Below are 114653 nucleotides of genomic sequence, written 5' to 3' on the forward strand. Positions count from 1 at the left end.
GGTGGATATAACACAGGATTAGCAGATCATTTGAAACTGATAGATGGAGCGGTTCCAGTGCTTAAACATGTCGGATATGAATTGCACGTGGTAAGTCAAACTAAGTCACATGTCTGCGTTTTGTTGCCAATCGGCATGAACGTGCACAATGCAAACAACACTAAGTAAATGCGGTGAGGTATTGTGTGCTCGTAGAGTAATTCCATAGTGCCTGTCTCTAGCAGCTCGTCTTTTTCCAGCTCGTATAGCTGAATCTCTGTTTTATAAATTTGATCTAAGAAAATACTCTTCGAAAATACAGCACTTGCAATACTACTATATAGGTACTTAAGATTAATATGAGATTTGCAGAAACTGCCTGTGTTATCACATCTTTAATAACGGCATGCTTTAGGAAAATTCTGAACTACCCTCTAGTGGACCAAACGGGAACTACCCCACATTTTGACCAGCGTGCAGTGATTGTCTCATCACTAATAAATGTAGAAAGCAAATGCCAATTTTAAGAGCCACAAAATGCGATATGATATGTGCTTCTTTCTCGAGATAAGGTTGACTGTTTCTGTCAAAAGTTCAAAAGCTATCCTGTTCAAAGGTCCCGATTTCCTGGTGTACAATGAATTCAACTGAAGCGAAGATGCATTATGATGCATGTGGTCATGTAAAAAGTGGACATACGAAATACGCCATAATAATACGAAAATAAGGCCATGACAATGACAAAATTCGTATTTAGAAGACATCCAAACCCTTCTCTCCACTTAAAAAGCCCTGCTTTAATTTTGTCATCTCTTTGGATCCATTTTACTTAACTTTTTTATTTCTCTTTTTTTTATTTTATTACTATTATAAATGATAAACAAGACATAATACATGATATAATCATACAAAGGGAAAAAAAAAGAGAAAAGATTCAAATTACACCAAAAACATAAAATCAAAAAATCAAAGCCAGAAATAACGCCTAATAACAAAAAGGATCCACTTTACTTTTCATTTAATCATTAGGCAGATGTTGACACTGTAATGCTGCTTACAATTATGAAATATTTCATTTATTGTGTTGTTTTTATACTGCATTTTTGTATCTATTTTAAGCGTTTTGATTAACTTTTTAAATAATATGTCAATTCTGGTCATTAGTATGGCTTTCATGCACACTTCAAAACTAAGACAGATGCAGTGTGTCTAGGGTACAACAGCTGCAGGACAATTCCTCCTTGGCAACATCCATCATATTATTATCTGACATTTTTTAAGCCATCAGCAGCATACTGAATTTGTTTGGTAAGACTTCCTTCTATAACTTGAAAATAGTAGTTTAAAAATAGCAGACATCAAAGATTTACAGCTATGTGGCCAGTTTATATTTGTTTACAGTCTTCACATGCCTTATATGTTTTTGTTGTAACGGATTAAAAGAACACAAATCTTAATATTGCAAGGGATGCGAAGAACACAACGTGTCTTAATTTTAAGACATCATACAAAAGCCTGTGGTAACAAAAGATCACTCTGTTCTTTGTAATGAACATTTATTCTCCCTGTTTAAAATTCCTCACAGTTTTATTCATGTGGTAGCTTGTGGGTTAACTGCTGATTTGGGCTCTTTAATAAACAGTTGGGGGCACTTGTTTTTTTAGATATAATAAATGAGAACTAAATAAAGCAATGGAATCGTCACACTGGAGGCAAACGTAGAAAGGGTACTTTGGTCCAAAGAAACATACAAAGAGAATTTGAGAAACAATAACCAATATGGACTCAAAATATTCCAAGATGGATATAATTCAACTATTATATTTATACAGAGATTGTAGCTTCCCACTTATATTTTGGCTTGCGTAACTGTCTTTTAAGACAGAAATGTCACGATGGCCAAAAACAGGAGAAGAGTCTTATGTAGGCTAATAAGATATTTCTCTCCCACCTCAATGAAGTGTATAAATTCAGCCATGACAGTATTTATTTCTGTACATAATGCAATGGAAATGGAAGTGCATAGGTTCCCAGTTGTCTATACTGAAATAACATTATATGCTTAAAAATCAGCCTCCCAGGTAACAATGGAAATTATGCAAACAAAGCAAAAGGTTCTATAACCTGACACTCATAGCTGATGTTGTTTACCATTTATGTTTGTTCATGGGATTTTGTTTTCAGGTTCAAAATAGCCCTTTATTTAAAATACTCTAATATGCATTTGAGAGTCAATTTTAGAAAAAAACAAAAAGGAAAAACTTACTTGAACTTATAAAAGTTCATTTATGCCTTCATTCTAATTCACTGAATTCTTCATGTTTACAATATAACGTGTTTGGAAAAAATATTTTGCCTTACCTTAAAGGGACAGTTCACCCAAAAATAAAAATTCTGTCATCATTTACCCACTCTCAAGTTGTTCCAAAACTTCTATACATTTCTTTGTTCTGATGAACACTGAAAAATTTATTTGGAAGAATGTTTGTAACCAAACAGTTTTGGCCATTGACTCCCATGGTAGAATAAAATACAATGGTAGTCAAAAGTGCCCCAGAACTGTTTGCTCTCCTAGATTGTTCAAAATATCTTCTTTTGTGTTCAACAAAGAAGTGTAAACAGATTAGGACCAACTTGCAGGCGAGTAAAGGAAAAAAGAATTTAAATTTTTTGGGTGAACTGTTTGTCAGGATCGGTGAGGGAACAATGACAGATGACCCAGGTGCAGACAGCGGCGTCGTGTTTAACACAAGACTTTTAATAAAAATACAAAACCCACGAGAGGGTAACACATCAAAACAGGGGAATATAAAAAGATAAGACTAAAGTTGACATATGACTTAAACTACGAATAACTAGACTAGACTTGACTTGACTTGACTTGACTTGACTTGACTTGACTTGACTTGACTTGACTTGACTTGACTTGACAAAGGCACAGGAACTCACCACACAAATCACAATGAACCAGCACAGGACAGAAAACACAGGGGCATTATAAAGGGATCAAATCAAGAGGGGAACAGGTGCAGGGCATGAAATCATTAAAAAGCAATAATGAGGAAACGAGGGGGCAGGCACAAAGACGAGACTGGAGAGTATGGAAGGACATAAGTGCCAAATGGCCTCTCTCCACACAAAACACGAGGCTCTGTCATGATCCTGCCACTAGATCATGAGCAACATGACATGATTGAACAGAATCATGACACTGTTCCTTTAATCTTTGCTGAAGTTTGGGTGAAGTGCAAAGCTGACAGTGAAATGCATATGAACTGTTATTGTCTCATCAAAATGTTGGACCTTTAAAGATAAAATGACCGAGAACAAGAACACAGCAGCCCTTGATGATTTGATCATTTACTCTTCCTCTCATTCTGACAACCGCTGATGTGAGCAAAGGGATATTCTATGCTTCTCATATCTAGAGCTTTTATTTAAGTCACTGATCTCATTTTGTGGGACTGAGCATAAGGTCCACCATCAGGGACCCTCGCAGTGATACGTGAGATGGAATACAACAACGCGAATAAACCAGAGACGCCTCATGAATATTTATAATGATCTTTACCCGCTCAATTAACTTACAGGTTTAAATGCCATGGAAACATTTTGAATCTCTAGCTGCGTGCATTGGCTTGATAAGAGACGAGTCGCAAAATTTCATTTCGGTTTATGCCCTTTTATTGCTTGTATTATCGCAGATTTGATTAGAGCGGTGAAATTGTTGGGGAATATGTTGTGGATTTGTTCACGTATTAGACTGGGTATAAATAATGTTGCGTGGGGCAGGAGACATGTTTGCCTAGAGTAGATCAAGGGATAAAATCGGTTCCTTTAGTTCAGTTGGACTTGGTAAAACTTGCAGGTTCAAATCTCAGAGAACACACATAGCCTACATGTACTGAAAAATGAATGAAAGGGTCCTTCAATTGCATAAGTGTAAAATCCGAAATTAACTTAGAAAATATGTGTAGACGTGTGTGTGTTCAGACACCAGACCAAGTGACCCTGATTTTTGTCATACGATTGTCTGCTGAGTAGTCCTGGTAAGTCGATCTATGGACAAATCTTCACTCAATGTATAAAACATTCATAAAGCAGTATCTTGAGGCCTGCATGGCTCTCAAATCATATAGGGATACAGACTTTTTGAAATGATGGACATATCGAGCAACAGTCGGCTATTTAGGTTAAATAACTATTATTCCTATTGACTCTGGCCTGAATCCAGCTGAGCGGCCATAAATTTATGCGAGCAGAAATGAAATGAATACTTGTTCAGTGTGTAGATAGCAACATCAAAGTGTGCTTATCTAACATTAGCTTAACCAAAGAACAAAAAAATCATTATTGCTTGCGAGACAACATCATTTTTCACACTGATCATTAATAATGCAAACAAAAGATTTCTGCAGAATCTAATTTAGCCCGCCCTGTATCTTCCATTCATTCTGTCTCCGGCACTCAGGTGTAGTAAATGAGCAGAAAGATCTATATTCCTTCTAATGGCTTTAATCCAGAAATACTTCACCGCTTTCAGTAGTAATTCTATTTGGTCAAGTGTTCTTGGCATCGTGTTAAGTGCATGTTTCTGATTTTAAGGTGCAGAAAAGAAAAACGAAGCATCAAAATGAGATAAAGGGCTTTTAAAGCATATGAAATGATATAGTGAAATGACTGAAAACTTGAGCATGCTTAATGAGAAAAAAAATCATTAAAAAGTTTGCTACAGCCAAGTTAGACAGTGGTAAAACCAACATAAAATGAATCAGTAAAGGCTCACCTGAAAGATTAACAGAAACACTTGCACATAGGCTTTGTACAAGCAACATACATAAACATGATAAATACATCATGCAAAGAAATATGAAGCAAAGATCTGTCATCATAAGTATTTGACAGCTAGTGTGATTTTTTCATAAGATTCATTTGTTGCTGTTGGGTAGACGAAGGTCAAGGCATGTTCAGTATGACACCCTGTGGTCACTGTGCTTTAGTGCACCTTATATTCTCAAAACTATTATTCATGACCAAGGGAGCCCATTAAAGTGATAGTTCACTGAAAAATGAAAATTGTGTAAACATTTTCTCCTCTTGTGATGTCAAACCCTTATGACTCTCTTTTTTTCTGCAGAACACAAAAGAAGATATTTTGAACTGGGCTTTCCTGTAGCTCAGTGGTAAGAGCAATGTGTTAACAACGCAAGGTTGTGGGTTTGATCCCAGGGGATTGCAAATACCTATGTTAAATGTATAGGATAAAGCAATGTAAGTCGCTTTGGATAAAAGCGTCTGCCAAATGCCTAAATGTAAATGTAAAGAAAGTTGGTAACAAAACAGTTGCAGGACCCATTCTCTTCCATTGTACGGTTACAAAACCAATGCAAGTGAATGGGGTCCAAATATCTTCTTTTGTGTTCTGCAAAAGAAAACGTTTTGAACAGGTTTGAAATGATAAAGTAGATGAAATGAAATAAGTAAATGGGTTATTCTCGGGTGAACTATAACTTTATATAAACCACTATAACTTCTGTTTGTTTTTATGAATTTGGGTTTGACTACATTCTCAATTATAAACCACAAACTTTCTTTTTTTTACGTTTTTAACATGTTAATTTAACGTTCTGTAATATTACTAGAACACTGATTTCAAGAAGGTAAGAGTACAAACAGACCCTCCAGGAAACGTATGAGTTTGTTTTAGTATTTTTTACACAGATGCCTCCAGACTAAATCTATAATAGAAAACCTGCATGAACTATTTTGTTGTTGCCTGTGGTTTGTATACACTTCATTTCAAATAGGAAAGGACGTGAAAAACAACCAAAACAAAGAGTGTGATGCTCATATATTATTTATTCCTTTTAAATATTTTCCTCATATAATATACATTTCTATCTTAAATAATACAAATGCGCTGTGCTAGATCTATCATTTCAAAGAATGCCCAGTACTTCCATGCTGCACTGAAATATATATATATATATATTCGTATAGACACGCTCGCCCACATACACACAAACAGCCGCACATCAAAGGAGCAAAGAACTTCATGGTCAGTTTTGTATACAGAGGAATGAACTTAATCCTCTCCCCCTTTTGGTGCATGTTGACAAATTTCATTTCCAGAACGTTCTGCTAGAGAAGCATACATTTCCAAAATACTTAATTTCACACAAACAGCAACCAGAATCTACTCGACCGCACTGTTAACCAAAGCGAAAGAAAAAGAGCTCTGCTTTAAATGATCCGCGAAACCGTTATGGCATTACCGCGTCTAAACTGGCATATCTGACATTAGCAGACAACATTTTTACAGTGGTTACTGAGAAAACAGAAGAAATATCAGGAAGATACTGTGACAAGATTCTTTCAATTTCTGTTTCTGTATGTTGTTGGGCATGATAAAGCACGGGGAATTTAACTATTGAAAACATATCTTAGCTTCAGTACAATGATAACATCTGTTTTGATTAACATCTATTATTTTAAAAGGAATGGATTCTAGGTTACATCGACAAGACACATTTTAACATAAAAAGTTTGTTAACCTACAACAATCGTTCTTTATACTATATATATATATATATATATATATAAAATAAAAGAACAGGTCTCCCCATCCATAAAAGGTTATCCTTATTGGAGACCCTGTAAATACATAATCATAATCACCTCAAACCTAATGAATCTTTCTGTCTTTTGCGAAGATGTTTATAATGTTTGAAACAAACTGTAACAGCCCAAAGAGGCATGAAGGTCAGCATAGTGTGATCAGACAATCTTATCGATGCTTCTTAGCACAGATAACAATGTGGTGCAAAACAAGGAGGCCTAAAATGTAAAGAAGCTTGATTTAAAAAAACTTCTGACACCAGGATGTCTTCACATAGCAGACTGTTAACTATTAAAGGCACGAACAGACCATACAAAACAGCTTTTCGTTTATCAATTAGCGATCTTGTAACAAAACCATCATGTAGGGCGAGAAGAAAAGGGCTCACGTTGAAAGCAGGCCTGTGCGCATGAGATAAAATTTGTCCGTTCACATTCGTAACCGACATCTACCGAACACCTCCTGCGCCAAGATTAGAGTTCTCTCCTTTCTCTTTGTACACATACAACAAATACACAGTATTTTCCTGCATTGGAGATCAGTAGCAGGTGACATTTGAAACACAGTCAAACTGCTGACTTTGTAAATGATAGTTAGTGCAAATTAATGGAGAAGCTAAGGTGGAGGCCCAGGATGTTAAGGAGCGGCGTGATAACCTTTGGTTTGCTGGGAAGGCAGAAGGGGATCGGGCGAGGGGAAACTCTAAGGCAAGTCATGAGGGAAACAAGAGGACGGCCTGTTACACAAACCTATTCATTTGTCAATTAACAGAGCGATAAGCTAACCACATACATTTGGTAGCCAAATGCATTGTGGGATACTTGGTCCACCACAATAAATCCTCCACACCCTTTTATGGCAGTTTCATGAATGATTGGCCTATATATTGAAGGAAGAAAAACTTGTGACGCCTCCTAAAAGTAGGAACTTGTGTTCAATTTATCTAAAAATAAATATTTTCAACTTTAATTGTACAAATTATGTTAAGTAAGGGTGCATTTACTACCAAAGAGAGAACATTTAAGCTCTATTCCATTATTTAAGGTAATTGTTAATGTACCTGCACTATTTTTTTGTTGTTTTTTTACACGTATACAGCAAATATAAAAGATAACTGGAAAAATAAATACTCAAACTCATGGAGTGAAAAATCACATTTTGGCGTACCTTTGAACTCAAGGTCGTTGTGCTCAGAATGCCATTTTATGAAGTCACAAGGGAAAACGCATATAAACTCGCAGCTTTTACAAGAGTTCTACACAGAAAGCATTTATCCTAAAGGGAAAATGTAAAACTACAACCCGGTTCCCTGCGGCATCCAGTTGATAGGGCTTTGATTGTGTCATGACGTTTTGGGTTCTGTTTTTCAGTGTATGGCTCCGTCGATTAGACGCTCTGGCCCCCCGCCCGTCACACCTACTGCAGGTTTTTCAGTAGGCGGCCATAGCGAAAGTCGTAAACATGGCGGCAGACAAACACAAGTTCGGGGTCTACATCGCTGGGCACGCAACGATGAGCTGGAATTTTGTAGTTAGAGGGAGGGACCAAAGGGCTACGTCTAGGATATCCCTCCTCACGACACTTCACCAAGGCACAAAATCTGAAATGTTAAAGATCAGCAAATGTATAAAACTATGTCATATGCTATATTAAACAGGAGATGATATATTTGACACATGCTTAGAAATAATATATTTAAAACCAGAACTTACCTACAGTACTGTGCTAATGTTAATACATAGCACTTATCCTCGATACACGCCACGCTGTTTTCGTCCTGATGCCGAGAGGCGAAAATCTCATTCTGAAAAATTCACATTGAATTAATATTCCATGCATGGAAATCCATGCACCATATGTAAGCAATAAAAATTGCATCGAACAAATACAATCTTCATCTAATGCATAATGAAACAGAAATGGAAGTTGGAACATGTTAACATGTTAAAAATTGAATTTTAATGTTCCCTTGGGAATACAAATCAATAATACAAACACTGGTGGCAATATACAGCCATGGAAATAATTCTGAGACCATTTCAAAGACCATTTTCAGGTTTTCTTAATTTACTAGAAAAGTAAAAAATGGGTTTTGTTTCATTCTGTGAAGAACTAACAATATTTCTCCTTAATGTAAAAAATATATTGTTTCTATTTGCATTTATTTGCAGAGAATGAAAACTGGAGAAACAGGTCAAAATAGCAGAAAATATTAGATGTTTTTTATCAGAACTCAAATACTACAAAGAAAATGTCTTGGGTTACTTGGCTGTAACCCTGTTCCCTTAAAAAGCTGAAATGAGATGCTGTGTTTCAAAATGCTATGGGAACATTCTTTGTTCGACCAGTTGTGAAGCATGTGTGCCAAACACACCACAAATTGGCTTAAATAACCTCGGTGGGTGATGTAATTAATAACACACACCTGAGGTCTATAAATGTGCGTGAAACTGACATATTCTCAGGTTCAAACTTTGTCTGAAAGGATGTCTGAGCATGCCCACAGTGCCGCATTGGGGCGCAGCACGTTCCCGCTTTTTAAGGGTACAGGGTTACAGCCAAGTAACCCGAGACGTTCCTCATCAAAAGCTAGTCTACATGATGTGTTTCAAAATGTTATGGGAATGAGAATACCAACGCTACCGCACTGGAAGTGTCTGGACCCTCCAAGGTTGTGTAGTCTGTGTGCACAGACACTGAAGAGGCCTCAGACCGGACTCTAGGACGTTGACTCAAGGACACGTGAGCCCAGAGTAGCGTGAAAGTCTAGGTTCCCATTCTGTCGGTCTCTCGACGTTGTGTCGAGAACGACAGATGGGGTTCGCCCTTGAGAACCAATCAACTCTGACTACTATAGAAAAGGCCAATGAAATTTGGCGAATGCAATTTGCATGCCGGGCTCCGCCCCCGGAAATCCGGTATAAAAGGAGGCCGGCGTGCAGCATTCACTTACCTTTTGTTCTTCAGAGCCATCGCTCATGAGTACAACTCAGGATTCAATCCTCTACAACTACACGCTGGTGCTACGACGTGTTACAGCGGATCGTCCCTTCCTGCAGCGACCTTCCCCTGGGCGTCTCGGCGGTTCCGCAGGGGTTAGAGATTTTTTCTAAAAGTCCTTTTCAGGACTGACTGAGCATTCTCCAGCGCGGCATGTCCCGCTGTTCTCTTGGGTGCGGCACCCTCATCGAGGAGGGGGATGGACACGATCGCTGCATTAGGTGTCTGGGCGTCCAGCACACTGAAGCAGCGTTCGTTGACACATCTGCCTGCACTGCGGGCAGATTGTCATTCAGAAGTTGCGGTCACGGGTGGCTGTCTTCCTTTGGGGAACCAGCCACCATTTCGTCTGCTACCCGGGCTGTGACATGTGTGGCTACGGCCCCGATGACCACCCACGTTAGCAGCGTTAGTGATATGGGGAACTCTGCGAACGTAAACCCGCCAGCCAAGTGCTCACGGGCCGATCGCACCCCGATTCGCTCTTCTGAACGTTCCCCAACCGGCGGTGGCATACCGTCCGGATCCTCACGCACACACTCGGAAACGATGTGTGACGTAGATGAGATGTCGCTCGCAGCATCGGAGGGAGACTGGCATCCGACTCTGCCGAATCCAAACTCCACCCCCAGCGGTCGAGTTCAGGAGGAAGCAGAAGTGATGTCATCCGTGCTAACCCGGGGATACGTGGTTCCCGAGGTCGGTGCGCGGTGCAAACCGCGCCCACCCCGGGTGCCTTGTTTTTCCCGGAGGTGCATGAGGAGCTGTGTAAAACTTGGAACGCTCCACTCACGGACCGTTCCAGTGAAACCAGCTCTGGCTCCCTTACTTCCCTCGATGGTGAGGCAGCCAAGGACTGCGTCGAGATCCCCCGGGTGGAACGTCCGCCCGCGGTGCACCTGTGCCGCGGACGGCTACCGCCTGGGGGGGGATCGACCACTCCTACCGTCCAAAGCACGTAAGACTTCGGCATCACTGGTGTCGAAAGCTTGCGATGTTGCGGGCCAGGCTGCCTCCTCTCTCTATGCCTTGGCCATCCTGCAGGTCCGCCAGGCCAGGGCGTTGAGAGGGCTCCACGAGGGTAAGGCCGACCCGGGTATAATGCAGGATCTCCGTGCCACCGCTGACAGCGCTCTACGGGCGACTAAGGCAGCGGCACGGGCCCTGGGTCGGACGATGTCCACGGTAGTGGTCCAGGAGAGACACCCCCGGCTATACCTTGTGCAGAAGAGTGACAGCAAGGAAGTCCGCTTTCTTGATGCACTCATCTCGCAGGGTGGGTTGTTGGTAACACCGTCGAGGACTGCGCTCAGCAGTTTTTTGACGGCGAAGCAGACAGTGGCAATTAACCACATTTTTTTCACGCCGCGACTCGGCCGCCTACAGGCCTCCGAGATCTCACGTGACGTCTGCTTCCCTGCAACCCAGGACCCTTTCGACATCGGCTCCGGTTCCTGTGCCCCCACAGGCGGCACCCCGGAAGCAGAGGTCGAGGGGGAAACCTCCACCCCGTCAGCAACCTCCTCGCGAGAAGGGACACTGACGGGAAGACCCCAGGGAGAACAACATCGGGCCCGAACCTTCACAGCAACGGCTTTGATCGGTCGGTACGGGACGACTCCTGCCTCGTCACCAAAGCCGGGCCCTTGTTAGGGCTTGGCGCCCACTTACTCACTGAGTTTTCTGTTCTCCCCGGGTTTACTTGCAGCCGATCGCACACTCCACTGGACTGTGCTCGGCGAACCGAACTCACACCCTGGCGAGGCGTGAGGTCGTACACATACGACAGCCGTCACCACTCTCAAACCGACAGTGCGTGCCGTTGTCCCGCCAGGCAGGTAAGTAGGCGGAGCAAACCTTCCCTCCGGGGACTCCCCACGACATGGTTAGCTCCGCCAGCCGACGAACCACCCCCCGTGGGAATGATGAAGCAGACCGTCCCCTTGGTCACCCTGTCACAGTCCCTGGGAGCTCGAGAGCTGCCCACACTGTCTCGCTGGCTAATGAGGGCGGTCCGTCTTGGTTACTCGATCCAGTTCGCCAGAGACTCACCCATGTTTCGGGGCATCATCTCTCCCTCTGTCAGAGGCAGGGACGCATCCGTACTTCGGGTAGAGGTCACCACCCTTCTGGCAAAACAGGCATCGAGTTCGTCCCTCAAAACCAAGATGTTCAGTGGGTCACCACCCGCACTTCATTGTTCCCAAGAAAGACGGCGGGTTGCCCCCAAAGGCTGCGTACCCTGAACAGAGCACCTTCACAAGCTGCCATTCAGGGTGCTCACACAGAGGCGCGTCCTGACATCTATGAGGTGTCGGGATTGGTTCGTGGCAATCGACTTGAAGGACGCTTACTTTCATGTCTCGATCCTCCTCGACACCGGCCGTTCCCACGGTTCGCGTGCGAGAGGCGGGCATATCAGTACAGAGTCCTCCCTTTCGGTCTGTCCCTGACCGCCCTTTCTCCCTGAGAGGAGGAAGGCGAGCGGGTACTAAACTATCTCAGCGACTGGCCTATCTTGGCACACTCGCGAGATCTGTTATGAACACAAAGGGACCTGGTGCTCCGGCACCTAGGTCGATTGGGACTCCAGGTCAACCAAGAGAGGGGCAAGCTCTCCCCAGTGCAGAGCATCCTCTTTCTCGGTATGGAACTCAACTCTGTCACCATGTCGGCACACCTGTCCGCAGTTGTGCCCAACCAGTGTTGAACTGTCTGAAATGAACATTTTAGGCAGACAGCGGTCCCCCTGAAACAATTCAGAGGCTCCTGGGACACATGGCGTCCTCGCGGGTTAATACCCCTCGAGTTGATGCACATGACACCGCTCCAACACTGGTTTCAGAGTCGAGTTCCGAGGAGAGCGTGGCACACCGGCAGCAGGCGCATGGTGATGCCGCCCTGCTGCCGACGCACCATAACCCCTAGTCTTTATGACTTTTTCGACGGACTCAGGTCCCTCTGAGCAGGTTATGAGGCAGGTCGTGGTGACGACTGAAGTCTCCCTGCAGGGGTGCGGTGTAGTGTGCAACGGGCACGCAGGTGGGGTGTTGGACGAACACCCGCCTGCGCTGGCATATCAATTGCCAAGAGTTGTGGGCTATGCTACTTGCACTGAGCAGGCTACGGCCTCTCGTGCGAGACATGCACGTGCTGTTCCGAGGACAGCACTATAGCTGTAGCGAATACAGATCGTCAGGGTGGCGTTCGCACACAGCAGCTAAACACAACTTGCTCGACGCCTCCTCCGGTGGAGTCAACAGGTGACTCGTTCCCTGCAGGCCACACACCCCGGGCAAACTGAACTAGACAGCCGACGTGCTTTCTCGCCAGTTTATGCCTCGTGGATAGTGGCGACTCCACCCCCGTGCAGTCCAGCTCATTTGGAGGCTGTTCGGGTAGGCCCAGGTAAAACCTGTTCACCTGCCGTAACACCACCATTTGCCCGCTTGATAGTCCCTGCCCTCGGCACGGATATCCTTGCGCACAGCTGGCCGCGGGATGGGCGGAAGCACACCTTCCCCCCCCCAGGAGCCTTCTTGTACAGACTCTGTGCAAGGTCAGGGAGCAGGAGCACCAAGTGTTATTGGTTACACCACACCGGTCTAACCGCACTTGGCCTCAGAGCCGATGCTCTGGACAGCGACTCCCCCTGAACCATTCCCCTGACAGAGGACCTGCTCTCTCAGGGGAAGGACACGTTCTGGCATCCCAGATCAGACCTCTGGAACACCCATGTCTGGTCTCTAGACGGGACGAGAAGATCCTAAGATGGCTACTCCCCCTATACGGCTGAGACCATCACCCAGGCTAGGGCCCCATCTACTAGGCGGTTACACGCCTCTAGACGGTGCCTCTTCTCGTCCTGGTGTCTTTCTCAACGAGAAAGACCCACTGAGGTGCTTGATCAGGATTGTGTTCCCCTTCTCACGAGACTGGAGACTAACATCTCCCTTCCACACTGAAAGTGTATGTAGACGCTATTGCCACTCATCACGACTCAGTTGGTGGAAAGTTTCTAGGGCAACACGACCTGGTCACCAGGTTCCTAAGCAGCGAGAGGGCGGAATCCGCCTCATCTCCGCTCCATACCCTCTTGGGACCCTAAGTGGTCCTGGGGAGCCTCAGGGCCCCCCAAAGAGCCCCTCGGAGGTTCCGATCTTCCTCATAGAGTAAGACGGCCCTCCTGACGGCGCTCACTTCCTTCAAGAGGGTAGGGGACCACCGAGCATCCTCCGTGTCCCTGGATTGCCTTAAACTCGGCCCTGGAAACTCTCACGTTATCTTGAGACCCAGGCCCGGATGCGTGCCCAAGAAGTTCCCACTACTCCCTCCGGGGCCAAGTGGTGAACTTGCAGGCGCTCCCCATAGGGGAGGAAGACCCAACCCGACTAGTGTTGTGTCCAGTACGTACTGGACCGCACGCAGAGCTCTGAAGCTCTGACCAGCTCCGTGTCTGTTGGAGGACAGCAGAAGGGGAAGGCTGTCTCCAAACAGAGGCTGGCGCACTGGGTCGTGGATGCCGTTACGACGGCATTCCGATCTCAGAATCTCCCATGCCCATTGGCAGTGAGGGCTCACTCCACACGGAGTTTAGCCACCTCCTGGACACTGGTAGAAGCGCCTCTCTAGCAGACATCTGTAGAGCTGCGGGTTGGGCTATGCCCAAACACCTTCGCAAGGGTTAACAACCTTCGCGTAAACCCGGTGTCAGCCCACGTCCTGCGTGGCGACATGTAGGACTGGCATCCGGGGGGGCGTATGCCTGCGAAAGCACCTTTCCACCCTCTAACAGGTTGGGTCAGTGTGCTATTTACCTTTTCTTCTTACCCGAACACATCGCTAAGAAACTGGTAGCTCACCAGCCTCCCTTCTTACCCAGACACTGGTTAAGAATAGGCATTCCATCCATCACCAAACAAGCACCCCCTGGGGGCTGGCTGGGCAGAGCAGCCTTCCCCCTTAGGCCGGGATACCATGTGAGCTATCACAGATAGCTCTAACCGGACCTAGTGCTACCGGACGTCTGTAACACCCCCTCCGTGGGCTGTTCCGTCTGATGTATCCTCATGAGAATGGTTCCCACTCCTGGTAACCCATGAGCTTCCCCAGGTGGGCTCTATCCCCCCGGTTAACTACTCAGTCCGCACGTTCCATGCGTTCTCCTCCAAGGACGAGACCATACCTATATCCACCATATTCCTCCCCACGGGTAGGAGGTGGCCTCTGTAGCGCTTCCCTGATTAAGAGTCGCGCTTACCCGGTGTAAACTGATCTGGACGGCCTCTCGCCTATAGAGAGCTAAGGCCCCGTCCGTGAAAGTTACCGGTCAGGGCTGTACCCATCTTTCTCCAAGAAAGCTCTGGAACCCCCCGACCACCACACTGGAAGGTTACAGTCTCACGAAAGCTTCGAGATGACACGCCCAGGCTTGTTACCGTCGCTTCGCTAGAGATTGTGACGCGATACAGCGTTGTGGCGTTTTCCATAGGCAACCCCATCTGTCGTTCTCGACACAACGTCGAGAGACCGACAGAAAGGGAACGTCTTGGTTACGTATGTAACCTCAGTTCCCTGATGGAGGGAACGAGACGTTGTGTCCCTTATGCCACGAACACGTATCGTATTCTGCTGCAGTTTGAGAGGTCTCAGGCTCTTCAGAACAAAGGTAAGTGAATGCTGCACGCCGGCCTCCTTTTATACCGGATTTCCGGGGGCGGAGCCCGGCATGCAAATTGCATTCGCCAAATTTCATTGGCCTTTTCTATAGTAGTCAGAGTTGATTGGTTCTCAAGGGCGAACCCCATCTGTCGTTCTCGACACAACGTCTCGTTCCCTCCATCAGGGAACTGAGGTTACATACGTAACCAAGACGTTATAGAATTTGACAAATGTGTGCAGAGAGGACCAGCCCGCCGCATCAAAAACTTGCTGCAAGGGGGCACACCTTAGTGATGCCATAGATAGAGGATGCAACCCCTCTGGTTGAATGGGCCCTAACTCCTAGAGGCGAAGCTTGACCACACGATTCGTTGGCCAGGGCAATAGCATCCCTCATTAAATGTGAAATAGTTTTTTTCTAGTGGCAGCCACCCCCTGGGATGCATGGTGAATAATGAAACTTTAGGAAGATAATTAGGGTGAGGATGCAAAATGGCTTTGACCAGCCCAGAGGCAAATTACAAGTAGGATGGCGAGACTGACATGGCTCTTCAGAGAAGTAATAGCCATTATAAAAAACATCTTTAGGGTCACAAACCTGACGGGTACAGACTCCATTGGTTCAAATGGGGTGCCAACCATACCCTCGAGCACTATAGCCAAGTCCCATGAATGGTCTGTCTGTATAGTGGGGGGTCTCAACCGCTTAGCTCCACGAATGAAGCGGGCAACTGACGGGTGTCTCCCCACAGAAACACCATCAATCAGAGCATGGCAAGCTGAAATTTCGGCCACATAAACTCTGAGAGTACCAGGACATGTCCCTGTGGACAGTTTTCCTTGCAGAAATTCCAGCACTGGAACAATCTGGCAGTTAACTGGGTCTGCATGGTGTGTCATACACCACCTTTCGGAAACATGCCATCTGAGGGTGTAACCTTTCCTAGCACATAAAATGGGCTCTACTACATTGGCTGAAAGCCCAGCATCTCTTCGTCGCTCCTCTTCAGGGGCCATTCGTTGAGGTTCCAGAGCTCGTGACGGGGATTAAATACTGTCCCCTGTGCCTGAGACAAAAGATCTCTCCTGACTAGAATCGCCCAAGGCGAGCCATCGAGGAGGGATACTAGGTGTGAGAACAAACAGGGAGCTATTTATAAGAGGCGAGACCCCTGTTGACAGACCTCTTCAGGACTCCCGGGACCAGCGGGATTGGAGGAAATGCATAAAGTGGCAGTCTGGGCCACGTATGGGCCATCGCCTCTAGACCCAGGGGAGCTGGAGGAGTCTGAGAGAAGTAGAGGGGACTTCTTCTGTGAAGCAAAGAAGTCCACCTCTGCTTCACAAAATCTTTCCCAGATTTGATTGACTTCTTCGGGGCAGAGTTTCCATTCCCCATTTGTCACAGCTTGTCTGTACAGCAAGTCTGCTCCCACATTCATATGCCGCGGAATGTAGTTCACTCTGAGGGACAGGAACTTGCCCTCTACCCAAAGCAGAACCTGCTGGACCAGTTTGTTCTGGCGGCGCGACCACAGTCCGCCCTGGTGATTTATGTAAGAGATTACCACCGTGTTGTCTTCCCGCACTAGGATATGGTAACCACTCAACTGCTGGAGGAAGAATTTCAGGGCTGAAATACAGCCATCATTTCGAGGCAATTGATGTGCCATTCGAGAAGATTACCTCTCAAGATCCCTTGGGCTGGACGGCCATCTAGAATCTCTTGGGCTGGACGACCACAACCCGTGAGGGAAGCTTCTGTCGTTCTGTCGGATCTTGCGACGACAACACGTGAGTCAGCCCAGAAACCAAGGTCTGATCCACATAGAAAGGGAATCTGAGATACGATCTTCTTGACTGTCAACATTTTGAACTTGTATGTTTTCAGGTAGCGGTTCAATCCACGAAGATCTCAAATCGGATGCAACCCCTTATCTTTTTTGGGAACCAGAAAATACAGACAGTAATAGCCTGCCTCTCTGTCTGACAGGGGAACACGCTCCATGGCCCCTTTGTCCAGCAGAGCTTGTAGTTCCTGTGTCAACAAATGCGCTTGTTCCGGTTTCATAGAAGTGGAGACCACGCCGTTGAAACGCGGAGGGCGATATGCAAACTGAATCCTGTAGCCTGTGCCACCAGTCCTTACTACCCAATGGGAGATATTTGGCAGTAGTCTCCATGCTGCCAATTTCTCTGAAAGGGGTATTAATTTTGACACTCAGTCTTGTCGGGGGGGCGTTAGATGTCTGGCATCCTGAATCGTGGCAGGAGATAAACAGACACGTAACAATTTGTTGGGGACTGTTGGACACTGAAACACCATTGGGGGTGCAAAAACGGGCCAGAACAGGTCTGGGTGGGGCCAGGACGTGATTGGGTGGCGGGCAATCTCGATGGCTGGCTACAGAGGGAAAGAAACCTCACTACCGCCGTCTACTTGGTGGCACAGAGGGATACATCTGTAGCCCGGCGAAGTTCTGAGATCGCCTCTTCGTTAATAGACCCACCTGTGCTCAGGTCTTTGAGCAGGTCACCCTGATACGCTTGCACGAGCGCCATAGTGTGCAGAGCAGCAGCAGCCTGACCCGCTGCCTGGAAAGCCTTCCCCACCAATGAAGATACAAGGCTCACAGGCTTCTTCGGGGATGATGATGTCCCAGGGGAGACATTCCCTGCCAACGTCTCCTCCACGTGGGGCATCATCAGGGATGGGCAGTATTTCAAATACATGTATTTAAAATACGTATTTGAAATACAAAATAGTATTTTGTATTTTAAAGCCTTTGGAAAAATCTAATGTAATTTGTATTTAAATACATTTAAGATGAGTATTTTTGTATTTTCAAAATACTCAAAATACTTTGAGCCAGTCAACCTTTTTATTAGGGGGTTTTCGTGCATCAACCAACATAATTCAGGCCAGACACGCCCTTCCCCCAGCAATCATGCACGTGAGCTTCAGCTGTAGATACAACCCAGCATTGGATCTGCGACTTTTCTAGAATAATGTGAGGATTTCATGGTCAATTTTATTTGTGTTTAAAATATTAACGTTACTGCGTGTTAGGTATGGGTGATGTCATGACAACATCAACATGTCGTAGATTCGTAGCGATTATATAAATTGATTTAACTTTTTTTAAATAGTTTATAGAGCTATTGGGGTAAGTAAATATTTATGTTTACCTTTTAGTGGGCAGGAATAATTGGAACATGAGAGTGGAAAAAGAAACAAGTGTGAATGAATAATTGTGATTTGTTATTAAAAGGAAAGGAAATTCTAATTCTCACTTTTTGTGCACTCCGAGACGGAGAGTCACGTGTGACGCGGTAAGCGTTGGAATAAGCGCACAGTTGCCGCTTTGTCTTGTAGTTTTCTGCAGTTGAAGCCTTGTTTATACTTTACAATTCACATAAATACTCCGCGAAACTGTTTACTGCGCGCACTCCTCATTAAACCGACGAGGCTTTTATGCTTGACGTCCTCTCCGTTGTATAAATCTGTGAAACGACGGGCAGCGACTCTGATAAATTCTTCTCCAAATCATCAAAAAGGAGCGATGAGAGAAAGTCATTTGTTTGCCGAATAATTTGTGAAACACTCCTCTCGTGATTAATGGATTTCTTCACATATAAATTGATTAGATTTTGGGTCATTTTTAGGTCATTATGTGAAAAAGGTTTTGAGTACACTTCTTAAACCCTCAGTAAAACCCAGTTAACTTCAAATTGTGACATTATAACAAAACATATCAATATATGATAACATTAAACACTAAATTGAAAAATACTGTCTTATACATTTTTAAATGCATTATTTTCTTTTAATTAACGATTGTATTAAACAAAATAATCTCCATCAGTTTAGTGTATTGATTGTGTGCATCTGTGATGACACTGATGAATGATACACAACACAAAATCTTTATCTTTCAGTAGAAAAAAAACAACTTTGGGCGAATAATGCCAAATTCTAATTTTATTTATTTTTTATTTTAGACAAAATTTCTATTTTTGTTACTGAGTTCGAAGTTATGATGATGATAAAACATAATAAAATAAAAACATTTATAAAGTGTCTTTTTTTGTAGATGCGTATTTCCTACCGGGCAGGGGAAGGGAAGCTGTAAATAAAATGAAAACGAAAGTTTCTTAGCAGTTAAACACATCATGCTTTTGGCATTTAGAATAGGCCCAGAAAGATTTCAGCCTAATAGGGGTACCTGCACTGAATCACCAATTTCACATGTATTTTGAGTATTTTCAAAATACAAAATACTGTATTTGTATTTAAATACATTTTTCCACACAGTATTTTGTATTTGTATTTAAATACACTTTTCCACTCAGTATTTTGTATTTGTATTTTAAATACATTTACATGTATTTATGCCCATCCCTGGGCATCATCATATATCCCTGTGTCCCCCATTCAAGTGCCGGGGCACGCTTCAGAGGCGGTGGTAGGACCTTGCGATGCGGCGAGCACGTGAGAGAGGTTGAACCCGTCTCACAAGGAGCGACACACCTCGTCTCTGTCTCCACCATAAGTAGTTGTAAATATATATATATTTTTAGAGCTTAATCTAAAGACAACTAGTCTTAGAGAAGACTTCTTCCCACAACAGATAAGTACACACACACACAAAGTGGTCCTTGAAGACAAAAGAACCTGAGTATATGTCTGTTTCGCACATAATTATAGACCTCAGGTGTGTGTAAATAATTTTGTCACCCACCAAGGTAATTTAAGCCAATTTTTTAAGTGTTTAGCACAACCGGTCGAACAAAGACACGCAGCATCGAGAGTAGGTTTTGATAGTTCATATTTACTTTTAAGCAATACAACAGTGATATTTCTGCTTTTATTTAGGAAAAGTTCAAATTTTTTTGTAATCTTGATTTTTATCACAGTTTTTATGTGTCTTGTCATAGCGTCAGTCTTTCACATTGCTGTTGGATGACTTTATGTCACTCCGGAGGTTTGGTTTTGTTGAAATTCAAAAGACAGTGGACTGGAATGGCCACAATACATCTTGAAATGCTGATTAAATGAAAATTTAGAATGGTCTCTCCGCAGCTGTATATATGATGGTGGATTTCATAACATGTTTGAGATTGTTGTGAGTCATTTGTTTGTGCAGCGGCCTTGTTTCTGAGCTTTACTGAACACAGGAAACTTCTGCCTACAGTACTTCCTCCAGAAACTCATAATCAAAGGAAGTCAAATGTTGACATTGCTATTCCCTGCAGGACCATGCAGTTCCATGGACAATTTGCAGACTCACCTCACAGTGCATGCTGGGATTGCGACCCCCCTGAGTGTGTTCTGGACGGTAGTACCAAAACAAGCTCATCATCAGCTCCCCTAAAAATGTATTTACATGGAAAATAGGTTTGTGGTTAGCAGTCACTAGAAGCAATTAATGTGGAAGAAGCGCTACGTGTCATCTGGCAATCGATGCTCCATCGACATTAATGTCTCTTCAATATTAAGAACTGTGACTCCACTTAAAATGATTGCTGTTGTGTTCATTATGCCATTTCATTCGTATTGCAGTGTTGCGGAAAACTAGATTTTAGAATGGGATTACCTGACTCAGGGTCATCCCAGAAGGCAGAGACTTTAGCCACATAAGGTAACGACTTCTTCCTGGGACCTGAGCGCAGCATCACTGTATCTCTGACCCTGATCACCTCCCCATCTCTCTGAACTCCTTCGTAGCACCTACGCAAGGATGTTGATTCTTCACCCTTTAACACAATTAAAAATAAAAGAGAATGGAAAACAATGAACTTCAACAGCCCATGTAACTCTAGCCATTGAAAAAATTAAGAGAGTACTCTAAAAGTGTATGTATATACAGTAGTAGCTGTGTATAGAATAACATTTTTGCATTTCATTTGATCTCATTAAAGGAGCAATTCACAAAAAAAATTGCCCCCATTCACTTTCCATGGTCATTTTTATTCCTACTATGGAAAGTCAATGGCGGCAAATTTTTAAGTGAAAACTCCTTTAAAGCTGTAATCCGTGACTTTTGCGTCTTTCACCCTCTCTATATTAAACATCTTTTGTTGGTTACTTGTTGAGTTTTGGCACTTCACAGAAGCATCTGGGTTGCCAGATCTGCAAGATAAAATAAGCCCAATGGCCATTCAAAACTACTTGGAGGAAATGCAGACTTGGCAACGGTCTGGCAGTTGGCACCAAACAGCCACTGTTTGCACAGTACGTTTAGACAGTAATACAGTTTTTTATTTAACAGAATGACTTGTTTAAGTTTAGTATTTGACAAAGGAAAGACTGTTTAAATACCTTAATCATTACTCTAAAGACTTAAAAATTACCCATGTAGGAGTTCAGCCAACTCTCTAGATCTTCTGCTGATTCTTGAAGTGCATGCAAACTCAATCTTGTTTAATTTAGTTCAGGAAAATACTAATGACAGTACTTAAACACAAATGGATCGCGGCATTCCCCTGTAACGCAAAAGGTTTACCCCCTGGGTGTATGAAAGACACTCTTCTTTTGGAAGAATGTTTGAGGCAAAACAGTTCTTGGTCACCATTGACTCCCATAGTAGAAAAAATGACAATGGCGGTCAAAAATGCATCAGAACTGTTCGCTTTCCTACATTTTTCAAAATATCTTCTTTTGTGTTCAGCAGAACAAATACATTTATAAAGCAATTTTTCCTACTATGCTAGTCAATATTGGCAAAGAATTTTCAATATTGGGGAACTGTTCCTTTAAGAAACTTCAAATACAGCAAGAATAGCTGTTCTGTATTGATACATCCCAGGACAGAAAGAACTTGAGTACGTACCACGATGAATACATCCTTCTCTGTTGCCACACCAACTGGCAGCCAGCCGTTTGTTGCCCGGCGACGGTTGATCTTAGACTGCTTGGCAGCTGTGCTGCCATGGACTGTTCCCAGCTGGCCGTCCTTAATGTGGGGGCAAACAGCAGACTCCCGCACCCCAGACCGTGAGCCGCTGGGTGGTTTGGCCCTCTGAGGGCACTCGCGACCAACTCTAATCTGCACCTGTGGCCGACCGGGATCAGGAAGAGGTGTCTGCAGGTGGGGTACTGGCGGGGTGGGAGGAGGCACATTAGAGATGGGGCAGATGGAAAGAGGCAGGGTGGGAGGGATGCTGATAGATGAGCTGTGGTCATCGAGTGGGTAAGAGTAGTCTTCTGCAGGGGGTGAAGGGAGGAAAAATAATTGGTTTTTAAATGGCTAAGGTCTTAACATGTATTTATAACCATAAACAAACATGCAATGCACCATATTGCATTCAACACAACACTGCAGGCTAATGGAGAGATGTGCCAGATGCTGTGGTCAGACACAGAGCTAAGTGCATGTACAACAATTATATTCAGCCTTTAGGGTATTACATTTTAGGATGGAAATTACAAATCAATTTAGAAAGAAACTTTATTGTTAACATGTATCCAAAATTTGCTATATCACACAAAGACAGAAACATTCAATTGTGGCGATCATTTTCGAAATTTTAAGGAAGATGAGCCAATCTCAGGAAACCTCCTGTCAATTGTGGTTCCTATAGTGATGTGGAAACAGAGGGAGTTAGGAAAATATGAGGTGAATAGTGTGTTTATGTGATGCATTGCATTATTCTGTTAACTTGTTTTGGATGAGAGTCAGGGTTAAACATCCAAAATGTGTAACTAGTCGAGGCAAAAGTGGAGTGACAAATTAAAGTGTATCAATATGACAGCTGTCAAATTCAAAAGAAATACAATAGCTTTGGAATGATTCAGAAATTGACTTTGAAAACGAAGAACTTTCTTTTTATTACAAACATTGTGATTCAAGAACAGACATATAACTATTCGTCAACCTCTTGCTGCAAAGGTCTCCAAAGACTGCATCAAATATTTAATACAGACTGTTTTTGAATGAACTAAAAATCCCAGATAAAGACTAGTGAATAGTTACATTTTCAGTCATTTAGAGATCAGAGGTCAAAAAAGCACAAGATCACAGGTCAGTGAATGATGGCACTTACTGACTCATTTGACCAATTCATGTTATTTCATTTACTAATGTCCTTGTAATTACCGTGTTATCTCCCACTTTTCTGTGATAATTTAGTAAGGGAGGAAAAATGATTAGACAAATTGTCTTTAACAGCATAAGGCTCTTGTGCTACTCCTATCAAAGCTATCAACACATCCATCCGTGCACACATTTTGTGACAATCCAATGCAACAATTTTACAACGTGGTTACAGTGTATGAAATCGTACAATCTCAATTGTACATTTTAGTACGATGTGCTTTTGCGCCACTGATGTGGGTTTTGGCTTTAGTCTTGCATTTTCTTAATAATTGTTTGTTTATGTAAGATTCCAATTGCATGAGTTGACATGAAATTACCCCCTAGTGAAATAGTCATGTTAACCAATCTTGACGTGAGGATTTTACAAACTAGCAGTGAGTACATTTACATGCACCTAGATAATACAACTATAATAAGATTTTGGCAATATTGTGATTATCCCTGATCTCATGTAAATGCAATACTTCGGTCTAAATGATGCATACATGTTTAGTGGAGAGTTTTTTTTTGCCACTGTCACCAATGGCTTAATTTACTGGGAGACTGATGATATTACTTCTTTGGGTTTGTGTTCCATAAACATAAACATTATGCATTAAACTTGCCCATTTAACTTTAACATATAATGTATGTCTATTTGCATGTTATGGTTTTATTTCAAATTGTTATGGCATATTGTAATTTAAAGTCTCCAGTACTGATAATATTTAAAATAATATACTTTGGAAATTCACAGAGTTTTTTTGTGGAGATAAGCGGGCACTTATTCCATGCAGCCTCATAAGCATTACACCGAGCATGGCAAAAATGGAGAGCAGAGGGCTGGCGCGAAGCATGCCGGAAAAAAGTGTGACGCTTCCGAGTACATTTAGTAGAAAAACGAGTACATTTAAATGCTCGCAAGCGGTGATCTCTGCAAAAATATCACTTGCAAAGTAATATTTTTGATCGCAAATGCGACCATTTTAGTGACAGTCTGGTGCCCAGTAACTGTTTCGAAGGCATTTTCATTATGTTTCTTTATTCAACATGGCACTAAATAACTTTGAAGTATGTCCATAGAAAGGTTTCGCATTGAAATATTTTAAAGCAGTGGCCAAGAACACGTCAACAATATCTGAGTTTATGTTTTTTGCGGTTCAAATAATATAAATTTCATTAAAATGGAAGAGGTTTGCTCAATGCTCACGTTACGTCATGTAACTCTGATTATTGTGAATAATCACATTATTGGTGCACATGTAAATACATCAATTTTACACTTTTAGAAATGGGCTTTTTCATTTCAACAGTCATGATATCTATGTCAGAAACATGTAAGCGGTAATCCTCATTGACTAGCGTCCTCTCACACTGATATCAGCACATCACTCAGGACTATACAGCATGTGAATTTGACATAACTGTTTAATATTCAAAAGCCAAGCTGATAAGGTTTATAACGTGTCCCCGTCACTTTTCAAACCCTTCCTACATTCCTGCTCAATTTGAACACCAATTGCGAGCAAATCAAAAAGCCCTTAGACAAAGAGCACACAATAACACAAGTTTAAGCTGTCATCGCATTCTGTCAACTCAAATAAAGAAAAACAATATTTAAGATTACCCTGTTCACAGTTCTCAGCCTCTCTGGCGAGTAGGGTAAGCATTTGAGAAAACTGCAGTCATTGTAGATTCACTCATGCGTGTTGTGTTATTGCAGAAAGAGCTCGTCTTAATCAATTTTTATTCCCCTTATTCTCATTTAGTCACTGTTTAATACATAGTGGATAATGTTTGTGATAATATACAGCTCTTTTCAACAGATGCCTTACAGATCCCAGCATTATGCAATTTTCACTGCTAATGTAATACCAAAGCAAATGCAGCAGCCTTAAGGTAATACTGAAATGCCTACACCTTGTTTGTCTTGTCACGATAAAGTAATGCCCTACCTACCAAAAGCTCACAGAATGTCAGATTACCATCTGATTAACTGGAATTACGGTGAGTAAAACAATTACAGTGCGTAACGCAGCCATACGGTCAAAAACCAACAAGGGAGCATGTCTGCAGAGCTTTTCGCCTGTGCCGAGGTTCACAGGCGGCTGCGAAACCACAGCTGCCACCTCACAATGAACAGACAGTTCAAGTCCCCTGCCAATGAAAATAACCAGCACCCTCCCCACCTGTGACAATTACTCACATTTAAACCAGTGGTGAACAGACTGCGGGGAACATGTAGCCGTGTCTGGGGTAGAGAATTTCGGTAGGTTTCTCTCACATTCAAACCGTTGACACAAACACAAAGCGTGTTTTCACATCTCGTCATGTCACACTGAACTTGTTGTGTAAAACACTATTAGATAAGTCGCATTGGAGGCTGTATAAGTTAAATTACATAGACTGGTCATGTCTGAAGATACCAACATTGACGTGGATTGATGGATGTGGAATTCATTCATTTCAGAAATAAATTTAGATGCAGATATATGCTATGCACAAGAAAAACTCTCAAATCTGTGAGGAGAGTGAAGAAACACGTGCCGGTTTTCTTGATTTGTGGATATCTTCAGTAGCAATTTTTCTTGATTTTCATATTGATATCATTAAAGATATCATATTGACATTTACGCATTTGGCAGAAACGTTTATCCAAAGCAACTTAGAGTGCACTTATGTATATTTATCAGTATTTCCTCTACAGTGTTTGAATTGTGTCAACGCTCTTGGGGGGGTCCCCTAACCAACCAAAAAATCAACTGCCAGGAGAAGCATCAATAGTTTTGATCACAGTTTTGACCATATTTCACGCATAAATGTCTCTAAAATGTAGATAATTAATTAAAAGATGAGGTAAAGATTGAGAGATATATTTCTTTCTTTTTTTGCAGTGACTTTGCTATCTATCTTGCTGTTTGCTTATTTCTTTTGCATTGTGCATTTTTTATTCCATTCCATTCCATTTTCTACCGCTTATCTGAACTACCTCGGGTCACGGGGAGCCTGCGCCTTTCTCAGGAGTCATCGGGCATCAAGGCAGGATACACCCTGGATGGAGTGCCAACCCGTCGCAGGGCACACACACTCACTCATTCACTCACGCACTCACACTCTACGGACAATTTTTCCAGAGATGCCAATCAACATACCATGCATGTCTTTGGACCAGGGGAGGAAACCGGAGTACCCGGAGGATATGCCCAAGGCACGGGGAGAACATGCAAACTCCACACACACACAAGTCGGAAGCGGGAATCGAACCCCCAACCCTGGAGGTATGAGGCGAACGTGCTAACCACTAAGCCACCATGCTTTCTTGCTGAGATTTCACTTTTTGTACAATCTCTTTAACTCATTGATATCAATAAGAAAAATGTATGATGACTTTTTTTCTTACTATTTGAGATTTTCCTTTCCTTTTATTTTATTTTATTTTCATTTTTATTTATTTATTTTCTTGTCCTTTGTTTTTTATATTATTGTAATGCAGTCCTGTTACATTTGGAATATTAATAAAAAAATTCCTTAGACCGATCAACTGATCATGTTGATCAATTCTATGAAAATAATGTACAGTATATATATAAGAACCAATGCAGAATAAGAAAAACTAATGTCATTCCTTTGGGCGAAAGCAGTAGGGTTGCGTTCTTGTCAGAGTGGGAGCTCATGTTTGCGGAAGGGAGCGCAATATAACCTCTTGGGAATGCAAAAGTTTTCTGAAGGAAAGAAAAATATTGAAACACACTGTTCTTGGGAAAAGCATGTAAAATATTTTCGCTCCCTTTCCTACTTTTTCCAACACGTGTATGTCTCTTTAGTTGCTTCTTTTAGTCTCGCGATTAATCGCGATTAATCATTTTTAGAATAAAATTTGTGTTTACGTAATATATGTCTGTGTACTGTATAAATAATTTAGCATTCATAAAATGTTTATTCATTTTTATATTTTTATTACATTTATATTATCTGTATGTCGTGTACACCTGTATGTCCTGGTTTTTCCTCCACATTGCTGCATCATTTTAGAGTTAAAAAGTAAGTACATGTCTGTAACAAATAAACATGCTGAAGTGTTTTACGCTTTACTAATGCACAGTACATGGATATAAGGATTTTCAGATGTTTTTGTGTGGAGGAGCATCATCTAAAAAATACTTTTTGTGTGGACGAAGAATGTTTTTAAACATTTTTTTTTTAAATCATCCGGTGTGGACGTAGTGTGGACGTAGTCTCAAATTAAAAACTGGCACAGCCTAGCCCATCTCAACCCATGCTTCAAACACAATAACAAGAAACAAAAATCAAAGTTAAAAAGCAAGTAATCTTTTTTCCAATTCAACCGTTCAAACTCCTTGCAAAGTTATTTTCATGGCAGCCTGACAACGTGAAAAAAACTTTCATTTAATTTTTCTTCCTACCTGTTTCCATTTTGTGCATGCAGCCCGAGCATCCTGCATTGTACGAGCAGGCTCTGTTAGCGATGGGTTGTGTGGGTCTGTAAGCGTAGCCGCTGAGCCGGCAGCGTTCTCCATAGCAGGTCCCCACAGAATTACAATATGCCGGATGAGGGATCCCTGTAGGATGGGACACTGAAGAGGGAATCAGTTTGGGTCTCTGGACCCCACTAGGGCACATTGTCAGTGCGGTCACAGAAGAGGGTGCGTGGGTTCCCGGATTGGAACTAACAGGAAGCGTCGGAGTCCCGTGATGAGCGATGTGGACATAGTAGCCAGGGTAACAGGGATAAGGATGGGCACCAATGGGCATTCCTGGATGTGTGAGGGTATGAGGAGCAGGAAGAAATCCCTTTAGAGAATGTTCGTCTGTTTCTGGGTAGGTTTTCTGACCAAGGAACAGGGCTAGTCTGTGGCAGTACTCGACTGATCTCTCCTGGGTACAGCAGTAATATGGTTTTACTTCAGTCTCTGTTTTTTCTTCCTTCACAGGCTTCAGGGGGTATCCGAGCATGGATCTGCACTGATATCCGGGGCTAATGAATCCATGGCTTCCTGTTTTCCCCTCCCAGTGGAGGGCTTGCTTCTCACAAAGGCTGCAGCACTGGTGCGATACTTTCAGCTTGGACTGACAGGGCAAATTGTGCTGCTGTTTACGTGACTTAGCCTGAAGTTGTTTTCCTCTGACTCCTCCGCTGCTCGGTTTGTTGTCTGTTTTACCTCTGCGTTTTACTCCCGCTGACAAGCTGGTCAGCTTTAGCAAGGCTGCCGCGTTTAAACCCGCAAGCCGTTTTGGAGTGGGAGCATTGAGAGTTTGCAAATCCATACCCTCAGTCTTCGCTTTTTTCTTTGGGTTTCTACACGGGACTGATTCTCCAGCGTTCGAGCGCTTTAGGTTGCCTTGCCGTTTTCTAGTAGAATCATTAACTTTCAGTTTATATTTAGTGTGAGAGCCGTCACCTTTTGTCTGTTGTTTCTTCTTTGAAGGTTTTGATGTCTGTTTGGGGTCTTCTCTGTCCAACAGCAGACTGTTAACAGCTTCTGCATTCAGAGAGGCAAGTCGCCTCTGGCGAGGTTCTGGGATAAATTCTGTGTATAAGGCAAATTTATCTGGTTTCACTTTGCTTTTTGGTTCAGGTGCTGACCGGCAAGATTTACAGGCTTTTTTGCGACACTTGCAGATTTTTGCCTTTCCTTGCATTTCCTTCGCCTGCTTTCCTTCAGTCTTACGCAGAGCCTTCATGCTGTTCTTACAAGTGTCACTTTCGTCCAAACGTCTTAGTACGACACAACAGTTAAGCGTGCTTACTTCACCCAATCCATGTCTTCCTCTGAGGGGGTACAGCTTACGGTCTCTCTCTGTGTTCTTCCCTTTTATCTCCTTACCTTTTCCTCTTTTGGAAGGGCATGTTTTGGCCTTCTTTTGCATTGGGCGCTCTGGCCAAGTTGTGTCCATAGTTTCAGCATGTGTCTGACAGCTCACCTGGTCCACAGATTCACTCTTATATCCACAGTTCCTCTGTCGCGCATGGGTCAACACACTGTGCCATGCAAAACCTATAGAGCAAATATAAAACATGTTCAATTTCCACAGAAGCTGTAACCATAACCATAAAATACATAGTGTGTACAGGAACTATTATGACTTCCATAGCCTTTGCAAATTCATATTAATGTGTCTGGCTATGTGAAATAATATTGAGTAATTGGCACAAATGTGGCCCTCTCTTTACGTCTCTAATTTGGTTGCTGGACTGGTAACATTTTAAAGCATTTTAATTGGGTAGGGAATAAAGCAGTTACTAAACGGCGAAGATGAAATAAACATTTACATATTTAATGAGCATCTGTTGTCTTGGCCTTTTGCAACAAAAATCTTTCGACCTGAATAAACAAACTGCATATATCACTTAAAGGAAAGGTTCATCTCAAAATATAAATTGTGTTATTTTTTATTCAACATAAATCGCTCCAGGCGTCTTCGGAAGACAAATAAAGATATTTTAGGTGACATCCGAAAGATTTCAAGGCCTCCACAGACATCATGGTTATAGTTGTTGTCAAGGTCCAGAAAAGTCATCGTTATATTGGTCCATCTGCTCATAGTGAAAAATATTCAATTTATAATAGGCTCAATTAATTTTTTTTGAAGCGACGAGAATACTTAATGTGCGAAAAAAAAAGAACTAACGACTTTAATCGATATATTCTCCTATGTATTGTCAGTCTATGGTGCACTTTCACAAGAGCACTTTGACGCATGCGCATTCGGTAGGGGAAGACGTCGGCATTCTGACTGACAATACGGAAGCACAACTGTTTGTTTACAAGCAGGAGCTCACTGCCTCTGATCTTCGCAAAATGTCTGACGATTTCGATAATAAGTAAGACTTGCACTTTTTTGTGTGAACGCGCACCAAAGACTGACAAGACAGAGGAGAATATATCGACTCTGGTCGTTTTTTGGGTTTGTTTTTTGCACATACAAAGTATTGTTGTCGCTTAAAAAAATTAAATTGATCCACTTTGAGCGGACCATGATGTCTATGATGAGGCCTGGAAATCTCTCGGATGTCACCTAAAATATCTTTATTTGTGTTCCAAAGATGGCAGGAGGTCTTAAAACATATGTACGTCATGTGGGTGAGTAAAAAATAACACAAATTTGATTTTGAGATTAACTTTTCCTTTAAGGAGTCGCTTTTAATATTTTATCTTAACCGGCTAAAACACTTTAGATTTCGACTTGTTCTTCTCACTCATCTTTAATAAACAAATATCCACTACAACTTGGAAGACATTTCAATTAAATAATTCCTTTAGCACATATATACATAAGAAGCGCAAAATGGGATTATGTTTTCTTTACAAGATCTTGTACACTACCATAGTTGTGTCTATAATTCAAATGTATGAGGATGCAATGGCTCATACATAATTATAAACAGAGAAAAAAGTATAATAATATTACATTGTGTATTAACTATCAAAGTGTCTTGTGAGTCAAACATGTTTCCTGTTTACAATGACGTCCCACATTATTTTAGAGGAAGTAACAATGGTTCTTTATTACTTCTATTTGCTTGTTGCGTGTTTTTTAATCGTCGGGAGGTTGGTAGGTTTAGGGTAAGAGATGGGTTAAGTGCTCTAAAATATATATTATTTTAAATAAAAGTACAAATAATACCTATATATAAAATCTTTTCATAGTGCATATAACTGAATTTGTCATATTTTGCCTAAAAGAGGCAAAGTGTGACACTGATATGCATTTTCGAGTGGACCAGCGTATTACATGCTTTGGGGTGACACTGGGTTGCAACAGTGTCTTACATGGTTGTGCTCCGAATAAAAAAATATTTGTTTCATGCAATTTTTCTGCCATAAGGACACTTCTAAATTGAAAAAAGTATGTTTGCACTCAAGTGTGTGTCTGTCATGCTCCGACATCAGTCCGATGAGACAATGATCACAAAAGAAATCTCCTCAAGATAAGAAATCTTTCAGATGACATTTTGAATCACATTCAACCACACTTTCAACACAAGTCCAACATTTGCCCTGAACCTATTGATTAAACAGAGGGCAGGTCAGCAGACACATCTCTGTATGAAACTTAACTCTCACTGCTTTGACCTATCGACTTGTTTTAGAGATGCTATTTTTAACCATGATTTTCATTTTATGTTTTGTATCATTATTACTATCACATTGTTCGTCCATATTACTCAGATCTTAGAAAAAATCTGAATAAATGGCCATGCTAGAAATGTGTGAATAGATTCATTTATTCATGGGCTCAGTTATTAAGTTTGACAGCTGCTGTATTTGAAACTCCATCTGTCAAATAAAAGAGGTCATCATCACCATCCGTCAAACTCAGAGGCAGAGCTCTCCTTTACATCCAACTGAGCGAGTTCAGCACCCTTGAAAGAAAGAGTTTTTGCCAGACTCCTAAAACTAAATTTTATAATATGGACACAGAGAAGCATTTTAAATGACAGCTGTAGCATTCTCTCATTCCTCTAACTATCCTCTTTAGCTGTCCCACTGCTCCTTACCATTTAAAATAATTCAGCCACGTCAGATGAAGAGAGCGATCTATTCTGCGGCTAAACTAGCCACTAAAGGTTTTTTTTATATATTCTGCATTGACTGACCCACATTGAAATGTAAAATAACCAAACAACAACGTTTACAGAAGCTCAACATTCAAACACAATGTCATGATTCAACTTTACTCTTTTCTTTTTGCTTGAAAGGTCAATATCGTCTGTTTTAGTTTCTAAGCAAAACAGTTACTACAACTTAAACCTGACGTGTATTTATAAATGAGAAACTTTTTAAATCGCCTAACCTTTGAAAGCCCCACCACAACACTAAATCAACTGCGTAATTATGTTTACATCACGAATGACTTGATCTGGAGGCACGTGGGTCTAATAAAATAATATACAAACTGCTGTACATCCAATTGAGTGACACAACCCAAACTCCCCAGTGTGATGTGGCCGGTGCATGAATAGTTGGCATCGGGTTCAAGACTTTGTGGAAAACTAAAGGTTTCCTTTCTAGTTTAGGGAGAAAGCATATGACTGCTGCCTATGAATTAACACCAAGTCGTTTTTTTGAGGTGAGGTATCAGCCCATGACTTTCTGGCGACTAACCGGTTTGCCATCTGGCGTTTCGAGCGTAAAATGAAAACGTTGTAGAGAAATTGACGTTTCAGCGTTTCCGTCTGCGCTTTAACACGTTACCTGGCACAAGATGAGAAGAAAGAAGTTTCTCGGATCTCCGTGTACATCTAAATTCACCCCCAACTCACTCACTGTAAAGAAGAAATACATGTTGTTCTCCACTGCAGATATGGGAAACGGGGTGTGTGGATTCAACAGACTTGAAAGAAAGAAACACGACTAAAAAAATGTACAGCGCAGTCTTTTCCAGCGCGATTAAAGTCATCCTGGATAAAGGCGACAAGCGCGTGCTGGAGGTGTATGATGATGAGGAGCTCGCGCAGCTCATAGGGCGTATCACACGCTAAAAATCCACCTCAAAGCAGCGCTCTTTGCCTCACATCCTACGATAAATGCCACCGCATACCTCGACCCAGCTGTGTAACTAAACCAGCACGGTCAACTCGAACACGACTCATTAACGTCAGTGCTGAAAATGACACTAAATGACCGACCGTGACAATCAATAGCGAAGCGGAGCTCGCTCGGTCGGTCCCTACCGAACTGCCAAATTTCCCAGCCTCGCGATTGTGTCATGAGCACGACGAAAGAACCGTCTAACTAGAAGTCTAACTAAAAAAGCGATTCCCGAACCGAATTAATAAAGCAACGCTTGCGGTTCATGCAATGTTTTGGGCTATTTCCCCGCCGGAGAGAGAGGGAGACGGAAAGAGAGCGCGAGAGAAGCGCATAACCAAGATAAAACAGATTAGTAATCCTTCATTTACCTCGTCATCCACTCACTCCGCTGTATTCCAATAATCGCATACCGCGAGCGACGAGATTCCTGTTGTTGGGCTGTTACAATAATATCGATGTTCAACAGTGAAACGAAACGAGGGGAGAACACACAGCTGACAAGACACGTTTAATCGGTGACCTACTTCCGAAGTAGCGTGCTGCTCGAGATAATATTCATGCGCTGCATTCGTGAAAGCCGCTGTTGCGCTGGGACGAGGTCTCGTTGGCATCGCTCGTGTAGTTGGGTGATGATAAACGTATACACGACATACAGTGAATAAGTTGCGGATTAAGGTACAGCTCGTTTACACTCACTGCTGGTCAGGGTTTTATTCAAGCCATGAGTAAGTGGCTTGAATCAACAGCTATTACATAATTGACAGGCTTGGACTATCTAATCATCATCGTAGAAGCTGAAAAATAAAATAAATGACTGTTGGAAAAGTTTGCATGAGGTTAACCGATACTATGTTTTACTTGTTATTATGTTCAAGAACTAGAATTGCATTTATTCATTTAGTAGATTATCCAAAGTGACTTACAAATGAGGGTAAATTAAACATTTAGCCCTAAGAGTCAACAACAAGAACAGCGAATTATACCATATATGTAAAATAATATAATAGTTTATTTTTGACCTCACACTAAAGGATGCTTGTCAGTTCAAAAGACCGATGGGTGATGACTATAACAGTTAAGGTTGAAAAAACAGATACGGCAGCGGTTAAAAATCATCAAAACAAACAGCAAAATGTCTGCAGTTATATTCTTACACTCACCATTGTCTGTTAAAAACATACCAAAATATGTTCCATATTGCATCCTAGTTATATTAAGGTAAAGTAAAACGGATGGAAGTATTTGAGATGTATACAATTATGTTTAACTACTGTGTTATATTTTCCAGATTTGTTTCTTTGAAGTTTTATAATTTAATGTAATGTAAGGCTACATTAACTTTGCTGTGTGAAACAGCTTTCGAACATGGAGTAAATACAAGAAACATAGATGAATAAAATAAAAATAGATGGGAATTTAGAGAGAATAATATCATGTTTTACATCAAGCCTGATTTTCTCCTCAAACTAAATGTTTGTCATAATTAAAAATGAGGGTTGACGCATTCATGCTTAAAAACGCAACATGTGACCTGTGAAGAGATGAGAGATATCTCAAAAATAGGGTGTGAGGAGATCAAACGTCCAGACAATACACCCAAGATTTGAACCGGATATACTGTATACGGAAAAAAGTTTTGGGTCAACCCCCAGTAGTAAACAATTTTTTATCAATTCCAGAAATTCTAATCAAAACAAATATTAATGGTATACCACACGATTCCATATCAAAGAACAACTTTACAAGGGCCTTTTTTGGAAGGTACTTAAGAAATGACTGTACCTCTGTGTAAAAGCCATGGATCGGTATGGGTGATGAGTGTTTGGCTCAAAGGGGTTCAGCTGGGTTTCTGGTCAGGGCTTTATTCAGACCAGTCAAGTTCTGCCACACTAGATTAAATCAATAATTTCTCTTTGAACCTTACTTTGTACACAGCGACATTGTCATCTTGGAATAGAAAAGGGCCCTGCCCAAACATTTGCTATAAAATTAGAAGCACACAAATGTTTAGAATAGCCATTATATGCTGTAGCACTAAAACTTAAGCACAAGGAAAAGACTAAGGTGAAACCTGTTCATTAGAAAATATAAAAAACGTCCTTTTACACATTAATTGGCTTTCAAAATATAACACATTCAATTTCATAAAAAAATCAACAAACACAACAATAAATGCTCAATGGATCAAATTTATAAGCTCTTACAAATGATCACAAAACTTTTTTTAACCCCAAATCATACACAAAAGGATTTTAAAGAGGAACATACTCAAACATTCTTGCAATGAATCAAATACTGTAAAGGAAGTATTAAATAGTTGTTTGGAAGTATTAAATAGTGATTTTGTTTAATTTAAATGAACAGTGCATGACTGCACACCCTATGCAGTCAGTCTTACGAAATAACGAGGGAGCCTTTAAAACATGTTTCTGACAGGAAGGCAAACAGTCCGAGATACAGCATCAACAGAGCAACAAAGTGGGCGGAAATGTAAGGCCCTTATACGAGAGTCCATTAGTGTCCTGAGGGGGAAAAAGCTTTCGAAATTGAAACAGTGATTTTCTCCTTTATGAATGAATCATGTAAAATGCAAGGCAAATGAATGTGTACCCAGTCAGCTCAAATATCCATCTTACTTCTGAAAAAGTGGAAAACACTATAACAACTTAAAAACAAATGAACTAGAATTAGCATTTGAAAACACCTCTTTTTACACTTGTTTAAAGCTTAGAATAAAACCTCTTCTTATTCTGGTTTAAGAATAATTTCATTAACGTATTTCAGTCTAATTTCACATAGTCTCATGGCTTTTAATAAATCAGACCAACGGGATATACTATTTTGTTGTAGTGAGTATACTCAGATTTTTCCCTCCCAGCCTACTCACCCGTCCCAGATCAACAACCCATGAGCACCATCACACACAAGAACGCATAGTGTATGCCTTACTATGTAATAAAGTAAATTGACATTTCAATAGCCAATGTCAGCTAGTGGGACTTGCTGGTTTTGTTAATCACTGTCTAACTCAGTCAGTTAAGAGTTACATTTATCCTTAAATGGCATCTTGTATATATATATATATCTTTAAAGCACAGGTTTTATTCAGCTGGCAGTTTTCAATGCACATTTGGGATCTATGTGAAACCCCCGCTATAAAGTCCTATATTTGTGATTTACAATTTCTAGATAAACCCACCCAGCTAAAAAAATAGAAACCATTACATACATTCTAGTGGTTTCCATTGAAATACCATTAAGGACCACATATTTTTATTTTACAAAATGTAAAAAAATGTCTTGGGCATTAATGATTTTGACCAGGCCATGTCAAATCAAATCATATTGAAATAAATGGTTAAAATCTGATGCTCGTCTCTAATAGCTAGATTTTTAGTTTTAACACACTGGGTCACACTTATGAGTGCAAGTTGGGTCTATTATTGACATTGATAGTTAACTATGACATTAACAATGAACATTTGTGCAGTTTTATCAAGCACCCGATGCACTAATTATAGATTGCTGGCAGTGTTTCGAGCCTCACTTTCACATGGCTGGACAGGAGTTCTTATCTCTTATAAAAATAATTATGAACATTGTAGTACAAGTTGTCTCTCACTTTCTCCCTCATTTATTGATATACCACACAAACTAACCTTTGTAAAGTTGGCTAGGTAGATACAATTTAATATGCCAAGAATCCCCTACAGTTATGTTAATGATAACAATATGCTAATTTTTTTAAAGAATACGTGAGTTATCATAAGAAAGTATAATACACCATTGAACAGAGAAACGCGATTGCGACCCCGGGACACTATCGCGACGGAGGGGGACCTGGCGTACAGCTTAGCATGATCCTCGTAGGCTAATTTTCTTCAACACCTGCTGCAGTGTCACCCGAAGCGGCAGTAGATTCAGGGTCAGGCTTAAAAAAACACTGAAATAGTGTTGTTAAAATGCTTGATGATCTCCTTTTATTTCATATCTCCCAGTTGCACCAATGGACCAAAAGTCAGTGCGTCACACTTTTCTGACAAAAAAATGTGCTTTTTTAAGTGGTTATTCTGAAATCCTTCATCTTTTCTAGTGGGTATACGGTCGTATCACGTAGACTACACTACTGGATATACTGTATATACAGCTAGAGTTTGGCAGTCTTTATGCTGATGGATGAGCAATGCTCATCATTTATTCAACATTTTCAATCTTCTAAGATGTCATTACCATGGTTTTTCAACTCTAGATGATATTGCACAATACCTCACAGCATATAAGACATTATGAGAAAATAAATTCTCCTGTATTGAAGAATAAGGTGGTAATGATCATTCTGGTTGAACCATTCTATTCATTTGCAGGCTAAAAAAGCACTAATGTGAACCAACTGAGTCATCGCACCAAGAGTGCAGCAGAACGGTCTGATACTGACACTAACACATTGGCCATGAGTTCACTGTGCAACCTTCTGTCAGTTTAGCCACTCACAATAATCACTTTAGTGAACTAAAGTGAAGCTTTCTGACGTTCGCTGAAAGTGTCCTGGCTACTCTTCTCTAACATTTTCCCATCACTGAGGATTTGTGGTGAGTATATAATGACTATATATAGTTTGTAGTGTCACCCACAGTACAAATTTGACTGTCATGGACTTCAGCATGAGGACACAAATGTTTTTATTTTGTATTTTACAAAGATAGTGACTTTGTTAAAGTCTGCATGAAATAAGAAATTATACGTCCAATTGTTTAACACAATGTTGGAGTATTTTAGTATTGTTGCATTATTTATAAAAAATGTATCTGTGCTGTTTTTCTGTTGATAATTTGCACTTGTAATCTTTAATCAAAAATGTTAACCTCCTCCCCCCTCGAAACAACCTTTCTTCACTTCTGGTCACCAGGAATGGCGCAAGGGTGGGTTTTTATGACTGACTGATTGCGAACTGGCTTGCAAATCTGACTCCATTTTGTAAGCATTCCAATCAGTACTAGACGAACGACATCAAGTCCCGCCCTACATTTTTTCTCATTTCAAAACCTAGTTCACTTGGATTTATGTACGATAAAAAAGAGAATTGCTACTTCCATTTCATGCCGACTTTAAATATCTATATTTTGGTTTCATGCTGGCGTTCTACAAAAGAAAATCTTTGAAGAGCAGACAAAATGTATGAATTGAAATGGTTGTATATCAAAATTCAAGTGAAGCACTGGTAGTAATATATTTAATCAAGATTGTATCAACTGGAGAATGAGCAATCATCATTTTGCTGATAACAATAATTAGGGCCAGTAAAAGTCAATTGCAGCTTAATACATTAATCCACTGAGTAAAGCAAACTGAACATTGTTCACTATTAAGACACTTTCGATCTTTATTACCAGTGGTCGGTAAATAGACCACCAACTGAATAATTACCATCTGATAACTCAATAATCATGATTCACTTCAGCACATTTCCTTAGAATAAAAAATAATAATACATTCAACCAAGCCACTACCAAGCACACTGGTCGCATTATCAAAAAATGATGAGTCTTTCCTTTTATAAGTTAGAGACGGAGGTACCAATTAAGCAGTCCAGGGTGCAGTCAGAAATCTCTAAAATTGTTATTGTAAGTGTATTGTAACTAATGTAGTAAGGCTGAAAAAGACTGAAAACAGATTTTCCTCTAGACAATTCTGAGCAAAAACTCATTAAATAGATGTTCACATATGGTGCGTAAAGCTATTAAACCTCGCTGTATAAAGAAGGGTTGTGATAAAGCTATGGGATATTGTCCGACTTCCCTCCCTGTTATTAATGTAATAAGCTAGTTTTAAAATATGTTTGAATACTATGTCCTGTATACCTTTGCTGAGATTCTACACTCCTAAAAAATAAAGGTTCCAAAAAGGTTCTTGTTGAGGTATATGGTTAAAGGGATACTCCACCCAAAAATTGTTCCAAACCTGTCTAAATTTCTTTGTTCTGTTGAACACAAAACAAAAAAGATTATTGGGAAAATTAGCAAAAGACAATTCTGGGACATCATTGACATTCCAAAGTAGGATCAGAATAGAACAAAAAAATTAGTGGTGGGCATAGATTAATTTTTTTAATCTAGATTAATCTAGATTAATTCCAAGATTAATCTAGATTAATCTAGATTAAAATGGCTCATTTGAATTCTGCCGAAGGCATTCAGAATATGTTTACATGTTGTGTTCAATAAAAACATGAAAACGTATAATGTTTTTGCGGCATTAGTTTAAGCAGACTGTGTTTCTCTATTGTTGTGACTTAGATGAAGATCAGAACACATTTTATGATCAATTTATGAAGAAATCCAAGTAAGCCCAAAGGGTTCACATACTTTTTCTTTCAACTGTATCTTTCATTACAATATGTTGAACATGGCCATTTGTTGCTGGAATGGAAAACGTGCAGTTTTTGTGTGTGTCTCTTTAAATGCAAATGAGCTTCTACTCCCCACCCCGTATGCAAAATATGATGTAGAGTGCTTACACATGTGCTTTGGATGACAACAGAAAAAGATTACGTCTGTAATGCCCCATCATACCAAAACCATACACTAACTGCAATAAAAATCACCTTAATACCTTAGAGACAAAAACATAGAACAACGTATGCTGTATGAAATGTTGGCTATTGATGATTAATCATGTGCATGCATATTACTTACAGACATAAACAGGCAGAAGCAAAAACATGCATTCTGTGTATGTACTTGTATATGTCAGACAGGTATGTAAAGATCAGCAACCAGGTTGTCTTACAAATGCACATTCTATCTGCTATAAGTATTGTTGCACTTAGGACATACGAGAAAACACTGAACTCACCGAGAAAGACACTGCTATAACTTTCTTTCGTTGTAATGAATACGTTTTAAAGAAATGATGTCGGTCACAAGTCTTCTGAACAGATGGGCGCGATGCGTTTTACCACTAACGTTACGACATAACACCTGTCTTTGGACCAATGTAAAGTCTTAGGTTTAGCCGCAAACATGTAAACATCAGCTGCTAACGTGCTAAACTGATTATGTAAGAAAGGCAATTTAAGATAGATGTGTAAAACTTATTGCGGAGATGAAGCTTGATTGCGAACAACTTGTAATGATCCACTCTTCAGAATCTTTTTTTTTTGCCGAAACCCATAATATACTGACAGACCACCAGGTCCAGGAGCTTAGATTTTTTAACCTTTCCGAATACTGGGAGCTCTAGCTCCCGATCTAGGGGTCGCATCGACACACGGTCAGCGTCGTTCGAATGCCTTGTCGGAGACATTTCCAACGAGTCCTGGCTCTTTCTTCTAAGTGTTTCCCGACCAGAAATATGGACCGGTGAATGTTGGTTTGTTGATCTGTAAAAAGTAAATTCTTCCCGAACACTAAGTCATCATCGTCCCGCCTGGGACGATCGTTATAACTCCAGCCCGCGAGGTCGCAGGTTGACGAACCCGGGATCGTCGGAAAGTTTTCCTCCACGCCTACTTTTATTTCCATTTTATATCAAACAACAGCACACATTTGTTGTTTCTTAGACATTTTTGTCGCTGGCTAGTGGCTACATCTGAAAATGGCTGATAGTGTGTCTCTGGCCGAATGCGGGCCTAAGAGCTCATAAGGCAGAGTTTGTGTGTGGTCATTGGCAGGCGTAAATCAATGTGACATCAGATTGTTAGGGGATTACTGTTTTGTGTAACTGTTGTAGTTAAAAGGAGATTACAAAAAGAAGAATAAATGGATTTATATTACTACAGGGTGTTTCTGAACACAGCCTGGCGACTCAATTTCTGGTAGATAAACATTTAAAAGTGAATTTTCTGAGATTGCGGCCCTTTAACTAAAATGTTGTTTGGCGGAACCAAACTTTTTTTCCTTTCTGGCAACGCTGCGAAGGACCCTTTATACCACCTTTATTTTTAAGAGTGTATCCTACTGCTATTAAGATCTCAAATCTGTGAGAACACTACATAGCCAAAACTACGCACATAATGTCTATGTAAAATGAAATGTTTAAGGAACTAAGGTGGTGCGATCAGCTGAGCGTTCCATCCAAACTGAGCTTCCTGACCTGCACACCATCTACACTAGACGGTGCTTGACCAAGTCCAGGACGATAGTGGAACACCTCAACCATCCTAACAATGGCCTGTTCTCTCTGTTGCGGTTACGAAAGTGTTGCAGCTCCTTGAAGGCAAATACATAGAGAATGAGGAGGAGCTTCTTCCCTCATGCTATCCGGGTCCTTAACCAGAACTCACACTACACACTGCATTCTTTAGAAATGTTGGCCCATATTGATAGGATAGCATCTTGCAGTTGATGGAGATTTGTGGGATGCACGAAGCTCCCGTTCCACCACATCCCAAAGATGCTCTAATGGGTTGAGATCTGGTGACTGTGGGGGCCATTTTAGTACAATGAACTCATTGTCATGTTCAAGAAACCAATTTGAAATGATTCGAGCTTTGTGACATGGTGCATTATCCTGCTGGGAGTAGCCATCAGAGGATGGGTACATGGTGGCCATAAAGGGATGGACATGGTCAGAAACAATGCTCAGGTAGGCCGTGGCATTTAAACAATGCCCAATTGGCACTAAGGGGCCTAAAGTGTGCCGAGAAAACACCCCCCACACCATTACACCACCACTATAATTGCATTAATGAGAAATTGAACAGGTGTTCCTAATAATCCTTTAGGTGAGTGTATATACATATATTGCACAGCACCTACATTTTACATGGACACTTCCCCAATACTATTTATATTTATATATTGTTTAAAAGCATTTCACTGCATGTCGTACTATGTATGGTTTGTATGTGAAGAATAAACTTTGAACTTGAACAATTAAACAATCCTTATGCAGCTCTTTACGTTTCAAAACAAAGAAGAACCGGAACAGCCTGCTTTTGCAAACTGGAAAATTGAAAACAATCTAATCTCTCGGATATTGGTTTTTGTCTTCCATTGTAAAATAATGTAGGATTAAAACAACATCAGGACGAGTAAAACATTTTAATGTAAGAATAGTATATATATATAAAGTAGAAGAATATTGACTAATTTTGGATGTACAAAACGTGTACATTTTTGTGGTGTCCTTAGTTCAGACTCTCAAATGACAGTTTGCTGCCAATGAACTGACAGAGCACAGGAAGTCGAACTCTTGTTAGTTGTTGAAGAGCGTTTCTTCAAAGGCATGAAAGATGCAGGGCAACATGCCCAGGAAATGGTGAGGGACGTCTTCTCTCCGAGTACATTTTTATGACCAATCATGTTAAGATTACAGTGAAGGAATCAACTCCTTTAGATTCTGTCAGCATTTGGAGAGAAAAGGCAACAATGGACTGACTGGATTTCCAGCTGTGCGACCAGCACAAACAACAGAGACTATATGTTCTGTTTTAGCACACCGTGTGTCGCCATCTGTGATTGCAGAGACCATGTGCTCCCCGAGTTTCAGACATCTCTCAATCACTTAAAAGATTTTCATGTGGCTTGCGAACGGGCTTAACTGTCTTTTTTGTGCAAACATTTGAGCAGCACTAATAGACTGGAGAGCTTCAACCTCTTCAGTGACCGCAGCTGTGAGGCAGAAAACAGCTGAAACTAGTTTTGGTGGCCACTTTTACCCCCCATTCTGTCTACGAACATACTAGTAAATTTCACAGCTGCGGCTCTGGCGCTGGACCAGGTCGTTTCTGATGTGTTTAAGATTGTCCACATGAAACAACTCTTCCTCTTTCAACATATGTGAGAGTTTGAAATCTCAGGGAAACGAGTCCCAGAGGTATACGGTGAACACGGCGAAGTGTCTTCATTCAAATAAAAAAGGTTATCAAAGTAGTTTTGATGTAGGCTGTAGATTTCTTGACTTTGGGAATGAACTGAAGGGACATGAGTAATTTCATACAACCATTGAGAGTCTGTATCTCAAATAACCAGAATATAATTGAAAATAATTATCTGAATAAAAATAACACATTTAGTTGTTTCATTTAGTGTCAAACAGTGAGCTTTTGGGTCGATACATTATTTTTTTTGAAGATTATAGAAAACATTATTCAGTACTGCCATCACTGGAAAACAGTGATTAGTCATCAGCGATTAGTCAGCTGGCATTTGATATTCACATTTTGGTACACATAATAATTCAAAGAAACATGGATCAGGAGAAAGACAACAGGATAAATGATGAGCAAGAAGAACTGGTTTAGTTTATCTGGTCAGATTACTCATAACTGTCGGCAAAATAATATTTTTGAATTTGGGTTGTATGAAGATTTATCGCATAGTAACAGAAAAAAAACATGTGAATCATTTGTGAGACAATTATGCATCTACCAGTCTCAGAGATAATCAATAATCTGCGATTGTTAACACAAGGTGTAAAAGACACGTTGTCACAAAGCTGTATTTAAATGCTCTTCCTTCTTCAAATTGTGTAAAGGCTGGAATACACTACAAGACTTTTAAAATCAGAATAGATTTTTTTTTAATTGGACATCACACACTTTCAGACTTTTTGAAAGTTTGCTGAGAAAAACAGGGCATCACACACCACGCGATAAAATCTGCAGACTAGCACAGACTGTCTGCAACAAATCCAGACTGAGCAAAATCTGAGCAAAAGTCTTGTAGTGTATTCCAGCATTAAGTGAGTTTTACCCATGCAGTGTAATATATTTAAATTTGTTCTGGCAGCAAAATCAGTGTATTAAATCAATAGTGGTTATCATTTTATATCTTGTTTGCACCAGCGGCAGTGTCAATGGTCTTATAGATGGGAATGCATAAAGGGATGCATTCACACTTGTAATGTGTAACAATAAAATCATTACAACTTGCCTTTACAAATGTAATCCTCCATAACAAATTTTCAGATTTGGTGTGAAATGGAGAAGGGGCGGTTGTGTTTTACTCTCCATGTTGTACAAATTCGGTAAAAGTGGTTCTAGTCCATTAATCTGAAAGTCAATTTTCTGTACTGACACTGCCGTCTGTAATTGGATATCGCAGATGATCATGCTCTGCGATCCTAATCATGCACACATGTTTGATGGATTTCTCTCTCCCAGAAGGTGATAATTCATGTTAAACACAAGTTGCTTCAGTGAGAGATTGATCTGTGCTAAGCACATTTGACAATGAAAGTGGGCAGAACGTAATAGGAAATTATTTCTGAATCCGCAAACTCAACTGATGTTTCTTTTGACAAATTAAAGCTTTAAACATTTTCGCGTTTCATTTTAATGTGAACATTTAAAGACGACTTAAAATTGTTTTGTACAACTTTCCATAAAAACATCAAACGGGCAATACAGTCCACTACCCTGCTCTTTATGAAGGCATTTTTTAATCTCTTTAACTAAGAAAAAGTCTTGTACAGACTAGAATACTCTCAAATTCAATTGTAGTTAAACTGCACTTATTGAAATGCTATTTACGGCCCAAAATCACTGCCTACATGCCAATCCCAAGAGGCTAATATTTGGGGACCAATATATACTGTATAAATATATATATATATATATATATATATATATATGTATGAAAGGCTCTGAAACCGAAACAGAGAATAAAACCCATCTCTAATCTTCTTTACTCATACATTCTTTTCATTTCCCTCTGGCTTCCACTTCAGGCTTTCCATCTATGTAATACCGTAATTACTGTCGCTTTATATTCAGCAGACCTGCGTGTTATTTTTATCCTTTCTTGATAGTAGCATTTAGACGGTAGGTTATATTTTACTTAGACGGTTTGATCAAAACATTTCTCCTTTTATCCAATGTTGAGGATAGTAACTATTTTGATGAACATGACATGTTTGAATTGTATTATTTTGTACAGATCAAGATTTCCTAAGAACCAGGCTTTTCAGTTAAATGAAACCAATGAAATGCTTGATGTTTAATATTACGATTTAATATCTTTCAAATGGCAACCTACCTAACAGCCTACCTTAGGTCATTTAGAAATGATGATTTTAATTGGTAACCATAAAATGGATCATCTAACGTGATAACAGTGTGTGGGTTCTAAGCAAGCAAGCAAGCAATTAACTAACCAATACAAAACTGAAAATGATCTACTAAAACAAATAAAAAATATGATGAACAAAAAATCTTATCGAGTATTAATGCAAATTGATATTGTACTACACTTTTAAATGTGGATTTGCAACTGGGTGCCAATGTAAGATAAAGAAATTACCCATTCACTCAATAGCTGGTTTTTATGGTATTACACATTCATAATTATTTTATTACTTAAAGACAGACCTTGGATGATATTTAAGAATAGATTAAAGAACAGATGCAGAATAGAAGAATCAAAGTTGGACAAATATTACATTATATCTTATTGAAACTTCACCTGCCATCAATCAATCCCTTGACTCTTGTAAATACTCGAATAGTCTTATCACATAAGATGAACTTCGTAAACAAGACAGTTTCACGCTGATGTTCTAGTGTTTTCGCCAGAGAACAACCAGTGCCTGTGTAAAAGACTGCAACCCGTGATATCGTTACTAACAAACAAAAGATCAAACACAAACACCGAACTACACTAAAGGCGACGCGACTACACAACGCACCAATTATAACGAGCGCGTGCTTTCACGTTAACTTAGTTGTTTATAATGAGCGCATTCTTTCGTCGCGTCGAGATTTGGTGTAGAGATGAATCTACAAACCCCGTCATTGTGATTTTTGAAACGAACGAAAACGCGCACAGTTATGTACTACATTTACAATCAAGGTTTCGCAGTTGCCCTTTAAATTAATTAGCATTAATGCAATGGAGACAAAACGTAACTCAATATCGGAGAACACCACTATAAAAGTATCCATCTAAAAACTTTACGTATAGAAAATCCCACACCAGACGAACATAGTGTTTTACCTTATTATGCGTGCCGTGGGTTTAAAACACAGACTTCTTCGTTACACACTGTTTTGGTCCCGTCCGCCGTCTACTGTCATCCTGAGGAGCACACCTGGAATACAGCACACACATACAAACTGACAAACACTTTTGCCTTGGAGTTTATGTAACGCCACCATCCGCTTTCTATGGCTGTGACTCAAACCGCTGTCAGCTGTCTACCTAGATGGCATTTTTGAGCAGCTGTTGTCAGCTGGGGTGATCTAGAACGAACGATTGATTTCCAGAATTGCTGTTCGTAATTGTACACGGCAAACGCGCCCGGAACTCGGACGAGGAACGCGACATCGCTGGCCGAAATGCTGGCTAGTTAGGCGGCTCGCAAGGTTTTGTGACACAACCCGTGTGTTGACGTATCACACGATTGGATATCATGGAGTTTCTTAAAGGGCTACGGGCACATTTGAAACAAAAACCATTACTGTTTTATGTGATGTTAATCGATGTGTGTTTAACGAAGCTCATTATAAAAGCAAGCGATTTATACATTTTATTATACAAGTGTGTACACACCAATCCCAGATATAATACACAGGTTAAAATAGACTACCTTGGATTAAAAAGATGTTTAATAGAGAAGTATATTTTGTTAATCTATATGAGCTATGTTGTATCAGCTTATGACCTTTTAAGTGACCACTTATGGATACAATTTTGTGAGCTATTTATTTGTAAAGCATGCACATTCTTGCACACCTTCGTTCAAATGTCAGCGTTTAAATGAGAAAAGCTTTAATACATGAAATAAATACATTCACCAATTTTGTACTCATTTTATTTTGACAGATGTATTTTTGCATGTAGTATGCACTTCTATGTATTTTAAAGCTTATATCAGCGTAGTACTCCTATTAAAACCACATTACTGTACTGATCTTACTGTAAAAAAACCATGAAATACATACATTGCCACTTTTGCCAGATATTTATAGACTTATGACTGAGGTAGGTGCTAGCGTGTAGCCAATAAGAAAAGGCCTCTTGTTTTATGATGTAGAAAGGCATGACATTGGAAGAAGAAGAAAAAGGAACAGAGCTGTGTGTCTACAACAGGGAACAAGGAAAAGTGAGATGGATGATAGATGGAAATATATAATGAATGAATAACGGAAGAACATGCTGGAGAGAAATAGATGACGATATCATGCAGCTGGAACCAACATCTGTTCATATTTGTGTGCATGTGAAAATGTTTAAAGTTAATCATTTTCAAAAAAAATATATAAATAATATAAATATAAAATAAATAATTTATATCAACACATGCAAAAATAATTGCATTTAGATATGCAAGATCCAAGGTACACAAACTTTGAATTATGAGCCGAGACATCCTTCACTAACAAAATAAATGACAGCAAATTAACAAATGTCTTAAAAATATGAGACAGGAGCAATACATTATAATAAAACACTTAATAAAAACACCAAAAGCAACAAAGATTTAGGTTGTTTATTCTAAACAATCATCATAACAAACAACATCTGATTATTGTACACACAAGAAATGATTAACCAGTAAGGCTGAAGTTTGATATTTTAATACCACCCTGTAATTTCCTGGGAAATTACAGAATGTTTAAAGGCAAACATATTAAGAGAATGTCAAAACTACATTCATTAAATATCCTGTAAATTTTATTCACCAAAAAGGACACCAAGGTCACATCAGGCTAGGGATATATGCAAAATACTTTACATGTAACAACCGAGAAGAGACAATTACCTCTACAGCATGATACAGATACACCCAAAACATGTCAAAAGCTTCTAGGAAAAAGGAATTGTCAAAAGAGTGTGCCCCACCATAAATGCTTTTTTTCCAAAAGGGACAAAGTGCATTTAGGTCTGCTAAGAATAATTTATTTTCGGTCCTTTAGAATAATATTGCAGGTTGACCAATAAATCTCTTTTTGCGTTTGTTCTTGCGGTGTGACCACTTTGTGACAGTAGAGGATGTCAATGAGGACGTATAGTACAGTGTCAATGATTTTTCACATTTGATGAAAACCTTTGTGAAAAATAAAGCATGACGGCGTCTGTTTTTGTTAAAGTGTCTAAAGAATCTCTAATGAAAACATTAGCTTATGACAACGGATGCTTAATAAGATCTGATCTGACACTCGTCTGGGAAAATGCTCCTCCTATTTGAACATTGCATTGAAAGACCTGCCAATGATCAGTCTTCTGACTTCACTGGTGCCAGCTCCAATCTCATAAAGCTTAGCATCCCTTAGAAAGCGACCCATTGGGTAGTCATTTATGTACCCATTTCCACCTGTGGAAGCAATTAAGGAAACAAAGTTGTAAGCCATAACATCGAACTGCAAAGAAAACCAAAGACTTTAAACATGGCATCATATCAGCTGGTACTTTGCCACGTGCCTGATAAGACACATTTAAAAGCAGCATCTACTCAATACATAGCAAATAGTTTGACTGTTTCAGAGAATTACCTGGTAATTCTCTTCAGCAACTAGAATGAATGAAGATGGAAGGGTTTGGCCCTGACAAGAGGAGCTATTTCTTTTAGATTCTGCTGTGCTAACTACTAGGCACTCACCCAGGCATTGAATCCCATCCAAGGCAACTTGAGTCGCGTTCTCAGCACAATAAAGAATTACCCCAGCGCAGTCCTACAATAACATCACAAATCAATACTGCTACTACGCAGTCTGGAACAGCTGCATGCATCAGTTCCAGGCCGACACGAAACATTATGAAACAAAATCAGACAAATAAGGAAAACTGTTTAAAAAGCTCTTACCTTAGCACTGAAATGGCCTTTGTCACAAGCGCGGGCAACATTGTATAAATACTGCCGACACGAACTAAGCCGTGTATACATATCAGCCATTTTTCCTTGCATTAGCTAGTCAACAGACAGAAATTATTTATTTATAGGTGACACATTCTCAGAGAAATTATTAGGGCACTAAGCATTTAAGCAACTGATAATTATTTTCTGTTTTTTTAATGCCTATTATTCTGTACTTTCCTGACATTCCTCCACAGACAATACATTAACTCGCTTCACAATTAAACGTTTTTTCCTCCATTTAGATCAGGGGTTCTCAACCTTTTTTTTCTTCTCAAAGGCCCTCACTGTATTCAACAATATTTAAAGCCTCCCCTCCCACTCACAAAAACTCAAGATTTATACCCAATAAAATATTTTAGAGCTTTGCGTTAACTGGAAAATGTTTAATTTATTACAAAAAACAAATAATAGAATATCTTGGTTTTAGTTTTTTTTATTTAGTCTAAATTTAAAATATTAGTTATCTTGAGACCACCTTGGAAGTAAGCAGGGACCCCTTTTAAGAACCACTGATTTAGATTTTCTTCTTGTGAACATAATCACTTAATAAATAAAACAAAATAGCATTGTAAAGGGAAAATTCTCACTCAATTGCCTGAAATCATACCTGAAAGAGACCAATTTTCTGTCCAAAGGCTTCACGAACATGTAAATAGGGGATTGCATGGTCCAGCACAGCCTGCATGATACTAAATTGTCCAACATATAAACGTAAACATTATAATTCAACAATTCACATGTATTTTACACTTTCTCTCAACATGTATTTGAAACAAACAGAACAATAATTACCCAACAGGTCCAGCAGCCAGTACCAGTCTTTCAAGATCCAAACCACTCATCAAAACATATACACCTTTGTTTAACGGGCCCAGTACGTTTTCCTCTAAAACCACGAGGGAACATTTTAGATCAAAGTCACAAACATCCATTAAAAGACTCCTGCACATTTACCCACCAGGAACCTTGCAGTCCTCAAAGACAAGTTCACAAGTGTTGGATCCCCTCATTCCCAGTTTATCCAACTTTTGCGCAGTGCTGAATCCTGGCATGCCCTTCAAAAACCAACAGCAAGATAATTTTTGGAGAATGCACCCTCACTGAACCAAACAAAATATAAGACAGCTCTCATATAAGTCAAATATTTAAACCAACTAAGAACCAGATCATAATCTCTAACCTTCTCGATGATGAAAGCGGTGATGCCACGGGCTGCTGCTTCTGGGTCTGTCTTGGCATACACAATAAGAACATCCGCATCGGGCCCATTCGTAATCCAGAACTTATTTCCATTTAACACATAATAGTCCCCTTTACAAAAAGATTTTGTAAATTTTAATTACTGTATTGATATAAGGGTGCATCAATATACCTTTTCTTGTATTACCTAGTTGGGTAATCCTGAATAAGTCAAATGATAAATAAACATATGCATATGAGTATGCAACTGTGAAATATATGGATATGTAACAGTGATGAAACATCGATGATAGCAGTATAGCACTATAATAACAGCGCACAGTGATGATAAGTAATACAGTAGCACACCGAGTAATAGAGGGTGAGTCACCTTGTTTTCTGGCTGTCAGTCTCATGGACACCACGTCAGAACCAGAGTTGGTTTCACTCATGGCCAAAGCTCCCACATGTTCCCCTGACAACAACTTAACACAAATACGCAATATTTTAGCGACTCTTAAGAAAAACACAACCCTGTCCTATTCTTATATTTATACAACAATCACTAAACTTAGAAGTCTTGTCTATTATAAAAATATTTGTATTTTAACATTGTGTACATTTGTATCATTCTCTATTAATAAAATGCCTTTTCATATTTGAACACAGGTAAATACAAATAAAGTAAATGATGTTTGTTTATGGCATCCCAGTGTTATCATTACGGAGAATGCTACAGTAAAAAGCTAATTCTGATACATAATAATAATAATATTTGTAAAGAGTTTGGAAGCATACTTTTTGCATGTACTTCTCCCTCTGTTTCTGGTTTGCATGTCGGACCATCTGATTTACGCACAGGTTGGAGTGAGCTCCATAGCTGAGAGCAATAGCTCCAGATATTCGGGAGATCTCTTCCATGACAATCACATGATCCAGATATCCCATTCCCGTTCCACCGTATTCCACTGCATATGTGGACAAAAAATAGACCTATTTTACAGCTTGACGTGTACAAACCGGAAGTAGGGTAAACGCTCGTCTGGTCAATGCTCTAGCTCTGTTCACTACACAGAACAGTTGCGAAGACCAGAAGAAGTTAGGCATGTAGCGCTCCCTTTAATCTGATTTGTCTCACATATATCCGACCTTGATAATAAATAAACCGATCAAAAAATATATGTTTTTGTAATGTTTGTTTTCCCTATCTTTCCATCTCCTAGTGAACCATGAATAAATCGGACAACATATGCTACTTTTGTTTTCGGTAAATAAAATGAAAACAAGCTGAATGTATGAATGAATAAAAAGTTTTTCCAACTTCCGGCCTCTTAAAGGGGTCATATGGCAGGAATTACGTGTTTTTCTGTGTCATTTTGTGTGTTAAAAGTTTCAAGTTAAAAAATGTAAGTGTCGGAACAAAAGATGCATTCTTTCTAAAAGCGAATGCTCACCCCGACCTGCCTGTAACTCCTCCTGTGACCACACCCCCCCAAATCTAAGTCGGTTCGTGGTATGATTTGAATAAAACCGCCCAAATATATACCCTAGTAAGCTGGGCGTTCCTGTCAGTACAATTGCTTTGGAACCTGATGTTCCAAATATGGTAAGAGGCGTTTCATTTCCATCACACGCTTGCAGTATTTGACCAATCACTACGCACTGGTTAACTGGCCAATCATAGCACACCTCGCTTTTCAGAGAGATGAGCTCTGTTAAAAATCTGCGTGTTTCAGAGAGGCGAGGCAAAGAGGAGATACAAACATGCACGGTATGTAGAAACTACAGCATTTTTTTTTACCTTAAATCATATATACGCATTGCATTACATCTAAAACAAACAATTACATTCGTTAAAGCCGTGTCATATGACCCCTTAAAGGCATAGAAATGACACACTTCCCCTTTAAGAAAAGCTAGTAGGCCTGTAAATAGTCCAACCTGGAGCAGTGATTCCAAGCAGTCCAAGTTCCCCCATTTCCTTCCAAAACTCCTATAGCAAAAATAGATTCTATTAATTTACCACCTTAGATAATTAAAAAAAGACTCATGAAGAACTTTGGAATATGAAGTGTACAGCAATTTACCCTCATGCGAGGAAACTCATTTTTCTTGTCAATCTCATCAGCATGGGGAGCGAGTTTCTCCTGGCAGAATCTCTGAACTGTCTGTCTGAGCTGGTGTTAAAAGGAGATATGACACATGTTGTGACACATCACATCACGCAGTAGTTATAAAACATTGGATATATGCTGCTTTCAAATATTGTGTTAGGTCTATCTAGTCAAAAATCTGCAGGAATGTAGTGCTTTTTGGCAGATATCTCAGCCATCTTGAACATCAGCTCTGAAAACTCTAATTGTGAAGGAAATAAAATCAATCAAACAGCAATGGGGCAATAGTAATGAAATGTATCTGAAATAATCATTAAAAAAATATGCTTTTCCAAAGGCATCACACAATCAAACGGAAGAATTAAATATATTAATACTATGACATGAACTATATTTTTGTATTAGGAGCTTCTATTTCAAATTGTGTCCGGATGGTTACCCATGGGACAGCTAAGTTTAATGCAAGTTTAGGAAGAAAGTAAACCTATTTGAGAGCAACTTGGCCAGTGGGATAGACATTTTCTTTTAAAAATATTTACTACGACAGCTGAAAATACGTATTTTTTCTTGAACTGTGTCAAAGGTCACCATGTGAGCTGTACTGACGACACAGCTCGTACTTCAAAGATGAGTAAATTACTGTGACTTAAGCGAGAAGCGCTGACATGTTGGCTTGCAGTTATGTATTTGGGATACCTGGATCTGCTCGTCGCTCAGACCGTTGACGATGTCATCTACTGGAACAGCCCCAGCGCATCCGCGTCGCGATAAACTAACATTTGCCACTCTCTGACACACACGCAGCGCTCTTCTGGCACAAAGCATTTTAGTAAACCGTTGTGACTGCCAGATAAGAATGAAAACCAGAAATAAATAAATGCAGTGAATTACACAACTGCACTAAAGCAAACGAGTGTGTGCAGAAAGGGCAATCACAAACTCTGTTCTTCTTCTCTTGTGTTGTTGGCGTTTGCGAATTACTTCAGGTTTGGCGCCACCTACTGTATGGAAGAACAAACTACGCCTTCCCCACGAAAAAAACAAATCTCAGGGATGTACAGTACTGTCAGAAACTCACACTTTACAGTTAAGGTTAATTCCATTATTAAGAGCTGAAAATCTGCTTTAACTTCCAATATTTGCACAGCCTCGTGGGATTTCATAAACGTGTAATATACATATAACTTAAATTTATACATTTAGAAACTATAAGGTATAGGCCTACTTTTACTTTAATATAATGTTTTATAACAGTTGTTGCATAGCACCAAAAAGGATCACCTTAACTTTACACTTATTTTGCATTACCAATTAGACTTACACTGTTAGAAACATGCCGTAGTAAAAACGGACAAAGAACTCGCAGAAAAAATTACCAATACATTTTATTTTATTTTACTGACATTTCCTTTAATGCTTAAATGTAATTTCATGCAGTGCAAAATGTTAAATACAGGTAAAACAACTGTAAAAATGAATACGGAAAATTCCTTCATAATAAGACATTGTATTGTGCCATATATTTACGGATCATTTTAACAGTCATTTTAATATGTTAATACAGATTTCTGGTTATAGCTTGACGCATCAAATGTGTAGCTACTAAAACAGGAGAATGGCAAATACTACACAGAATAAGGAAATATGATATCAAGCAAGTCAAACAAATTAAATCAGGAAGAGAGGTGAAACGCTTCAAATGCGGAAGATCAGGCTTCACAGTGTACAGTAGAGCGCGCTGAGGTAGAACGCTATTTACAGGGCTTCCCTAGGTGTGAATTGACGTCGACGCCGTAAAGGTAAACAAAATTATCTACAAAGACAATTTATTATATAACTTTAGGTAAATAAATAAACTGAACCGAAGACTTTGCGTTGCGAAAACATTTACACTTGAGACATCACGCATATCAACCCGTGGCCCCTCGGAGGGGGAATTAACCCAACCCAAACCCGGACTCGATGCCTAAAGAGAGGCGGAGGTCGCTGAGAGAGGCGGCGTTCTCCCGTGTGTCTCCTATTTGCGACGGATCGTGGAGAGGAGGAGTAGGACTCGAAGGAAACTTTTCATCAAAGGAGATTTGTGATGATCAAACACACATGGCGGAACAGTGCAGCGGGCAAGCGGGCTCAGACGTAAACCCGGCGAGAGAGTGCCTGGTGCCGCAGGTGACCATCACTTCGGATGGGGACTCACGGGAGATTACTCAGGAGGATCTGGAGGAGGAGGTGAACGGACGGCTGCGTCGCAAACTATCAAACTCATCCCTGTCGTCCAATGGCTCCTCCACGGCGTATGAAGAGTCAGAGGATGACATCCTCAGTGACAACGAGACCAAAAGCAAAGGGATCGTGACTCTGGAACATTTGGGCGACTCAGTCAGAGAGGTTACGGTATGTCATATTTTATAGAGGATCACTTTATATGTTTTCAATTTGGGTAGAGTAGATCACTAGACGACTTTTTTCAGATGTTGTCTGTATCAAAATGTAGCAAAGAGGAGATATTTCATTAACCTAACTGAAGTGAGTGTGTTTTTAATACTGTATATTTACAAAACATGAGCCAAATATGATGCCTAATGCCTTAAACAATTACTGTATAAAATATGAAGACACAATAATGCCAAATGGCTTAAACCCTCACACATTAGCATTGAGATAAAAATACAATATTAAAAGTAAAAATTGTGCCCCACCTTACGTTAAATTTAAAACTCTTTGGGAGAATATTGGACTCAAATATAAACTCTATAAGTTGCTGTAAATCTTTTTTTAAACAAGACCATTCGAACCTTCAAATGAGAACACAAGACTAATAATGAGGAACTGTTGTGTTACAAACTTATTAAACTTATCACAGAAGATGCATTTTTCTTGACTGCTTTAGAATTCCTTTTGCTGGTATACTGATAAGGCAACAAGTTATTGAGGTTTGCGTTTTTATTTACGGAAGTTTAACATTTTCTCACCACTCAAGCTATTGTGTTACATTTTTTGTCCAGCATTGTTTTTTTTGTTTATGTGGGTTTCAGTCTGCCCTTCTTTTATTCTGATTGTGAAAGTCATGTGTGGTTTGCACATGATCAGTACATTGCAAACTATAGGAGAAATGAGAGGTCAGCATTTAATGAAAGATTGAGGATTCCTCTATGTCTTCCAAATGGGAGTCTAAAGAACAAACTACTGTAATAGATGCGGTGTATCTCTGTAAATAGCATAACCGAAATGTCAACACTGTTTACAAAGTAGGTTGTTCTGAATTTTTTGTCTGAGTTGTGCATGTTTTGTTTGCAGTCATCTACTTCAGGGTGGTTTGAGTTAAACAAATATTACAAGGAGCAACCATATTAACCTGGTAGCACCTAGAGCTGTTAAAACTAAAGATAAACAGGCTGCGTGTCAAAGACACCTTTTTTATATGCATGCTCTTGTGTTTTTAGTTTCTGTAACAGGTGAAATGTTCTACTTTATGACCCTCTCAATCATGTTCTCAAGTAATGACCTCTGCAAACTCTTTTGTAAAAGAATGCTGTTTGTGGACGTGACAAGACATTTCAATGATTTTTGAATGACTCATTGTTTAGAGATAACAGTAATCGAGTTTGTGGAATCATTTTTATCATCATTTATTCACCCTCATGTTGTTCTAAACCTTTATATGACTCCGTCTTCTGTGGAACACAAAAGAAGATATTTTAAGAGATTCCTCAGTGATTTATACAATGTAAGTCAATGGGGTTAGGTGTCATGCATGTTTGGAATGACGTGAGACTGAGTAAATGAACCATCCTTTTAATACATTTTAATTTCAATGCATTTAAAGTTAGTTTGGATGGAACAATCTCCCAAAGACAAAAGACATAAGAATAGGATAAGAATCCTAAAAAACTTAAAGGAAGAAATAAAAAATAATCAAACACACGTCTGACACACACAAAAATAATAGCTGAGCATATGTAATAAGTCATCTAACATTTTGTTTTTTACTACTGTCGGTCTATTTTGAATGGATGTGATACATACTGTGATCCTCGTCTCATTCACAGCCATAGAAGGCGTTCGCTGTCACTGTACTTTAAACACACTGAGTCTTATAAGTCAAGAGGCCATGTCTGCATAGCATCTACCCTTGCCATTTTGGAAAGTTACACACCTTGCATTGAATGAACTGATGTCTCTTGATCCTTTGCATCACACGAAAGGTCAAACACTAATGACACTGGTCTCTGAAAAAGGCATTCATTGTTTTTAAAAAGAGAACGTGTCTGCAGACTGGTTCCAGACACCTATTCTGAAAAGCTGCCTACACGTACAAACCACATGACAAACAGTTATATTTATCAGCTCATATCAAAACATAAACTTGATGTCACTTGACATTTAAACTGAGGACACACTGTCAAAAACAACACGTTTCCTCACCACAAAGGAACTAAAGGTCAGTTTAAACTCGGCTGTTTGTTTAATCTAAAGCACTTTTTCTGACTATATACTGTAGATATGTGGATAGATGTTGTCTAACTATCTTTATATCTTTTAATTTCTGTACATATAAAGTATATGTACGAGTTATTGTAAGTACCTAATTTTTTACGTTTTGGTTTTCATGAAACGTATGATAGTCTCTGATTATTCAGAATAGACTTTTTGCTGTTCAATAGAAACATGTCACACTTTTTTAACACTTGATTTGTAGTTGTTTAACTGTTGGCACTATATTGTTTGCACTGTCTGCATGACCGTCCAGTTCAATATTTAGTTATGGGCGTCTTAGAAATGTGTGTATGCACAACTCTATAAAGTGCAGGACATAGCCTAGTGTTTATGGCTTTTTCACTATTTATCGAGGGCTGCACACAGTCTGCTTGACATTAAATATGATGCACCCTTTGGATCCTTTCCAGTCTTTAAAAGAATTTGTAAAAAACACTTCCCAATGAAAGTCATAGTTCTTGTGCTTGTTATTATAAATAAAATCGTCTATTGAATTATTTACTTGAGGGTGAATTGTTGTCAAACCTGACTCAGTACCAAAGCTAGAAGACAAGTGATAACAGGTTATATTGCCTTATCACATAGAAGAAAAACAAACACTCTTTTGCAGTTTAGCTACACCCTTGTGATTTCTACACTGCAGTATCCATTACATGTTGGGAATACTTAATCCCCTAGAGCTGATAAATTTAAGTTACAGAAATGAAGTATTATCAACAGGATTTATTTTAAGGCTTACATGCAAGATTCATGTTAAGTGCACCTTAAAGGGACAGTTCACCCAAAAATAATAAATCTGTCTTTATTTACTCACCCTCGAGTTGTTCCAAATCTGAATGAATTTCTTTAGTTCTGATGAACACAGAGAATTATATCTGGACGAATGATTCTTACCAAACAGTTCTTGGCCACCATTGACTACCATAGCAGGAAAATTACAAAGGTGGTCAAAATATCTTCTTTTGTGTTCTAACAGAACAAAAACATTTCTAAAGCAATTTTCCTACTATGGTACTACTATGGTAGACCTCGGGGGTGAATAAATGATGACAGAATTTTAATTTTGAGGGGGGCTGTTTCTTTAATAAAGTACAAGCTAATAGTTTACAGTACTGTATATAAGAAAAAATAAATAATGCAAGACACAGCAGTGCTATGCAGATCTCACAACCCAAATTAACATGAAATGGTTTCCAGAATGCTCATTTGAAATGGGCAGCAAATCAAATGTCTGCATGCAATGGACTGAAGTGCTAAAGATTTCCGAGCCTCACAGCTCAAACCGAGACTGTGTGTGAGTCAGAGTCACACAGTAAAAGAACATTGTGCAGTGCTTGAGAAAACACTTGGCTTTTGGTCACCGATGGCTGTATTTTTATAGGATTCATTAGGGCTTGAGGATTATTGCTGGGAACAAAGATGAGCTTGTGAATTCTTTTATCTCAGGTGTATTTAAATCTTTGTCTCCGAATCTTAAAGTGAACAAACTTACATCAAACTTTGCCCCTAGCATATGGGATGTGCAGTATGTCATATACAATACAGTCAACAATATAGTTATTATAAAATACGTTATTTATGTTTGATTTCCATCCTCATTATGTTCCAGCTAAACAATACCAGGTGGAAACTGAAGACCATTGTCCAATGCCATTTGCTGGCTTCACAACCAAAGCGTCTAGCCTGGGTTCAGTTGGCAGGGCATGAAGGTAAGATAAAAACGGTGCACTTTAATATATCTATAATATATGGCACTGTGTTGTTTGTTGTATTGTAAATGTTAGTGTTTACTGAAAACACGAGGGAAGTGGAGTCATAACATATTTAGGGAAGTGGTAATGAACAGGTTTATGTAATGGCCCCTTGCAGAGACTATCAAGGATGAAAAAGGATCAACACTGTTTAAAGTCTAAAGTTAAAGGGACAGCCTTCTTCAGTAGCCGCATTTCGACAGCAGGTACAGGACGAGCCAGGGCTTTCATCGAGCTGGCCTGAGCCAGTGGCCTCAGGCTGTGGGGCCAAAATATTTTGTGTCTCCACTGTCAGGCAGGGTAGCACTGCAGAACTGCTCTAAAACACCGCCCTAAACACACCTCTACGGACCACATGTCACGCAGCCCCGCCTACTCAAGACAGCAAAATAAGACGACGGAAGTCCAGCGGTTTTTATGCAAAAGCTTATATAAGAGCACGATCGTGCAGCAACAACACTTTTAAGCAGAGCCGATCCCTCCTATACACAAACTATGCATGTTGCGTAAGGCCCCTACTCTACCAGGGGGCCCCTTGAGTACCGCATAAAAAAACTATGTAAAAAACACGCTATTTTTATAACTCTTTATAACAACGCGAAGCAAAAGAACAAGAACGCATATGTTTTTGTACTATTTCATTTTTAGGTGGATGATTATTTACAAGTGAATCAAATGTGAATTTAATTTTATACTTCATTGTTCTTACTGTCAGTTTAATGTTTTTTTTCTTTCGGTTTTAATTTATTTAAGTGTGTTAATTGATGTATTATTTTATTTCTTATAGTTTACAGTTATGTTTATCTAATTTGAACTACTATGACAAGGGCCCCTCACAAAGGTTTGCATAGGTCCACCAGATGTCTAGGATCGGCACTGCCTGTAAGATATACAGTATCTTACGTACAAATAAATTGTTTGGAAAAAGGTTTCGGTGTACCTGAGCTTTGTGACCTACACTCAGTTGTTTTATCCAACTACTGTTACAATAGACAATATCGATTTCAAAATACTTTTTCTAGCTAATATGACAAATTATCTTATTGTAAGATATAGGCTATTTTACGTAAATGATTTATTTTTTGCTTGATGTGAGGTGTAATTATTCGTTTTGTAAGGTCTGTGTTTAATATAAGCAAATTTCACTGTACTTTTTTTGTTATGTGTGTTTTTTTATTAAGAAAGATAAAAAAGTAATATGCAGTTATTTGTTTGTCTTTATAGAGTAAAACGATTACTCAGATAATCGCCGCCTTTTACCTTAACCCCTCCTCAAACCCCAGCTAGCTCGCTGTGGCCCAAGGTTTTAACGATGGGCCAAAAACCCCTGGCCGTTGGCCCTGAGTAAGCCCCAGCGAGGCACCCTTAGGCCCCAGAAGTGATTGTGGAAATGCGAATGGCCCTGGCACACACTAGCACGCCCGCTTCTGGCTCGATAATTGAAATGCGGCTACTGTGTTGATTATCTGCGCTCCAGTGGCTTCATGTCTGTGTTTGTGTTTCTGCCCAGGCAGCTTCAAAGCGGCAGATGAGGGCTCCATCCTGAAGAAATACTCTGAGAATGAGAAGCTGTGCTTTGAGTGGCTGAAAGATGATGCTTTAAATTCATTCGTGCCAAGTTACTATGGTGTGGTGGAGAGAGATGGAGAACTCTTTCTGAAAATGAAAGACTTGCTGGCTGGCTTGGAGTCGCCAAATGTCATGGACTGCAAGATGGGAATGAGGTAGACTGATGAAAAGACAGATGGGCTTTTACAACACCACATTATATTTAACTTGAATTAATATTGAATATCGTCACTTTCCTTCTGAAACCTTGTGTGTCCAAAAACACTGTTCTTTGTGAATGATTACATAGTGTCTTGTCAAAGTTGACAAGCATAACAGAAAGGGTGACTAATAATAATGACTTTAAAAAATAAAAATCACGAAATATGGAGATACAAAAACAGCAGAAAACTGATCCAGTGTGATTTATGTAGTATATTATTTTTAAAATATTGATACAGTTGTGCTAAAATCCACAAAATAAAGACAATAAAATATAAATATAATTGAAACTATTAAAATTATTAAACAATTAATTTACACTTTTAGAGTATAGTTACCTATAAGAAATAATAGAATAAAGAATAAAATAAATATTATTTCATTTTATTATAACATGATTTATATTTGAAACTATAGTATATTATTTACTATTAAACCCCTAAAAAGAAAGTGGTTAACACTTTACAGTGTGTTAAACACTAGAGCAGCTCACAGATTTCAGAAGTTATTTGTACTACAGGAACATTTAACGCAGCATTTTCGATTCTGTGATTCTTTCATTTGTATAGTAGCTCACTTGACGAGTTTATCTTGTCTGAGGTGGAAAACTAGACCTGCTAAACACCTGTTTTGGTTCTCGGTCTGCTTCCTGTCAGGGAAATGGGTGGGGCACTTGAAGAGAGAGGCCCTCTTTCAGCGAACAACAATTATAACCACTTCCTGTGCATATGCAGTCAAAATGACATGCATTCTTACAGAGGTAGACGCAGGGCGTCCCTGAGGGCTTCCTTCTCACAAACGTTACATGCCTTCTACACACTGTGAGACGTTGTGTATGAGGAGTCCCTCTGTGACTTCCTTTTCTTGCACACACAGGAAGTCAAGTAAAGTTCAAGGGCATAATTAAACTAATCTTAACACAGCCACTAGTTATAACCTAGTGTAGACCAGTGTTTGGTGTAACTAGTTACTAAGTATTTAGTTACTGTAGTTTAATTACTTTCCCCACACAAAACGTAAAGTAAGGGATTACTCTTATTTTTCTGTAGTTTACTTGATGTAATTAACTAACTACTTTGTGTAATATATGTGTGAGCAATAGTGGAATTGACATCTTAGTCTAACTTTAAAATCCGTGCTTTAATGTATAATTCTCACATTTGTAATACTTTGGTCAGTTAATAATAATACTTATTACACGCCTCATTGGAATGCTTGATACTGATTAGCCAGTCGCGAGATTTGCAGGTTCGTTATTCCCAGATAACAACCTCTCAAAACTAATAACACACAGTAACCCGGACGCAACAAATCTTTTTGCCAGGTTAGAGTATAAATATATCTTTTAATAACATTTATGACATTAGATTTACAAATGATTACACCAAATTGAATGTTCGTGTCATTTGAACGTCGTTTCTTACCTTAAAAACAAAAGTAAACAGCTTTTCCTCGCTGATGGTCTGCATTCGGGAAAAATATGCTAATAAATTATTTCAAATTCACATTTCACGTCCAGTTTTTTTCTCATGTGGCAAGAAGCCGGCTGTTATGGCGAAATAAGCCCCTTCAGTGTGATCCAAGATCCTAATCAGACTGTCTAGGATTATTTCTGCGATAACAACCGGCTGCCTGTACATTATGACTTCCCTAATGTAGTTTTATATTATTTATTTTAATGCATTGGAAGAGCTGTTTCATGTTTATCCTTGAATCACTTAACCAAGGTTAATATAGGATACAGAAAGTAATTAGTAATAAGTAATTAAATACTTTTTGGAGATAGTATTTTTTACACTAATCTAATTACACTATTGAATATGTAATTAGTAACTAGTAATTAATTACTTTTTCAGAGTAACTTGGTGGAGACGAGCCACTAATCTCCAGTTGGTTCTAACTGTCCAATTTGAATTCTGAAGGAAGTTTCTTTCTTTGTTTCTATGTTTGTCTCTGTCTGTTAGGACATACCTCGAAGAGGAACTTGTGCTGGCAAGGGTGAAGCCAAAGCTACGTGCAGACCTGTATAAAAAGATGGTAGAAGTGGACAGTTTGGCACCTACAGAGAAGGAACAGAAACAGCAGGCGATAACAAAACCACGCTACATGCAGTGGAGAGAAAGCGTCAGCTCTACTAACACACTGGGATTTCGTATCGAGGGAATAAAGGTACCCACATTTGTAGCTCATTAAAACCATTTTGAACAAAGGTTCAATAAAACAAATGTTAGACCTAGCAAATATTAGAGCTTTCTTCTGGGCTACCCAGAAACCAAAAAAACCAACATAGAAACACTTACAAGTCTCCCTATTGCATTGCACTATTGCAAGTATTTGTCAGGGGTGTGGACAGAACCCAAATGTAGACAGAGAAACGGTAACAAATGGAACTTTAATAAAAGTAAATAAACACAAAATAAAAACCTATGAGGGGGAAAACCACAATACAACAGACTTATACTAGACAAAGAACAATAACACTGACTAGACTGACAAAGACAACAACAAGATGAGGCTACTAGACTTAACTGACTTACTGAACAACAGGAACAAGGTAGTAGGCAAAACAAACCGCACAAGACAGAAAACACAAGGGTATTAAATAAGGAACTAAATCACGCAGGGAACAAGTGAGGGACATGAAACCATAACAAAATAATTAACGATGTAATGAGAGGGAATAGATGAGACCGGAGAGAAAGCAGATCATGTCGTGAGAGACAATAATGTGTTTCTTTCCACACAACACATGTGATTCTGTCATGATCCTGCCCCAAGACTGGAAAAACCTGACAAGAAGTGGCAGAACCATGACACTATTACTCATATTTTCTTATGAAAAACAAATCTGAATTTCATACTGACACCTAGTGGTGTGGAAGTAGCATAACATAAAAGCAGGTTTTATAGCACAGAGACATATTGGTCATCCACTATAATTTTTCTCAATAAAAGATCCTGATCTTTTATTTATAGAATTTTCGGTTAGACCTTAAAAGCCTTTAGGTATAGTGCATTATAAAGGGTTATTAAATAGTGTAATGCATTATAATTGTTTATTATTTGTCTTGTAATACATTAAATGTAGTTGCAAAGAATTACAACCAAAATAAAAATTTGAAGTGTAACAATGAATTGATAAGTGTTAAAATGTATAAACCACAGCTTAAATGTTACATGAGACATTATAAGGTGCATTAAAAGGCATAATTAATTCATCAAAACTACTTTTATAACGCATAATATATATATATATATATATATATATATATATATATATGCTTTAAGTCGAATTTTCTCCTTGTAAATGTAAATATTTTAACACTGCTTTTACTTGACTTGATTTTTTACAAATGAACGATACATTGTTCTTATTTCAGAGGGGTGAAAACTGCAGCACAGACTTTAAAAGGACACGGTCAAGAGAAGATGTCATTAAAATCTTCAGGGATTTCGTCGGAGGCAATAAAAACATAATTGTGTGTTTCTTCTTGAAAATTAGATCAACCTGTTCTGTTATGTATGCTCACCTACGTTCTAGAACATTGTTTTCATTTTTAAGTGCCATAATGAAAATTACACGGCAAGTACTTTTCATCAGCCGTTTACATCGGTGCATTTAAGGAAATAGCTCACCCAAAAATGAAAATCCTTTTATTGTATGGTTTTCTTTTAAAGAAAGCATTAATGAGTGTTTTGCAGAACACAAAGATATTTCGATAATCAGTGATTTCCATTTTATGGACACAAACCACAGAGACTCTTCTTAAAATATGTTATTTTGTGTTCCTCAGAAGAGTCATATACAGGTTTTGACACACATGGGGGTAAATAAATGACAGAATAATTATTTTTTGGGTGAACTATCCATTTCAGAACTTGGTACATTGCCAGTCAATTAAACTTAAATACTGTATGTGTTTTAGCAGAAAAATAACAAGTTATGGAAGCATTTATAGTTTAAAAATATTTCCTTGAATGTTGAAATTTTAGCTTAAGTACAATTATTGATTTGTGCTATGCTTTTTATTTCACATGACAGAATTCTTATATAACAAGACTTGAAGATATTAAAAAGGCTCTGAAGAAATCAGAATTCTTCAAGAAACATGAGGTAAAATAATTATTGGTTTCTGATTATAGTTATTACAAATTTCTAAAAGAATTAGACTATATTATTTAGAAATATTGATGCATTTCAATTAAAATTAATTTCAAGTTAATTTTAACAGAGTGAAATTGTAAATAATATTTGTTTACTTACGTTATTATATACGTTAAGTATCTTTGTGTATTTAATTTAGTGATTTTAACAGACTCGTTCCTCAGTTCTGGTGCCAACCATTTTTCCAGTAATTAGATTTAATCTCAAATCTAGTTGTTACAAAAAACGTATGAAAAAAGTATGTCACTGCACACCTATTTGCCAAATTATATTATGTGACCCATCTCATAAATGTGCCATTCTTGTCTTTAAGGTCATTGGGAGCTCACTGCTGTTCATTCACAATCAGAAAGGGAGAGCTGAAATCTGGGTTATTGATTTTGGTAAAACCACTCCTCTCCTGGATGGACAGATCTTGGACCACCACAGACCCTGGACAGAGGGCAACCGAGAGGATGGATACTTATGGGGCCTTGACAACCTGCTGCAGATTCTTGCCTCACTGGCCAGAGAATAGTCTTATGACTTTTTTTGCAAACTTTACCTTTTCTGTCTGGAGTTACAGCAGGACGCATGGTGATAGACACTTACAGTACAAACTTCTTGCGGTGCATTATGGGAAAGGGGTGAGAAAATCCATTACTTTACAGTATTAAACTGTAAATCATTTCACTGTCAGAACATAATCATTTCTTTCAAGTATTGCAAAATATCTGACATATTGTCTGTTTTGTGTGCATTTGATGTACACATCTGGTAAAAGATTGGACACAACAAATATGTTTGTATTATTTTAACTCTTTGTAAAAAACAGTCGAATCTGAATTATGATTATTGTGTTGCGACCAAAAAGGTATTTAAGTGTGTTGTACATTAGCTTCTTCAAACTATTGTCTAGCTCTCCACATTCTCTCAACCAGCATTCAGATTGACATCTGTGAAATCCAAAAGTTTGGGTGGTAATGTACACGCTGAAACGTGTCAAAATCAATTGGTTGATATAATTTCTGTTCTTTATATAGGAGAGACTTACCTATACACAAACGGTTATATGCAACATATGCCCAACAAACACTAGTCAGTCAACCGATGTTGTAAATCCAGGTGCAAGGCAGCAATACAAGTACAATTTCTTGTACAATATGATATTTAGTGCTTTAACTGCAGTGATCAATAAGGGGCGGTGTTATAGATTATTCGTTTGATGATTGCATGGGTATTTTTTATAGGTGTTTGACATAAAGACCTGGGGTGCGTTTCCCAAAAGCATAGTTAGCCAACTATGGATGCATGTTCTGTCGTTTCGGCATTGTCTAACGATTTAGGTGGAACTACAGGAACTAGAAACATAGTTCCTTATAATATGACATGTAGACTTACATACATTTGAGCAAGGATGCAGTGCATTCTATATCCATCATTCCAAATAAACAAATTTAATTGGACATATTTTTGTTTGACAAAGGTGCGCATGCGCGCGGGTCTACATGCTCTAGGAATCTGGGGAATCCCTGAGTTAAATATCGTGACATAAATTGAGAACACAAAAAAAGGGCAACAGTTTTGTTCAGATGCAGTGTACATTATTCACAGCAATAATATGACATTCAATCGATATAAACGGATTAATAAGAAGACGGTATTGTTCCACCTCCTATGTGACGTCACCAACTATGTTGTTTAACCAACGTGGTTCGAACGACGGATGCGCTACAAAGTTACTTTGTTTTTGGGAAATTATCGTGAGTAGCTAGTTAGTTTTTCAAACGATGCATCGTACTATGGTGCTTAACAAGCGAGGTAAGGTTATGTCGTTATTTGGGAAACGTACGCCAAACATCGTTAGCCATCTAGTCGCAAATTCCGTCGTTCCAGCATAGTTTTTCCCAAAAAAAATCGTTCCAACGATCAATCGCTAGCAGCATCGGAAAGTTGCGTGGTTGTAACTAGAGCTCTGTGGTTAGAAGCATCGTTCCTTATTATTATGACATCAAGACTTACATGCATCAAGCTTTTGATCAAAGCAACATGCAGTGCATTCCATATCCATCACTCGAAATATATACAAATTTAATTGGAGATCTTTTAGTTTGTGCGCATGCGCTTGATGTGCCTGCGATAGGACCCTGGGGAATCCCTGTGCGGAATGACGTTGGAGGAGGCTTATAAGTAAATTAAATATCATGAAATAAAACCACAGATAACAAAAGTAGTCCATAAATGCAATGTATGTTATTTCAGCAAGAATTTGTCATTAATTCGATCTGAACGTATTTAGTAGTAGACGTCAATACTCATCCAGCTGTGTTGCGTCATCAACGAGATTGCTGAACCATCTTGGTTCAAACAATTGATCTCCGACAGAGTTACAGCAGTTTCGGGAAACAGTTGTAACTACATCGTTAATTTCCCCAACGACGCATCCTACTGTGGTGGTTAAGCAGCGAGTTATTTCGTTGTTCGGGAAACGCACCCCTGGATTGCAATTTATCTGCACATCACCGAAAGTGTTTTTATTTTATGGCTCACAAAAACTTAAAATTGTGACACTATTTTTTGGAGTGGGTGATTTCTGTTATAGTGTGTTATGTGCCGTGTTCACGACAATAAAACATCTGCTTAAAAGAATTCTCTGTTCTTGTTGGCAAAGGATTCAGCAGGAGTTTAGGTATCAAAAATTTCACATTTCTTTTAAGAATGTTTCTATTCTTGTAGCTCAGTAGTTAGAGCATAGCGCTAGCAACGCCAAGGTCATGGGTTCGATCCCAGGGTATTGCACATAGTCAAAAACAAATGAATAGTACAATGTAAAGTAAGTGCAAAATGCATAAATGTAAATTTATGAAAATATGAAACATTTAAAATGCTTGAACAATCACCCCATTCTGTCTCTCAACACAACATCTCGTTCCCTACAACTGTTTTGTGATTGTGTATTTATCGGTATAAGGCTACTGTACTGTGAGCTGCATATGTAATCCAAGAAGACACAATAAGAACATTTACTAAAAGTATATTTGGGAATTATATTATTATATTTGCATTAACAAATGCAAACAAATAAAGAGATTGCAAACATTTCACAGGATTGTTTTAAACAGCTTCTTACAAGAGTGCAATACAGTGAAAGTCGACACGTTCTCCACAGCAGCCACAACAACTACACCACTGTCACACGCCTCACTTATTTCAACACATTTTGGTCAAACACCGTTGTCCTCAAAATTACATCAGCGTTTCACACATAAAACACACTCTGTGAAACATAAATACACTGTTTGTGCAGAATAAACACAGAACCAATCAAACTATCTACTGTAGCCTGAATTATTGATTTTTAAAGGCATTTTTCAGTCAGAACACCCTGTATTTTAATCTGAAATAACATGGTGTATTTCTTTACTATGCAACACTGTTACCTTATTAAAGCTGCAATCTGTAACTTTTTTGGCATAAGGGTCAATGACAAATAAGAAAATGTCAGGTGGTGCGACCATATATTAATTTAAAATAATATACATTTAATGTATTTACCACTGAGTATTTTTCCCCTCATATATAAGAAATTTAACATAAAATCATGCCAAAATATTTTATTAAGAATTTTATTGAGAAAATTAACATTTATTTCTCAGTTTTGTTCTCTGTTTGTATGTTCGGACGGTCGCACCATCTGACATTTTTGGTCTTTCAAACACCAAACCTCAAAAAATCTATTGAATTTCAATAAAATGAAAAGGGTTTCTTATAAAGGACATATTGTAGATCCATTTGATATATGACATGTATTTATTCAAATTCTTTTTAGGAAAATAATGAATTTGGACACAAAACACGTCATTGACCCATAAACAAAAATCAATTGAGCAGGTTCATAAAAAATCAAAACTGTTTAAAGAGTAACTATTACAATGTCCTAAAAATGACATTTCATGCAGTGTGTAATGCTGCAAAAAAAGGAGTCGAATCTTAATTACTCAAACGAGTCATCATTTGAGAGTCAGTCAAGAATTAAGGTAATAATAACTGCCTATTATCAGAAAATGATTTTTACACCGTGTACATAAACTTGTTGTTGGAAACTCCATTGACCAAAGTAGGAACTTAAAAATCACAAAAAATTTACTCTTTAAAATTCTCCATACCTTGACCAAATTCACAACGGTAAGGTTGGCAGCAACAACGTAAACAAATGTTATGTGGCCCAAACTTAACTTCTTGTAGAGTCCCCAAAGACACAATTGTTGTTAAAATAGTTTACATTTAATTTAATACAACTAACATACATTCAAGTAATAATATACAGTAAATTAATATTAATTATTATGAATTAAATATCAAATAAATTGTTATATTATTACCAAACAGACCGAAAGTTATCTTCGGGCCAGGCACGTGCGTCCAAAGAAACCGCCTATCTCCCTAAGCTCATGTACTCGTACTAGTAATCGTAAAAATGCACCGAAACTACTTCATGTGACATAACTGACAGAATTTTGTTGTGAAAGTTTGTGAAAAGCACATGAAACTGTTTATTTTGCAAAATGTGTTTTAGTTAGAGTTGTTTGTAATCAAGAAGTTATTCTATTTAAATTGGTCTCACTGTGTTGTGTAAAGGTACAGGCGTCGGTATCGTCAAGTACCAGAAAAACTTGTACTTGTACTTGGTCTTTAAAAAAGGGTATCGGTGCATCCCTAATGATTTCTTATCTGAACTTTTGGGTAAAATTTCACAGTAAATATCAGTCTGACGTCATTTGATTTCAACACACGTAACTATAACCACATAAAAGTAGCTTGCAATATTTGAAAAACAAATGAAATCCAGCGACAGGTCTCCACCAGCCTGGCACCATCAGAAGGTAAGGTTTATGACAACCCTAACACATTTTATTACCTCTATTAAAGTGTGCCAACTAGTTTTAAACACAAATTATTATTATTATTTAGAAGAAATTAATCAAATTAGGGATACAGATCAATGCACAAACAATTTCTGATTGTAATGTTGAATAGTGTATGACCAATTGTGTGTGGTGCTGTTGATCTTACATCAGCTTGAAATCCAGAGTGATAGTTCACTTAGAAAAAAAAATTCTGTCATCATTTATTTACCGTCTTGTCATTTCAAACCTTTGTTACTTTCTTCTGCAGAACACAAAAGAAGATATTTTAAAGAATGTTGGTACTCGAACAACAGCAGTACCCATTCACTTCTATTGTATGGACACAAAACCAATGCAAGTGAACGTGTGGTGTCACTTTCGATTAATAACTCTCTTCAAAATATCTTTTTTTGTGTTCTGCAGAAGAAAGAAAGTCAAAAGATTAGAAATGACAAGAAGGTGAGTAAATGATGAGAGATTTTTTTGGGGTGAACTATCCCTTTGAATTTGCAAGACATCTGGGGTCCTGATTAAGAACAAGTACAACCAACATAACATTGTCAAACAAATAATTAGACTTTAACACTTAATTATATATGTTAAAGAAAATATAATTAATAATAAAAATATTTGCATTTTCTAAGTGGCTCTCAACAGGGGGGCCTTGGCCTTAAATGGGGCCGTGTCTGGCTTCTAAGAGGGCCCTCAAGATTACTAAAATTAGACAAAATGAGCATTAAATACATATACAACAATTGAAAACCAAGATGTTTCTAATTATTTGGCCATTTTTATAAGGAATAGACAGTTCAACAACAAGCTCTAAAATATATTGGGTAAAAATTTTGTGAGTGGGAGGGGTGCATATTAATATTGCGGATTACAATGGGGGGCCTTGGAGTCAAAAAGGTCGAGAACACCTTGTCTATATGCATTAATAATTACCAATAAATCTGATTTAAGTTTAGTCTTTAAAGTGAACATAATGTGTTTTCACAGTGTTGACAATAGATGAGCATACAGTGTAAAGGGGCTGCTATTAGCCAAGTGGAAGTTTCCATATAAACCATCAGCCATTAAGAGGAGGGCTCCCAGTTGATGGCGTATTAGTTACTCCAACACTAACTGCCACGTCTTTGGTGTACCACAAAATAACATCAAAGTCTGTCTCGTACAGAGAGGTGGTCCACTAGCTGTTACTAATCTGACATTCCAATTCTACATAACACACAGCAATAAGCATCAAAATATAAAAATCAGCTGGTCTGAGGCCAGATTCTGTCAAAAAACGAGGTGTTCGGTTCTTTCTCATTTACTACTATCTAAGTAAACCTGTCTGCAATGCTACACTGGGGTGGCGCTGAGGTCCTCCGATAGTGAAAAGCCAGAATCCCTGTCCCTCACGGGTCTCTCGGGCTGGGTGTACCTTCTAACGTCTTCATGTCCATAGCTAGCGTGACGCTTGACTAGGGGCTTGTGGGTAATGGTTGTGGCCAGGCCAAGAGCAGCCAGTGATGAAGAGGCTGAAGAGCTGGTGCAAGGCTCCGCAGACTTGGACGCTAGCACAGGCAAGCTCTCTGTCTCATAGCTCTGCTCATCATATGCATAGTTTACATTGCCACATGGGAAGCTATGGAGTTTTGCCAAGTCCATAACCGCAGCAAGCGAGCCTCCTGTGCCTCCTTCTGCACCCATCCGAGAAGCGATGCTTGGAGGCCCCGTGGGTCTGAAGGTGGTCGGAGAGGACGTGGTAGATGGAGGGGGACATGTGGGCGTAGGGATATTTGCATCAGAAACCACAGGGTCAACACAATCTGTGGCAGATGCCGGGATGGGCGTAGATTTGGGGTTACAAGACAGAGGCATGGATTGTATGTGGTACAAGGCCGTCTTACCCCGTCCGAAGCTCTCCAGAACCCAGGAACCGTAGGTGGGGTTCCACAAGTTTTTTGTCTTATTCTTTAGCTTCTGGCTACCTGATGACGAGCTGCTTCTGGAGCACGGTCGGTGGTCTGGGACTTGAAGCCATTGACCAGGACAGACACCAGGTTTAGGATCACCCCAACATGGCTCTAGAGTTTCGGGGTATGTTCCTTCCTCTTGCGCAAGCTGGGCTGGTTTTTGTATCTGCAAGGGCGGCTTGAGGGCTTGTGGAGGTTGGCCAGGCATGCCAGGTCGACCATCCTGGGACGCGTGTGCCGTTAGAAGAGGACTCATACTGATAGATCCTTCGGGGCGGATAACAGTGACACCGTCTTCCTCCACAGCAGGACCGTACTCCACTGGAAGAGGCGTGTTGATGACATCAGGGTCCTGATGGTTAAACCAGAAAAGAAGAAGAAGAAAATTTAAAGGGACAGTTCACCCTAAAATGAAAATTCTGTTATAATTTACTCAAACTCAGATTGTTCCATATCTGTATATATTTGTTTGTTCTGTGGAACACAGAAAAAGATATTTGGAAGAATGCTTGTAACCAAACAGTTCTCATCACCCATTTACTGCCATAGTAGGAAAAATGACAATGGTAGTCAAAAGTGCCCCTGAACTGCATTCCTACATTCTTCAAATTATCTTCTTTTGTGTTTAACAGAACATGGCTCGTACTCGATCATGCTCTCTTTCCCTTTGTTTTTTTTGCTGGCTTTGACATGGTGATGGTCTGGAGACGTGCATTAAAATAGATAGTTTCGTCTTATTGTTAGTTGTTGGCTTACTCCACCCAGAATACGAGTAAAACCTGCTTTAGTATGCAAAAGCAGGTGATGGGCGGGGCTTGTGTAACTACCCGCACACCAAAGTTACAAGTTTGATTTCAGCCGATAGAGGGGTAAAATTTGTCCAGTTAAGAGTTGTCCTATCGCTTAAATAATTTTAGAGAGATTATTTTAAGGTTGAAAAACTCCCTAGTGTTGCTTTAAGTGGTCAAGTTAAACAGCTTGTGTGACCTATGCTTATATTTTCACATTTAAGATAAATCGTTTTAATAACTCCAGACTGGTTGTCAAAACAATTGCAGTCTATCTGTCGTCACGGTTTTCTTGCCATCTCTGCCTCGCTTTCTATTTCAACATGGCGGCGGCGTGAAATCAGTCTATGGTGGCCAAGAACTGTTTGGTTACAAGCATTCTTCCAAATATCTTTCTCTGTATTTATCAGAACAAAGAAATTTGTACAAATTTGGAACAACTTGAGAGAGTGTAAATGATGACTTTTAAGTTTATGCTGTTCCTTTTTTAAACAAATGAATGTAAATCGCAGTGCTTGAATGAATCCAAAACTGTAAAACAAAGTACATGAGTCAAAGGAGGATCTGTTTTACAGTACCTGTGTACAGTAGTTGATCCTCTCTAAAATGGTAGTAAAGTTTGGTCGGTGTTCTGGACAGTGCTGCCAACACTGTGTCATAATCCGATACCTAAACAAGACAAAGTTAAAGTATCGAAAAGTTTTTTTTAATTATTAGATCCGGTTATGTTTAAAGATAATGGTAATGTGACTTACACTGGCCCCGGGCAGCTCTTAGGAGGGTCCATGCGACCTCCGCCTGTTACAAATTCTAATACCTCCTGATTGGTCTTGCAGGGATATGGCATGTATCCAAGAGAAAAAATCTCCCACAGCAGCACCCCAAATGACCTACAGATGGAGACAAAACACACATAGTAATTCAGTTCTGTGAGGCTGAGAACTCATGAAACAATCTCCCATCACCCAATTGTTATAAATATAGAAGTATATTTTACAATATAGAAATACAGACGTAAAAGTCCAAACACAGCTCTAATCATAATCACAGCTGTAAAACAAATAGTTTGTGACCACTGCTAACAAATATAAGGTAAACCACAAATGTTCTTACCAGGTGTCAGTTTTGCAGGTAAAAATGCCCTCCAAGAATGCTTCAGGTGGCATCCACTTTACTGGTAACATGGCACGGCCGCCCTTCCTATAGTAACTTGCCCTGCAACATACGTTTTACATTTACATTTACATTTAGGCATTTGGCAGATGCTTTTATCCAAAGCGACTTACAGTGCACTTATTACAGTTTTATGATTTAATATAGATGAATATACTTTTAAATGCTATATAGCAAACAATGAGGTCATAAGTTTTATAAAAGCACCTATAAATGTCACGAGCCATTCCAAAATCTCCAATTTTGGCCACTCTGTCTGGACCAGGATATGTCAAAAGACAGTTACGTGCTGCGATGTCTCTGAAGAGCATCAAAAATAGACATATGATATGACTCACTGATACACAAGTTTAATAGGAGATTTCACTTAAAAAGACAAGTGAAGGATCAGGCAGCATGTACAGTATGTACCTGTGAATGAAGTGATTCTCCTCTAGGTAGCGACAGCCGAGTGCAATATCTCTGGCCATGTGTAGCAGTTCCAGCATACTCAGAGAAGAGGGCTGGTTCTGGGAAAAAAAGATACAAAGAGCTATAAAATGCTCAAACATCAGTCCCCTTTGCAAAGAGACTAAACATCTAACACAAATTCATACACACTAATACACAAGATACACTACACACGGATTTGCATTTTTTTACTTAAATTATTTACTTTAATAAAAGTAATCATTTAGTAGCACTGTTGCATGTTTAACTCAAATAATTTGTGTATCTTAGTTTATGTTTCTATCTAACATAACTATTGTTATTATTAAACCTGTAAGCTTTCTTTCAACTATTTTAAAAGTAATGAAAACAGCATTTTATACAGTATACACTGTATAACATATAGGGTATAACTCAGAACCCCCCTGCAGTTCCCTCGCCAACCACCAGGGAAAACCTTCCACTAACATACCTCATATACAAAGACGATTTGCATTCATTTTACACAGTATGAATCCATTTAAGCATTAACACATGGTTAAAATTTAGAGAGAATATGGAAGTATGATATCTAGACACACAGACTCACAGTTCTGGGTCGGTTGAGCCTTAAAAAGCTCTTCATATCTCCTCCTGTCATGAGCTCCAGCAGGATGAAGCGAGGCAGGATCTGCAGACTGACTCCAATGCAGCGCACAATGTTCTGATGGTTAAATTTACTGCAGACACATAACAGTGGAAAAACAGATCAAAATGATTCATGCACTTGTGTAGTAGAGCACATCCACGGTCTCTTCTAAAGATGTGTCTTAATATTTGCGTTCCAATATGATAGTTATTCCAAACCTGTGTGAGTCTTTTTCAACTAAAACAAAATGTAACGTGAGGAAGGATGTCAGTGACTGATTCACTTTTATTATAAATTATCAACATTCCTTTTGAATTTCTGAAAGGCACACACTATAAAAACTGTAAAAAAAACTTTTGTAAAACGTTTTTTCATGTTATTTTACACTTAACTTTGCAGTCTATTTCTGTAATTTTACCTTTTTCTATATTTAAAAAATACAGGAAAATATTCTGTAAAATAAAACAATAAAATTTTGTAACATAATTTTTTTTACAGTTTATAGATTTGGAATGGCATGAGAGTGAGCAAATTTTGACAATTTTCATGATAACTTTCACAATTTTGTGTGAACTATCCTTTGAAATATCGTAGCTGTCCTTCAAAAATCTCTGTTTCTCTGGAAATGGAACAAACACTTTTTTTAAAAGATTTAACACTGTGTTATCAAAGTTGACCAGCAATTTTAATACTTCAAATTGATCTTTTCATTATTTTTATTTCAAAAACCAAGTAACAAACATAAAGGGTGTCTAATAATAATGATTTATGGCAAAAAATAAAAAACACAATATATGTAGATACAAAGTTTCAGAAGGTCAGCATAATATGATGTATGTAAAAACGCTGGTGTATTAATAATTTTCAGCATTGTATTAGAAAAACTAAAGGCAACGCATGTCTGAGAAACGATTTGCGTGGTTGTACGTCACAGTAGTATGCTTTATATGAACAATAGGGGCCCAATTGGTAAACACTGTAGCAGATTTTTCAGCATTGACTGTTCATTATCGCTATTGTTCTACCAATAATGTTTGTTATTAATAACAGTGCAGTTATTATAAATGCATTATCTACAAGACATCTGTCGCCTGACTAGAGAAGATGCAATAGCAGATGTAAAACCGGTAAACAAAACAAGCAAGTAAAAGAATCCTTTTTAATCCCAATAAGGAATGGCGAACTAAGGGACTGGAATGATAATGTCCCACACATGTGACTATTACAACTGTAGCCAAGTTTACCTCATAATAAGGGCCTCCATAAGGAAATCCATTTCATCCTGTTCAGAGCAGATTTCTGGAAGAGTCTGTCAAAGCAAGAAAATGCAGAGCCAAGTAAGAGCAACTACGTAGAGACAACATGAGCATTCAAAGGAAAAAACAAGTCTGGGAACCCTCACCTTAATGGCAACCTGCATAGATGTGTTGTCTCCTGTCATACCCAACACCTGTCCTTCATATACTTCCCCAAACGCCCCATGGCCCAAGGCCCTGTAGACCCCAGACATTCCCCATTACTGACAGGTGCAAACATTTAACATAATTAACATTTAAAGACTATATAAATGTAAATAAAATAATTGTCTTTTATCTTATTTGTCTTTGCGTATGAATATCTAAATGAAGAGTACCTGAGGAGTGTGATGTTTTTCCGTGGCACCTCCTTGAGCTCGCTCAGTGAGGCTGCTTTGCCAGCAAAGCAATAATTGGGGTTGTAATCTGTCATAATGGTGGATGAACGAATTTTGCTAAGCTTGTACTCTGGGCTCTGCAGACGAATCCTGACCGCATGCAGGTGGTTCTTCTTACGATAATATACTGCAATGAGACAAAACACATACATCGGAAATCAGACAAATAATGATAATATTTGTGAATTCTAATATTATGCAAACAGAGTAAATCCAACATTTGCATGTTCGTTGGTCTCAAGGCACAAAATGGATAAGTAAAAGTTTTAACAGGCTTTTTCCCAACACAAAGACGCAGAACAAGCAGGTACACCTATTTCTCCTTTTGTAGTTCTATTAAAATTAGAAAATGTACTATTTGCATTTTTAAAGACTCTCGGGATGAGGACTGTTCGAGAACTAGGAGTGCTACTTAAATAAAAAATAACATAATATAATGAACTGAATAAATTGTTAATTTACTCATCAATATTCTTTTAACACAAACTAAAAAGTGATGACTATTTTTATTTTAATATTTGAATTAATTTTATTTTTAAATGCCACAAACATTCCTTCAAGGACTGAAGCTCTGGGCCTTTCAGTCGGCAATGGGGCAGGGTGAACTCACCCTCAACGGAGGCTGCCAGTGTCCCCAATGCAGGTTGGTAGTCTGCCGGGGAGGGCGCTGCGTGGAGGTGAGAGGTCCCCTTTTACCGTCAGGCTGCTGGCGCAGTGGCGCGAAGCGAAGCCGGCAGGAAGTTGACCAGGGATTAGGGGTGAGAGGGGCGCGACCCGAGCAAAGACTACCAACCTGCATGGGGGAGAGCTCAGGAGAAAAGATACAGTTAACGTCCAGTGGAGCGCTGCAACTTGAGGACCCAGAAATTTTGATGTGCTTTTCATTGTACAGTAGATTGACCTAAAGTGTGTTTTATGCTTGTGCGTAAGGCCTGCTATAGTGTTTTTTGCTAATGAAATATTGAAATGTGCTTGAAACAGTCTCTACAAGGACTAAGGATATACCAGTATTGACAATAACCGTGATATGAATGTGATTATATTTTGTTGAAACTTCACGATTTATGTGGTGCAGTTCACAATTTTCTGGGTCTGGACTGTGATATGGGTTGTCAAGGATGAAGACTTTTCTGGGACAGTCCAGTATCGCTTCACTGATGTGATCCAGTTGTCTTTTTAAAATGATGGAAGAGCGCTTGACAACCTCTCATCTGGATATATTCCTGGTTATAATCCTCTTCTCTAAGAAGGTGTTTGCATTAAAATAGTTGGAGCAAAAGTGGCCCGACTGTTTAGTAAATGAACCCCTTTATATAAAATTAATATATTATTATTATATTTATTAAGTACTGTTACAAAGGATTTGGGTTATGGTATGTCTTTATTGATCTTACAAAGATTAAACTAAAACATGTCAAGCATTCTACAGTTAGAGCAGAATTAAGTAAAACAATATATGTTTTATATGCAATAAACATATACAATTATTAAACTTAAGGGAACAGCGGATATTAAAAATTGTAAACAAAAAGAATTGCAATGAGTTCGTCAATATTTATGACTTCCATTTTAGTATGTGAGTCTGCAGTTAAATGCGCCTGATACTACTGGTTCAACAATCACACAGGGTTTGGGGGCTATGAAATGAGCAGATCTGATACACAGACTTGCACTTCACAGATGTGATATGAAATTAAGAATTTACATCCCAAAGGCAAGAAACAGAAGCCAAATAAGAGACGCTTGCAAGTATTTTAAATGTCTAATTTGAATTCCAAAAATATGAATAATACATAGTTCATTAAGTAATTATCAGTTAGCCAAATATGAGAAGCTTCACAATATTAAAAGTCTCTTTGAATAAAAAAATGAAAAATGTATATTTCATAAAGTAATTGGCAGTATTATCCCTATAATCTATATTTGTGCATAGCCATTTTTTTATAAAACTTGTAAATCGACGTCACGTCACATTGAATGTTGCAGCATCTCGGGAGGATGGCTATAGTGCGTTCAATGCAGTATTTTGTTTTTCTTGTTGGAATATAACCATGGTAGGTCAGTCTTGCAGTGTAAAAAACTGCAATAGCATTACTCAGAGTCGTTCAGGAAAAGAAAGAAATGGTTCTTTCACTTTCGATGTGGTCTTTCACTCCACGCATCAAACAAAACAAGTAAGGGTACATATCAAAACAATGATAGCAGTGGAGTATTATCCTCCCCAGATAGCAGGGCCACTGCAACATGCAGCATGGGGCGTGACGTCAGCTTCACATGCTCTGTACTTTCAATTCTTTCTAATCAATACTTCTATGCAGTGTTTCTCACCCAAGGGACCGGGGCCCAATACGTGGCCTTAACAAATGTACAAGGGGGCCCTCAAGATTATATTAAAAAGAGATAAATAATTAAAATAAACAACAAACTAAAGATAAATATAGATGTTTTAACGGCTACAATATAAACAAAAGTTATGTGGCCCAAACTTAACTTCTGGTGGAACTCTGCAAAGAATCAATTACAGTTAAGTAGTTTAAGCTTTCCTGTTAAGAGCATTGCGTTATCAACATAAGGTTGTGGGTTCAGTCCCAGGGGATTGCACATACCAAAGAATAAATGTATAGGTTACTGCAATGTAAGTCGCTTTGGATAAAAGCGTCTGCCAAATGCATAAATGTAAATTTAAATGTTTTAAATTGATTAATTACACGGCTCATTGGAATGCTTGATTCTGATTGGCTAGTCGCGACATTTGCAGGTTTGTTATTCCCAGATAACAACTTCTCAAACTAATAACACACGGTAACCCGGACGCAACAAATCATTTTGACAGGTTTTTTTGTAAAAAAAAATATTTTAAAAAAATGTCTTTTAATAGTATTTATGACCTTATATTTACAAATGATTAAACCAAATTGAATGTTCATGTCAATTGAACATCTTTTCTTACTTTAAAACCAAAAAAATACAGCTTTTCCTCACGGAAAGGTCTGCATTCGGTAAAAATTTGCTTATAAAAGATTTCAAATTCACATTTCATGTCCAGTTTTATTCTCATGTGGCAAGAAGCTGTGTAATACGCAGGATAATGGACAAGCAATCGGCTGTTATTGCGAAATAAGCCCCTCCAGTGTGAAACAAGACCCTCCGCTTCATGTCGGGTCCTGATCACACTGTCTGGGCTCATTTCTGTGATAACATCCAGCTACATGTACATTATCCCTTACTTAATACCATTAATATAAAATACAATATTAATATAATTAAATATAAATATTTTTTTAAAAATTACTAGCCACTAGCAGACCGGTACCCAAACACAAACCAGAAGTTAAATTTGGGCCAGGCTAAACCACAAAGATCTACAGAGATTTCTTTCTAGTTATGCCAATCTCCAGGAGCGCTTTTCCACCATTGCAGCGAACCGTTCTTAACCTCGATCTGGAACAGTTACAGTTATGTTTCAACGGCACGATTACAAACTGTTCTCCGCTTGGAATTTTCAGCACGGTTGTCTAACCTGAAGCGTGCTTGTAGAATGTGTGCAGAGACGTTACAGCAAAGTCTCTTATGTTACCAAATCAGCGCGTGACAATTTTGTGTTTACATTTCCAAAGATTTCCGTTATCAGCCCTGTGGTGGAAAATAAAACCATTTATGTACCGGGTGGCCAGGATCGGCATGGAGTGGACGATTAAGAAGCTAGAACAATTTGGTGCGTTGGTGGAAAAGCCCTCTAGAATATTTCATTGGGTATAAATTGTGAGTGAAATTGAATGTTGTTAACATTTTCCCTTTTCAAGACCTAATTTCATATGTCTGTATGTTGGACAGCCACCAGTGCAATGGAGATATTTGGTATATAAACTGATTTCCTGATTTCTTCCAAAATAAGCTCACATTTAAAGGGACAGTTTGTTACAACACCCTCAATATTCCCTCGCTGTCCTATTCTGGAAAAACCTTTTACCAAGTGCAAAACACAGGCAGTAAATAGCAGCGATTAATAAAGATAATGGTCAGTGAGCATACACAAAAAGCCCATTGGCGAGAGTCTGCTTAGTTCAAAAATAATTTGGCTTAATTGTTTATGTACACTCATTATTTTGAAGCCCTTTCAATAGCCTGTGTTTTAAGGTTAATAGTTCATGTCTTACTTCCCTACTTATTCCTTTTACACAGTTAGTTGAAAAAACAGCAAAGCATTAGAATTGGCTCCTTTTAAAATATTAAAAACAAGCAGTTGAATAAAAATATTTAATATTCTTTTTCATTTTCAATAGAAATGCTTTTAAAATAGAATAAAGTATTTTGGTGATAATATCATATAAATAGCAGTTTACTCATTTAGCATTGGTGTAAGGGGGCGAGGATTTTTACTGTGTCTTTAATATTTAACATTTCTTTCAATATGCACAATTTTGTGACGCGAACCCTGGTGCATCAACTGATACTTTCCCTCAGCGTTAAAGTGCTATATCAAATTTGGCCTGGCTTCACAATTTTGTCCCTAAACTCTGTTCATGTCACAGTTTCGTTCATGTCGAACTTTGCTCATTTTTCAAGCTTTTAATGTATAAGCTTTTTCTACAATCCAGTAATGCCCAGTGGCTTCTGCGATTTTCAGCCTTTTACTTTCGAAATAATTCTGGGCATACAAAGTAAAAAAATAAAGTAAATCCACTCACTTTGTTATAATTTTCACTGACATTCCCATCGTCCTCGCAATCTTTCTTCCTAGCGGCTTTAAAAGCATTGATGCTTTTGTATTTGCTCTTCTAAGAAGTATAATTTTACATGACTAAGTCTGTCCTGTAGCGTCACATTTAGATTGTATGTGGGGAATGTCAGAGTCGATGGAAGGTTGATGGCACAGAGCTGATGCAGAACTGGAAGAGTCTCTTACTGAGTGTGAGGCTGGCGCAGGTCAGAACGACACCCGTTACAACTGTGGACGCGATCACCACCAGGATTAATATCAGGGACGGGGGCCCGTCCGCCACAGAACCTAGTGGGACAACTGAGGGATGAACAGAATGAGAATAATAAAATCAGATATTGTTTGTCAATTTTTGAGAAACTATGAGACAAATGAGCAAACTGTATTTAGCTACCTAAGCAAGTGACGTTGTCTGGTGCGAGCACCTCATCGTTGTCACACAAGCAGAAGATAAGTTTGGTTTCTTCATCTCGCTTACAGCTCTGCGTTTGACAGTGACTGCAATTCAGATACACCTTTATCACAGCCTCTCCATGACTATCCATGACTGGAACACAATGAAAAAAACACATCAGTACTGCATTGCACTGCGACTGAATGCCAGTGCTTTAGTCTAAGAAGTCATCTTGTCTTTATCAAAAATGTAAATTCTGTCCTATTTACTTAAACCTCATGTCATTCCACACTGTTTTTTGGTTGAACTTTTCCTTGAAGTAACAATGAGCAGATATTGGAGCTTTCTGTCTCATAAGCATGGCTTGAATACTTAGGGCAAGCAGTATAAAACTAGAATATATGGCTAGAAGTATGAACTATAAAATATTTTTTGGTGCTTTTGCAGCTTGCAAGCTTTGAAGCCCCAGCCCTTATTCAAACAGTCAGTCTGGACTCTGACATTTAACTCCAAACACACTTGAAGCAATAAACTGTGCCGCCAACTTCAATCATTCACATAAGGTCTCTTATTATCTTTCACAAGTTGCATTTGTTTTTTTCATTTCAACATCCATTACTGAATGAGCCAGTTATAATGTGCAACCTGTATAGCAAACCTCTCAGAGATAAACGTTGATCACAATTTTAAGTCCCAGATATGATTGTTTATAAATGTTAAATTGGTTGTATTCGAGGTTGATTCAACATTAGATCAATTATGTTTTTGTGGATTAAAGGACAGATTCATTCTCAGTGACAAATATCGAATATTAGGTAAAGCCTGACCTGCCAGTGGTTGGAGAAATATCTCCCCACTGGGGTGGACAAAGGAGACTCCATCTTGTCCATCTTCTGTGATGCCATCAAAAAGAGGCGCATCTCCACCTGAACAGAGGTGATATAAAGATTCAATCTTTAAATCACAGTTTATTGTTCCTTGGACCAGAAAACAATATCTCTAGACTTAAAATAATTAGTTCACCCAAAATGAAATTTCTTATTGTGTTATTGTGTATGTAAATAGAAACCAAAACAAGTGCATATGAATTCAAATGGCAACAGCTGATAACTTAAATCCTATCTCTTTTTGCGACCAGTTACTGTATATGATAATTTCGGCCCAAAACAAGAACCAGTGAGATTGAAGTTATATACTCATTGCAGTATTGCTAAATAAGCTCAAAATATGAAAGATTTTCTCTCACAAACCTATTGTTTTCCAATAAAGGGATAATTCACCCAAAATGAAATTTCTCTCATCATTTACTCACCCTCTTGTCATTTCAAACCTTTATGACTTTCGGTCTTTCGCAGAACACAAAAGAAGATATTTTGAAGAATGTTGGTCACCGAACAGTGCCGGCTCCTATTCACTTCTATTGTATGGACACAAATCCAATGCAAGGGAATAAGTGCCATTAGCAACATTCTTCAAAATATCTTCTTTTGTGTCCCGCGGAAGAAAGTCATACAGGTTTGAAATGACAAGAGGGTAAGTAAATGATGACAGAATTTTCATTTTTGGGTGATCTATTCCTGGGTAAATTACGCAGTAGGATGATGTATGATTGTGACACACCTGCAAGTATTTTTCACATTCGAATAGAAATTCACCTCTGTAACCTCCACCACCCCCTCCAGCAGTGCATGCACCGCCTCCTCCCCCAAATCCTCCTGATGTTACCCAGCCAAGCTTTTCCAAAGCCTGGGGACAGGATGTGCCTCCTTGTCCTCCTTCAATAACAGACCTTCCAGCCCTGTTTTCAGAAGTTGAGTCGTTCCATCCTCCTCCTCCACCTAAACACAAAGATACACTTGCTTACCCAGTATCGCACATTTTTCATCAGTATCGTACAGTCCTCTTGGAAATTTCCTTTAGTCCAAAGGAAAATATTCTGCGTGTTTGTAAAAAGTTCTTTAAAAACACATTGTGGACATATTGTGGTCAATTTGTGTGAGACTGTAGCGTAGAAACCATCTTCCAGATGTCTGCTCCACAAAACATTTTTAATAACTTTAAATATTGTCACAAGATAATGGGATCCTGATGGCTAAATTGAAACAGCCGTCACATCACGAAACTTCTGGTTGGTAGCTAATGGAATTTATTGAATATAAACCATACGCAAATATGTGATAGTTGGAATTTATTGGAATACTTAATACTTCAAAAAACCCTCCACACCCTTTACAAAATACTGCATTCTAAGAAAATACATTTTAATCTTAACTCTTGTGCGCTTTATTGTATATTTTTGTCCATTTCAGTTTTGTTTTCTTTTGTGTATATGCAAACATCATACATCTTGCAAAAGCTGTGTATTTTTAGTGGAATTTTAATAATTTTTGAAACTACGTACATTTAATTGTTACAGTTATCAGGTCCATTTGGATAAAAATGTCCTCATTGAAACCCATTACACATTTTAACTGTTTGCCATGCAAGCATAAATCCTACATTCCATATAAAAATCCTGTTATGTTGGCAAGTGGTTCAAAATGTACTTACTATTAAATTTTTGTTTGTGCTATTTTCTCCATTTTAGTCTATTGAGCACTTCAGCTTTCCTGTTTTTGCTGTATTATATAGCACAACGGGCAAACCGGACAAAAGATACAGCTATAACTGTGTTTATGTGTTAGTATAGATGTGGTTTCTATGTGTGTACTGAATTTTTTTGTGTGTATGTATACAGTTTGAAAGAAAGACATCATATTTTACAGCTAATCACAAATCCAACACTTTACATTCAAGTCACTGTAGCTTACATAGTTAAAAATCATTATCATTCAAACTTGTTTTTTATCCCTTTGTTTGCATTGCTATTAATTTTTAATACCTATTTTAACTGAGATCAAAGGTGTGCTTGATTTTGATGTAGAAGTTCATAAGCCCCATCAGTACAGTTTTCACCAAAAAAGGCATAATAGATGTGGCATTATGTAAACAAACAAGGTTAAAACTCTGAAAATGAATGCATTTCTGTAGTTATGTTCTGAAAAGGATATGGTTAAAACATTAAAGTAAGTACAAGTAGATTTTTTTAACATATATAATCATTTTATGAGGGTTTCTGAACATGGACATTTTTATCCATTTTGAACAAAAGTGTGGGTTTTTGTTTAAATCTTGCATGGCTCAAAAAAATAACAATCCATGAAAAATATTGTTGTTGTTGATTAACAACATATCAAATACTGTAATAATAAAATAATCAGCTTCACACTTAGCATATGGAAAATAATTAGAATTATACATTTTTAACATAAGAAACAACAAGGTCACCATGTAAACAAACTGGTATATAAAGAGTTACAATTCTAAAAACGAATGAATGTTTGGTAGTTATGATAAAAACTAATTCTAGTAATTGAAAGGGTCATAAAAATATATTATAAACATATTTTTTCAGTGTTTGGACATTTTCAGCCTCAATGTGAGTTTTTTAAATTGATGCACAAGCATTAAAACAGTAAAAACAGAAAATTTGACAATTTTTACAATTTATGTATTCAATTATTTTAATAATCATTGAAATGAGATGTGCTTGAAAAAGACCTGCTGCTCCAGTGTTGCCATTGACACCAGCGGCTGTCATCTCATTCTCATACTGTTCGAGGAACATCTGCTCCAGGCTGCTTTCTGGGTCCTCTAGGTAGGCCTTTCCTCCCCCTCCTGCTGCGATCAGCAAAGGGACAGCTTCCTCGTTCTCCATCTGTCCCCGGACATCCAAAAGAAAGTTGCCTTCAATCCCAGTAAACAGAAATCCTACTGTAATTCCAAAGGAGCCCTGGCTTCCTTAACCGTTCCAATTCGGACAACTTTAAATTATTTCAGCATGTCTCTGAGACGCCTGTCTAGACAGGCACTTTTACACTGTCCACATGGTCCCCTTGAGGGGAATCGCAAAAGTGTGACAGATGTGTGATGGATAGAAACCAGACAAGAAAAAAGAAAACTATCTTACTCGATAGATGTACGTGGCTCCCCCAGCACCACCTCCACCTCCTGCCCATTCCAAAGCTGAACCGTCACTGTCCAGACCATCTTCAATAGCAGAAGACTCGCCTAGGCAGATGCTCTGGGTAAGGGGATTTCTCTGCAAAAAAGGAGAGGGGAGGTACTAGGTAGTAATAAATACATAATGTGGCCCAGACTGATTTCCGGTTATGAAGAATAAAGAATGTTATCACTTACCCCTGGACAGGCATCTTCCCCCTGCTGACCAATCAGGATGTAGAGTATATCTCCTGCCTCCAGTTTGAAGATAGCCGAGATGAATACACCATTTGAGCGTTTGTTATGGTTCTTCGCTCCTTTACCACCTCCGGCTCCATAAGCTGAAATCCTGAAAAATGAAGATGTTCCCTTAGTGATCATCATGCGTTGATTAACAATTATTCAGCAAAATAATTATATACTGTATGGGATGCGGTGGTGAGTATTCCTCTAGCTTAACATGTCGTTTAAGCAACACAATGGTCATCAAAGGGTCTGTGGACCAGAGAACACCCAAACGTATCTTGAATGCACTGTAAATTGCTTTGTATAAGCATCTTCTGAATGCTTTAATGTTATCTTACCTATCATTTAAATTGACAGAAATGTATAATTTTAAAATACAGCAGATGAAAGGGGACTTTTGTGTAAAGAAGATTTTAGTAATATTCTAATGGCAAGAAAAAGTTTAAACATGTTTTGCTCAATCACTTATAAATCAGTGATAAGCGTTAAACAATGCAATAAAATCCTAACGTTTTTCCATCCATAAAATCATAAAGTTTTTCCCAAAGGTTTTCACCAGCTGATAGATTAGATGTCAAAATAATTATGTGAAGTCTCTGTTAAAGTTTTTAAAGCATTTTGCATCCATTGTCAGGTAAGGCTATTGTCACATCCATAACTGTCCATATTCCTCATAAATGGGAACATGAAATTAAAATAAAAAGTTCTTTAAAGCCACGCCTTCTCTATTTTTTGGGGTATTATTTCTAGTATTGGTAATAAATACATTCTCTGAGAATTTATATTTTTAGGTTTCACCTGAAAATGTCACATCCATAATGCTAGAATTCCCAAAATGCATTTACGAAAATCCAAATTAAGAGGAGTTAACACAGAGGGAATTCCTTTACAGCATACGTCTTATATTGTATAATAAAAAAAATCTTCCGATCTCAAGGGAAAATAAGAACCTTTTGTTATTAATACCAGACAGTGCTAAGGGCACCATAACAATTGAACACAATACAAAATCATTACATTAAGAAATGAGGGACTGCCTGGGTCTGATGTCTGGTTTCCAGTTTGATATTATATAATCTCATTTACATCTTCATCCGACAGATTATGTGACATATTTTTACTTTCTGCATTGCCCGCTTTCATAGACAATTTTGCTTCTAACAAGCATCTATAATCACTCTAAATCAGTTCAAAGGCATCACTACACACGGGCCAGATTAAGCACTTCGCTCAAGAATCTCAAGAAGAGATTTATCTGTGCCCACAGCCAGTGAGTCATGCATCTTGCTGCTTTGCAGAGATGAGACAGTGGAAAGGGGAAGAACAGACTGTATGAGAAAGAGAGAGTCATGAAAAACAAACTCTAATTTAAAAGGACAGTTACCCATCATTTATCTATCCTCATTTAAGGTCATATCATTTCATATCATATCCAAACCTGTATGACTTTCTTTCTTCTGCAGAACCCAAAAGCAGATATTTTGAAGAATGTTGGTAACCAAACACTGGACCTCACTGACTTATTCTCAAAATCAAAATACGTTCTTTTGTGTTCAGGTCATACAGGTTTTGCATGACATGGGGCTAAATAAAGGCGGACAGAATTGTAATTTTTGGGTGATGTATCATTTTATTGCTATTACAGTCGAATTTACTAAAGACCCAGGTGGAATTCAGATTCATCTCAGTTGATCCGATCACAAAACGAAAACGTCAAGGTTACTGATGTAACCTCAGTTCCCTGATGGAGTAACAAGACGTTTTGTCGAACCGACAGATGGGGTTCGCTCTTGAGAACCTATCAACTTCTACTTGCTTCGATAAGGCCAATGAACTTGGCGAATGTTGGCATGCGGGACTCCGCCCCCGGATATTCGGGTATAAAAGGGAGACACCGTGCTGCATTCATTCACCTTTAGTTCTGAGAGCCTTTCACGACTGCTGCAGCGGGCCAAAGGGGTAGGGCTGCTCTTAACAGCCTGCCCGCAGGGGGGTGCTTGCTTAGTGATGGATTGGATGCCGGTTCTTCACCTTGTGGGGGAAGGGGGGAGGCTAAAAAGCACACTGACCCACCTATGGAGGGGGGAGGGTGCTTTCGCAGGCATACGCCCTACCGGCTGCCGGTCCTAAATGTTGCCAAGCAAAACGCAGGCTGATACTGGTTCTATGCGGAGGTTGTAAAACCTTGTAAAAACATAGCCCAACCCGCAGCTCTGCAGAGCCTGTGCCCACGAGGAGGCTATACCCCGGACAGAGTGAGCTCTCACTGATAGTAGGCACGGGCGATCTTGTGATCGGTACGCCGTCGTGACAGTCCTCCCCTTCTGCTGACCTCTAAAACAGACAAAGAGCTGATCAGAGCTCCTTATGCTCTGTGTGCGGTCCAAGTAAAGGCGCAGTAGGCGTTCTGGACACAACACGGATGGTGTTGGGTCTTCCTCCGCAATGGGGAGTGCCTGCATGTTCATCACCTGGTCCAGAAAAGGTGTGGTGGGATTTTTGGGCACATAGCCAGACCGGGATCTCAGGATATCGTGAGAATCAGCGGGCCTGAATTCTACGCAATCTGGGGACATGGAGAATGCTTATAGGTCCCCTACCCTCATGATGGAAGCGAGCGCTATCAAGAGAACGGTCTTCATCGTTAGGTGAGAAAGAGTGGTGTCTCCGAGGGGCTCGAAGGGGGGCCTCTTGAGGCTGCCAGGACCACGTCAAGCTCTCAAAGAGGGTATAGAGCGCGGACGAGGTGGATTCCGCCTTCTCGCGTCCCTTAGGAACCAGATGATCAGGTCCTGCTGTACCGCAACTGAGTCTTGATGAGCGGCAATAGTGGCTACATACATTTTCAGTGTGGAAGGGGAGAGGTTAGTCTCAAGTCTCTCTTTTAAAAAGGACAACACGTTCCCAATCAAGCAACTCTGTGGGTCTTCTCTTCAAGAAGAACACTGGGACGAGAAGAGGCACCACTTATAGGCGTATAGCTGCCTAGTGCCCGAGGGCCCTAGTCAGAGTGATGGTGTCAACCACCATAGGGGGTAGGCCACTCAGGATCTCCTCGTCCCGTCCAAGGGCCAGACATGGAGGTTCCAGAGGTCTGGCCTGGAATGCCACAACGTGACCTTCCCCTGAGAAAACAGGTCCTTCATCACGGAATCGGCCAGGGGGAGTTGTCGGCAGAAGCATTAGATCTGAGAGCCAAGTCTGGTTGCGCCAGCACGGCGCAACTAGTAGCACTTGATGCTCCTCTTCCCTGACCTTGTTCAATGAGGCTCACTGGGGAAAAGGCGTTCTTCCGCTTGTACTGCGGCCAGCTGTGCGCTAGAGCATCTGTGCCAAGGGGGCCTCGGACAGGGACAACAATAGTAGGTAAATGGTGGGGACAAGGGAGGCGAACAGGTCTACTTGAGCCTGCCCGAACTGCGCCCAAATGAGCTGGACTGTGCGGGGGTGGAGTCGCCACTCTCCGCGAGGTGTCGACTGACGAGAGAGCGCGTCGGCTGTCTGGTTTAGGTCGCTTGGGATATATGTGGCTGTCAGAAAGCGGATCAACTAGTTTTGCTCGAGCAACCCCGAGACAGCACGTTCCACCTGGGGAACAGCGACGTCTCCTCTAGCCGCCCCACCATCGAGGGAAGAAAGGGCGATGGAACTATCTTGACATGCACGCGCCGAAAAGGGGACGTTTCCAGTTCTTACTGATTTCCTCATGCACTTCCAGGAAACACGGGACTTGGGGTTGGAGCGACTTGGAGCTGTGCTCAAACCCGAGGCATCATGTATTCGGCCAGCACTGCAAGCAAATGCTCGCGGCGGGCCTGGAAAGCATGGCTGACATTTCGACATCCGCTTCTTCCTGAGCTCGCCCCCTGGAGGAGGGAGCTGCAAGGAATAGTGAGTCTTGATGACTTAATTTTATTAATATTTTTTTTTGAGACCAACAGGGACACCTCAGATCATCTATGTTGCTTCTTTCAGTATATTGTTTGTAAAGTTTCTCAACGTACTTGTACAATTGGGTGGCTGGCACCCTCCACATCTGAACTCCCTTGAAAGGGGCTTCCTTTCCAACCACCACGCTGATGTTGCTGTTGCGGTAAGCGCTGTCACACTGGGCTTGAGTCGGGCCTAGGGGTCCACTTGCTCCACAGGAAGTGAACAACCATGTCATTAGGGACACATCTGAAAATAAAACACAATTGTCTATTGGGTACCATAAACCATGTACTCCAACAAAAGTGATGGCAGTCATATCATCCATCAAAACACTAAACCTGATGCAAAGGGCTCTGGGAGAGGACCGTTGTCATCCAAATCAGAGCCGGGGTCCAAATTATGGTCTTTGGTAAGCTGGACTCGTGAAGGTATTATATCCATAAGGAACTGATTAAAATCTGCAAAATCAGACATGGACAGAAAAAGGGGAAATTAGAAAGGAACAAAAATCTAACTGATTTGATCATTGTTGGATGGTAAATTTATTCACAGCGCAACCTAGCTTGTATTGGTTATTATGTCTTTTATTACTGTTTATTACAACAGCAGCGAGGGAGCAAAACATAAAGGAGAGCAATCACAGGATTAGAAAGAGACTTGAGCATACTGTATGTGTCATGCACTTTACAAAAGAATCAATTATGGGGAATAACGTTTACAAAGACATTGTCAAATTTCATTTGACAGGCCTAACAATTCCTGTGGTCAACCAGGAAGGGAGGAAAGATTTTTACTCTACAAACAGTATATGAAAGCTTATTCCTGGATATTGTAAACAGTGAAAACTATTGTGCCTTCAAAATATTTAACAGATTCGTAACATTTTCCTAGAACTGAGCAACAAAGCCAATGAAGAATGATTGACAACTGAGTATTTATCGTATTACATCTGATTTTGTTGTCCTCATTTTAAAAGACACTTATATTTTTTGGTTTGTGGAATGGAAATGCAAATAAAGAGGTCTTGTTTTCAGTTTCGCCATTATCAAAACAAGTTAGGCAGAGTCTCCAACATTAAGAGAATATTCTACCCACTGGTAACTGGGTATCATATGCACGCCACATATCCTTTAAATCCTCAGCCTTATGGCACACAAGTACATACAAACTTACTGTATGTATGAATGTGTGAGAGACAGAAAGGTTACCTGTTTCAAAACATCCCGTACTTAAGGAAATGTCATCTAGAGCAATGTCTGCCATAGAGCCAGATGCCCACATCGCCTGCACTTTAATATAAAACCTGAAGTGAAAAAAAAAATACAAATCCTGTTTAATCACATGCAAACATCACATTTTGTTGATACTTTAATACATGGCTTAAAGTAGTTGAACACTCCTTTCCTATTTCAAGGTTTACCGCTTTCAGCTTCAACCATTAAAGTGATAGTTCACCCAAAAATAACTATTCTGTCATCATTTATTCACCCTCATGTCATTTTAAACCAGTATGACTGACAAAAGATGTTTTGAAGAATGTTGGTTACTGGCATCCTCTCACTTGCACTGGTTTTGTGTCTATGCAATAGATGGGTGCCGCTGCAGTTCAGTTATCAACATTCATTTCAGCTCTATGAATGGATACGTTTTGGAAATAAAATAATCATAAAGCACATATAATGTGAAATCGTGCTAAATGGATGTCCATGTATTTTTGTCGATGTTGTGTACATTTCCTAATGCACTGCATCAATCTTACAATATCTCTATCATGCTCCAATCTATTCATCTCACCCATTTAGGATCTTTGTTATCTGCAAATTGACATCCTGCCAGTTATCTTTCCATTTCCAAGATTTCTTCCACACAAGTGGAGGTGATGAAGTTCCATTTTCTACAATTGACAGCACAATCGATCCATTGAAGTCTCCACACAGATACAGGGAGAAGCGCAACTGCACAGAAAACAACAGCAATTGATGCAGTACAGGACCAGACACAAATGAAGACATAAATGTTAGGTTACATTATGGTTACATTGAAGGGATTTGGAAATATGCAGTGAAGACAAAACCTAACCATTCACTTGAAATATGAACATAATGTTTAGTAAATTGGGTTGGACAATTTTTTTACAGGATTGATTTTCTAGAATGTAAAATTAGTTTTTCATAATTTTTTTATACAGATTTTTAATAAAGCTATAGGCTAGCTTTGAAAGCAAAAAAGGGAATAAGATCCCTTCAGAGCTTTCTCACAGAAGATGTTTATGATTTAGTTGACTTTTATTATGGATTGCTATCAGGTTGTGAAGAGATTTTCAATTAGTATAACAGAAATGGTTTATAAAAGCCTTTGTCTACTGTAGGATCAATAATTCTGCTTTTAACTCACGCATCATTAATAGTCCTCACAAACCCTTGACTGACAATCTAAACTTTTACCTGACATCCTTGATTGGATATAGTTGGTGGAAAAGCAGGACTTTGAACCAGCACATCGCTTTCATCACTGTGACCTCTGACCTTGAGGAAAAGAAAATGCCCTGAGGCGAGAAAACGTTAGTACTCCACAGAGTGCTCAGATATTGAACCGCTTACAAATGAAAAACTCAATAGAGGCTATTGAGAATCTTCAAAATGGGTTCTAAAGTATTGCAACCCTCAAATACACAATTCTTCCCAAATAACAATAGCTAGTTTTTTTCTTTCTTGCAAAAAATCATTCAGCTTCAGCTAAAATGCAATACAACAAAACCCATAAATGTAACAATTGTGCTTCAGATGTGAAGTTTAGTTTTCCAACACATTCTACCAATATATCACACTAAGCTGCATAATACAGCAATGTTCTACATATCAGCGCGGATTTTGCAGATGCACTATAAGCGTGAAAAAAGTCCCACTGGTCGCATTCATAACTAAAATCACTGCTTTCCAATTCATGTCTGTAAAACTGCATACAGATATTTAAAGCTTTGTCATTTATACACATCGGTTCCATTGTTGCAACATTGGTAACATGTCCCTGTTTCACCCTAATAAGATGAAAATTCAACAGTTTTGCAAAAACGTGTCTATGAACACACAGAGGGTAGAGTTCATTATGGGTCACAGAACTGTTTTTTGATAAACACTTCTTGAATCATCTTGTGGTATAATTGTGCATCTCAAATCAGACTTTTTGCACAAGCCAATTTACTTGATATGTGAAAACCTTTAATGCGACTTATCTTACACGCCCACAAGTATGTGTGACACAAGCAAAAGTTTTAATTATGCCACTCAATGGTAATTTTTATGTAAAAATATTCATAAATAGAAAAGGTACTGTAATGCACAGAAATATCAAACCAGTATTTACATGACCAGCATTTACATTTGAAGCATGTGTCTAGTTCTCTATTTTCAAATAGCCCTACTTATGTACTATACACAGTTCAAAATACATTTTAATAATAATAATATTTTTTAACAATAATAATATTTTTTTAATAATGAAGAGTTTAAAATACAAAACTATTTATAACAGAATTAACAAATTTACCAAAAAAATTACATTGTACCACTGTTTTGGCCAAAATGTTGTAAAAATGTTGTATTAAAACATTAAAAGCACACAACTTCTGAAAAAAACACCCTTGCCCTGACAATACTGTTGAGTTATTAATTATATATATATATATATACACAAGTATATATTAATAAAGCTTTTGTCCACATTTACCTTTTGTGTTTTGCAGCGTTGTGCCCAGTGGATCAGTGCTTTCAGTTAGCTGTTGTCTACTAACTAGTTTCCAAGAGGGTTGGGTATTAGACACCGACCATCCACACATGTCTGACTCAAATGAACAGTATGAACCCAAAGGTGAGGCGCCTGCAAATACATCAGGAAAGTTCCACAAGCTTATTAGAGATTGTACAATTTACAATTTACACTGTCAACGCATCAGCGACAGCGTTACTTTAAATAGTCTTTCATTATCTCCTGGGTAAATGTGTGATACATTGTAAGGCATTCGTTTTTGCTTAGGCATTACATTTATTTATTGAAGGAAAGGAATACATGTACTAATCGCAAAATTATCTTTTAAACTTGCCTTTATAAGCTTTACATCTAAATACCTTTTTTTTATTTAACACTAATTCCACACCTTAATAAACCTAAATACTGGCAGCAAATAGAAACAACACTGACTGATGTTGCGGTTGAGGTGAGAGTGAGAAGATTTAACTCATTTAACATTTTTAAAAGGACCTGTTTTAGAAAACCATGGATACAGTTAACAGGGTTAAACTTTGTAAATAACTATAATCACTATATCCTACTGTACCTTCTTTTATACACAAAATCACAATGTTGGTCTTTTACAGGTCAAAGATACTCTTTCATTTACATTACACCTTCTTGTGAGTATTTTGAGGTAAATCAGCCCCGGTACTAGGCTGGGTGGAGAGGGGGGAAAATCTCATATTTGGTTGGGCAACTTTTTTCTAATAATATAGTCACAGTGCAAAATCTTGAAATTTTTCTGTGATTAATGTGACAGATCATTATTTAATAGATAATACATAGTGTAAGAGAAAGATGCAATGTTTTAACTGTCAGATAGACATTTTTGGAGGCGCAAAAAGGAAAATCCCCCTAGACCCGGCCCTAAAGTAAATGTTTGTGAAGTTCAGACATGTTGTAAACATAATTTATAAGAATGTAATCACTATTTAATATATTGACCCACATGATTTACATTGCAACACTATTTACCAGAATGTCATATGAGCAGACAAAATAATAGACTACCCTATAAATTTAAGTGTGAAAATAAAGCTTTATGTTCTTAACTTTACTGCTGTCTGGCAAATACTGTAGTAACATTTCTTTGAAATGATTAATTAGCTCATCATAAAACAATGCGCAGCATTGCCATATATGAGGAATAAATAATCCAAAAACATTTTCCTACAGGAGAATAAACATTGATGCGTTTTATACTCTCACATGTGGCTTTTAATTTAGTGAAAAACAGATAAAGATTGCCAATCCAGCACCTCCAGTGAAAGGGATTAACAATTTATCATGGCCTCAAGATTTAATACGGCTAATGTGAGCCTTACACGGCCAGCAAGTTACTCAACAGCCCCATTTCGGAACACCATGATACACCGCACCTCATACTTCAATCGTGCACCCTCAACAAAAAGTAAGCTATATCTTAATAGCCACCTTTCAAAGAAATGTTTCGATTAGCATAAATGATATGCTGAAGGTGGGAAAGTAGTGCACACAGACAGTTCTTTACATCTTAAATTTATCAAAAAGAATAAACATTGTTTGGCGTACTTAGTGAAAAAGAGTTCTAGTTTTGGCCAGTGCAATATTAGCTAAAAAACCCTCATATGCTAAAAAATAGATACAGTATTGCACGTTTTCACAGCTCATTAAATATTTACACTCTTTTACTTACTGCATAATAATCCTTCATCCTCCCCATGTGTGCAATGGGTATGAAGATCACACACACTTGGTTGCTCAATGCATGTGCCACTATCACAGTTAAACGAGTAATTCTCACAGTCCGGATTCAACTGCAAGTCTTCATCATCTGTGATAAAAAGAAAGTATTCAGTTCAAAAGTACCATAAATAATGAAAAACATAATATCAAAACTAAACAGGCACAAACAAAAAGTGCTTCAGTATAATAGTTAATAGCATATCATAAACATTTGTAAAAATTCTAAAAGTGTGTATGTTAAAAGTAAGATAATCACCCATCACACAATCCATCAGCTCCAACGAATCAATTCCCAGGAATCCAACCTCATGACTGCTACAGGAAGAGTACTGGAGTGTCACCCGGAAGGGCTCATCTGACTGACCAATCAGAGCCTCCAGCACCTTCCACTGTGCCCTGGGTCACAAAGAAGGAAATGTGTTTCACAGTGAAAAGTCACTATACATCATTAATAACCAACACTCAAGAACCTGGTTAAAGGCTTTGTTACGTGTATTTACGCTTGGAAAGTATAGCTAATACTGGTCGCTGTATTAAAATCTGCATTGTGAGTGATTTGTATAATACACCACACTCCATGACGTAACCTCAGATGTATTAGGCCAAGAGCCACGTAGCCGAATGCGGAGAGCAAAAGTGTATTAGCTTCATCATGATTGTGCTGGTCCGGTCCAAATTGCATTGCATCAAAATCTATTCCAAGCTCTCTGTCAGAATCAATTATGGCGATAGAAATATCAGGATCTAGTTTTAGAAACAAAATGCTTTCATCCATCTTGTATCGTGATGTGCCCGGCATAAGAAAATCAATGGCAATGACATCTCCATAACAAAAGTCTCATTCGTTTTGTGCTGTTACAGAACCGAACATCATCCTATTCTGCTTCTTAGAAGCAGAAGTGTCTCTGCAATACGGCAGTTCTTCTTGTACGACATGTCAATATGTTCTTTTGCAATGTCACCGTTCCATTTAACACTTGTAGTTGCATGATGTGCACAAGTATACAAACATTTTCACTCTTTATTAAATTTTATTCGCCCTCAAACGAATGTTCTTCAGAATTCCCTTTTGTGTTCTGTAGAAGTCTTACAGGTTTGTCTTGACATGAGGGTGACCAAATGATAAAAGAATTTTAATTTTTTGGGGAGAACTATCAATTTTTTTGTTATTTGACATGGGTAACTGAAAGTGTCCAAATTGCGGTTATTGCATATTTACTGCTAAATTAAGGCAATTAAAGAAAAGTCACATTTCGTCCCTGCAGTTCTTACCTGCCTCCTCCTCGTTCTCTGGGCGTGAGAGCTATCGATGTAATGTCAGAGTCATCGTCGTGTTTCACGAAGGCAGAGACATTTCCGGTGTGTGGCTCTGGTTGGTAGCAGGCAAATCGGAGGCGACACAGTGGCCCACTGTTTAGCACTACAGGACTGGTGATGTGGAAGATACATCTACCAGCGGCCACATGAGTCGAGCTGGGCTTTAGTAACAGGAAATGACCTGTTTAAACAACAGAACCCTCTGAAACATTACAAAACTGCTAATCATTTTACTGACAATTGAATCGTTGATTGGAAATCATTCTAATGCAAGCATTACTATTTGAGCAAGAAGATGTAACAGTGAAAAATCACTATGAATATCTGAATGTTTTGGTTTGTCTCTCTTTGTTTAATTGACAGCATGTGCTTGAGCTGGCATGGACTCCACACGTTTGTGTCGAGTCGCATGATAAGTGTTATTCCAGCAGGATGCAAGAGTTTTTCAAAGATCTTATTATTTGGAAAGAAAAAAAGAAATCTGACCTTTCATACAAAGGAGTTCGCATGGTCAAAATCATGGTAACTTTTTGTATTTGGTTAGTGAGCTTATACTCTTGACAACATGACTATAGAGTACTGTATACATTAAACTGGAACTGTAAATCTTTAACAACAAATCTTAAATATGTAAATGAGGTATTTTAAGCCTTCTATGAGTTAAAATACTGGGCAGAGAAATTGATAATATTCTTAAGATAATTAATAAAATGAATACTTCGCGATATGTTATGATTTTTACATTTTTTAAGTATTACAGTACAAGTCGCAAATATGGATGAAGCAGTGGAGACAAATATTTACTTCTGAGCATGTGCTCTTAATTGAATGACTGATGAAAATAAAAAGTTAGTCCAATGTTATAAGATCATTGCAAAAAATTATACACATTCTAGGCATACAGTATTATATAGAGTAATATCTATGACCGTTTGTAGTTTTATTATGTCTTCTGTCACTAAATAAAATGAGCATTGAGAATATCATTCCTACCTTGAGACTTTCCAGTAGAATGGTCTTTTAATGGTTGGATACCCCATCTATTGGCTCTGTTTTGCTGTGGTGATGTGACATACCAGTCTCCTCCAGTGCTGTGATTGGATAAGGTCCAAGAACATGGAGATTCAAAATCACAATAGGAAACTGCAAGGATGAAAGATGAAGTAACAGTATGTAAGAGGGTTAAAGGAAAATCACAACTCGCATTGCAGAGCTAATAAAAATGATGAATGATAAAAACTTAAATCAACGTGAAATGCATACCCATGATAGAATATAATAGAGGTGAATTATAAATGTGGATATGTAAAGTTAGAATAACATATACTGTATGTCAGAAAATAGACAAGATAATCTGGCATAAAAACAGAATCAGTCTAATTTTAATTTCTATCTTTATATGTATGATATATTGTATATATAACTATATTGCTTTAATATGATATCAACTAACAAAAACATTACCTCTTTAGAAAAAAATAAGGTAATAAAATCACATGACAAACATAATGAAGCTAAAAAACATTTTGTATACTTAGGAGGAGACAAATATTTAGAAAAGCAGATGGTGTTTAAAAACAAACCAGCATTTTTTGAGTACATTTACATAAAAATTATATAACAAGCCCTCTGAATGTCTTTAAACTAACCTTTTAAATAATATCCGTTAGCAATTAAATTGAATTACATTTTTAAGAAAGGGGTTATTAAAGAGACCTTAAACCTGTAAACAGATTCTGGAAATAAAGAGTTCCTGGGAATAAAAAATGTAATTAAACTTTGATTTCCCCCTCCACCACCCGCCTTTTCTTCTAAATGACTTAAAAAATCCAAACATTGAATTAATATTACTAATCAATACAAGGTTATGTCAGTTTGCACAGAATATTTCAAAGGCTTTCTGTTTATCATTAGGCATTGCAGTAGAAAGACACGCAAGTGCGTCTCTGGAATCACAAAGCTATTGATCAAGGAAATCTACAAACAGGGAAACCACAAAACCCCTTTGGGATTCAACAAATATTCCACAGAAATGCCTCGAGAAGTTTCCTCTCAGTTTAATGTGGTTAATGAAATGACAAACTCCATTTAGTAAAGATATTAAGTGACACCAGGAAAGAGAAGCGGAAGAAATATTCAACCAAAAATGAATAAAAAATAAGGTTAAACAACTTACAAAAAAAGCTTTATATATTCCACAGAGAAAGTCAAATGAGTTTGGAACGAAATGTGGGTTTTTATTTTTGGCTGAACTATTTCCTTAAAGCCCCAGCTGACGCTAAGACAATGAGGTCAGAAAACTGTATTTAATTTCCAAATTTATAGGAACATTTTCATAAGAAATGTAAATTACATGACAACAGCAGAGACTGGTTTCTCTCTCATGAGTGTATCGTGGCAGTTCTTCACATTCTAAATAGGGAGTACACTAATGATCAGTATCTTACATTCACTGTCCTCTTTTGGACTGGAGTTTGGAGGGTCTGGGTGTGCTGAAAGATGTTCCAACACTCTGTCCAACAGAGCACAACTGCTGCTGATCACTGATGAAAGAAAACAAGAACACAGACATTCATCCAGACAAAGGTTGAGCATGCTGTCAAAAATGTAAACAAAGTCCTTGATCTCAAATGCAAGTGTTTAATAAATGATTAGAAAGTAAGTTTTAATGATGCAGCTTGAAAAGACCAAAACAATTAGGTCAAGAAAAAGGTCTTGTTTTATTCTATCATGACTCTTTTGTTATCATCAGTAAAAAGTAAATCATAAAATAAACCAAACCTTTTTTGACATTTTAAGGTTTACATAATGGCCGACCCCTACAAGGCAACATTGTCTTACATTACGTACAGTTATATATAGTACAGTACATGCATTGTATTCAGAACAGATGGATACAGCGCTGAGGACTTAAATGTCATTTTGTAATTCCCTATTCATAAGCAAAGCATCCGCACACACAACTGTACACATCTAAAAACACACTGAAGAAAATAATCACAACATTAGATCTCTTTTAATATACTGATGCTTTTCAATGTTTTTAAAAACGTTTAATATAAATGAAACACATGTTCCCCTTCATTTACTGTTAAATGTTTTAAAAGGGTTTTGAATGAACACTTTATTATATTAAAAATTAATATTTCAAAGCAAGTATTTTCAATATGTTATTCTGCTGTGAACTAAATTATAACAGCAGTCAGTTACATTTTAGCATAAGATTGTATTTGTTGTATTTGTAACCTATTTGCATATATGTTAGAATAATAGATGAACTTTCAATGGAAAATACTTAAGCATTTATTAATCTTAGTTTATGTTAATTTCATAATTCAATAATACATTTTAATAATCAAAAGTTATAATGGTTAATATTAGTTCATGAACAATAAACTAAAATTAACAATTGTATGGGCATTATCTATCATTAAAAAAGAAATGCTGAAAAAGTATGTTGCTCATTGTTTGTTCATTTTAGCTAATGCATTTGCTTATGTTAACAAATAAAAATGTACTCTAGTGTTACCAGCATTTTTTTACTGGAATCCAAATTTGCTTCTAAGCTATAAACAATACAATTGAGTCCTTGTTTGCTCTTGCATTTCTTGGCACATTTCAAGAAAAATGAGTCACATTTACATTTATTTTTCCAAAAAGTTTAATGTCTTAACAATTTATTTTGAAACGGAGAGGTTGATAAAAACAGCAATTGCTTATTATGCCAAGACCAGCACTAACATAAAAATGCTGTGCCAATTATGACCCGCATTTAAGATCTTACATAACGTCTGAAGTACACTTTCCCTGTCATTGCCTGGCCATAAACCTGACAGTCTTCTTGACGAAACTTAAAAAAATAATCCTCCCCTCTCCTGCTAAAGTTTCCTAACATAGATTTTAAAACAGCCACTGTATTCAGTACAGTAAATGCTCTGACAAAGTTTTATCGCAAGTGTAAAAAATACTTGAAGTCATATTCCTATACCTACTTTATAGATATGTCAGTGCCTTTACTGAATAGGAAGGGTGACTTAAATGGCTACCACCCAACGATCTGTCAGTAGATCTGTAGAAATTGGTATACCAACTGCAGACATCCGAATCCAATCAGAACAAGAACTGCAATCCTATAAACATGTTTTTAAACTTTTTAAATCTGCAAAACCGATAAAACGCAATTTGACTTGCCAAACCCCAAACCCCCCCACCCATCAATCAATGGTCACGCTACATATTTTGCACATGAGCAAAACACTGCACAAAGGAAATGTCATGCCCATTTAAACTCATGACAATCTTACCAACGAGTACACAAGGATCACACAATGATTTACTTTTCGACTGCATTGACTAGACCATCTGAAGCCTCAAAATAAGCTGGATGAGAAAATGCTATAAAAAAATCAACACAAGGCAAATGGAGCAAAGGCGGTCGCCTTAGGGTGCAGTGTGTAATGTCTCTAAAGGTCACGACTCACAACCGTAGCCCACAGGGAATTTGTCATGTGACAAAGATCATGTGATCTATTGCTGAATATACTAACAGATGACAATTTTCACAAATGTAAAAGTTGCATAATATAAAATTCACAATGGGCAAGTTAGAAATGATGGCAAAGATCTTGAACAAATTTTATATTTTCCATGGGTAACGGCAAACACATTGTACATGGTGCATGGTGTAAATGTAAGTCACACAACTGTATAGGTATTCTGTAGGGGATAATGTACAGGCAGCCGGATGTTATCGCAGAAATGAGCCCCGACAGTGTGATCAGGACCCAACACTAAGAGGTGTAAATCATAAAAAATGAATTTAAAATATTTTATAAGCTCATTTTTACCTAATGCAGACCTTCCGTGAGGAAAAGCCGTTAACTTTCAGTTTTAAAGTAAAACGAACAGGCAAAATTGGTTTGACCATTTGTCATATACGTTATGAAAAGACATATTTATATTACATTTTTGTGTCATATTAAATTGCCCATCTCAAAATGATTTGCAGCATCCGGGTTGCAGGGTGTTATTAGTTTTAAGGGGTTGTTATTTGAAAAGAACAACCCTTGGAATGTCGCGACTGGCCAATCAGAATCAAGCATTCAAATGAGGCGCGTAATAAGTTAATATAATATGTACAGAAGTTTGCAAGTTGACTGAGAGCGGCTATCATTGAGTAAAAACTACAGATTTGGCACAGTGTTTGGGTTTAAAAGGAAGAGTTAAATAAAAAAACAAAATAAAAATCCTGTAATCGTTTACTTAGGGTTGAATCTGTATTTCTTTGTTCTGATGAACACAGAGAAAGATATTTGGAAAAATGCTTGTAACCAAACAGTTCTCGGCCACCATTGACAACCAGAGTAGGAACAATTACAATGGTAGTCAAAAACCCCAGAATTGTTTGCTTTCCTACATTCTTCAAAATATCTTCTTTTGTGTTCATTTTCATTTTGTAAACCAATAGCAGAGATAGAGACTGTAAATTTACATTTTAATCTTCGATCAAGCTGCAAATGACATGGACAAGGGGCCTCATTTATAAAACGAGTGCACGCACAGATTTGATCATAGAGTGTGCGTAGACAAAAATCCACGACAGCGTTAATATTTATAAAAATTGACGTGGAAAAGTGCTCAGCGCTACGTCAGGGTCTGAGCAGACGTACAAACTTTTGCTTGTCCGAACTGTGCAGATTTTTGGATATTTGGAGGTTGACAGGTGCTCTTTAATTTGTCAGAGACATTAATAAGACATCATAAAACGGCGGAGATCTGAAACTGATCAGCTGCGTGCGATTTCACGCTAATTTGCTATTTATAGATTTCACATCTGATGGAGAGGCGTACACACGTTTTCTGTGCGTACGTTTGTTCTATGAATCACACGTACGCACTTTGAGAAAGGATCGTAAATTCACATTTAGGACAATTTCTAGACAACATAAATGAGGCCCCATGACTGCATATGACTAATAAAGATCTCTGAGTGGAGAATTCATCTGACAGGGTCAAAATCAAATCAAAGGCACATCTTTCAAAAAGAATGTACTTTTCATTTTTTATTTGATTATATTTCGATCTACTGGTTTGTGTCCAAGTGGTGCAGCGTGACATCTGGTCCACCTGTTCTACCCAGTTTGGGGCAATACGGAAATATCAGACAGCTCAGCTTCATTAATCGTAACAGAGGATAACTTTCACTCCTCACCAACATGATACACAGCACATCATGACCATCTGATTAATCAGCAGAGACGGAGCCCAAGACTGCAGGAGATTGATCTCCCTTCCTTTGAGTGGGTAATGTCAACTCTTAATGCCCTCTATTTGAGCTGAGAGGCACATGGAGAATCTTTACCACTAGGCTAATGCTTTAGACGAGATAAGACTTTCAATATGGGTTTAAGTGTTCGAAAGTGAGTTAACAAGTATTGCCAGATTGTTTTTTGTTTATGGAGAAAATTGTATGCCGTCGATTTTATCAAAGAACATGTGATGAGTGATACAAGGATCTGTCAATCAAACACTGCACTATGAACCTTCAAAAGGTAATAACTATCCAATTGGAAAATCTGAAAAAAATGTGAATAGGGTACATGGCCACAGTGATTTTGCCAGGTATGATATTTTCCTGGATCAACATCTTTTCTTGTTCTTAAACAAACAATTCAGTTAGAGAAACATGTCCTAACCCACATACTATCCATCACTCAAAACTTAACTTGCCACCCATAAATTCCTTAAATCAGAGGGAAATGGTAAGTTTATAGGAATGGTACACAATAGTATACGGTAGTATAGTATACAAACCAATCGGAGTTGTTGTAAAATGTTCCTCCAAAACCAATAATAATGCTGATCCAGAAACATATCCTACTTGATAAATTCAGGGTATGAACGTATTGTCAGTTTACCACGTGAACACCACACAAGCACGCCGGACCGTGGCCTCATGGGTGGCAAAACATTCCTATCAGTCGTAGTGAAGCCAAATGGATCACCGTCGAGTCTAGCTGCTTGTAATTTCAGCATACGATTTCGTGTTTTAGTCCCGGTTTCTTTATGTCTCCTTTTCTCTTCAGCCAATATGCTGGTTGTTTTGCCACCCAGGGTGTCCCGACATTTTGACGTGGGAAAGTGATGTTGATGCATACCCTCTATAGGCCCTATTTCATGTAGCTACAGTACAGCAGTATGCATGAGTCAGTATGAACATGCAGCCAGTGAGAAAAAATTAAAAAGCTTTTAAAACAAGCAAAAAGTAACATTTTGTTGTTGTTGTATTTACCGAAAAAGGGGTTTGAACCTTTTCCGAACTCAAGACTGTGGTTATTTTCTTGTAACTTGGCAAGCTATATGTTTTATTGCTAAAACAATTTTATTGTTTTATGAAAATGTGTTTCCTGAGGTTATTAACAAGTTAGCAATTTATAAAAGTTTTAAAATTGGCTACTATTCACATAACTGAGCAAAGAAAATGAATTAATGTCAGAGGGTTTGTTTTTGTTTGGAAATTCCATAAAATAACCTGATATTGACATGCATTGTTTTGTTCATACTAAGCCTCACACAGAGTTGTGTCAATTGTGTTAATCCTTCATTCATAAAAAATGAATCAGTCTTACATTTTCTTGTAATTGGTTGCAGCTAAGGTTAAATTATCAGGTAATAGGCTTTTAAAGCATCTCATTTGACATATTAAAACAACATATTCTGACAATGCAAGTTCTATTGATTTGTATGCAAGGGATATTTTGTCATGTTTTGTATACTGCAGTAAGAATAAATGTTTACATAAAGTATAGAGGTTCTGTACATGTGACCAGCACACTAAGAATTGTAATTAAGTTAGCAAGAATCCGGAAGCTTGCCAAATGTTAAAAGCTGCCAAAAAAAATTACAGCCGTTAGGAATAAAAAATTGTCTGCGAGAAGAACCTGAAGACATGTTTAAAATAATAACACATGAGGTATTCATGGACAACAACATTAAGACTGTGGTTCAATTTGTTTATAGGATCCAGCTCTGCTTGGACAAATAATCCATCAGTAAAGCAAACTAACTTTTCCTGACCACTTCTTTACCGTTAAATTGCTCAGCAAATAATACTTTTGAGCTCCAGGCAAATTAAGAAGACAAGGAAGATGCTTCAGCATGCGGTCAAGTTTGTATAGTTTCAAATAAAAGCCTGATAAGTAATAGTGTAACACAGATAGACATCACATCTGCTCTAGAAAAACTGGGCTCAGATGATTTTTCTGATTGAGAATTATATGTATCAGTGTCTGCTTAAATGATGTATGAAGATGTTGATTCGAACAGCAGCATATACGAGATGCATATCAGTCCCTTTTGAGAAAGCCTGTTTTCATTCAGATTTTTCTCCTGTTGCCAGATCACTGCTGCACAATTCCCCATGGTTGAGAGAAGTCAAAGTTAAATGTTTCATTCATTTATTTATTTTTCTACATCTTTGGTGGAAGCTAGACTGGCTGGATGTTGTGATCTGATGATGTCTTTTCAAGCATCAATTGTGCCTTTTATAATATACTATTTCAATTTAGATACAGGTCAGCATCACAGCTAAATCATTTTGGTTATTTTTTGTTTTATATAAATTATAGTATCTGCTGTGTCTACTATTAAGCATTTGTTCACAATTAGCAATCTATGACATTCTTTTGTTCTGTTAAAGTTCACTCAAAATTTTTAATTCTGTAATCATTTACTCACCTATTCGACATTTGAAACCTGTACGACTTTCTTTCTTCCGCAGAACACAAAAGAAGATTGTTGGTAAGAGAGTGAGTAAATGACTACAAAAAGATTTTAATTGTGTTGCCTTATCAGATTCAATAGCCTACCATTCGGACATCATTTGACATAATCAAAACCAAATCTGAATTTCTGAAAACTGGTCATGTTTTTCTTAGTCTTGTGGCAGGATCATGACAGACCCCTGTGTTTCGTGTGGAGAGAGAGATTGCTTGGTTTGTTTTGGCATGCCATGCGCTCTCTCCGATCTTGTCTTTGTCCCCGCCCCGTCACTTCCTCGTTTAGCTTCCCATCAGTGTTTGATTCTCCTCACCTGCCCCTTGTTAATTACCCTTTGTTAGTTCTCCTATTTAATGCCCTTGTATTTGCTGTCCTGTCCTGTGCTCGTGGGAAGTCTTTGTTTTATAGTTTTGTGTGAGTTTATCTTTGTTTAGTTTAGTTTTTCCCCCATCTTAGGTTTTTGTCTTTTTAATAAAGTTTCGTGTTTTGCACTGCTGCCTGGGCTTGGGTTCTGCCTTCCCCGAACGTGACAGATAACAATCTACACCACCAGATGTCAGAAATATAAAATAATTCATCCTGCAATATCAGGTTGACCAAGTTTGGGTCAGGCCAACCAAACAGATACCGTTCTGTGTCTTTTAATAGATGCACTCAGAAAGCAAAAGTGTCTTCACTGAACAGAAGCGAGGAAATGTCAGATTGTTCGTTATTTGCTTTTGTATATTTAGGTCACATACTCAAACAGAAAGAAAGGAAGCAAGCTGCTGATGAAACGTTTAGAGCTTGTTTTTACAAAAAAATACTTAGAATTTAAACTTGCAATCTCAATTTTTTATGTCCTCAAATCCAAAAAAACTCAAGCTGTGGTGAGCCTGCAGTCAAAAATGCAAAGCTTGGCTTTTTTTCTTATAAACAGTAAGATATCAGTCACATGATTTATTTTAAAGCATTTTCATTAGGCCGGAACAAATCAGGAGATATATTATTCCGATTTTTTTCTTCTATTATGTCGATGTACAGTGACAGATTGATTTCAACAGCATACTGTATCAAGAATACAATTGCTTACAAGTGAGGATGCAGAGAGATTTTAGGGAATCACTTAGTGCTGAACACTTTCACCTCTTAACTGTCTGATATGGAACTGTCTGAACACTTTGATGTGGTTTTAGGCATTCAGACCTGTAATTACTTAACTACTATGGAGCTGCCACTGCAAAGGAAGTCCATTTCACAAAACAAGCTTTCTGAAGTTCTCTTAGAAGATTCACGCTGTTCACCACATACGCAAGCCTTCACTCCGCATAATCTCAAATCTTCCTGTGAAGTCATAGTCCTGTAATTCATTGGTATTAAAAGAACAATGCGGTTTTAATTTGTTTTATTTATATAGCGCTTTTCACAATGTGCATTTTTCCAAAGCAGCTTTACAGGAGAATATAAGAAAAACAGAAAAATACAGAAAGGTAAAGCACAGCACAGTGAATGGTGTTTATAGACCAAGCAAGATGATTGTATTAAATAATATCTTATAAATAAATGAATAAATGCAGTCTACTGGGGAGAAATCCAACACTGCCATGCTGTGGCGAGGAACCCAAACTCCAATGATGAATAAATGGAGAAAGAAAAACCCCAGGAGAAACCAGGCTCAGCCTGGAGGGCCAGATCTTCTCTGACGTGTCATAGCTGCGCTCAGTGACTCCAATCCAAAAGCCACTGAGCAAACATCCACGTAGAACAGGGAGAGCCCACAAGGCGCGACCCAGGAAGCCCCACCTGCCGAAACCGTGCAGGTCCAACCTGGTCCCCTTCCGCAATCGACAGAAGACAACAGAGGAACAGCCAGGGAAAAATAGTACAACCAAGGAAAATAGTGAAATAAGGTTTCCTATGAAATAAAGACATTTAACACGGCAAACATAGCATGCACCGTTACTGTATATTCAATTGCACATCTAGAACAATGATATCAAATTATGGTTTCATGTGTCGTTTCCTGTTGTCTCATATGTCAAACAGCAAACAGAAAAAGTGCAATGAAATGGTTTGTGACAAATTTAGTTTTCTGAAAAATCAAAAAGCAACTTTGACCAGATGTATTTTTTTTGTGCACATACAAGTGTTGAAAATGACCAGCACACTTGCAATATTTCAACGGTAACGTTGTTGTCCTGTACCTTGAAGTCTAATAATAATATTGTACTTCCTAAGCGTCAACAGCTCCCTGTGCAGTTCTAAAGTAAGCACTTTTGCTAGATGATTCCTTAAACTACATTCTTATCCATTAGCTCTAGTTTCTCTCTTGTCTTGCCATAACTGCTAAAAACAGACTCAATGAGTGTGTTTACATGCACAAGACAAGATAAATGGATATCTATCAAAAATCAGCTTATAAAAGAAACCTGTTAGTATGTGTTTACAAGCATACCAATAAACTGGCTACGCAGAAAACCGCATTTGCATGTAAGTTTGAGACTTGTTATGTTCCTCACATGGAGAGACATCACCATGATAGTCAGTCTACTAGTAATTAAAAATGTTGTCAGAAGCTGTGATATCTCTTCTCATGACAGCAATACCTGCATATGCAACAAAAGTTTTTCATTTTTCCGTTTCTACATCAACTGCATGATTTGAGAGTGGACTTTTATGCATTTTTTCAGGGTTCCCAAAGTAGGGGTCGGGATCTCCCCGGTGAACCGACTCGAAAGGCAGCAAAGGTGGGGTAGCAAGACGGTTTCCAGAAATCTTTTTTTTTTTATTAGGAATAGCGTATTTAATAAGTGTAACAAAATATACAAATATTATTTAACAAACTTTAATAAATAATAAAGTCAAAACCAAAATCCCACGAGGGGGTAGCATAACAAAACAGGGGACTATAATAACATGACAGGACTAAGACTAACTACACTTAAACAAGACTAAAGTTAAACATTAGACATAACTACAGACATCCACTGCTGCATTATAATCTCAAGGAAATTTTTCCGATGACAGCCTACTATTTTTTCAGATAAACCCACCCTTAAACCATGTGGTTTCTCACTTTACATGTTAATCATATTATTACTTCCTATCAAAGCAGACAGTTCTTGGCCCAAAAAGCTGCAAAGAGCAGCAGACAAAGAAATCTACACAAAACTAACATTTTACTAATGTTGTTCTTGCACTTCTACTGACAGTTGTTGACAGTTTTTAACAGTAAATGTCCCCACAATACTTTTGGAATCTGAATAAGACATTTGAATAGTACTTTGCTTTGTTTAAGCTCAGATAGTAAAATGTCCTCAAAGCTCACTATTAGCTGATACAGCAGACTCATAATACATTATATCTGAGAGATGTTCTCCACATTCAATGTGCATGTAACTGAAGCCACACTACTGCTGTTTTATCATTTTTGTAGTTAATATTTGTGAGTGAATTAATTTAGCTCATAACATTCTTATGAAAAGATACATAAAGGGATAAAAACTACAAGTGGAATAATGAAGCTTGATATTCGTCTACACATACCCTTTGGGTAACTTCAAAATGGGTTTCAGTTTTGCTTCAATCCTGACATCTGTGCATTTAATCTTGCTAAAAGCAAAACGCAACAAAGAGAATTATGAAATGCAAAGTGAAAACTCTGATTATCTGTGTATGCCAAAAAATATATTAATAATTATATAAATACGTTTGACACTGACAATGCATTGAATGCTCAATTGGCCGATTGGTAAACGCTGATAAGCTAGTTTATGGAAAATGGTGTACTATCCATCATAAACAAAAACTTTGTGTGTTGACCCATCAGAGGTAAAGTCTTAACACTGTTTTATCAAACTAAATCTTGTATTATAAAATCATTATATATTTCATAAATTCATCATAAATCAACTCCCACCATACGAACTTTAAACACAAACATGCATGAACCCCACAATGATGAGCTAATTTCTTCGCGACTTCATGATAAAGTACATCATGTTCCTGTAGCTCAGATTGTAGAGCATTTTGTCACCACACAAAGGTTGTGGGTTCAATTCACAGGTAACACACATACAAAAAAAATGTGTGCTTAGTACACATCTGGTCTGTCTTGAGACTCTGGGGCTTCACCTAAGTCTTCTATTGCATATTGCCAAATAAAAGAACAATATGTTTCTTCTCAGCAGTATATACAGTATTTAAACAGAGGCTATAGGTTCCTATTGCTTAACTTGAACACTGGAATAACAATGTCAAGGTCATGATCAGAAAGCGATAAAATGTGTACAATGGCTGCTTTAGGTTGCTTGACGTAAAATGTTTGAAATGACAGTAAATAACAGTAAAACAGACTTGTTAACAAAAGTTGTGCTGCACAAAAATGATGCACAAGAGAATTGCAATGCCATTAATATTTAAATAATTTGATAAATAAATGTATAATGATGTGTAGAATTGTCTTGAACATCCTTATACAAAGAAAACGAGTTATATTACGAAAAAATACCTACTTTACGAGCCTCAATGCAATCCATAGTGCGTCTAACATGTGCATTTTTTTAAGAACGCTGGCATTAAACTTATGCAAAACTCTATATACCAAAGTGTGTCTACTGTATAACTTCACCAAGGTTGCCAGGAAAAGCTGGATCCCTGTCATGCTCCTCCATTAGCTCATCTTTCCAGTATATCCTAACTCTTTGGGTACTTTCTTTAATTATTATGACAGCACACATTTGCCCAGCTGATACATCAAGGGGTTTTATGTCCTGAATAAATTAGCTTAACTGCTAAATTGATGGAAATATAAAGCACTGCACCATTTTCAACGCGTTTAAATTAGAAATCTAAAAGGTTTATTAGTTTTAATAGTTGTTTGGAAGCAGAAAACAACCACGTCTTGCTGAACAACACGCCTGTGAAAAGCGTTTCGTGGACAATCCAATTAAATCTGTTTGCCTGGTCAGAATTTATTACACACATTTGTTCACTCGTATAAAATATATTGGTTTCATGAGCACAATAGGCTTCATCAGGTGGACTGAATCTAAATATCCGAAAGACTGAAACAATTTGAGAGCTTTATACGTTTCTACGTAAAATCCGGAAAGTCAGTTCGTAAACTCACCTGTAAAGATGAGAAATGCAAGTTTGACAGAAGTTTGTCCAGTAGCATAATCCATGGCTCCTTAAAAAAGGATCCTGGAGATAAAGTAATGTAAACCTTATCACTGTCCAGTTTTTATTCCTTGAGCAGGAAAAAAGGTTAATAACGATAAAGAAAGCGTCGTAAACATCCAGTTGCTAGTTCGCGCCTTCTCGGCTGTAGTGTTCGCGCCTCAAAGCGTAATTTATTATGATGCTGATGCTGCAGCCTCTCTCTCCCTCTCTCTCTCTCCCTCTCTTTCCCTCTCTCTCTTACACTCACACGCACCATCCAACCTTTCCAGCTGAACTGACTCTCGGTCCTAATGCCCGTTAAATCACAGTATAGGTCACATTCTGTATTTATCTCATTGGTAAATTTTAGTCGCCATACACATATTTTTCAACATTAGTTTTAAAATAAGTACGATCACACACAGTCACTTAATGAACATGATACAAATGGCCTAATAATATTTTTCTCCTAAAGCTAAAAATATAAAAATGCTTAAGCAACAATAACATCAACTAGGCCTAGCCTTTATTTTGTAAACTTAATGTTAAGGTTTCATGAAATGTTCACAAGTACATTTACATTTAGGCATTTGGCAGACGCTTTTATTCAAAGCGACTTACAGTGCTTTATCCTATACATTTTACATAGGTATTTGCAATCCCCTGGGATCGAACCCACAACCTTGCGTTGCTCTTACCACCGAGCTACATGAAAGCTAGATAGGCCTACTTTCAAGATATTGAATGACATTAATGGTCTGTCATGTTATCAGAGCACATAAATTACGTCTTTATTAGAAAGAATGGTAGAGGACAGAGATTACTATAGGATCCATATGATATCTCTATGACTGATCCATCATTTATTAATGAGCTAATGTAATGAAATCTTGACAAAATTAGTCTCTGTGCTCTAACAAAACTGGATTTTCTCATCAATCTTTCGTTGCAAAACTGAGCTTGTTTCTCATAAAAATATGGGGCACGTATGCTGTGGGCAAGACACCTGCGCATATTGCAATAATCAGATTTCTTTGTCTCATGATACAAATGTAATAATTTGAAATACACATGCAGAGAAATCTTTCCCAAGCTGCGGAAAAACAATACAGTTATGACATGACAGTATAAAACTGAATTTATATATACATTTAAATCAGCAAGTGCTATGTGCTTAGCATCTAAATGAAATATCGTTGTTGTTTTTGAGAAGTTTCATGTTTATGCCAAGTGCTTTTACCAGTACTGGGAATTTTTGTGTTTCCGAGCATCATGTGACACAGCATGCGTGTGACATGAGTTTCTAATATAGAATTTTGAATTGCTTGTCATTCCTCAGAATAATGACGGGGCATCTGGCATTTAACCTTTCAGCAAATAATTTACTTCCTGTCTTTGATGTACACAGAGCTGTCTTTATATTCACAGTTGCCCTTGCATGAAACATCTCAGTTAATGTATTGCTGTGGGGGAAGATAAATATTAATGTTTTTTATAAGTATATATAAAATGCATAGAAAGATATTAATTTATTTCCAATCTGAAAGGATTATGGGGTAGCCTACCTGTGTTGGAATGGGGTCCCCACTGCAAGGATAATGTGACCGCCACATGACAACATTTGTCAATCACAGGATGGTCAGAAAATCTAATTAGTACAATATCATTATATTTAAAAGGTTACATGACTCGCCCTCTCATTTTATAAAAAAACAGAGAATTGGAAGCTTAAGTCTGTCAGTATTCACAGTGTGTTCAAACGTTTGATGTTTGACGTTACACCACAGTTTGTCATAAGGGCAAATCCCACGTTTAAGCTTCGTAACAAAAAAGATATGTGGAATGGTTCCCATCACTGGAGACGTCTGTTTAGAGGTTTTTATATGGAAATCTGCGTAACGCTTTAGATTGTGGACCGTATTGAACCACATAATTAAACAGGATGTACAGCGTAACTAATTGTAGCAATAATGTATCTCTACAGAACATATCTGTAGGTAAAGGGGAACAATATGCAAAGTTTGGGAATTAAGGCCTAAGATGTTAAAAAAAACATTTATGAGGAGACTGCATGCCATATAAACATCAAACCACTCTTAAAATACTTGAGTATTTTAAGAGTCTCAAAAGATCAACATTGATTTTGCCCCTTTTTCCACATTATATTCAGCAAAATAACTCATAATTAAAATAAATTATTTGTTACCAACAATCCTAAAATCAATCAAATATAAATGAATCTAAAGTCAAAAATAGTTAACCCTTAGTTTTAAAATATTTTTTGAATTTCCTCAATTCTTTATTCCCTAAACTTGGTTCCCCTTTACCCACAGATATGTACCGTAAAGATACATTACTGTTATAATTAGTTACGCTGCAAAATCTGGTTAATTATGTGGTATATTGTGGGCCGTAATCTAAAGCGTTACAGAAATCTGTCTTTAAAAAACAAAAGTGACTTTAAAAATAGCAAATACTTAAAAAAAATCCTTCCAACCTTTATAAACACATGCTGTTTGAAACATTGTGGAGATTCCATACATGTAACATATTATACATTAAGATCTGGTCACAAACACTACAGCACATGTGGTCATGATAAACAGCTACTTAAAGGAATAGTTCACCTTCCTAATGAATATTCTGTCATACATCACCTTGTCATTTAAAACCTGTAGTACTTTATTGTCATCTGCCAAAGACAAAAGGAGATATTTTGAAAGATGTTGGTAACAGAAAAGCCTTGATCCCCATTGACTTAAATTGGTTTTGTCTATACAACAGATGTCAATTGGGACCAATGGTTTCTGGTTATCAACATTTTTTAAATATCCTCTATTGTGTTCTGCAGTAAAATATAAATATATTGTGACATGAAATTTCTTTGATTTTCTAACTTCCCCAAAAAAAGCCATTAATAGTGATGTGGGTCTGGCTGAACCTTCATGTGTAAGAGTAAGTTAAACTTCAGTATTCAGCAGCATGTGTGAGATTAAAGCATGGTTTTCCTTTCAACACATTAAACAGCTCACTCATGACACCAGTATGTCCTTCAGAAATGTCCTTTGTGTGCAGTATAATGAATGCTGAAAGCTTTCAATCACTTGACCCTTTTCAAGCCATTTAACTGTCTGTTCTGAACTCATCAGGGATTTTTCAGGGAAAAACAGGCATGCTAAAAATATTTATTCATTCTCCTTAATTCATAATACCAATGAGCAAAGCAGGAAGAAAAATCAAAAGATTTGCCAAAAAGGTTTTTAATGACAAGAGGGTGAGTAAATGATGAAAGAATTTTCATTTTTGGGTGAACTATCACTTTAAGTTTCAGTTCTTCAGATGTGTTGCATAGGCAGCCAATTTGGTTTTGAGGTACAGAATCAAGATGCTCCTCCACAAATTTAACAAATTGCATAAGTCTAAATCAAAATTCAGCTGGTTTATCTAAAATGTCATCCATCTGGTCTTTCTTATTTTAGCTAGACCAGAACATACCCAAATGTGACATCTGACCAGGATGATCAATGATATTTCATATCCTCACTTGAACTCTGTGCACTAGGATTCCCCAGTAAACATTTGGTATATGTGGATTGTTTGTAATAAGCCTGAGTCATTTCTATCATTTCAGTTATTACGTTGTATCCGTTCTGAAAGATCATAAAGCCACCAGTGACAGCCAGATCTCAAACCGAAACTTTCTATAAAGATTCATCATCAAAGGTCAGGAACACTTCTGCATTCATTTCATATATGCTCCTGGCAGAAAAAACGTTTTCACACTTAAGAAAATAACTGAATGGCTGAAATGTATTTTATATGGAGACAAAGTGTGTTGACTGGCGTTTCATTTCACAGCATGTGGATGTTTATGTAACGTCTGCAAGAGATCTGGTCTCATCAAAAACAATTTCATGCCAAATGTTTTGATACTAAGCTCCAACAAAAAAAAACAATTCATAAGATAGAGAAACAATAAATGCTTGAAGCAAAAAGAACTGTTAGGACTGATAGTTTTGAAGATTTATAGTGAGGTGATTCAGACAAAAACTCTGCTTGCAGAATTCTTCAGACAGCTCCACATAATTCATGAGAATTGGAGCATCTGTCATTCATAAACTCAACACATCACACCACCATGTGCGTTTGTAAATATTTCAGACTTAAAAGTGAAAATATTTAGAACTTAAAGGGATAGTTCACCCAAACATGCAAATTCTGTCATCATTTACTCACCCTCTTGTCATTTCAAACCTTTATGACTTTCTTTCTTCTGCAAAACAGAAAAGAAGATATTTTGAAGAAAGTTGGTGACCAAACAACACTTGACCCCATTCATGTCTATTATATGGACACAAAACCAATGGAAGTGAATGGGGTCCAGTTAACAACATTTTTCAAAAAATATCTTCTTTTGTGTTCTGGATAAAAAAATCATTCAGGTAAGAAAAATGACAATAGAGTGAGTAAATGATGACAGAATTTTTATTTTTGGGTGTACTTTTCCTTTAAGAGTTCAACAACCAATAAAAAGCATCAGTGTCAGCCCTTTGTATATACATTTTATTATGTTAAAACCCATTTGTTTTCTCCAAAATCAGAATAGAAAGTGTAAAAAAGTCTACACGTTTGATGATATGTAGAATGTTTTTTTAAATAGTGGTAAAACTTTTGTCACTTTGGAATTTTGAAAACCTACCATGAGTACTAAATCTAGACAGTGATAAATCAGGTTGACAGTCCTTACTCAGGTTTAAGAAAGTGTCTTGGTCAGTTTGGTTCCTCATGTATAATTAAATGTTGATCTCAAAGGGAGCTGTCTGTAGGAGTCTGCCTCATCTT

The 114653-nt window shown here is 38.3% G+C and overlaps 4 protein-coding genes across 6 annotated transcripts; 1 reads left to right on the forward strand and 3 right to left on the reverse strand.

The window, feature by feature from the left end:
• Window positions 1–5820: 5820 nt before the first annotated feature.
• On the reverse strand, window positions 5821–46192 carry bahd1 (bromo adjacent homology domain containing 1). Of its 3 annotated transcripts, XM_056768114.1 has the most exons (8): window positions 46034–46192; window positions 45830–45923; window positions 27762–29354; window positions 22093–22466; window positions 20857–21016; window positions 20551–20630; window positions 8311–8402; window positions 5821–8198 (listed from the first exon to the last, which is right to left on the reverse strand). In XM_056768114.1, exons 3-8 carry the CDS (start codon window positions 29251–29253, stop codon window positions 8015–8017), a joined length of 2382 nt encoding a protein of 793 aa, XP_056624092.1. In that variant the 5' UTR covers window positions 29254–29354; window positions 45830–45923; window positions 46034–46192; the 3' UTR covers window positions 5821–8014. The 3 variants fall into 3 exon arrangements, with proteins under 3 accessions (XP_056624092.1, XP_056624091.1, XP_056624093.1); XM_056768113.1 differs by having other exon boundaries at window positions 45830–46192; XM_056768115.1 differs by lacking the exons at window positions 45830–45923; window positions 46034–46192 and adding an exon at window positions 33263–33401.
• A 1118-nt stretch (window positions 46193–47310) lies between these two features.
• Window positions 47311–52937, reverse strand: ivd (isovaleryl-CoA dehydrogenase). Its single transcript, XM_056768814.1, has 12 exons — window positions 52682–52937; window positions 51959–52048; window positions 51813–51864; window positions 50670–50839; window positions 50263–50356; window positions 49873–50003; window positions 49651–49747; window positions 49485–49578; window positions 49300–49381; window positions 48639–48743; window positions 48435–48507; window positions 47311–48149 (listed from the first exon to the last, which is right to left on the reverse strand). The coding sequence occupies exons 1-12, from the start codon at window positions 52808–52810 to the stop codon at window positions 48016–48018; spliced, it is 1251 nt and encodes a 416-aa protein (XP_056624792.1). The 5' UTR covers window positions 52811–52937; the 3' UTR covers window positions 47311–48015.
• Window positions 52938–53699: 762 nt separating this feature from the next.
• Window positions 53700–67467, forward strand: itpka (inositol-trisphosphate 3-kinase A). Its single transcript, XM_056768005.1, has 7 exons — window positions 53700–54379; window positions 58092–58191; window positions 59744–59957; window positions 61968–62172; window positions 63384–63482; window positions 64046–64117; window positions 64482–67467. Exons 1-7 carry the CDS (start codon window positions 53948–53950, stop codon window positions 64683–64685), a joined length of 1326 nt encoding a protein of 441 aa, XP_056623983.1. The 5' UTR covers window positions 53700–53947; the 3' UTR covers window positions 64686–67467.
• Window positions 67468–69792: 2325 nt separating this feature from the next.
• On the reverse strand, window positions 69793–109978 carry ltk (leukocyte receptor tyrosine kinase). The gene is made up of 29 exons (XM_056768004.1): window positions 109780–109978; window positions 98339–98434; window positions 96885–97034; window positions 95847–96072; window positions 94831–94970; window positions 94525–94662; window positions 92787–92936; window positions 91505–91605; window positions 90855–91015; window positions 90269–90363; window positions 89399–89518; window positions 89132–89306; window positions 85080–85230; window positions 84850–84981; window positions 84441–84597; window positions 82496–82678; window positions 81668–81766; window positions 80841–80993; window positions 80633–80746; window positions 75667–75853; window positions 75436–75526; window positions 75278–75342; window positions 73995–74124; window positions 73388–73485; window positions 73184–73276; window positions 72917–73018; window positions 72559–72693; window positions 72382–72472; window positions 69793–71367 (listed from the first exon to the last, which is right to left on the reverse strand). The coding sequence occupies exons 1-29, from the start codon at window positions 109832–109834 to the stop codon at window positions 70399–70401; spliced, it is 4557 nt and encodes a 1518-aa protein (XP_056623982.1). The 5' UTR covers window positions 109835–109978; the 3' UTR covers window positions 69793–70398.
• Window positions 109979–114653: the final 4675 nt, after the last annotated feature.

Source organism: Triplophysa dalaica, chromosome 15, assembly GCF_015846415.1.
Source record: "Triplophysa dalaica isolate WHDGS20190420 chromosome 15, ASM1584641v1, whole genome shotgun sequence".
Classification (NCBI taxonomy): Eukaryota; Metazoa; Chordata; class Actinopteri; order Cypriniformes; family Nemacheilidae; genus Triplophysa; species Triplophysa dalaica.

What these genes read in the sequence shown, in the direction of transcription:
- bahd1 (XM_056768114.1), bottom strand. Translation starts at nt 29,253, where the DNA reads ATGGACACAACTTGGCCAGAGCGCCCAATGCAAAAGAAGGCCAAAACA. An exon ending in CATGCACAAAATGGAAACAG is followed by an intron (nt 22,467 to 27,761) that starts GTAGGAAGAAAA and finishes CACCCCCTGCAG; the next exon opens with AAGACTACTCTTACCCACTC. An exon ending in CTGGGATGACCCTGAGTCAG is followed by an intron (nt 20,631 to 20,856) that starts GTAATCCCATTC and finishes ATACATTTTTAG; the next exon opens with GGGAGCTGATGATGAGCTTG.
- ivd (XM_056768814.1), bottom strand. Translation starts at nt 52,810, where the DNA reads ATGCTTTGTGCCAGAAGAGCGCTGCGTGTGTGTCAGAGAGTGGCAAAT. An exon ending in GCTTGGAATCACTGCTCCAG is followed by an intron (nt 50,840 to 51,812) that starts GTTGGACTATTT and finishes CCACATATGCAG; the next exon opens with TGGAATACGGTGGAACGGGA. An exon ending in GGGAGAAGTACATGCAAAAA is followed by an intron (nt 50,357 to 50,669) that starts GTATGCTTCCAA and finishes ATTTGTGTTAAG; the next exon opens with TTGTTGTCAGGGGAACATGT.
- itpka (XM_056768005.1), top strand. Translation starts at nt 53,948, where the DNA reads ATGCCTAAAGAGAGGCGGAGGTCGCTGAGAGAGGCGGCGTTCTCCCGT. An exon ending in GACTGCAAGATGGGAATGAG is followed by an intron (nt 59,958 to 61,967) that starts GTAGACTGATGA and finishes TCTGTCTGTTAG; the next exon opens with GACATACCTCGAAGAGGAAC. An exon ending in GAGGCAATAAAAACATAATT is followed by an intron (nt 63,483 to 64,045) that starts GTGTGTTTCTTC and finishes TTCACATGACAG; the next exon opens with AATTCTTATATAACAAGACT.
- ltk (XM_056768004.1), bottom strand. Translation starts at nt 109,834, where the DNA reads ATGGATTATGCTACTGGACAAACTTCTGTCAAACTTGCATTTCTCATC. An exon ending in AACGCTGCAAAACACAAAAG is followed by an intron (nt 91,606 to 92,786) that starts GTAAATGTGGAC and finishes TTCTCGCCTCAG; the next exon opens with GGCATTTTCTTTTCCTCAAG. An exon ending in ACCTGCAAAACTGACACCTG is followed by an intron (nt 72,694 to 72,916) that starts GTAAGAACATTT and finishes CTCCATCTGTAG; the next exon opens with GTCATTTGGGGTGCTGCTGT.